General features: G+C 34.6%; 1 non-coding gene across 1 annotated transcript; it reads left to right on the top strand.

Annotated features, from left to right (window-relative positions):
- The first annotated feature begins 32,902 nt into the window (after nt 1-32,902).
- TRNAV-UAC (transfer RNA valine (anticodon UAC)) lies at nt 32,903-32,975 on the top strand. The gene has a single exon. It is a non-coding gene; the product is annotated as a tRNA-Val (tRNA).
- Nucleotides 32,976-144,179: the final 111,204 nt, after the last annotated feature.

The following is a 144,179-nucleotide window of genomic DNA, read 5'->3' as shown; positions in this document are numbered from 1 at the left end:
GTGATTGTAGCCATAATAAACATGGTTTAGAGACCTACTATATAACAGGTGAATAAAATAGAGACACTCTCTGTCTTAATGGAGCTTACACTTCATTGAATTCAGCAACTAAACAAGTTAAAATAAGTATGTTGGGTTGAGTGCATGGTGGCTGCCTCCTCAATGCTTATCACTTAACTCATGCCAGTAATTAAAGGTAATTAGCAAACCCTCTGCTTCAAACAATTGTAATTACAGTTGCCTCTTGCTTTCCAAAATATTTAGCAATTTGCCTTGTATTGCTTCTTCTATGAAGAGCCAGCCTTAGGTTAGAAAGAATATTCCCTCAGTAGGCAAATAATTCCTTAAGGTGAATCCACAAAATGGACATTTAGTGGCTAAGGCTATGAAATTGATCAATTAATATAACGTAAACACTTGTCGGAACCAAATTATCTTGGAGATTTAGACTAGTGAATATGCTTTGCCTGTCAAGAACTTTTGAATTGCATACCGTAAAAATCTATTTATCATTTGTAAGGAACTTAAAAAAATCTGTTTATCATTTGGATGAGGTCGGATCACTAATTCGCATCTTCAGAATATCTTGTTCAGTAGTTACTTTGGTTTGAAACTGAGCATGAGGAGAAGCTGCATGAGGAAAGTTTAAAGTATTTTAGCCTGGACCTAATAAGAACCTAAATATTTTATGTTACTATCCTACACAAGCTCGAAATGACCAAGAAGCCAGATCATCGCTGCTGCTATTATTGCTACAGGTTGAGGAACCCCATATTGGCAGCACTAATTGCCAAGGCAAGTCCATTGTAGCAGTGCACCAGCCAGAATGGACCCAGGGAAGACCTAGCTTCCCTAGTGACAGCCTGGAGAGGTTTTGATATATAATATGTAGGTGCATTATGCCCATGGGGACATTGACTAATGGAATGCAGTTTTTGGCAGAGAGCTTTGGGATAAATTCTTCTTCCTCCTCCTTTACCTAGAAAGGTCCCTTCTAAGACCTGATACTCCACATGGTCTCTGTAAAGATATACAGGGAATCAGCATTTGGCTACTTCTTGCTAGGATAGCATCTTATAAGACTTTATTTCTTAAAAGTCCCTACTAATTTGGTGAATACTTACCCAGTTTGCCTTAAATAAAAGATGTCCTACCAATTATCCCATAACCAAATTACCCTCTTGTTTATTATTTTTTATTTTACTTAAAAACTGTGGATAGAGCGCCTACTGCATGCTAATAACTATTTAGGATATAGCATCAAAAATAATTGAAATAGCTTCTGTCACCATGGAGCTTATATTCTAATGTTAGAGACTAAAATAAACAAATGAATACATATACATTTCTGTAGCAATAGCATGTAGCGATACATGCCGCTATGTTTGTAGGGGCATTATTTACAAAAGTCAAATTATGGAAGCAGCCCAAGTGTCCACCAACAGACGAATAGAAGGAAGTTGTGATATATATATGTGTATATATTCAATATATATGTGTGTATATATATATATATATATACACACATATATGTGTGTGTGTGTTATATTATTCAGCCATAAAAAGGAATTAAAATTTTATATATGGAATATTATTCATCCATAAAAAAGAATGAAAATTTCTCATTTGCAACAATATGGATGGAGCTAGAGAGTATAATCCTAAGCAAAATAAGTCAGTCAGAGAAAGACAAATACCACATGATCTCATTCATATGTGTAATTTGAGAAACAAAACAAATGAGTAATGGAAAAAGAGAGAGAGAGAAAGAAAGAGAAACCAAGAAACAGACTCATAACTATAGAGAACAAACTGATAGTTACCAGAGGGGAGGTGTGTGGGGGAATGGGTAAAATAGGTGATAGGGAGTAAGGAGTGAACTTGTGATGAGCACTGGGTGATTTATGGAATTGTTGAGTCACTATATGTACACCCGAAACTAAATATACACTATATGTTAAACATACTGGAATTAAAATTTTTAAAAATTAAAAGAACATACTTTGCATTTTCACAGGGCCAATGCTATGCTAGCTTCCTTTTGATCATATTTATCCAAATTTAAATATAATGGAAATGTTAATAGCATTATTTTCAGAGTTGTGTTTTTCCCAAGATGTTGTCTCTCCACTTGTCATTCATTCAACATAGGTTTAAAAAGTGCACATTGTGTTCTGTGTACTGAGATTATAAATAAATAAACAGATAAAATATGGTTCGTGTATATTAAATTTGATTAAGTGTGGAGGAGTCATGAACAAATAATTACATTAGAATTTGACACTTCACTGTTTTACCATATTCTTTCATTACATAAACACATTTGGGGGGTGTAGATTATGATGCAGACTCTGTGGTTAGAAAAATTTTAAAAAAACATGGAATCCATTTACAAGGAACCCATGAAATAAATACTTAAAATATCTTAAGAAGATAATATGGAACTATATTATAAATGCATCTTAATAATATAGAAGGCAGTGATAGAATTCTCAAAGCATGTGATCAGTCACCAACGGCAGGGAGTTTATCATATAAATGAGGGAGAAGAAAAGCAATCCCAGTAGATGGGGCATCATGCAAAATAACAGAGAAGAAAAAGGGATTATGGAATTCTGGAAATAGCAGGTTTGTCAATAATGGCTGTACACAAGAGTGATTTTCAGCAGGTAAAGATTTTCACTATAGTAGCTGTTGAGTGAATAATTTAGAGAGAGCTTGACTGAAGAAGTGAGATATTGGAAGTAGTTTTTATTAATAATCCAGAGAAAAAAGTAGTGATGCCCTGACTTAATAAAGAGGAAATAAGAAACTAAAAATAAATAAAAAGTTAAGACATAGTAAGATGAAGAGCTGGTTATTCTTGTTGACTGGTAGGGAATAGTAGGTGAGAGAAAGGAGGAATCAAGAAAGACTCCAAGTTTTTAAGAGTAATTTTTGGAAAAACTAGAAGCATAAAAGCATAATTTCCTGAGATGAAATTTCAAAAACAGCACAGAATTTGGATAGACTATATATTCACATTGGGAGTTTAGAGATAGCTAAACATTAACAGAAGGCAGGAGAGAAAAAAAGTGTGGTCTACCATGTCAAATGCAACAAAAAAGAAAAGTGATAAAAATATTGAAAGTAGCCAGTACATTTCCTAAGTAGGACATTTTTGGTGACTGGGAGAAGGAGTTTCAATGAACTGGTAAAAGAAAATTTATGACTGTAGTGAATCAAACATAACAACTTGCAAAATATACATTACTTTGTAAGCAAAAGGTTGTAATAATAAGCAGAAACGTATTTTCTAGATATTTCATTTTCATTTAAATATGGTAGAAATATATTTGCATTGGGGGAAAAAAGAACCAGTATAGATGTGAAGATAAAGACAGAACTAAGAGTGGATGGGGAAGAAATCTCTAGAGAGATGGGAAATTATTCAAAATATATCATGAGAACACAAAGGAGGAAGCCACCTCTTTCTGGGAGAATAACCAAATGCTTCATGGGTAATGTCTCAGGCTACCTATCACATTGTAAAATAGTAACTTGTGGCATACTCACATCTATGTGCCTTTCCTTCTTTTTTATATAAAGTTGTGAATTATTACCAGGGTTTCTTTTCTGTAGTCTCTACATAGCACACTGCCATTATCCAAGTCAGTTTATCCAGCCTAAACATATCTATTTCTGGAATAATAAGAGAATGGAAGACCCATGAAATGATTTAAATCTTCTCTGCTCTAAGTTTTACTCGATCAATCTTATTTTCTTTTTAAAGATCACATTGCTAGTGGTATGTGTGTCTGTTTCCACTTTGCTCAAACATATTCAAAGTTTACTAATGGCAAAACGATGGATGAGCCTAAATTGAAGAAGGGAAAAAAGAAAAGGTAACGTTATTTTTTTCTTTATGGAGTGGGGAAAACATGATCATAGTTTTAGACTTTTGTATGACTAAGCTTGTTCTTAGGAATGCACTGCAGTTCACTCTAATCCCTTTCATTAAGATCACTCTGCTCAAGTAAACTCAGACTGATACTATGTACTTGAAGGAAGAGCTTCCTCAAGAGCATTTTTTTTAGAATAATATCCTCAAGATGTTAAGTAGTGTCATCTGAGAGAAAACCATGGGCAAGAAAATGAGACAATTCCAGTTCAACAGATTTCACTGTCTTAAAAATTCGAAGCATCTATATTGGCTTTAAAACACATCTGCATATTCTTTGATACTTTCTCATCAAAAGAAGGAGTCTAATTCTCCTTCCTTAAATATGTGCTAGCCTGGACAACTCAATTCCAACCAATAGTATGAGGTGGAAATGATAATGTATGATGTTTGCTAGGTCATAAAAGTTGTTAGATCATGTAGATTTCACTGGCTCTCTCTCTATTCTTAGGACGGTCATCTTTGAAATACAGCCACCATGCTATGCAAAAGCCAAAGAGCCATATGGGAAATCCATGTTTTGGTGTACCAGCAACCTTTCCAAGTGAGGATCCAGCTGACAACTACATGAACTATGAGACATATGATCTAATGAGAGTAGGGGTGGTTCCAGCTCCTACCTCTGCCCAGACCCAGTGAGCTGCCTCTATGAAGCCTTTCTTCAGTTGCAGATTCACAAACAAAATTAATTCATCATAGTTTTAAGCATTGACTTTCAGAGTGGTCATTCAGCAATAGACACTAGAATGTCCTTCCATTAGCTAACGATACAATGGACTTCATGAAAGAAATACACTACATATTGTCTTCTGAAATTATTTTCTCAGATCTTGTCTCTATAAGCATTGCACAGTAGTGTATGTAGGACCCAGTTTGGGCAATGTTTAACATTAGTCTTTACATCTCTCTGAAATTTTTGGATTAATCACTTTTTTTTAACCATATATCTATGGTTTTTCTTTCAGGAAAATACATACACATATATATGTGTGTGTGTATACATACATATATATATATGTATAAAAATATATCTGGTTTTTCTTTCATTAACATACATATATATGTATATATACATCAATATATATGTATATATATCAATATATATACGTATATGTATATATATATCAATATATATGTATATATCAATATATATACATATATATCAATATATATGTGTATATATATATATATATATGGTTTTTCTTTAATGATTATCAATAATTAAAAGACAAAAATATTGAATTCTTCCATGGAGCCATCACTGCCATTGTACTGGAAAAAAAAAAAATATATATATATATATATATATATATATATATATCAGAAAAGAATTTATGACCAAAATAATTCAAGAAATTCTCAGACACTATATTTTAAGCAAACACATTCTCAATACAGCTGGCTATTTCAAGTATTTCCATGAAAATGTGTGGTCTATCAAACTATTTTTTTCCATCTATATAAAAGTGCACACCATATTACCTTATTCATATCATTTCAGTCTTATTCTTCCTTGGTTATCAGCAAGCTTCTACCTTCACATTTATATATTTCCATGAAGGTACATGCTTTCAGGTACTGAATTTTTTCTTCTGCCTCTGCTCTTAAGAAGTACATTTCTTTTGAAAATGGAACACCCATCGCACATTGCCATTTTCCAATTTTGATTTCCATTTCACAAAGTTGCAGTGATGACAGTAAAATTATATTTACTGTTCTGTTTTAGAGTCTCAATTTAAGGTTACTTATTACTCATCCTCACTGTGTTGGTTTACAGATACCGAAATATACTGAAATAATAACATTTTAAGCCATGCTACTGAAATCCAATTTCAACTCACAGATGACATTTTCAAACAAAGATACCTCCTTATAGGTTTTATTTTCTCTTCTGTAGTCCCAAGCCTCTAGAATATTGTGTTATGAAGTTGATAATAGGTTTCATTAGATTTACTGGGTCTGAAATCTAGATATTTAAGACACAGTACTAAAAAACAGGGGCGCCTGGGTGGCGCAGTCGGTTAAGCGTCCGACTTCAGCCAGGTCACGATCTCGCGGTCCGTGAGTTCGGGCCCCGCATCAGGCTCTGGGCTGATGGCTCGGAGCCTGGAGCCTGTTTCCGCTTCTGTGTCTCCCTCTCTCTCTGCCCCTCCCCAGTTCATGCTCTGTCTCTCTCTGTCCCAAAAATAAAATAAAAAAACGTTGAAAAAAAAAATTAAAAAAAACAAACAAAACTCCAATATTTATTAACTTTATGTTTTTCTTTCTGTACCTATTTGCCTCCCTACCTGTAGTCAAATGTCATAATTATATCATTTTAGTAGTTTTGTATCGGTGCAAATTCTTTATAAATACATATAACAATCCCTTTTAAAAGAGTATCAAACTTAGGCAAAACATTTTTGTAATAATAAATGAGGTACTTTTTATCTCCTTGCTGTTATTTTTGTAGACCATCTATAAATGAGACAAGAACACAACATAACATAGCTTAAGGAACCTAGAACTGATTGTTAAAATCAAGATAGTAAATTAAATTTTTTGATCATTTAATAAATTAGCTGAATAGATGAGTGAAGGGGAAGATATAATTCTAATAAAACATATATAGTATCCCCAGATAGTATCCAACATTATTTTTATCAGTTTCTAAAACATGTAAAATATTTTCCAGAAGTTATTCTGAAGATAAGAAAATTAATTTAAGAAAAAACAGTTTAAGCAGAGGAGATAGTGAATAGAAAAAAAACCCTTGCCAGCCTTAGAATGCATTCTAGTAAAAGCTTCAGAGATTGCATGTGTCAGATGAGGAAACATAACATAATTTCAGGAAATTCTAAGTGCTAAGAAAAAAAAATAAGTCAGGAATTAATGAAAAATCATGAACTAGGTTGGCAATTGTACACGTTGGTGGAGGGAGAAATAGACTACTTACAGGATAAATAAAACCTATGGTAAAAAGAATAATAATAGCGTGCTTGGGTGGCTCAGTCAGTTAAGCGTCCAACTTTGGCTCAGGTCATAATTCCATGGTTTGTGAGTTTGAGCCCCGCAACAGGCTCTATGTTGACAGCTCGGATCCTGGGGCCTGCTTCAGATTCTATGTCTCCCTCTCTCTCTGTCCCTCCCCCACTCACGTTCTGTCTTTCTCAAAAATGAATGTTAAAAAATTAATTTAAAAAAATAATAATATTTGAACTTACACTTGAAAAATGTATGAAACCAAGCCATGCAATGACCTGGGACAGTACCATGCTATACAAAGGGAAAGGCTCTTCAGAAGTCTTAGATAAGAGAATAATCCTGAATATTGAAGAAGAGAGCAAGTCTTGGCTGCAGAAGTAGAAGGAAAATAGCTAAACCAAGCATGACAGGGAGCACGGAGCCTGCAGTCAGAAGGTCTCAATTAAATTTTGGCTCCTCTATTTCATAACACGAAGCAATTTATTTAGTCCCTCTAAGCTCAGTTATTTAATCTGTCAGTTGGGACTAATAGCACACCTGTCTCCTAGAATCACTGTAAGTATTGAATAACTAATACATCAAAAGTTCTCAGGACAGACTAGGAGTTGTAGGAGGGCCTCCCTCTGCTGCACTTGTGGTAGATGAGGTCAAAGAGTCAGGTAGGACTAGATTACATTTCACCTTGCAGGCCATATAAAAAGTTGGAGTTTCATTCCAAATGTGAATGGAACACTAGAGAATTTCAAGCAAGTAACAGATGTGAACCGATTTCTTTTTTTGAAAAAAAATCACTTTTTTTGGTGAAGTATGGGATACGAGCATGAAAGAAAGAAAAGGGACCAGTTAGCAAACTATGTCACTAATCCCAAGCAAAAGAAGGCTGAGCTGAGCTACAGTCAGATTAAAGTACTCTTTAGTTTTGGTTTTCTTTGCCATAATGTGTTTCCAGGCCTGAAAAACTATCTCTAGGACTTCCAGATCTTATGGAACAATAGAAAACCACCAACCTTTAAAGGGTAAACATAAATCTTGATTTTAGTTCTACATCTGCTTTTAGTACATTGTGTTAACTTGAATGATATTCCTAATATCATGTTTACACAACATCAATCACTAAGCTAGATGATAATGGCTATTACTTTTTGTTCTGCACGTGATAAATGTTAGAGTTTTGAAAATATATTTTAATATGGAAAGAGAGATGTTACCTACTATTATATCAAAAAATAATTTAAAATATTGACCCACTTAAATTTAGCTTTTTTCAAATGATTTTTGTTATGTTTGAAATTGAAACTTTTTTATGTCAAATAATTATTTTTAATAACGGAGAATTCCTCATTTTTAATAATACATGCATAATTCCTTAATTTTACAGTGATGGATTAGGATGAAATACTAAACATTTCCAAAATTTGCATTTAATGAATTGTTCCATTATTTTCAGAACTATGCATGATTAGGTCTAAAAATATTTTCAGAATAAAAGCATCTAAGAGTTCACATGAATATTGATTTCCTCCTGTAGACCACAGTACCTCACTAACATTTATCCTATTTCTGCTTCTGTCAGCTTTTTCTTCCATTTATTTCTCCAACCCTTACATGTTCTTTTCTATAGCCAACAACCTACCTTCTACGTCAGTGCTTTCTTGCTTTTTCTTAAGGCATTTCATATGGTCTGTTGAGCATTAAGGCATTTTGTGGAAATACGTGATCGCTGCAACATTAGTAATCAAAATACTTTTAAAACTTCTATGTCTTAGAGTTAGAACTCCTTCTGAGGCTTTAAATTTCCAGGTTTTTCTGACTAAGCTTAAATAGCAAGGATATTTTCCACAAAAATATAGCCATTTTTCATTTGTTGTATGTTTTACCCCCCCCTTTTTTTTCCAAATGACAACATTAAAAATTTGTTGCTGTAAAACTTTTAGTGTCAGGCACTTCTTATTTAAAATACTGTATCGCCAAGGAACATTTAAATCAGCAAACCTAGTATTAAAGTAAATTAACGTATGTAATAGTTACTTAATAGTAATTTGCCCATGGTTCTATATAAACCACAGAATCCATTTTCTTTCAATGATATCATATATATTGATGGATGCTAGAAAGTACTCAATGGTTGCTTTTACTTCAATATGATGTAAATTTTATTTCATTCTTCTTTTGTCATTTTTATTGCTTTATAAATGATAATGTTAATAATATAGGTAGTTTTTCATTATTATCAAGTACATCTCTAGGTAAACATCCATAAACTTTTAATAATGTGTTTAAACAGAAATGTTCTTGGAGAAAATGCTAGATACTAATACTAAAAAGTGACTGTGAAATACAATTTATGAGGAAAAAAAAGGATGAGTGTAGTTTCAAAAACATATTCCAAAAATATCTAAATATAATTAGAATAAATGTTTTTATAATAACAGAAAAAAATCCACTTTGAAATGGTTCTGAACTAAAATATCATTACTATAGTACACCATAGAATATTTGAATTTACATGTTCTTTGAAATTATAACGCATTCAAGAAAAAATTACTCAAATGGCATTTACTATCATATTGTTTTGAATATGATGAGGCTATTTTGGTCCTTACCATGAAAATAATATTTCTGTGTATATTAACACTAGTCTTATAATAAGGGGTATGGTTACTCTCCCATTTCATATATTTTCTTTTGCTTTTGTTAAAATAGACTATATAATAGGCAAGAGAAAAGAAGGCTCAGAGCCAATTTTAAGTACTAAAAACAATGGCATCCAAATCTCCCTGGTTTTAGTGATGTGAGGACATGGGAAATAGCAGAGCAATGCTGGTAGAGCTTAAGGTAGATGCTTGAAAATGAAAGTTAAAAAATAAATAAATGCAGGTTTTATCTAGAAGGGCTGTAAAATATTCTCTTTCAATTATCTTGGAAAATTAACTCTAGAGGTCCACCTAATTTGAGAAGTAAAGGAAAACCCGTTAAGATCATATGTTAGGGTATTTTTTTTTCTGTACAAAATTTCTCTGTAAAGTTTCTTACAAATATTCTTTTCCAGGGACACCTGGGTGGCTCAGTCAGTTGAGCATCCAACTTTGTCTCATGTCATGATCTCACCGTTCATGAGTTTGAGCCCCATGTTGGACTCTGTGCAACAGCTCAGAGCCTGGTGACTGCTTTGGATTCTGTGTCCCTCTTTCTCTGCTTCTCCACCACTTGCGCTCTCTAATAATAAATAAACACTTAATAATCGATTTGAGTTCAGAAACAAAAATGTGAAAAATAATAATACCATGGGCACTGTAAAGAGCACACACCTTGAATTTAAAAACTAAAGTGTAAACTATATTCAAGAAAAACGTATCTATAACGTAAGAAACTTCAAATAGGATTTCACTAAAATTTCCAGGCTTAAAAAATAAATAATGTTGTTTAGTCAGGTATAAAGAACAATTTACCTATGTGGAAAAAGGTTATTGACTTCATCTCCCTCTTACCCTCACGTATTATTAAATTTTAGAAGTCATAGTAACAGTGCCCATAAACTTATTAAGCAAAGAAAGTGATAACCAAGAATTTTATATTTGGCCAGACTGACATTTGTGCATAAGAGCATCAGGAAACATTTCCAACTTCAGTTCCAATTAAACCTCTCTGAGCTTTCTGGAGGATGAACTTTAGCCAATCAAGGCATGTATGAGAGTAAATATGCAGACAGACTGAAACTGAGTATTGTATCTATTATGATTAAACAACAGCATCTAAATGCTGTGAACTCTACTTAGAGTTTTTATGATGTGAATATTAATAGTTAAAACTAAAAGTTAGAAATAAGCTACAAGACAGTGTATACATAATAATTTTCTCATCTTTAATATATGGAAATTTAATAGATAGTCCAATAATAGTTAGTATATTTAAAATACAAACATTTAACCAAATAACTCTTAGTGATGTTTCCTCAGAATAGGTGCAGGAAGGATCAAATATAAAGTTGTTCATTCTCCCTAGGATTTTTTATAAACAATATAATCTCAAAAAATTCTGGTTATATTTTAAAGAAACAAGCATGGTCTAAAGCTTTTATAGAAAAGAAGAAAAACTAAATTGAAAAGAATAGAAATTTAAGCAATAGGCCTCAATACAGATAAGGATTTCTAAGTGATAAAACTTGAATTTTCATTAAGTGAGTCAACTATACATTATTCAATAAACAATGGCACTCTATGGATTTGCCAAAATAAATTTAGATGGATTAAATATTCACATAATAAAGTACTTGAAGAACAAAGAAAAAACTTTATTTTGTCATTCTCAGAGAAGGAAAGAGTTTTCTAGATAAAACTTAAACCTTAGAAGCCATCAAATAAGAATAAATAATTTCACGTCATAAAATTAAAAAAATAGATAGATGGGAAATCATTAACAAATCAAAAACAATTATGGAGAAATATTTTCACCATATATCACAGAACAATATATCACAGAATTTATTTCATTATAGGTGAAAAAAAACTCTACAAGGTCAAAAAAAGAATGAAAAGCAGCAAACAAAAATGGGCAAAAGGACATTTGACTAAATAGCTTTTAAGTAACTGGAAAGTCACTCTATCTCACTATGTCACTTATAATAATAGAAATGAAATGCAAAAAAGCACTAAAGTAAGACACTTTCCACTTTCTACAATGGCAAGATGAAAAATTTTGGAAACATGGAATGGTTACAGGTTTTAGAAAACAGACACTATCGAAAAAGGCTGGTGAATGTGTAAACTGGTAAAACCTATGGAGAACAACTTGAGAATTTGTCCCTATACTAAATAAAAAGAAAATACATATATGACAATCCAGTGATAATTCTTTTAAGAATCTATCATACATATTTATGAGAAATGAAATATGTACATATTAACTTCATTATTTTTTGTAATAGCAAGAGACTGAAAAACATCTAAATTTCTAATGACAAGAGTTAAATAATTCATAGTGTCAAATGTTTACTCCCCCCAAAACTATACCAAAATAATCTATCAATCAAATAAAACCAAGTCAATTAGTTTTAGTCTCCTTATTGAAGATATTATTTTGAACCTTAACTGTATCTCAGATGAGGAAAATTGGGGGGAAATTTATATATTTATAGGCCCTATAGGATTTAGGATATGTAGGATTTGGGTGTTTGGGTTCAAGTGACTTAAAGCAAGTGCTTTAAGGCTGAGATGTGACTGGAACTGGGCAAAGTTGAGATGGCAGAAAGGTCCTCAAATGAAAATTGATGAGTTAACAAGTTATTTCACCTGATAAAAAGGATGTTGTCCAGATGAGTGACATTATTTCAAATAGATTGGTTTAAGAAATTTCCCAAGTTGTTTTAATATCTTTATTTTCCTAGCTAAGAATTACCTAAATAGCAAAGTACTTTTGAAAAAAAAATGGTCTCATTTTTCAGTCACCAACTTGATGTCCTTTTTCAGCCCATTTCCCTCTAGGGACCTAATCAGCCCACATATATACTATTTGTGATGTTGTCACATATCAAGTTATTGGTGTCAGTTGAGTCAACCTTTATTCAGATCTGATTTTTATCCTCTTAGTCTAGTGACAAACTTTGGATCATTAAATGGGGCTAGCAGCTTCATAAGGACATTTAGGATTGTGGACATCACATGTTTAAATACTAAAAATAAGTGACTATGGAGATAAAAATTATAAAAGTTTTTAGTCCATTTATAAGCCAGGAGCTCAGAATACCCAAATTGAACACAGAGCACAGATACTATCTCTAATCCAAAGAGTCTATAAAACCAGATTTGGGCACATTAGCAAAGTTACCTGAAATTTCATTATTTTTACATTCGGTTCTTAGATTATTTTAGTACATTAAAGTCCCAGGAGAGTACTGTATTGTTGTAAGTACAACTTTTTTTTTTCCTTCTAAATAGTACGTGCCATCTTTATCTCTAATAGCTTGGCCTTGAACCACTAACATTCATGAGTCACATGAAAGTGCTATATGAAGTGTTCTATGGCTTTTATGACATTATTAGCATCCCTGGTAATCACTGGTATGGGAATGTCCCAACTTGTGGGCCCTTTATGAAATGTGAAATGTAGTTGGCATGAAGATAGATGAAAGCAGACCATAATTTCCCATGGGTAGTTAATTTTTCAGACCTTAAGTCAAGGTCTAGTTTTTATTCTTTTGAAAAAAAAAGTTATTTAAGGAAGGAAAGCTGGTAGTCTAAAATAAAGCCTGATGGATCCCAGATATTATCTGGAAGGTAGGCACAAGTTTACCAATAGGCACCAGTTTACCAAAATAACAAAATCTTCTCCATGTTTCAGGTAGGACTCAGTAGCCTTTTTTTTTTTTTAACAGCTTTATTAAAATTCTGGTGGACAGACTCTAAGGTCACCAATAGTTCTTTCCTGTTGGTATTCACACATCTGTAGACCCTATCCTCTTGAGTGAGGGCAGTATGTCTTTCCTGCGATTACATTACATGATGTGAGTCTCCATTTTAGCAGATGGGAGTTAGAGACTCTCTTTGCATGTTTGATGAAGCAAGCATCCACCCTGAAGTCAATATAGCAAGGAAATTTGGGCAGCTTCTAGAAACTGCAAGTGTCCCCTTCTAGGACCTGAAGATGGCAACCTGCAAAAAGCAGGGACCGTCAGTCACACTGCAGATATATGAATTCTACCCAACGACTTAAATGAACCTGGATGTTGATCCTGACCCAATCAAGCCTCAAGATGAGGATACAGGCTCTCTAACACCTTCACTGCAGCTGTACCTAAGATCCTAATCCACAAAAACTAACATGATAAATGCGTGTTGCTTTAAGCCTTTATATGTGGTGATAAATAACTAAAACAGAGATATAACTGAAATACAGTAAAGCAAACATACCTAAAGTATACACTTTTATAAGTTATAATGTATGCATACACCTATGAAACCATCACCACAATACATCACACCAAAACTTTCCTTGAGCCTTTGTAATCTCTCCCTACTTTCCCTTTTTGCACCATCCTCAACTCTTCATTGAATTATTAATATAATTTTGATTTTCCAGGACATTATATGAGTGGAACCATCTCCATACTTTTTTGTTTTCTTTTCTTTTCGATCTGGTTCCTTTCATTTGGCCCAATTATTTTGAGAGCTATCCATCTTGTTACATGCATCAACAGTTCATTCCACCTCATTGCTGAATAATGCTCCGTTGTATGATTATATCAAAATTTATTTGCTGATGCATCTTTTGATGGATATTAGTTGATAGATGACATAGCTGCCACTTTTAGCTATTATAGTTAAAACCCTAAGAAAATTTGTGTGAAAAATATGCTTTCATTTCTTTCAGGTAGGCCTAATAGATTGGCTGGATCATAAGATAAGTGGAAAGCTTACTTATTTTTTTAAGAAATCTCCACACTAATTTTCTTTTTTTTTTTTTTATTTTTTTTTAAAGTTTTTTTTTTTTTTTCTTTTTTTTTTTTTTTTTAATTTTTGGGACAGAGAGAGACAGAGCATGAACGGGGGAGGGGCAGAGAGAGAGGGAGACACAGAATCGGAGACAGGCTCCAGGCTCCGAGCCATCAGCTCAGAGCCTGACGCGGGGCTCGAACTCACAGACCGCGAGATCGTGACCTGGCTGAAGTCGGACGCTCAACCAACTGCGCCACCCAGGCGCCCCTCCACACTAATTTTCAAGGTGACTATGCTGCTCTGTTTATTTTATATTTTGACAGTTTTATTCAAGTATAATTGGTACACAAAAACTGCACATAATGTATACAATTTGGTGAGTTTAGATATATGTACACATATTACCATTGTTTATTACCACAATCCAGGTAATAAGTATATATATCATATCCAATAGTTTCCTTGTCTCCCTTTATTGGGGGAAGAGGTATTAGTGGTGAGAACACAGTATGAGCTTTACCTTCTTAACAAAATTTTAAGTACACAATGCATTATTATAAACTATATATGTTGATAACAACTCTTATGTTGTAGAGCGGATCTTTGGCACTTACTCATCTTGTGTAACAAACTTCCTACCCATTACCCCTTCGCAATACCCCCTCTTTTATTCCATGGTAATCACCATTTTATTGTCTACTTCTATACCTTTGACTATTTTAGATAACTCATATAAGGGCAATCATGCAAATTTGTCTTGCTGTGACTGATTTATTTCATTTAGTATGTCTTCTACATCCATCCTGGAAGACATTGTTGCAAATGGTGGCATTTCCTTTTACAAGGCTGAGTGGTATTCCATTGTGAGTATATGACACACTTCTTTTTCCATTCATCCATCAGTGGACATTTGAGTTGTTTCCATATGTTGGTTATTGTGAATTAACGCTGCAATGAGTGTAAGAGTACAGTTATCTCTTCAAGATGCTAATTTCAGTTCTTTTGTGTATTCTGTTATAATTCATTACATAAAAGAGAAAACTCAACATCAAATTGTTACATAGTGATATTCAAGTCTTCTGTTCCTTTACTGGCTTTCCATTTACTGATTCCATCAATAAATAAGAAATATTGTTAAAATATTCAAAAATAGGGGCTCTTAGGTGGTTCAGTAAGTTAAGCATCCAGCTCTTGATTTCAGCTCAGGTCATAATCTAATGGTTCATGGGATCCAGCCCTGTGTCAGACTCTGTGCTGACAGCACAGATCTTGCTTGTGATACTCTCTCTCTCTCTTCCCTTACCTTGCAAGCGAGCACACTCTCTCTCAAAATAAATAAAGATTTTTTTTAATTTTCAAAAATAATTATGGATTCATCAATTTCTTATTTTTTCTGTCAATTTTTGCTTAATTTATTTTTAAGCTTTGTTACTATATATTCATTTATAATTGTTATGCCATTTTGCAGACTGATTTCTTTAGTACTAGAAAATGCCTCAGTTAACTTTGTTAATATTTGATAATTTTAAGGTTATTCTGACTGATATTAATATAACCTTTTTAGCTTTCTTAGGATTAGTGTATATATGATTTGAATTTTGTGTCCTTTTACTTTCAACCTACCTATAAATTTCTTGATATTTAAATGTGTTTCTTTTATACAGCATATATTTGGGTCATGCTTTGATATACTGTCTGGTAATCTTTTTAAATTAGTGTGTATGGACCAAAAATATTTAATATATTGGTGATATATTTGGGCTTAAATCTACTAAACTGCTATGGCAGTTTTGTGTGTCTGCTTCACTTAGTGAAGATAGTTACATTATCCAAATCTTTAAGAAACAACCTAGAATCATATATTATTGTCCCTTAGAGTCTGGGCCATGATACTAAGCCCTTTGCTATAGGAAAGTGTTTCAGTAAAAAATGAATAAATAAATAGATTCCTTATCCATACAATCATCTTAGTAAATGCAGGAAAAGCATTGGACAAAATACAACATCCTTCCATAATAAAGACTCCCAAGAACTTAGGCATAGGAAGAATTTACCTCAACATAATAAAGGCTGTATATGAAAACACACAGCTAACATCATTCTCAACAGAGATTGAAAGCTTTTCCTCTAATATCAGGAAGAGTACAAGAGTGCCCACTTTCACTAGTTTTATTCAACGTACTACTAGAAGCCCTACCTAGAGCAATTAGGTAAGACAAAGAAAAGGCATTCAAATTGGAAATATATAAAATTATCATTAATTCAGTAAAGTAGCAGGATACAAAATCAACATATAGAAGTTAGTGGAATTTCTATATACTAATAACAAAATTCCTGAAAAAAAAAAAAAAGAAAATCATCCCACTCACAATAGATTCAGAAACAAACAAAATACTTAGGAATGAATTTAATCAAGAGGCTGAAAGATCTGTACAATGGAAAGTACAGGATTTTGATATAAGAAATCAAAGATAACAAACAAATGGAAAGGTATCCTATGTTCATGGACTGGAAGAATTAACATCATTAAAATGTCCATATTACTCCAAACCATCTATAGATTCAATGTAATTCTTATCAAAATCCCAATGTTATTTTTAACAGAAATCAAAATCAATACTAAAATTTGTACAAAATCTTAAAGACCCCAAACAGCAAAAGCACTTGAGAAAGAACAAACCTAAAGGCATCACACTTCCTGGTTTCAAACTACATATCAAAGCTACAGTAATTAAAACAGTACAGTACTGGCATAAAAGCAGACACACAGAACAATGAAACAGAACACAGAGTCAGATTTAAACACCTGCATGTCCACTAATATTTGACAACGGAGCCAGGAACACACAATGGGGAAAAGATGGTTTCTTCAACAAATGCTGTTGGCTATCCTTGGTAACCACATGCAGAAAAATAAAATTGGACCTCTATCTTACACCATTCATAAAAGTTAACTCAAAATAGATTAAACACATAAAAATAAGACTTGAAACATAAAACTCCTAAAAGAAAACATAAGAGAGAAGCTCCTTGACTTTGGTCTTGGAAACATTTTTTGGGTAGAACATTGAAAGCACAAGCAACAAAGCAAAAATCAACAAGTAGGACCAAATCGAACTAAAAATCTTCTGGACAACAAAGCAACAATCAACAAAATTAAAAGGCAACCTATAGAATGGGATAAAATATTTGCACACCACATATCAAATAAGGGGTTAATATCCAAATTATGTAAAGAATTTATACAACAACAAAAATATGATTTAAAATGGGCAGAGAAATTAAATACACATTTTCCCAAAGAAGATATCTCAATAGCCAACAGGTACATTAAAAGATGTTTAACATCATTAATCATCAAGCAATGCAAATCAAAACCACAATGCAGTATCACCTCACATTCATTGGCATATTTATCATCAAGAAGAGAAGAAAGAAGCATTGGCAAGGATGTGGAAAAAAGTAACCCTTATACACTGTTGGTGGAATGTAAAGTGATATAGCCACTATGGAATAAAGTATGGAGGTTATTCAAAAAATTGAACATACAGCTACCATAGGATCTAGCAATCCCAACTTTGTGTATATATCCAAGGAAATGAAAGCAGGATATCAAAGAGATATCTGCATTTCCATGTTACCTGCAGCATTACTTACAATAGCCAAAACATGGAAACAACCTAAGTGTCCATTAATGGATCACTGGAAAAAGAAGATGTGGTATGTATACACAAAGAAAACCATTCAGCCATGAGAAAGAAAGAAATCCTGCTATTTACAACAACATAGATGGACACTGAAGGAATATGCTAAGTGAAACACGTCAAAGAAAGACAAATACTATATGCTATGACTTATACATGGAGTCTAGAAAAGCAAACTTGTACAAAGTAAATGGTGGTTACTAGTGACTGGGGATAGAGGAATTAGGGAGAAGTTCTTTAAAGGTATAAACGTGCAACCAGTAGATAAATCCTGGAGCTCCACAGCAGAGATGGTAACTATAATCAACGATACTGTATTAGAAACTTCAAAGTTGCTGAGACACCAGATTTTAATGGTGCTCCCCCAAAAAGGAAATGATAATAAAGGATGTGATAGAGGTATTAGCTAATGCTATGGTGGTAATCCTATTTCACAGTGTAAATATCAGATCAACATATTTTATACCTCAAACATGCACAATGCTTTATGACAATTATACCCCAACTAAAAAAATATATTTACAGGGCAGAGGCCACTATGCAGACCTGAGTTCACTCCCTTGGGTGTATGCTTTGCTCTGCTTTCTCTGCCAACCAAGTCTGATAAACCCAGTATGGCCGAGATTGAGAAATTCGAGAAATCAAATTGAAGACGACAGAAATGCAAGAGAAAAATCCACTGCCTTCAAAATAAACGATTGAACAAGAGAAGCAATCAGACAAACCATAATGAGGTGTGCACCGCCAGTATGCACTGTGCACTCCACAAGCATTGCCCTCTCATTTTACTTCTTTTAGCTGTTTAACTTTGTAAGATGCAGAGGTTGGATCAAGTTTAAACAACTGTGCTGCCCCTTTTTACATCAAAGACTCAAGAGCTACTGACAACAAAGGCTGTGCCTGCCTCTCCCACCTGCCTGTTTGGCATGTTGGTGAAGGAAGAAGCTGGCTGGGACCTCAGTGAAATGAAGAATTAAAAAACCAAGCTGGTCCAAGGTGTCGTGCAGGCTGTAAAATGCAGTTTAATCAGGATTCCATTTTGTTTTGTTCAGATGATTTCAATGATTGGAATACACAATTTCTAACATGCAGATATAAAGTTTTAAAACTGGAAAAAAATATTTACTTATCCAACATATATCTTACTCCTATAATCCAGTGTCTCCTTGATCATATACACTGAAGATTTAAAAATCATTTCCAGAGCTCTAGTACTCTTACAATTAAGTCTTGAGCTTCATTCTCAGCTTTTCTACCCACAAGTCTTTGTAAATATTGGCCAAATAGTCTTCTCTTTCATATTTGCCTTAAGTTAGTAGTTAATCAACTCTGGCGTTTCATTATGTTTTTTTTTTTCTCAAATACATCTAGGGATTCTCAGCAAAAGCCATCTAATTGCATGTTTTTATAATTCATAGTTCTCAATAACTTCCTTAGTCGTTGAGATATGACACATAGCAGTGTATTTCCTTCCACCAATATCCCATCCTGATGCACCCATAATGAACATTTTAAAGATTGTGGCATCTATCAAAATTCTTCCTACCTCCAATGATGGAGCCCTTGTGACCAGTTGGCCCCAGCTGATCCAATTCCAAAATTCTATTATAGAGTCTGCTTCCATGGACCTTTCCACTGGCACCATCCCTGTTAGGTTGGCTTCACTGGAACAGACTCTGAGGCAGGAATCAGTTTGCCAGAAGTGTATTGAGGAGGGGTGGTGCAGAGGAGCAGCCCTTGTGAGGGACTGAAAGCAGGATTAGCAGATGGGAGAGATGAGGCAACTATAACTCAGTTCCAACAGGAGCTTCCTCTGGTTCTGTGTGGAGCCCTGGAGCTAAGATGACCTTTCAGAGTTGTCCTAAATTCAGGTTAAGGGCTGAGTCTTTGCATCTTCACATTGACAGTCACTGGAATTGGATTACCCCAAGAAAGGACATAACCTTCCTTGGGTAAGACTTTCCTTCCACTGGGGGAGATGCCTGGGGAGACACTCAACTGTGAGTGATCGGCAGACAATAAAGAGTCCCAGCGGTGGAGGGAAGGATTGTCTCAGTTTTGAAGGTGAGAATATGGGGTTGCATCACAGGCTCCACTTCACTTTCCTAATGGACCAAAGGATAAAGGGGAAAGGGAGAGTTATACAATCATCACCCAGGAAAGCAGGAAAACAGGCTCACTCTGAAGTTATAAGATTAAAAGGCTTCATTCAATGCTCATTTGAGATTGAAGATCAGATTGCCAAAGTGAGACCAGTGGCTCAAATAAGGGTTTAAGACAGGCAATAGGGTTTCACCAAGGTTCGAGTTTTGCTAGCGTGGAATGAATGAAAGAGAAACAGGCAAGGGAGTCGGGGTAATTGTAGAGGAATGCTAATGATGACTCAAGGAATCTCACAGGATAAGGAGTACATGCAGTAGGGAAATGGGGGAGATACTTTGGGGGAAATGGTGGGACCAGGAAGTACTTGCTAGAGTGTGACAATTATGAACATTTTCTGTCTTCTAATTTTGAATTCACCATTTCTCCCAAATTTCCACGCATTTTCTTTCTGCATTCATTTCTATTTTATGCACCAGCAAATTAAGAATGAATGAAGTCAAACTTTTTCAGTGTATACCAATTTCTCTAGACAAATATTAACATAAGTAAAGAAAATTATATTTTAATTTTCCCTGCCCTAAGTTCAGTGGGAGATTTCCAATCACAAATGAAATCTGTAGAAAGAACTTATATTGGAATCTTCGAAGTTTAAAGACAATAAATTAAGACTTTTTTATGATCCTTTGTTAAGTGTACTGAGAAAAATATTTACATGAAAATATATCTCTGTTGCTATAAATACCATTTCATTTTTAATTGGATAACTTGATATTGATTGTCTTTAGTATACATTATCCACTTTTCATGTTATGACATGGTAACTTATAATTTATACTGCTTTTGTAGTGTTTGTGGAAATTTCCTGTGGAAACCTGTAATCCACAGGTTATTTCCACATTATAATTCTGCTGTCATTGCTAACCTCTTTTGCTGTAGAGAAATCATTTTTGTTTTTTGTTTTTTGTTTTTTTAGCCTATGACTCGAAATGTCAGCTATAAGCAAGACAAAGGTTGTTTTCATGAAACTCTTACCATTCAATGCCTCTAGAAACTTCATACAAGAATAGCATTAATTTTTCATGAAAAACTAAAAGCAACTCTGCTTGTTCATTCAAGATTTGGGGCTTTCAGGAAACCATGATTCACAACACTGGTTTCTCTAATTAGGGAAGCAATAGGAAGAACACATAAATGTGCATATTTTTATTGAATCGTGTATGTATGTAACATTTCTATGCAGTTTCTAGTTCTTACAAGTTAAGGCAATGAGCTGGTAATCAGTTTTAATGGAAGAATAATATTTAGCATCTGGTCTTTGACCTCTTATTCTTTCTGAACATTTTCACCTCCTGAACTGGTTACAGTTGACCCTTAACCAATGCAGGTGTTAGTGGCTCCAACCCCCCATAGAGTCGAAAATCCATGCATAACTTGTGACTCCTCAAAAACTTTACTAATAGCTTACTGTGACCAAAGCCTTATTGATAACATAAACTGTCAATTAACACATATTCTGTGTATATATACTGTATTCTTATAGTAAAGTAAGCTAGAGAAAAGAAAGTGTTATCAAGAAAATCATAAAGAAGAGAAAATACCTTTATAGCACTCTAAAAAAATCTACATAATAGTGGACCCATGTAGTTCACACCTAAGTTTCTCAAGGGTCAACTGCGCAGGTCATGAAGCATGAATCCACAGATGAATAATTAGTATATGATAAGCCTTAGAAATAGTTTGATCTCTCATATAATACACAGTCTATAGGATTTCTATAGTACAAATATTTTGTCACTAAAGATCGGACCGCTTTTAATGTATAGAACCCCTAAGTGCTTTAATTAACCAGGCAAACAAGGTTAATACCAGTTCAGCTTTGTTCATTCTATGCCTACAATAGATTTGTAGTAAGAGATTAATCAAAGTTTAAAGTTCATCCATTAGTCACTGTGTTTCTCTATGTGTTTCCATATGTCTGCAAAGTTGTTTCCTTTCAACTACTTTTCCTACTAACCTCATTTCCTTGCATAAAGGCTATAGGGGAAAAAAAAACTCAGATAAGCCTTTGATCAAAATGTACAGCTGTTGAAGAAACTGAAGTTGATTACTCCTAAGGGTGAAGAATCACATTTTTTCCAGCCATAAATGGACAAAAATCATCCCCACCCGCTTCTCTGATCTAGTGCTTTGAATTTTTAATGATGGCAACTAAATAATAAAAGTTCTCAAAGGTAGCAAACACACAGTAACATGCTGGAGGGTCTCTTTAGGCAGATGTGGAGACAAAACACCTGTGAAATATATTTTTCTTTAATACTATGGAAGATATGACCTTTAAAATGTCAACAAAAGCACATCTTTAGCTACATACTGAGAAATAGAGGGTAGTGTTTACATTGCAAATGCTTCTATTCGCATAAGCAGGAAAAAGTGGGAAAGTCCAGGGTTACCATGACTGGTTACATAAGGTTAAGAATAGTGATTACTTTTAACCATTTCAACATGCTCGTTCGTACATCTATTTGTTGCATAGTTCTGGTCTGGAGAATGATCAACTTGTGGGAGAAAGTAAAGCAAGGGATGATAAACAAAGGCTAATGGAAATGACTTAAAATTATAAACTCAAGAATATTAGATAACTGGATATAAAAGTGTGAAATAAAGGGTTTGAATGGTACCTTTTAGGAATAAATATGACTCAAAGACATTTTAACACATTAAAATCAAAAGAAATACATTTTAAAAGCAAAACCTCTTACTATATTTAAAATTACAATGATACCTTAAGGGAAATGTTCCTGACTTTCAAACCCTTGACTTTCAAATAACCTGTACTTTCATATATTAAACTTTGATGTCTAAAATTTTCACATTTATACAAAGGGTTGTTTTTCATACATCACTTGATCAAATATTTTCAACTTGCCTGCCAAACTCTGATGTTGAGGAAAGACTCAGGTCTCATCCAAATCAAAAGATGGCATTTGTCAATTTCCAATGTGCCCAAGGGGCTGTGTCTAGTGTAAGCACCTCTGTATCCTGTACTGGCTGCTATGTGAACCATAATTTTCTATCATGGTTTTAATATAGTTCTGACTCTTCCATATAGAATTACCCTCATGAAATACATCTATAGGTTATTCTTCCGATAGTCAGCGTTTTTTTTTTTTCATAAATGCAGTCAGAAAACCACCTCTACATAGGAAAATAAACCCAAGCTAACTTGATTCATCCTATTATTTATCTTAATAAAGCCATTTCAGGAAATTTTTTGTAAACTTCATTAAAAGATTTTCAGTAGAATACGAATCACAATTATTTCCTATACCATGACCTTCTTTTCCTGACTCAATCAGCCTATCATTCATCTGCGCAGTTATGTAATAATATCCATAGAATACACAGAATACCTGTACTGATACTAATAGATGGTACATGATATTTTTAAAAATCACAACTTTCTGCTTGAAGCACTAATAAAAACAATGTTTGGCAATTGGTTTCAATTAACAATATCCTTCCTTTGAAATTGATTAATTTTATTTTTTAACGTTTATTTATTATGGAGAGACAAGAGAGAGACAGAGCATGAGCATGGGAGGGGCTGGAACTCACAAACCGCAAGATCATAACCTGAGCTGAAATCGTACTCTTAACCGACTAAGCCACCCAGGCGCCCCTGGAATAGATTAATTTTAAAGAATTTTTAATGTTAACACCTCCTCCAGTGTTTCAGAAAGGAAATAGATTTTTATAAAATAGTTCTTTATTATTCTGTTACCTTATTTAGGATGGCTTTGACTCTAAGAACTTTCATTCTTTTCTTCTAGTGTTGAATTCATTTTTTCCCTCTGTCTCTTCTGCCCATAATTTCACTTCAGATACAGAATTGGCATTCTCCAAACCCTTTATAAAATATGGATGTTCTATCAAACAGCACAAATTCCCAGCAACTTGGTAAATTTAATCTGCAATGCTGGATGCCAGAGAAACCAATAATGGGAAATAAGAGTTAATCAACTGTGCCTTAAGCTTTTTGGGAGAAGTTCTACATCTATTTTATTGGTAGGAATTGAGGAGAGGCACAACCAGTTGAGGAAAAAGAAAGAGAGATGGGGAGAGAAGTTTCTATATTATGGCTTCCTTCTAAATAAATAACATTAATGATCTAATGTTTGGCCAGTTGATTTGAATCCTGGCTTTGCCAATTCCTAGCTGTGTGACTTGGGACAATTTACCTAAACATTCTATGCCTTAGTTACTACATCCATGAAATGGTGCTGAAATTAGTAACACTGACCTCACAGAGTTGTTCTAAAAATTAGAGTTAATGCTGTAGCCATTTAGGATAGTGTCTGACACATAAGTGCACAATAAATATTAAAGATTATTACCGTTTTGTGTGTAAAGTCATGTGGAATTACCACCTATCAATGTCCATGTCAGAAAAGAAGGGACTTTAAGGTCATCTATCATAACCACCCAGCCATGCTTGAATCTTTCCCACAACATTCCTGTCAAGCAATCATTTAATCTCTGCCTCCACCTTTTGTTTTATCCATTTTTCATATACTTCTGAGTTTCATTATCTCAGTCCCTTCTTCTTAGCCTCAGTCCACCTGTGAATACCCCTTTAGAAGGTGAGCCTAGAATACGACAAAAATGCTTTGCTATGAAATATAAAATAACTAACTACTGAGTTCAGTGTTCTAGATACTGCTTCCTTTTTTTTATTTGTGCAGCTTAAGATAAATTATACTCGGGAGCTATAGCACACCATTTATTCCATTCTGCTTTCAATAAATTTTGTCACTTTGACAACTTTTCAACAACTATGTGATGGACAATATGCCAAGCAGTAGGATTGCAAGTCAATGTCCTTCTGTAAGGAACCCAGTCTGGTATATTAACCACCTAGAAACTCTGTGGTAGGAACTGAGGTAGAAGTCTGATGAGGAAATCATTAGAGGCATAAAAGTCTATCTGTTTCATTAATGTCATTAAGACATAATCTCACCAAATTGATTTATTCATTATTTTGAGGGACAAATACAAAAGCTGCCTATATTTTGAGTTAATAATTGTGCATGTAGTTAAATGTGATCCATTTATTTTTTCCAGGCTGGCAGAAACTCATCTGTTCATTTGATATGCTATTTCTAATATTTATAAGGTTTAATGTTATCTCTGCCTTCACTCAAGTAATTGATAAAAATACAAACTATTGCAAGGTAGACTCAAGTCTTGCTCCCTTACATACAATTTTTCATTCTGAAGCCAGAGTGATATTTTTTGACAATAGTCGATATCTTTATATAATAGGATATGATAGGAATTTTATATCTTTCCTAGGACTTGGGTCTAAAGACAAGGTACTTAAACTTCAGAGATTCACTGCTACCATCTGGAGCTACTCAATGTCCTGTAGATGCTAGAACTCACCAATCTACCAATGTTCCACCGTGTTCCAAGCAATAGAGAGGATAGAGAAGTGGGATGGTTGTCAGCCTTGTGGATGAAATGTGCAACATTGTGAGAAGTTATTCTCTTCCTTCTTCAAGGAGGATGCAATAAATAGTTTCCCCTTCAAGTCAACTGAGTGAGGGAGTCTAAGAAAAAGCATTCCTTTAGAGGAAGAAAGTGGTATCTCATTCTCCTGCTAGATGTTGCTGATATGCAGAACTTACAGATCTACCCAAAAGGCACCATAAGAATTCAATGTAATGAGTTCATAGGTAAGCATTCTGAGAGCCTAAGAGAATGGTGGATTGTGTTAGTGAAGAGGAGAGGGATGCTTATTTAACAAAAGATCTCTGAATTTTGGGGCACAAATCAAAACAGTCTCAAAAAGCCTTCTAGTCTAGAGATCCCTGAAGGCAGGTGGGATATCTTTAGTGGTTCATACTAATCCTCTTTAAAAAAAAATCCACTTTATCCTTGTTTTTCCTTGCCTCGGGTGATATGCAAAGAGGGTTTGTCATTTTTGCATCTCTCTCCTAGCCCAGTGAATGGTGGTGGGCTGAAGTAACATATCTATACAGGCAACTACAAAGCCAGGTGATTATTATGCCCATTTTGGAGAAGGGATGGGGTATATATAGCTGAGGAGGACAAAGGGACACATGGGATAACTCTTTAGGAAGAGGAGGTTTGGGGCTAGAAAGAACAAAAACAAAATTTCGCGCATATCCAAGGAACACAAGCACACCAACTCAGAGACTACAGTATAATCAGGGCCACCAACAGTACACAGACACTGACTGAACCAGAGGAAGACCTTGCACTATTTGTCACCGCGTAAGGAGGCATCTCTCATCTGGTATCTCTACCTTGGAACACAAAGGCACTTATGCCTAGAAAACAGACAAGAAGCCAGGACTTTGAAGTCTGACCACACCCACTTTCCTCTACTTTAAACAGCAGTAGACACATTAGTAACCATCTCTTGGAAAGAGGTAAGATTAGTTGCAACTGAATGTAAGACCAAATTTTGATATAACAAGTCTAAGAATTAAATACTGACATTATAGTCTCCTAATCAACCAAAGTGACAAGATAATTACAGAATCAGAAAAGAAAAAAAAGTGTTGAAGATCCAGGCATCTAGTAGGTGAGAGAAAGGAACAGTACTAAAAGAAATAAAAACAACATACCTAAGACTTACACATCAGCACTTAACGAATGGATTTTATCTAAACGCTCAGAAATGGCGGTCTCTACAAAAGAATTATGGTCACAGAGCCCTGGCCATGGGGGTGAGTATATATTAGGATTTTTTGAAAGAAAACTAACAAGTAGTCAAGTCACAGTATGTACATAATTCCAGAGCACTCATTATCGTATAGATTAGTCTAAACCTTGGAGGGCTTACACTGTAAGCAACATTCCAGTAGAAAACGCCTGTTGCCCCCATATTTATAGGGACCTTGGAAGACAATTTACACCTCCCTCTTTGTAGCAATGGCAACACTGTAGCTGCCCAGGGAGGTGGCTTTATTAGAACGGGGAGCCTCGGGAGCTCAGGGCTGTCATCAGACAATTCTATCCAGGAGTTAACTCAAAGCTCCTGAGCCAAATCCCTGCCTAATTCTCAAAAGGACATGGGAACCTTGAAACTGTGAGCCCCCAGGCCATCAGATCTGTCAAAGTCTTTGCCCTCAGGTATTTGCATTCTATTGCTATGCTCTGTTTTCTCTGATCTGCTATTCTGGTAACCTGCCCTAAAAAGAAATGAGGTTAGTTGACATGAATTGCACTTAGTCTGACCATGCTAGGTCTTAATGATTAGGCCTTCCTCTCCTAGGTGCTCACAAATCATCCACTTAATAATTGGATTTAAAATCATTTTGAGAATTGATGTCAAGGTCATAGACATGCAGTTTACATAAGGTACCTGCTTTCCCTTTTGGAGAATCAGAACAGCCAACTCGCAGACCCTCTCCTGTTTGCCGCAGCTCATGCAGAGCCCTTGCCAGTGATCTCCCTGGCGAAATGTCTCAGTGCCCTAGCCAGTCCTTGTCTGAGCCTGGAGAACAAAACTAATTTAAAGTTGCTAAGGGGTTTTCTTCTAAACTTTTCACCCATCTGAATTCAAATTAATTTTCCCCAATGTTCATTCAAATGTTTTTGTCAGAAATTCATTTTATAAAGAAGAGAGTAAAATCAATGCATTGATATTCCTTTGTTGAATGAGAGTGATTGTACATCTTACATAATCTGCTGATGCAATGAGGCTTGATGCTACTGAATTATGAAACCTTATGCTCTGCTTCTGCATGAAATGTTGCTAATAAATGTCCCCTTATTACTTAGCTTTGAGAGATCTAACTCATCCTTTAGGCCCCTGCTGAGGCATATGCAATGTTTAACTTTTTTGTCCTAGTGTGTGTGTGAGTATCTATATATATACATATATATATAGATATATAGATATATAGATATATAGATATATAGATATAAATATAGATATAGATATAGATATAGATATAGATATCTACACACATATATATACATGTGTCTGTGTGTGTGTGTATGTGTGTGTGTGTGTGTGCATGTGTGTATATATATATATACACATATATATATATGTATATATATATATATGTCAAGTCAGATTTCTAAAATCCGGTTTCAATAGGTGGAAACAAGTCTTAGAAATATTTGTGGCAGGGCACCTTGGTGGTTCAGTTGATTGAGTTCCCGACTCTTAATTTCAGCTGAGATCATAATATCAGGGTCATGGGATCAAGCTCCGTGTCAGGCTCCACACTGAGCATGGAGTCTCCTTCAGAATCTCTCTTTCTCCTTCTGTTCCTCTCCCCCCCTCTTGCTCTCTCTCTCTAAATTAAAAGAAAACAAAACAAGAAGAAGAAGAAATATTGGTGGTAAGACAAGCAACGTCTCAGAATCAACTTTTTAAAAAATTGTTTAAATTTGTTTCATTTTTCTTCTAACTCCTCTGAGTATCTCACATTTTCACATCCAAGAGACTGCCTTTAATATAGGTAGGCAACTTTAACTCTATTAAGTGAACTAGTACATTTCATCAACAAGCAAAGGCCCTATCGTGTGGGAAAAATTTAAAAATATATTTTAATTAAAATTGTAGGGGTGTCTGGGTGGCTCAGTCAGTTAAGCACCCAACTCTTTTTTTACTTTTTTAAATTTGTTTTTAATGTTTATTTTTGAGAGAAAAAAAGACAGAGAATAAGCAGGGAAGGGCTAGCGAGAGGAAGACACAGAATCCAGAGCAGGATCCAGGCTCTGAGCTATCAGCACAGAGCCTGATACAGGGCTCGAACTCACAAACAATGAGTTCATGACCTGAGCCAAAGTCAGATGATTGACTGAGCCACCCAGGTGCCCTATGTTCCCAACTCTTGATCTCACCTCAGGTCTTGATCTCAGGGTTGTGAATCCAAGCCCTCCATGCCCAGCATAGAGCCTACTTAAAAAATATAAATAAATAAATAAATAAATAGTAAAACCCCCTTTTTTTATTTGTAACTCTCATTCTTAGATTTTCTTTACTGTGTACCATAGTTTGTTTATTTTTACTTATTCTTATGATTCATGCATATGGTTCTTGTTTTTCTTGGTACAATTTCATATAATATTTCAAAGTGTAACTAACATATGGTTGGGTTAATGGAATAGTTCATTTTTTTTGCTTTATTTGGTTTTTTTCTTTAATTTTTTTTATATTTATTTATTTTTGAGAGAGAGAGACAGAGCACAAGTGGGGGAGGGGCAGAGAGAGAAGGAGATGCAGAATCCGAAGGAGGCTCCAGGCTCTGAGCTGTCAGCACAGAGCTCAACGTGGGGCTCAAACTCAGAAACCGTGAGATCATGACCTGAGCTGAAGTCAGATGCTTAACTGACTGAGTCACCCAGGCACCCCTAGTTTTTGCTTTATCACATCCAGTGTGGAGTAGATAATGAGAGACTGATTTCCACTCAACTTAATAGAGTTATTGGCAATAATAGTGAAAATCATGGCTCCCTCCTGCCCATACTCTTCCCCACTCTCACCCCCAGGAGTAAGTAAATAGTATTTGTTGGGTAAATATATATTGTTAAGTTATATGTTTAAAATAATAAGTTTCAAAATGCTATTGATTCTAAAAGAATTGCAGTTTTAAAATTTTTCTAAGGTTTTATATGATAAACAAACCTGCTGAATATTATTATTGTTGTTTTTGTTGTTGTTGAGGAATAGTCTGGCTTTTCATATTTTTTTTAAATTTTGTTTTAATGTTTATTTATTTTTGAGAGAGACAGAGACAGAGTGTGAATGGGGAAGGGGCAGAGAGAGTTTATGTGAAACCATGAGATCATGACCTGAGCCGAAATTGGACGCTCAACCGACTGAGCCACCCAAGCGCCCCCATATTTTTTTATGGCTTAGAAAATATAACCTAAATTTAAAAACTCAACAAAGTACATAACACTATACATAACAGATCTTAAGCACCTCAATTAGTCTGAACTACTTTAAAAGTTAAGCAAATAAGACAGATACTAAGCTCATGTACTAATTATAACTTACATGCTTATAATCACCTACAAAGTCAAACATCGTTATCATCTAAAAATACATATGGAAATATGAAAACAACATAAACAACTTGAAAACAAGTGAGACAATGGAATTGAAAGGTTTTTTTCCCTAATAATTGGCAGTAGTATCTGTCCATCTGTATAATCTGTGTCTTTAAACTATACATGAAAAATTCTGTTCATGATTTGTCCAGTAACAGTTCTATAATATCAACCTAGTAAAAGACAATTTGTCATTGAACTATACAGTTAGATATTTACAACATCCCAGAGTGGAAATTATTTACAATAAGGATAAGGATCATATACTACATCATTGAAATTTTCCAGGTGAAATTTTCTGGGACAAAGCAGGAAAAAATGGGAACTTCAAAATTTTACTGAAAGAAAAACTTCACCCTAAATCATTTATAACATGGTTTATTCCAAAACTCCTTGAGGAAGAGCATGGTGCCATCTTTACATCTTAACAACATAAGGACAAATTACTTATGACTGAGTTTGCACCATATGGAAAAAAAGTTTTCATAAACAGGAGACTGTCAAATAGAAAAAATAAAAAAATATATACTGATTCATTGGGAAGCGTATGAACTTAATATAGTTTCTAGAATTCAAAAAAAGTTTACTGATATAAATGGTGCAACGGTATAAAAAGAGTACAGTGATTGCAACTCTCAGAAACATAAATTTTACAGACGTGAACTCCATCATACACAGTCAACTAACATTTAAAAAGGAACCAGGAACATCTAGTGAGAAAGTATGGTCTCTTCAGTAAATGTTGCTGGGAAAAATGGATAACTGCATGCAAAACAACAAAAACAACAAAGCAATTAGACTCCTTTCTTACACCACTCACAAAAATAATTAGCTCAAAATGATCAAAGATTTAAACGTAAAGCCTAAAAACTAAAACTCCTAGAACAAAACATAGGGAAGAAGTTACTTGACATTGGTTTAGGAGATGGTATTTTTAGATATCATCAAAGAACAAGCAACAACAACAACAAAATCAACAAGTGGCACTACATCTAACTTCAAAGCTTCTGCACATCAAGGGAAATCATCAACAAAATGTAAAGACAACTTACATAAAGGGAGAGAATATTTGCAAACCATAAATGTGATAAGGGGTTAATACCCAATATCTATAAGGAACTCCTGCAACTCAACAACAATGAAATCCAATTAAAAATAGGCAAAAGAACTAAAAAGCATTTTCCAAAGAAGACATTCAAATCGCCAACAGGCATATGAAAAGTTGCTCGACATCACTCATCATCAGGGAAATGCAAATCAAAACCATGATGATATAGCTCCTCACACCTGTAAGAATAGCTATCATCATGAAGACAGGAGGTAACAAGTGCTGATGAGGATGTGGAGAAAAGGGAACCATCATGCACTGTTGGTGGGATTGTAAACTTGTTTAGCCACTATGGAGAGTAGCAAGAATATTTTTCAAAAAATTAAAAATAGAACAACCATTCTATCCATCAATGCCACATATGGGCATATATGCAAAGGAAATGAAAACACGTTACCAAAGAGACATAGGCAGTATCATTCACAATAGCTAAGGCGTGGAAGACACAAGGTGTTTTCTAAGTGTCCATGAATAGATGAATGGGTAAAGAAATGGGGGTAAGTAGATATACAATAGAATACTAACCAGCCAAGAGGAAAAAAAAAAGACCTGTCATTTGCAACATGGAAGGAACTTGACTACATTATGTTAAGTGAGACAAGTAACACAGGGAAAGAAGAAAAAGATTATTGTATCTCCATATGTGATATCTAGTGAAATGGTGGTTTCCAGGGACTGAAGTTTGGAAGAACAGGAGAGATGTTTAAGGTTACATATTTGCAAATGGTATATAAATAAGTCTTAGAGACCTCTACACAGCACAGTAATTACAGACAATAAAATTGTACTATAAAACTTAAACTTGCTAAGTAACTAGATCTGAATTGTTCTGAACAAGAGAAGAAATGATAATTATGCAACACAACAGCAGTATTAGCTAATGCTGAAACGACAATCATACTGAAATCAATCAATACATTGTATAACTTTAAAATTGCACATAATGTTGTATACCAAATACATCTCAATAAAAAATAATGAGATGTTTGTCAACAGAAAGGGGATATCTATATTCTAGCAAATTAATTTATTCTGACATAATTGCAGAAGAATTAAACATCTATGTTTTGTTAAGAGAAAAGCAATCACACATATATACTGACCAAAATAATGAAAACTACCAGACCATAGTAAAAATAGTATGTTTGAAACTTCAATCAGAAATCACCTTCTGAATCAGTTTATTATTCTCAAAAAAAGCAATAAAATTATTTATGAGTTACCATAGTAATTTCTTATGTTAAATGTGCAAGACATTTTGATTGTTCAAATGACTTGTGTCTAATAAGAATTACTTATTATTCTTAAATGGAAGAAATAACTGCCACACTGAACAGATCTAAAAGTACAATCTAAAATTTATAGGAAGGCACACAAAGAAAGTCCCGAAACATCTGTAAATATAAGTATCACAGAAATATACAGAATAGAGTCACATACATCATTTTGGTTAACATAGGTTTCCTACTTCCCAATTCTAAGTGTTGGAGCATTTCTAATTTCTCCTCAACACTATAAAATGTGCCAACATAAAATAACATTTTAGTCTTTAGTTTCCATGGTGTAGTGGTTAGCACATCTGCCTTACACACAGAAGACCCTGGGTTCGATTCCCAGGGGAACCATGAAGTTACCTTGGCTTCCATAAAAGAAATTTTAGGAGGTGCCTGGGTGGCTCAGTCAGTTAAGCATCTGACTTCAGCTCAGGTCATGATCTTGCAGTTCATGACTTTGAGCCCTGCTTTGGGCTCTGTGCTGACAGCTCAGAGTCTAGAGCCTGCTTCAGATTCTGTGTCTCCCTCACTGTCTGCCCCTCCCCCACTTACTCCCTCTCTCTCTCAAAAATAAATAAACATTAAAACTTTTTTAAAATAATATTTGAGTCCTACACTGTCTTTTTGTAGCGTAGTCTTAGCCAACAAACCAAACAAATATGTTCTAAAATTTTTACAAATCTAATTTTATATTATTGAAATCAGTAAAAAATGATAACACATGAAAATAGTTAAATGAAACACAAAATCAATATAAGTGACTTAAATTTTCTTCTAATTTAGTTTATCTATTCAAATATTCTGATACGAATAATCAAGAACTGAGTATATTCTAATAAATAAATAAAAGTCTTCTACACTCTTCATGGAGATTTTTACTACAAGAAAATAATTATTAGGATTATCTTTGGTTTTGTATTGTATATTCCCTACAATTGCTATGATGTTGGAAAAAATGCACATATTAAATAGTGTATATGTGTGTGTATGTTTTGTTGAGAATTTAAAATTATACCTGCAGATTGTTTAAATTAAAATTTATCCTCTTGAATATTGCTTGAATTAAAATTTCAAATGAAATAATGAGTGTAAACGTGTCCAACTTAGGGCTTGGCAAGTAGTGAGTATTATGAACATTGCCTGTTCTTATTTTTACCTGTAGATTGGAGGATCTCTGTCTTATATACAAATAGACCAAGAGTAGATAGAGCTCAAGGCTCTATGCCTACACCTTTGTGAACACACAGCAGGAGTAGAGGACTTCAACTCTTTTGTGGATGAGTAAAAAGCAACAGAGGCAATTATGATGAGTAAACAAAAAAATGCATAGTTTATGGAAAATTACAGTGCATGGGAAAAAGAGAACTTTGGTACATGCTGTTCATTCTACCTGGAAAGCTTTTTCACTATATATTCCTGTATGTTCCCTTTTCTTATTAAGATCTCACCTTAAATATCACCATCTCAGAAATGCCTTTGTGGATAACCCCATCTTCTGCTACTATTCTCTTTTCCCTTATCTTGCTTTATACTTCTTTTCTGCTATTAGTTATGGCTGGTTGGCCATTTAAAATCTATTAGTTATGGCCATCTTGGCTATCTATCTACCTATCTATCTATCTATCTATTATATATCTATCATTTATCTATCTAGATTTATTTCTTCCCACTAGTACATGAGCCTTTATAGCAGGACTATTTTTTATTGTTCAATGTCTTATTGTATCTTTATTGTTTAATGTCCAATATACAGAAAATCATCTTCACAAGGTAAGTACCACGTAAACATTTCTTTAGTGAATGGATGAATGTATATCATTTGAAAGAAGCATATTATAGTTTTTGTTCTATATTAGTCAAAGGCAAGAGTTACACTTAAGACAAGGATCTGGCCAATACACACATCATATAGATGTATTTGCAATTAAGTATGGCTAACACTTATTATCAAATATAGGACAAATTTTGCACTATGAACTGCACATGTATTATATTTCTTCACGGTGCCCCAATGATGCAGGTAATGGTTAGATTCCTATTTGGCCAACAAGAAATGAAGCTTAGAGAAGTTAAATAACTTGCCCAGTTAGCAAGTGAAAGAGCCAAGATAAGTATTTTGTATCCAATTTTATTTCAGAGATAAAGAGATACACAGATGAACAATGCTACAAATCCACCCTACACCAAGAAGAGCGATTAAAAATCACATCCTTCCGTGATGGCTCAATAGCACCATTTTCACATACAAAGACAAAAATATTAGAGAGTGCGCTTGGAATCGTGACCCACTTAATGCCAGATCAAAGAGTTATGTGTATTAGCTAATTAGGAACTAAACAAAGCTCTTTAAATCCTCTAATGTGTTTTAGATAGAAATTAGCAAACCCATTGCCAAATTGCTGGTTTATTTGCCTGAATGGTCGGGGTTTTTTTTTTTTTTTTTTTTTTTTGCTATTAATAACCAGTGTAAAAGTATTGAAAGCCTTTAAAAATCAATGACTATTGCTCCTGTGTAATCATCAGGCTGAAGACCATATAGAACTACATCATAGATTTTCAATAAGGTGGTAATTGTGGACAAAACTGTAAAGGCAATTTACTCAGCAGTGATGTATTTCATAATACCTGTGCTCACTGAGAATTCTTACCATCTGCTTTTTTTTTTCAAATGTAGGGCTGAAAAATTGGAGATTATTGATTGGAGTTAATAAACTATTAAGATTTTATGATAGTAACCAGCAATAAGTAATTACCCATTCTATTTAACAAACAGGTATTTCTTATTCAAAATACAACTGGCCAAGAGAAACTGATTATCTGCTTGGCATCTTATGAGTTGAGTGAGAAAGTGTTTATTTCTGATCCTCATTTTAAAATATGAAAATTATGAAGTGCAATTATCAATTCCATCATCATAAATTATACAGTATGTATGTGTTATCAGTCACTGGGACACATGTATAGTTTCTAGATTGAAATTATCTCTAGAGGAATGGCGCAGATAAGCCAAACATTAAAAGAATGTCAGCTGTGGTTAGAGAGATACCATGTAATTTTAACTATTTTCCTTGCTTTGAAAATACGAGATATGTGGAAATAGTGAATAGATTCAAAAATTAAGTAACTTTTGATCTTTTGAGAAACAGGTTTTCCTTACCAATTATTAACTCTCCTTCCCCCCGCTTCCACTTTACTATCTACCTCTCATTAACTCAAACTAAGCTTCTTGGTTAAATACCATTTTATCAGCAATTGATAATGTTGGTTACTAACTCCTTCCAAGCATTTCTTTCCACTAGTATTTCTAACACCACACCATACTGATTTTCCTCTTAAAGCCATAGTTTTCCTCTTCCTCTTTTGAAGTTTTGCCTTTTTTTACCAGGTCACTAAATGCTGACATTCCTCAAGTTTGGGACCTAGAATTACTCTTCATTATAGTTACCATTTTCAAGATGCAGGAGTCAACATCTACCTATATATACACTATTCGTGAATGTATATTCTAGCCCAGAAATTTTCTATTAGCACCAGGCTTATATTACAACTTTTCATAGGCAATATAAATTTTTTTATTTCAAAAATGAATTTATGATATTAGTTCCAAGTCTCATCAATTTCTCGTGATACTCATCTTACTAAGTGGTATCACTCTCAATCCCGTCACTCAGTCTTTCTCTCCTCTAATTCCCCATGTTTGGTGCATCACCAAACAAGGAAATATTCTATCCTACACCTTGATTCTTTTTTATTGATTCCATTTCTATCACAATCATCCTAGCCAGTCTCTCCTCTGATTTATCAAAATAGTCTTCAAGCTATTAGCAGCCATGTCCTCACTGTTTCTTCCTCCAAGTTCCTCTCTACAATGCAACTAACATGATTATTCCTGAACTCAGGGCTAATAATGCTAGTACCTTGCTTAACGCCCTTCGATGGCTTCCCAGTAGGCTTTATTCAGGGAAACAGAAAAAGCAATAGGTATTCAAACAGAAATGATTTAATTCAAGAAATTAAAGCTTGCAAACTAGAAGAGCAAACATTGTGATGATCAATAATCAATAGTTTAGCTACAGGAAAAGGCTACTACATCTAGTATTGGGGATATAAAAGGGAAAAGTATCACAAGACTTTAGGGACTCAGAAGAGGGGTGCTACTGGAGTCTTGATCAGATTTCTGACAGGAAGCTTCATGCAGCTGATGCAAAAAGTGCCAGTAGAATTTTGGATCCCACTGCCGCTGCCACAATGCTGATGGAAAACTAGAAAACAGGAGGAGAATCATAACTTTCTTCTTCCTCCCTTCCAATCTCCCTCTAGCCTGCTTTCCTAAGGGCAGAGTTTAATAGAAAGCACTGTGCCCCCAAGAACTATATTGTAGTTTGTTCTGACTGCTGTATCAAAAATAGCGTAGACTGGATGGCATATAAACAACAGAAATTTATTTCTCACAATTCTGAAGGCTAAAAATTCCAAGATGAAGTTGCTGAAAGATTCAGTGTCTGGTAAGGGCCTGCTTCCTAGTTCACAGAGTACTGTCTTCCTGGTGTATCCTCACATGATGGAAGGTGCAGAGAAGCTCTCTGGAGTCACTTTTATTAAGGCACTAACCTCATTCACTTCCCAAAGGATCCACCTCCAAATGCCATTACACTGGGGGTTAGAATTTCAACAAATGAATGGGAGAGGGACACAGATACTTAAGTTATAGCATTTCTTCCTTGGATCTTCAAAATTAATGTGCTCCTCCCATGCAAAATACATTCACTCCATCCCAGTAGCCCCCAAATTCTTGACTTATTTCAGCATCAACTCAAAATTCAGAAGTCCAGTCTCATTTAAATATCATCTAAATCAGATAGAGGTGAGAGTCAAGATGCTTTTCATCCTGAGGCAAAATTCCTCTTTACTTGTGAAACTAAACAAGTTATGTGTCTCTAAAACAAAATGGTGGGAAAGGCATAGGAGAGACATTCCCATTAAAAAGGGAAGAAATAGGAAAGAAGAAAGGAGTAAGAGATCCCACACAAGTCCAAAACTGAATGCAGCAAACAACATTAAATTGTGAGGCCCAAGTATCATCTTCCTAGGCTCAATGCTCTGCCTTCCAGGCCCAGTGGATTGACAATATCACCCCTTCAGTTCAGCCAGATGGCCTCCCAGTGGTTCTGTGCCCTGCCACAGCTCTTTATTGGGAGTTTGTGCTCACAATTGTGCCAAGCAGCCCTATTCTTCGAAATCTAGGTGCTGGCAGCATACCTCCATAGCTTGTGACCTCGAAACACTAGTCAAGATTATATTATAAAGATGCCACCAAAGTTTCCTGTATGCACCCTCCTCACAATGGCCCATATTGCACAGGGGCCCTTTAGAGCCCAAACATGAATAGCCAAGGAACATGGTACCTGAAACATGAGGTGGCACTGGGCAGAACCAGTCCCGCAGATGCCAGCAACCCCTCCTCAGCAACCACTTTGCCCGCATCCCCCAATATCCCCATCTGCCCACTCCCCCTCCCACATATACCCCACCCCTACAACACACACAGTGTGAACCTGTGATGGGAGCGTAACCCCTGATGGATCTCTAAATTGTCTTCAGGGTCATCCTTGCCCTGTCTTGAAGAATAGCTCCTGGCTTCCGTTGAGGTAGTGGATTCACACTAATCTATCAAAAGTTCCTCATTATTTTTAATATGGCTAGCCTGTGAATTTTCCAAATCTTTAAATTCTGCTTCCTTTTTGATTAATAGTTCCATCTTTAAATCATCTTTGTCTTCTTGAATTTTACTACAACCAGTCAGAAGGAACGAGGTTTCTCCTCAACACTTTGCTTAGACATTTTCTTAGCCAAATATTTCAAGTTCTACCCCACAAAACACTAAGACAGGAACATAACTCTGGCAAGTTCTTCGCCACTTTATAACAAGAATCACATTTCTTCCAGTTTCCAACAACGTTCCTCATTTCTGTGTGAGACACCATCAGAATAGCTTTTACTGTTCATACTTCTGTCAACATTCTATCCAAGGTCCTTTATTCTTTAAGCAGATGGAGGCTTTCTTTCCAGCTCTCCTCTATTCTTATGAACTCTACCAGAATCACCTTTCATCGTCCATTCACAACAATGCAGACCTTTTTCTAGCATGCACCTCAAAAACTCTTCCAACCTTTATACCTACTACCTAATTCCACAGACTTTTTTATGTGTTTTATGTATTATCACTGCAATGCCCCACTTCTGGTACCAATTTCTATCTCAGCCTCTTCTGCCTGCTATAGCAAAAATATCAGACTGGGTGCCTTATAAACAACAGAAATTTATTTCTCACAATCCTGGAGGCTAAGGAGTCCAAGATCAAGATGCTGACAGATTCAGTGTCTGGTGAGAGTCCAACTTCCTGGTTCAAAAATTGGTCATCTTACTTTTCTAAAGAAGATATCCATATGGCCAACAGGCACATGGAAAGATGCTCAACGTCACTCCTCATCAGGGAAATACAAATCAAAACCACACTGAGATATCACCTCACACCAGTCAGAGCGGCTAAAACGAACAAATCAGGAGACTATAGATGCTGGAGAGGGTGTGGAGAAACGGGAACCCTGTTGGTGGGAATGCAAACTGGTGCAGCCACTCTGGAAAACAGTGTGGAGGTTCCTCAAAAAAATTAAAAATATATCTGCCCTATGACCCAGCAATAGCACTGCTAGGAATTGACCCAAGGGATACAGGAGTGGTGATGCACAGGGGCACTTGTACCCCAATGTTTATAGCGGCACTTTTAACAATAGCCAAATTATGGAAAGAGCCTAAATGTCCATCAACTGACGAATGGATAAAGTAAGATGTGGTTTATATATACAATGGACTACTACTTGGCAATGAGAAAGAATGAAATCTGGCCATTTGTAGCAATGTGGATGGAACTGGAGAGTGTTATGCTAAGTGAAATAAGTCAGGCAGAGAAAGACAGATACAACATGCATTCACTCATATGTGGATCCTGAGAAACTTAACAGAAACCCATGGGGGAGGGGCAGGGGGGAAGTTACAGAGAGGGAAGGAGGAAACCATAAGAGACTCTTAAATGCTGAGAACACACTGAGGGTTGATGGGGAGTGGGGGAGAGGGGAAAGTGGGTGATGGGCATTGAAGAAGGCACCTGTTGGGATGAGCACTGGGTGTTGTATGGAAACCAATTTGACAATAAATTATATATATAATTATATATTTATTATATAAATTATATAAATTACATTATTATATAATTTATTATATTTTATATATTACATTTATATATTATTATATAAATTATATATGTGTGTGTGTGTGTGTATATATATATATATATATATATAAAGATTGGTCATCTTCTCCCTGAGTTTTCACATGGTAGGAAGTAGTGAGGGAGCCCTCTGGGAGTCTCTTTAATAAGGGCAATAATTTCAACTTTACACCCACGACCCTTATAATTACCTCCCAAATTCTGTAACTCCAAATATTGTCACGAACCAGACTCCAAGAGTTGACCTTTACCACCCCTCCACCTGCTTGTATGTATATACAAACCTTTATCCTACATTTTCCCTTAAGCTTTTCTTTCCAGCTTATCTTTTAACTCAAGCCAAAAGACCTGAAAAACACAGCATCCCATGATGAAAACTGAAACTACCCCTCCAACAGTAATGACTGCCTGGATGAAGAGCCCCAGCCAGCCCAGACCACCCAGACCAGTTTGAATTTAACTCTCAACTCATGCCTATGCAGATAGACCATGGAGTGTGACCTGTAGAGTGACCAACAGTTACCTTTACCTTATTATTTTACTAAAATCTCTGCCAATGGAGGAGCACAGGCTTATTTACATAACATGCAATGTACGTATAGGCATGTTTCCTTAGGGTGCACGTGCAACGTTATGCCTACCTCTATATATGATGAGAAGACTCCCCATTCTAAATGTTCATCCTAACCCCAAATTAAAGGAACCATTCACCTTTGCTCATGGAGTCACAGCTTTGGAAGTTATTCCCTGTTATCTCTTAATTTGCCATAAATAAAGTTTACTTTGTGCAACAACTCCACGTGATGTAGTTTCTCTCCGTGGCTCACAAAGAAGCAAACACAATTCGGTTACAATACCATCACGCTTTGGGATAGGATTTCAACATATAAATTTTGTGTGTAGGGGGAAAGGAAGGAACACATATTCAGTTTTCTGCAGACCCTGATAGGAAACAGTGAGAAACATGTTCCTTTTCCCAAGAATAAATAGCAAATAAAAAACTACCTGTTTATGATTTTGAAAAGAAATTTTAATGAAGTTTTTAAGAGCTGATATTGCACATAAGGACAAGGAAAAAGTCATATTTGTAGCATTGACCAAAACTACGGTTACCATAGTAACTGCCACCTCTCCGCCTTATCTACCACCAATTTCGGTGATTCCTTTCCCATGTTAACTAAAGGTCAAGTTTGGAAACAGTAAGAATCAATCATGTTACTTCCCTTGATGTATTTTTGAATATAATTAAATAACCATCTAGTGCCTTCCAATAAAATAAAATTGAAAATAATGTTTATATATAGGTCTTATTTATGTGGTTGTGTAATTCAGTTTTGCTTTGTCTGGTTCCCACAGGCGAAGGTAAAATTTCTTCACTGAGAGATAAAATGATCACTCTAAATTTCTTGGAGCTGTACTTTAGTGATATATGACAGTTTTCATTAGAGGAAGCAGTGCTTAATAGATATAAAAATTAAACTGTTGCAGCCTAAAATTTTCCTTGATATCATGAAAATTTAATTGGAGAAAATTTTAAGTGGGATGAAAGGCAAAATTATGCTGGAGGGTGATATTATTAATAACATTTTCCTCATTAGAAAGCCAGGAAAAAATGTCATAATTATATATTAAAACCAATTTAAAGATGTTCCCTTTCGTTGTACTGCCAAAGTACAAAAAGATATAGAAATTAATTGTACTCAAAGCAAAAAGCAAAGTAGAAAGGTTTGTCAAAAGGAAGTTTATATCTTCAGGACTTATTCAAAAATTTAATGAAGGATTACAACCGGGACTTATAAAAAAATAAAGCACTCTGTGTGGATTTAGCCTGAGAAAAATCATTTTAGACTGGAACACTGATGACTTAAGGATTTTAGGATTTAAGCTGTTCACTTTTTTATGTGTGTTAAGATTATTTTATAATACCTTTATTAAACTTTGTCTGAACCATTAAAGAATCATTTGCCAAAACAATTTTCCAGTATTGTCCAGCTTTGTAGTGATTTTCCCTTTGATTTTGAAGATTAGAAGTCTCTTCTTCCTTTCACTATAATTGAAAATATTTTCTTTTCAGTTCACCTCACTTTTTAAAAAAATATTAAAGCTGCTAAAGAAATGATTACCTTAATTTTTAATAGACAATTTTTTTCATGGCACCAACAATCAGTTCACTTAAACATTGCCTGTCTCAGTGACTTATATTAATAACATTGTGGATATCTATTAGGGTTCTGATTTTTTAAAAATTGATAAGCACTTTTTACCCTTATTATTTGCTCTTGATTATGTTTGAGAAACTTAAATATTTTATTTTAAAAACTAACATTTTTCAAGAAAACGTTTAAATTATTTTCTCGTATGGGTATATAAATGTATATTAGATACTAAGAAAATAAAGAAGAAAAAATTCACTGGTAGAATGAGTGGTTTGGTGGTAAGTAAAACTTTGGGACCCTCCTAATCTAAGTATTGGATTTAGACTCATAACAGGATTTAATACAAGGACGGAATTTTCCTCTATTTCAATGTAAAAAAACAAGTATTTCATATTTGGTTATTTCTGCTATTGTCGCTTCTTTAATATCATTGCTTATTAGAAGATGGCACTCAATTTGCATTTAAAAATTTTAAGACTGATTTTCACCAAGTATGAGACATCTGCAGACTCTCTGCTGAGACTGTCAGCATTGCAAACAATCAGAGTAGACATATTATACATCTGCCATCCTTTATAATCTAAACTGCTGCGAGAAGGAAAATGCATTTATATTTCATAATGAAAAGGAAGTGTCTGAATGTCATCTACTACACACAAAAGATTGCTATCTGAGTTGCTAAGCTTGGATTGTTTGACGTTAAATGTTTTAGCAGCTAATTCTTATGAATTATTGATGTTCTCATCATTTAGCAAATGGATCACATCACTATAGTAATTAGCACCCTGCGTCTTCTGCTTATCATAGTTAATGTGTCATGAAAGAGCTTAGTTTAGGCCTTTAAAAAAAGATGAGATTTGTTTATATTCCATTCCTAAACAGAAGATACTTAGTCTAGATCTAAGGGATGATGTTCAACAGGTTAATGGTCTCAACAGGGTATGTAGGGAGCTACTGTATTGCTTTGGAGGAGTAATACTAATCTGTTCATTTGGGGAAATTCAACTTTAGCATGTAGCAAAAAAAAATCACATCACTTCTAATCACGCAGTTGATTTTAGTCAGGCAGAGGAAAATTATTTCCAAAACAGTTACCACTTTCTAACCAGGTTTATGTCTATTCTTTATTACTGATAGCTATAACTGAAAATATTCTACTTAAAAAATACCTTAAACAATTGTCATATAAATAAATGTTAAATACCGAAAAATAATAGGCATGTTATGGATATTATACTTGCTATAGATATTTATTTTTGGCTTTTAATCCCAATTTATAATGCAGTAATAATATCAAGACTTCATTGTCTTGTTACTATTGTCACTTGGATTACATTTAAGAATTCTCAAGAATGATAAATGAAGAGAAAATTAAGAAACCAATCTCCATTACATTTGCACCAAAATAATAATATATATAGCAATAAACCTAACCAACAGGTAAAAAGATATGTAAACTGAAAACTATAAAACATTCTTGAAATAAATTGAAGATGATATAAACAAATGGGAAGGTATTCCATGCTCATCGATTGAGAGAACAAATATTGCTAAAATGTTCATAATACCCAATGAAATGTATAGATTTAATGCAGTCCTTATCAAAATACCAACAGCATTTTTTACATAACTAAAATAGATAAAACCAAAATTCGGATGGAACCACAAAAGTTCTCAAATGTTAAAGCGATGTTAAAAAACAACAAAACTGGAGATAGCACAATTACAGATTTCAAACTATACTACAAAGCTATAGTAATCAAAAAGTAAAGTACTGGTACAAAATAAGACACACCAATCTATAGAACAGAATAGAGAGCCCACAAATAAACTCACATTTACATGGTCAATTAATCTATGACAAAAGAGAGAATATACAATGGAGAAAAGGTAGACTCTTCAAAAAATGGTGTTAACAAAACTGGATGGCTACATGCAAAAGAATGAAACTAGACCACTTTCTTACACCATACACAGAAGTAAACTCAAAATGGATTAAAGACATAAATTTGAGACTAGAAACCATAAAATTCCTAGAATAAAACATAGGCAGTGATATTTTGACATCAGCTGTAGAAACAGTTTTCCAGATATGTTCCCTCAGGCAAGGGAATCAAAAGCAAAATTAGCTATTGGCATTATACCAAATAGAATAAATATATTATATATATATATATATTATATATATACATATATATATAATAAATGGAATAAATATATATAATATATATATTTATTCTTTATAAAATAATTTATGTACTTATTTATAAATATATATATAAAATATATCCAAAATGTATAAAGAACTTCTACAACTCAACATCAGAAAAACAAACAATCTAATTAAAAAAGGGCAGAAAACCAGAATAGATATTTTCCAAAAAAGATACACAGATGGGCAACAGACACTTGAAAAGGTGCTCATCATCCCTAGTCATCATGGAAATGCAAATGAAAACCACAGCCTCATACCTGTCAGATTATATAAAATCAAAACAGAAGGAAAAGGTGTTGGTAAGGATTTAGAAAAAAAGGAATCCCCAAACACTGTTGGTGAGATTTCAAGCTGTGCAATCACTGTGGAAATAGTGTGAAGGTCCCCCCCAAAATTAAAAATATAAACACCACATTGTCCTGTAATTCCACTACTGGGTATTTACACAAAGAATACAAAACACTAATTCAAAAAGATATAATCATCCCTATATTTATTACCTCATTATTAACAGTACCAAAATATGGAAGAAACCCATTGTCACTCTATAGATGAATGAATAAAGAAGGTGTAGCATATATGTATGTACGTAAGTATATATTTTTGGAATATTTTTAACCCATAAAAAATGGTATCTTGCCATTTGCAACATGTATAGATTTAGCATGCATAATCCAAGTGAAATCAGTCAGAGAATGAAAATACCATATGATCTCACTCATGTGGAATTTAAGAAACAAAGAACAAAGAAAAAAAAAAAAGAAACAAAAAACCAGACTCTTAAAAATAAAGAATAAACTGGTGGTTGCCAGAAAGAAAGTGGGTGGGGGGGATGGATGAAACAGGTCAAAGGGGATTAAGAATATAAGTATTGTATGAACACTGAGTAATACATAGAATTTTTGAATCGTTATATTGTACACCTGAAATATAACCCTGTATGTTATTATACTTGGATTAAAAGGTAACTTAAATTTTTTAAAAACTAAATAACCTGATTTAAAGATAGGCAGTGAATTTGGTTTTTTAATTGATTTTTCTTATTTTTTTTATTTTTTGTTTTTATTTTTATTTTTATTTATTTATTCATTTATTTATTTTAATATGAAATTTATTATCAAATTGCTTTCCATACAAAACCCAGTGCTCATCCCAAAAGCTGCCCTCCTCAATACCCATCCCCCACCCTCCCCTCCCTCCCACCCCCCATCAGCCCTCAGTTTGTTCTCAGTTTTTAAGAGTCTCAAGTTTTGGCTTCCTCCCTCTCTAACTTTTTTTTTTTCTTCCTTCCCCTCCCCCATGGTCTTCTGTTAAGTTTCTCAGGATCCACATATGAGTGAAAACATATGGTATCTGTCTTTCTCTGTATGACTCATTTCACTTAGCATAACACTCTCCAGTTCCATCCACGTTGCTACAAAAGGCTATATTTCATTCCTTCTCATTGCCAAGTAGTAGTCCATTGTGTATATAAACCACAATTTCTTTATCCATTCATCAGCTGATGGACATTTAGGCTCTTTCCATAATTTGGCTATTGTTGAGAGTGCTGCTATAAACATTGGGGTACACGTGCCCCTATGCATCAGCACTCCTGTATCCCTAGGGTCAGTTCCTAGCAGTGCTATTGCTGGGTCGTAGGGTAGATCTATTTTTTAATTTTCTGAGGAACCTCCACACTGTTTTCCAGAGTGGCCGTACCAGTTTCCATTCCCACCAAGAGTGCAAGAGGGTTCCCGTTTCTCCACATCGTCGCCAGCATCTATAGTCTCCTGATTTGTTCATTTTAGCCACTCTGACTGGCATGAGGTGGTATCTGAGTGTGGTTTTGACTTATATTTCCCTGATGAGGATCAACGTTGAGCAATTTTTCATGTGCCTGTTGGCCATCTGGATGTCTTCCTTAGAGAAGTGTCTATTCATGTTTTCTGCCCATTTCTTCACTGGATTATTTGTTTCTCTGGTGTGGAGTTTGGTGAGTTCTTTATAGATTTTGGATACTAGCCCTTTGTCTGACATGCCATTTGCAAATATCTTTTCCCATTCCCTTGGTTGCCTTTTAGTTTTGTTGATTATTTCCTTTGCAGTGCAGAAGATTTTTATCTTCATGAAGTCCCAATAGTTCATTTTTGCGTTTAATTCCCTTGCCTTTGGGGATGTGTCAAGTAAGAAATTGCTGCGGCTGAGGTCAGAGAGGTCTTTTCCTGCTTTCTCCTCTAGGGTTTTGATGGTTTCCTGTCTCACATTCAGGTCCTTTATCCACTTTGAGTTTATTTTTGTGAATGGTGTGAGAAAGTGGTCTAGTTTCATCCTTCTGCATGTTGCTGTCCAGTTCTCCCAGCACCATTTATTAAAAAGACTGTCTTTTTCCCATTGGATATTCTTTCCTGCTTTGTCAAAGATTAGTTGGCCATACTTTTGTGGGTCTAATTCTGGGGTTTCTATTCTATTCCATTGGTCTATGTGTCTGTTTTTGTGCCAATACCATGCTGTCTTGATGATTACAGCTTTGTAGTAGAGGCTAAAGTCTGGGATTGTGATGCCTCCTTCTTTGGTCTTCATCAAAATTACTTTGGCTATTCTGGGTCTTTTGTGCCTCCATACAAATTTTAGGGTTGTTTGTTCTAGATTCAAGAAGAATGCTGGTGGAATTTTGACTGGGATTGCATTGAATGTGTAGATAGCTTTGGGTAGTTGATATTTTAACAGTACTTATTCTTCCAATCCATGAGCACAGAATGTTTTTCCATTTCTTTATATCTTCTTCAATTTCCTTCATAAGATTTCTATAGTTTTCAGCATACAGATCTTTTACATCTTTGGTTAGGTTTATTCCTAGGTATTTTATGCTTCTTGATGCAATTGTGAATGGGATCAGTTTCTTTATTTGTCTTTCTGTTGCTTCATTATTAATGTATAAGAATGCAACTGATTTCTGTACATTGATTTTGTATCCTGCAACTTTGCTGAATTCATGTATCAGTTCTAGCAGACTTTTGGTGGAGTCTATCGGATTTTCCATGTATAATATCATGTCATCTGCAAAAAGTGAAAGCTTGACTTCATCTTTGCCAATATTGATGCCTTTGATTTCCTTTTGTTGTCTGATTGCTGATGCTAGTACTTCCAACACTATGTTAAACAACAGCCGTGAGAGTGCACATCCCTGTCGTGTTCCTGATCTCAGGGGGAAAGCTCTCAGTTTTTCCCCATTGAGGATGATGTTAGCTGTGGGCTTTTTCTAAATGGCTTTTATGATGTTTAAGTATGTTCCTTCTATCCCGACCCTCTCGAGGGTTTTTATTAACAAAGGATGCTGAATTTTGTGAAATGCTTTTTCTGCATTGATTGCCAGGATCATACGGTTCTTATCTTTTCTTTTATTAATGTGATGTTTCACATTGATTGATTTGCAAATGTTGAACCAGCTCTGCAGCCCAGGAATGAATCCTACCTGATCATGGTGAATAATTCTTTTTATATGCTGTTGAATTTGATTTGCTAGTATCTTATTGAGAATTTTTGCATCCATATTCATCAGGGATATTGGCCTGTAGTTCTCTTTTTTTCTGGGTCTCTGTCTGGTTTAGGAATCAGAGTAATGCTGGCTTCATAGAATGAGTCTGGAAGTTTTTCTTCCCTTTCTATTTTTTTGGAACAGTTTCAGAAGGATAGGTATTATCTCTGCTTTAAATGTCTGGTAGAACTCCCCTGGGAAGCCATCTGGTCCTGGACTCTTATTTGTTGGGAGATTTTCGATAACTTATTCAATTTCTTCACTGGTTATAGGTCCATTCAAGTTTTCTATTTCTTCCTGTTCGAGTTTTGGAAGTGTGTGGGTGCTTAGGAATTTGTCCATTTCTTCCAGGTTGTCCAGTTTGTTGGCATATAATTTTTCATAGTGTTCCATGATAATTTCTTGTATTTCTGAGGGACTGGTTGTAATAATTCCATTTTCATTCATTATTTTATCTATTTGGGTCATCTCCCTTTTCTTTTTGAGAAGCCTGGCTAGAGGTTTATCAATTTTGTTTATTTTTCCAAAAACCCAACTCTTCATTTCATTGATCTGCCCTACAGTTGTTTTTAGGTTCTATATCATTTATTTCTGCTCTGATCTTTATTATTTCTCTTCTTCTGCTGGGTTTGGGGTGTCTTTGCTGTTCTTCTTCTATTTACTTTAGGTGTGCTGTTAGATTTTATATTTGGGATTTCTCTTGTTTCCTGAGATAGACCTGGATTGCAATGTATTTTCCTCTCAGGACTGCCTTTGCTGCATCCCAAAGTGTTTGGATTGTTGTATTTTCATTTTCATTTGTTTCCATATATTTTTAAATTTCTTCTCTAACTACCTGGTTGACCCATTAATTCTGTAGTACGGTGTTCTTTAACCCCCATGCTTTTGGCAGTTTTCCAGACTTTTTCCTGTGGTTGATTTCAAGTTTCATACCATTGTGGTCTGAAAGTGTGCATGGTATTATCTCAATTCTTGTGTACTTATGAAGGGCTGTTTTGTGACCCAGTATGTGATCTATCTTGGAAGATGTTCCATGTGCGCTTGAGAAGAAAGTATATTCTGTTGCTTTGGGATGCAGAGTTCTAAATATACCTGTCAAGTCCATCTGATCCAATGTATCATTCAGGGCCCTTGTTTCTTTATTGATCCTGTGTCTAGATGATCTATCCATTGTTGTAAGTTGGGTATTAAAGTCCTCTGCATTACCACATTCTTATCCATAAGGTTGGTTATGTTTGTGATTAACTGTTTTATATGTTTGGGGGCTTCCGTATTTGGCACATAGACATTTATAATTGTTAGCTCTTCCTGATGGATAGACCCTGTAATTATTATATAATGCCCTTCTGCGTCTTTTGTTACAGCCTTTAATTTGAAGTCTAGTGTGTCTGATATAAGTATGGCTACTCCAGCTTTCTTTTGACTTCCAGTAGCATGATAGATAGTTCTCCATCCCCTTACTTTCAATCTGAACATGTCCTCAGGCCCAAAATGAGTCTCTTGTAGACAACAAATAGATGGGTCTTGTTTTTTTATCCATTCTGATACCCTATGTCTTTTGGTTGGCACATTTAGTCCATTTACATTCAGTGTTATTATAGAAAGATATGGGTTTAGAGTCATTGTGATGTCTGTAGGTTTCATGCTTGTAGTGATGTCTCTGGTACTTTGTGGTCCTTGCAACATTTCACTCACAGAAGCCCCCTTAGGATCTCTTGTAGGGCTGGTTTAGTGGTGATGAATTCCTTCAGTTTTTGTTTGTTTGGGAAAACCTTTATCTCTCCTTCTATTCTGAGTGGCAGACTTGCTGGATAAAGGATTCTCGGCTGCATATTTTTTTCTGTTCATCACATTGAAGATTTCCTGCCATTCCTTTCTGGCCTGCCAAGTTTCAGTAGATAGGTCTGCGACTACTCTTATGGGTCTACCTTTGTAAGTTAGAGCCTGTTTATCCCTAGCTGCTTTCAGAATTTTCTCTTTATCCATGTATTTTGCCCATTTCACTATGATATGTCGTGCAGAAGATCGATTCAAGTTACGTCTGAAGGGCGTTCTCTGTGCCTCTTGGATTTCAATGCCTTTTTCCTTCCCCAGATCAGGGAAGTTCTCAGCTATGATTTGTTCAAGTACACCTTCAGTCCCTTTCTCTCTGTCTTCTTCTTCTGGAATTCCTATGGTACGGATATTGTTCCATTTGATTACATCACTTAGTTCTCTAATTCTCCCCTTGTACTCCTGGATTTTTCTTTTTTTATCTCTCTTTTTCTCAGCTTCCTCTCTTTCCATAATTTTATCTTCTAATTCACCTCTTCTCTCCTCTGCCTCTTCAATCCAAGCTGTGGTCGCCTCCATTTTATTTTGCACCTCATTTATAGCATTTTTTTAGCTCCTCATGACTATTTCTTAGTCCCTTGATCTCTGTAGCAATAGATTCTCTGTTGTCCTCTATGCTTTTTTCAAGCCCAGCGATTAATTTTATGACTATTATTCTAAATTTTTTTTCTGTTATATTGCTTAAATCGTTTTTGATCAATTCGTTAGCTCTCACTACTTCCTGGAGTTTCTTTTGAGGAGAGTTCTTCAGTTTCATCATTTTGTGTAGTCCCTTGGATGGCGCCAACCCTCAAGGTACTTCCCCTGTGTTGTCTGGAGTAACTTGTGTTGGTGGGTGGAGCTGCAGTCAGACCTGATGTCTACCCCCAGCCCACTACTGGGGACACAGTCAGACTAGTATGTATCTTACTTCCCCTCTCCCAGTGGCAGAACTCACTGTGGTGTGGTGTGGCCCCTGTCTGGGCTATTTGCACACTGCCAGGCTTGTGGTGTTGCTTTGATTTGATCTGGCATATTAGCTGGGGGGGGGGGGGATCCACAAGGTGCACAGGGGCAGGAGGGGCAGGCTCAGCTCAATTTGCTGCTTTGCCGTTGGGTGATCCCCTGCAGGAGGGGCCTGGAGCACCAGGAGGGAGGCAGGCAGACCCTTCAGAGGGATGGATCTACAGAAGCACAGCGTTGGGTGTTTCGCGGTGCAAGCAAGTTCAGGGATGGGAACTGGTTACCTTTGGGATTTTGGCTAGGGGATGGGAGATGGAGATGGCACTGGCCAGTGCCTTTTCTTCCTGCTGAGGTGAGCTCCATCTCCCAGGGTTCAACAACTCTCCCTCCTGGTGTCCTCTCACCCTCCCCACTCCCCAAGAGCAGAGCTGTTGGCTACTAACTTTCTAAATATTAAGTCCCACTGGCTGTCAGAACTCACACAGTCCAGCCCCTCCGCTTTTGCAAGCCAGACTCAGGGGCTCTGCCTTGCTGGGTGGGCTGCCCTTCCACCACCCCTGCTCCCTCCCACCAATCTGTGTAGTGCACACCTCCTCTCCGCCCTTCCTACCCTCTTCCATGGGCCTCTTGTCTACGCTTGGCTCCAGCGAGTCTGTTCTGCTAGTCTTCTGGTGGTTTTCTGGGTTGTTTAGGCAGATGTGGGTGGAATCTAAGTTATCAGCAGGTTTAGGTGAGCCCAGTGTCCTCCTACTCTGCCATCTTCCTCAAAATCCCTGGCAGTGTATTTGAATATACATTTTTTTCAAGAAGACGTACAGACGTCCAACAGAACCATGAGAAGATGCTTAACATCACTAATATCAGATAAATATAAATCAAAACCACAGTGATATATCACTTCACACCCATCAGATTGGTATTATCACAAATACAAAAATAAGTGTTGATGGGGTGTGGAGAAAAGGGAATCCTTGTAGACTGTAAATGTAAACTGTACAGCCACTATGGAAAACAGTGTGGAGATTCCTCAAAAAATTAATACTGGAAATACGTGGATCAAGAATACCATTTCTGGGTATTTACCCAAAGAAAATGAAAATATCAATCCAAAAAGATATGTGCACCCTCTGTTCATGGCAGAATTATTTATAATAGCAAAGATACAGAAACCACATAAGTGTCTATGAATAGATGAATGACTAAAGACAGTGTGGTATATATATATATATAACTTTTCAAATTGTTACCAAACTGTGACGGGTCTTCCAATGAAAGAGATAAATGTCTCTTTGTAACTTACCAAAGAAGTGCTCTGGCTCTCCTGCTTCACCTTGTATTGTTTGTCAGCAGCCCTTAGCTTCTCTAAAGGACTTTGATACAACTACACAGTAACCAGTCAACTATGCTATCTTTGTAGGAACCCTACAAATATATATTTGTATATACACAATATATATACAATATATACAAATATATATATATATATGGAATATTACTCGGCCATAAAAAAGAACAAAATCTTACCATTTACAACAACACAGGTTGACCTATAGGATATTACACTACATGAAATAAGAAAGAAAAAGACCTATACTGTATGATTTCATGTTTATGCATCTAAACATACATAAACTAAAATACAAATGAGAAACCAGAAACTGACTGTTTGCTTACATGAGATACCATCCATTCCGTGAAGTGCTTCTCCTAATGACACCTCTAGCTCAAGGACTCAACATTAACCAAACTGAAACTTCCCTGGAATTGTGCTGCAATCCAAGATATTTCCTACTCAATCCTTCCTTTTCTCCCACCTCCTATGGTGTAAAATATGCATCATTGTCTAAAACTCTTGCCTGCTCTCTTCCCCCAAAGTATCTTGTACATACAATCAAACTTTGTGTCTGCTTCTCAGCTGACCTGAACAAATGCAAATGGTACCGAGAGTTGTCTAAAAACATATATTAAAAAGAGAATTTTGACTGGCTCACTCATTGCCGGGAAGGCAAAAAGTACACCATTCTGCGTAGTGGGACACAGACAACCACGCACCTAAAATGTCAGCCATCTGCAAAAGTTTTTACTTACAGTGATATGGGGAAAGGACAGATGTGGGGGAAGTATGCTCAGACTTCTGTAAGATACCAGAGGAGGCGAATTTTTAGGGTCCCTACAAAGATAGCAGAGTTGACTGGTTACTGTGTAGTTGTATCAGAGTCCTTTAGAGAAGCTAAGGGCCACTGACAAACAATACAAGGTGAAGCAGGAGAGCCAGAGCACTTCTTCGGTAAGTTACAAAGAGACGTTGATCTCCTTCATTGGAAGACCAGTCACATTTGGGCAACAATTTGAAAAGGTAATAGTGGCACAGAGCTACAGACATTTGACCTTTCAGCTAATATTGATGTGTCATGTAAGTTCAAGGCCCTAGGACTCTGAAATGCCCTATTGAAGGATGGTATATGGCTTCTCCTACTGTGGATTATAATAGGATTAAATACTGTCATAATGCAGATGGACATTTACACATTTACTGGGCTTAGAAAAGGAGAAAAGAAACTATATATTGAAGAGGTGCAAAAATAAGGTGACAGAGAAGTGGCTCTGGGATTTATTTTTCCTATCTGAGTTTTTTGTTTGTTTGTTTGTTTGTTTGTTTTTGTTTTTTTGCCCCCTTTTCAGTTGAATACAGGTTTTGAAAGTGTACTATAATATCTCTACCTTTGGTTTATCGGCTATATTATATACCTCTTTTTTTTTCTTTTTTTATGTGTTTTCTCTAGTACTTAAAGTATCTTATTTTAACAAATTTCATTCTATCTTTAAATAACCTTATGTTATTTCACATATATTGTAAAAAACTTCATCAGTGTATTTCCATTTCCCTTTACTTTTATTATTCTGTATATTTGTATATTTTATTTTTCTTTATTCTGACTTGATTACCTTGATCACTTCTTAATTTTGTATACCTTATTTTTCTTTAGTGGTTACAACAGTGGTTAATGACAACACTTAAGAAAATATAAAGCTTTTATAATTAAAGGGCCACAAATCCATTTTATCCTTGAAAGTGCTTAGTGATTAGGGGAATTTTAATTTCTTTTTTTAAATTTTTTAAAAATTTTTATTTATTTTTGAGAGAGAGAGAGACAGAGACAGAGAACAAGCAGGGTAGGAGCAGAGAGAGAGGTGTAGACCCAGAATCCAAAGCAGGCTCCAGACTCTGAGCTGTCAGCACAGAGCCCAACATGTTTGGAGCTGGAACCCAGGAACCATGAGATCATAATCTGAGCCAAAGTCTAATGATTAATCTACTGAGCCACCCAGTCACCCCTTTAATTTCTTTATTAACATTGTGAAATAAGAGAGACAGTAATCAAAGTGTAGTTTGTTTTTTAAGTGGGAAATTTAGCAGGAGTGCATCTCAGAATAAGCTGCATCCCTAAAATTCCAGTTTGAAGCACGTAAGTATTGCAGACATGTATTGCCCCTAATGCAGAATTAAAAATCCCCCCCCCGAATTAAACATTTTAATATTTGGGGCACACAGCGAAATTCAAGCTTTAATATTGATTTAAACATTGCTTGAGATTTATCAGGTACCTGACATAAGTAAATTGGTAACATTTTTTGTAGAAATGTTTTTTATACCTCAATTTTTGGAATTACAAATAATCCCAAAAAATAATTAGACCTTATAAAGTGCTCAATTAAAATCACACAAGGCTGAACAAGAGTGGAAGACAAAATTAAAACCATGAGTAAGGACAAAAATAGAAGAAAAAATAACAAATGTCATAGATACAAATCCAACTGTGTCAACAATCACTTTAAACATCATTGGTATAAGTGCACCAATTAAGAGACATAAATTGTCAGAGAGCATCAAAAAAGAAGACCCAACAATATGTTGTCTACAAGAAACCCACCTCCAAGAAGATAAAGCACTACGAAGAGACCACCAGTGTGAACCAAAAAGTAGCGGAATTGCAAAGACAATAAGATGAAGCCACTATTATCATTGGGGACTTCAAACCTCCTCTATCAGAAATGGATAGGTCTAGCAGAAAATCAGTAAGGACATAGTTGAACTCGACATCATCAAGATGGATGTAATATCTATAGACTACTTCATTTGTCAACAGCAGAATACATAGTCTCAAGATCACGTAAACATTCACCAACATAAACCACATTCTGGGCCATAAAACACGCTTTAATAAAATTAAAAGAACAGAAATAATACAATGTCTGCCCTTGGACCACAATAAAATTAAACTAGAAGTCAATAATGGAAAGATAACTGAAAAATCTGAATACATGGAGATTAAATAATACATTTCTATACAACACAAGGGCCTACAAAGAAGAAATCTTAAAAGTAATTTTAAAATATTTTGAACTAAATGAAAATGAGAATCCAATTTTCCAAAATTTGTGGGATGTAGAAAAAGCAGTTTGTAGAGAGAAATTCATAGCGTTGAATTTATATATTTGAGAAGAGAAATATAAAACCAATAATCTAAGTTTCTATTTTAGGAAACTCGAAAGAGAAGAGCATACTAAGTCAAAGAAAGCAGAAGAAAAGTAATAATAATATTTAGAGCCAAAACCAGTGAAATCTAAAAACAGGAAATTAATAGAGAAAATCAATGAAACCAAAAGCTAGTTCTTTGAAGAGATCAATAAAGCTGGTTCTTTAAAGAGATCTATAGGCCTCTCTACAGGCTAAGAAAAAGAGGACATAAATTACTAATATCATAAATGAAATAGAGGCATCTGTACAGATCCTATGGACATTAAAAGAAAATAAATAAGTATTAATAACAACTCCATGCCCACAAATTTGAAAACCTAGATGAAATGCACTATTTCTTGAAAGACACAATTGCTGGGACACCTGTGTGGCTCAGTCGGTTGGGCCTCCGACTTCAGCTCAGGTCACGATCTCACGGTCCGTGAGTTCGAGCCCCGCGTCGGGCTCTGGGCTGATGGTCGGAGCCTGGAGCCTGCTTCCGATTCTGTGTCTCCCTCTCTCTCTGCCCCTCCCCCATTCATGCTCTGTCTCTCTCTGTCTCAAAAATAAATAAACGTTAAAAAAAATTAAAAAAAAAAAAAAAAGACACAAGTGCCAAAACTCAAACAAGAAGAAATATATAATCTGAATAGGCCTATATTAATGAAATTGCATCAATAATTGATAATATTCTAAAACAGAAAGCACTAGAATTCAGTGGTAAATTCCATCAAACATTTAAGGAAGGAATTATACCAATTCTTTACATTCTTTTTCAGAGAGTAGCAAATATTTTCTAACTCATTTTATTAGCCTTGAATTATCTTAATACCAAAACCAGAAAAAAATATTACAAGAAAACTACAGACCACTATCAGTCATAAACACAGAGGAAAAAATCTTCAATAAAAATTAGCAAATCTGATCCAATGATGTATAAAAAGAATGATACCTCATAACTAATTGGGTATGCAAGGCAGTTTCAACATTCAAAAATAAATTAATGTAATCATTGACAATGACAAGCTAAAAAGTCATATATGATCATATCAATGCATGCAGCAAAAGCATTTGACAAATGCCAACACCTATTCATGATTTTTTTTAAATGTCAGTAAACTAGGAGTAAATGGAAACATTCTCAACTTTATAAAAAATACCTTAAAAAAAAACAACAACCCAACATCTACCATTATAAGTAGTGGTGAGAAATTCAAAGTTTTTTCACTGAGATCGGATGCAAGGCTGGTGTATTCCCCCTCACCACTCCATTTCAATACTGTACTGCAAGATCTAGCTAGTGCAGTAAGACAAGAAAAGGAAGCAAAAGTTATACAAGTTGGGAAAGAAGAAATAAAGGTATATTTATTCACAGATGGCATAATTGTAGAAAATCCAAAAGAATTGACTAAAAATTCCTGAAACTAATAAGTGACTATAGCAAGGTTGCATGATACAAGGTTAAAATATAAAATCAATCATTTTTCTATATGAGAGTAAGGAACAAATGAAAACTGATATTTAAAAAATAATACCATTTACATTATATCACCTCCTCAAAAGTGAAATATTTAAGAATAATTTTTAAAAACTATGTAGTTTCTTTATGAGAAAAACTACAAAGTACTGATGAATGAAATGAAGTAAGAATTAAACAAATAGAGATTTATTCCATGTTCATGGATGGGAAAACTTAACATTGTCAAGATGTCAGCTCCCAAACTGATCTAATGATTTAATGCAATCTTAATCAAAATTCCAGCAAGGTATTTTGTGTTTATTAACTAACTGATTCTAAAGTTTATATGGAGAGGCAAAAGACCCAGAATAGCCAACACAATATTGAAGAATAACAAATTGGAAGAGTAATGGTACTTAATACCCAGATTTTCTATACAACAGTGTGGCATTAATGAAAGAATAGAAAGTAGGTAAATGAAACAGAATATAGTTTTCAGAAATAGAACTTCCTAAATATAGTCAACCGATGTTTTACAAAGGACTGAAGACAACACAATTAGGCAAAGTGAATCTCCTCAACAAATTATACTGGAACAACTGGACATACACATTAAAAATAGAAAAAAAAATGATCTAGTCAGAAGCCTTACATGCTTCACAAAAATTAATCAAAATGTGTCAGAGACCAAACTATTAAAAAAAACCTGTAAAACTCCTAGAATATAACATAGAAGAAAACCTATATGCCCTTGGTTATGGTGATAACATTTTAGATAACAAAACCAAAGAAACAAACCATGAAAGAAAAAATGGATAAGCTGGATGATATTGACATATTAATTAAAAATATTCTGCCAAAAAAATTGTCAAGAAAATGAGAAGAAAAACCACACACTAGGAGAAAATATTTGCAGAACACACATCTGATTGATACCCAAAATATAAAAATAACACTTGAAACTCAACAAAAAACCTAAAGAAAAAAATAAACCAAACTATTGTCAAAAATATAAGAAATAACAAACATTGGGAAGAATGTGGAGAAAAGGGATCCCTTATGTACTGTTGGACGACATGAATGGATTTAAGGGCATTAGGATAGGAGAAATAAGTGAGACAGAGGAATACAAATACTGTATAATATCACTTATCTGCATAATCTAAAAAAAATGAACTCAATGAAACAGAGAATAGAGTGATGGTTATCAGGGGCTGGTGGGGGTGGGAGGATGGGGAAGATGCTCATCAAAGGATACAAATTTTCAGTTGTAAGATGAATAAGACCTGGGGATCCAATGCCCAGTGTGGTGACTAAAGTCAACAATACTGTATTATATGCATAAAAAGTGCTAAGAGAATGGATCTTAGATGTTCTCAACACAAAAATAAAGATAATAATTATGTGGTGTGATGGTGGTGTCATCTAATGGTGTAACAACAATAATTTTGTAACATGTAAGTATATCAACACGTATATACCTTAAACTTACACAATTCTCTATGTCATTTGTATCTCAATAAAGCTAATAAATAAATGTCAAAGACATTAACAGATAGACCAAAGACACAAAGATGGCAAATAAGCAAATGAAAAGATGCTCCACATCATATGAAGAAAATGCAAATTATAGCATAATACCATTACAAACCTTTTAGAATGGCCAAAATAGAATGCTGCTAGCAAAAAATAGCAAAAATAGTTTCTTACAAAACTAAACATACTGTTACCCTACAACACAGCAACTGAGCTCCTTGGTATTTACCTGAAGGAAATAAAAATTTGTGCCTACACAAAAACCTGCACATGGATATTTATAGCAGTTTTATTCATAATTGTCAAAACTTGGAAGCGAACAAGATGTCCTTCAGTTGGTGAGTGAAAAAACAAACTATGGTACATCCAGACAATGGAATATTACTCAGCACCAAAAATAAATGAACTATCAAACTACAAAAGGACATAGAGCCCTTAAATGCATATTACTAAATAAGCCAATCTGAACAAGCTACATACTTCTAATGCTAATTTATGTCATTCTGAAAAAAGTGAAACTCTGGAAACAGTGAAACAATCAGTGGTTTCCAGGGGTTGAGGGCTTAGGGGAAAATAAACAGAGCACAGAGGATTTTAAGACAGTGAATATACACTTTATGAAATCATAATGATGAATATATGTGGTTATAAATTTATCCAAACCCATAGAATGTATAGCACCAAGAATGATCTGTAAGCTTTGAAGTTTGGGTGATTATGATGTACCAATGTGGGTTCATCAATTGTCATCAATTTACTACTCTGGTAAGGGGTGTGGGTATTGGGAGGTTATGCATATGTGGAGGTATATGGAAAACATCAGTATCTTCCCCTCAATTTTACTATAAACTTAAAACTGCTCTAAAAAAGTAAATTCTTAATTAAAAAATAATCATCTGACATCTGAAGATAAAGAGGCACATAAGAAAAGTAGACTTCATGCATCAGAATAAGAAAATTTTTTAAAATTCCTAAAATATTAAGATTCTAAAATTATCATATGTGGCTTTAGCTATATATATCTATATTAAAAATTAATATATATGTACATACATATATATACATATATACATATATATATATATATAGTAAAAAGAAACAAAACACAAGCTTTAAAATATTTAAGGGAACAAGAAGCCATTAACAGTAAAATTTTGAAAAATAAATCTTTTAGGATTAAAAACAAACACAGAAGTTAAGACCATGTTGAATGACTTAGCTGAATTAGTATACTAGAAGCTAAATGAGAAAGAATGATCCAAAAAACACAAAGAGAAAAAATTTTTAAATACAGAGAAAAGGTAAGAGATGTGAGGACACCATGATAAGTCCAACATATATTTAATATATTATGACAAAACCTGATTTTGTTTTACAGCTTTGATCTCCTATATTTGTAATCTATATAAAAAATAAAAGTTAATCTATAAAATCCTAATTACAGTATATTTGTAAAATGAATTTCTGCTTATGAAGTTTAAAAATGCAATATGCTTTAATAATTATCAAAGATACAAGTAGCTAATAAATGAGAGTCAAATGAAAATTCTTGGCTTCTTGTAAGTAATGAAGTATTTCATTTATTTTTACATCAGTCTAAAAAAGAAATGAGTAATAGATCATTTTTATATACTGTACATAATTTATTATTTATATTCTACACATTTAAAATTTAGCCATATCATATCAATTTTGTCTTTGTTAAATAATTACCCAAAATATTGTGAAATTGTCTTATGATCATAGGTATTTTGAAGCTACTAATTTCCTGTATTCTTGAACTAGAATAAAAACATATTGCCAAGTTGTATTTTATTTGTATTAAAGCTAGCCCAAGGGAACTTTGTTAAACACAGATAAAAAGAACATTTAAAAAAAATAGAAACAAAATTAAAGCAGAAGAATACCAGAGTAAGAAGAAAGACATCATGAAGAAGACATTGTGAAGACTTTTTTTCAAATCTATTTTAATAATGACCTTAAAAGGGGCCCCTGAGTGACTCAGTCAGTTGAGCGTCCGACTTTAGTTCAGGTCATGATCTCGCAGTCAGTGAGTTCAAGGCCGCCTCGGGCTCTGTGCTGACAGCTCAGAGCCTGGAGCCTGTTTCAGATTCTGTGTCTCCTTCTCTCTCTGACCCTCCCCCATTCATGCTCTGTCTCTCTCTGTCTCAAAAACAAAAATAAAAATAAACGTTAAAAAAATAATGACCTTAAAATACTATATCTCAATAGGGTGTATTTCTATCACATTTCTTTGGTCCCTCAAAGACTTACACTGGTAGTAGGAACATTAAACAGACATAAGTAACAGATGTGGCCCCAATTAGAGATGTTCCCTAGTTACTTGGTATTTAATAATAAACAAAAGGACTGAGATCATAAGGCTTATTACATTGATTCTTATCAATCCAGAAAACAAATAAATCAGAAGTCTCCCAAATGTAATACAGAAAAAAAAAACCCACAATTTTTTAACTCCAAAATATATCCGAGCTAAAAATTAACTTCAAAATGGGAGGAAAGGACTATGCCTTCCATTATTTGAAATGTAAAATAAATCATTTAAAAACTTGGAAGGAATTTAATGGCAACAAATATAACATAATCTTTCCAAACTATGAAAGACAGAGTATCTAACAAAATGTCAAGTTTATGCCAAGATAGGGATAAAGGAAAAAGTTACATATTCTTAGATCTCAGCATGGTAGGCATATCCCTAAAAGTCCACATATAACTTTTGACTCCCCAAGAACTTTATTAATAGCCTACTATTTACCAAAAGCCTTACGGATGACATGAACAGTTAAGTAACAAATATTTTGTATTTATATATGTTGTATACTATATTCTTACAATAAAACTAGAAAGAATGTTATAGGAGAATTTTAGGGAAAATATATTTACAGTACTATACTGTATTTATCAAACAAAAATCTATATTTAAGTAGACCTGTGCAGTTCAAGCCTGTTGTTGTTCAAAGGTCAACTGCACAAGTCATAGTCAGAAAACTACTAGTACACTATTTATGTGGATAGGAGACATGGAAAGCATTCCCTGGTTTTTCCTCTATCCCTTCTTCTCTTCTTTTTTTTTTTTTTTGTTATTCGTTATATATTCTGCATCCTTTCATCATTTTGAAGGTTATTCTTGTATATTTGTTCAGTTACTATATACTGCTTAGTACTCTCAAGGAAAACCAAAAGTTGTCTATGTATTTGTCAAGAGGATCACATAGTTTAGCAAGTGTGTATGTTGCCTGCACAAGAGATTGTAGGTTTGTTTGGAATTGACGCTGAGTTTTACATGAAGAAAACACATATTCCGCTGCTATAGCATGTAGTATTCTCAAAATATCAACAATTTCAAGGGTGATATTGGTTTTTCTTAGGTCTTGATACCCTTCCTTTTTTATTTTTTTTCTACTTCTATTGATTAGATACAGGCTTATTAAACTCTCCAGCTATAATTCTGTATTTGTCTATTTCTCCTTTGTATTTTCAAGCTCTCATGGTATGTGAACACACATTTAGAATTGTTGTATGTTCTTAATTTGCCCCTTTTCCATATGTAATGTTTCAGAGACAAAGGGGGGCATTACATAAAGGTAAAAGTGCTTATCTAGTAGAAAGACATAGACACCCTTATTGTGAACGTATCAAACAGAGCTGAAAATATGTAAAGCAAAAACTGATAGAACTACAAAGAAAATCTAGAGGGTTGGACACCTCAGCACTCCTCTCTCAACAATTAATAGAATAACTATACAATGAATGATACACAATTCAATACCATCAACCAAGAAAATATAACTGACACTCACAAAATACTCTCCTAACAGCAGCAGAATAAACACTCACTTCAATTTCCCACATGTATAAAAACAGACCAAATGCTGATTCATAAAACAAATGTCAACAAATTTACAAGAATTGAAATTAGACTGTGTTCTTTGGACAAAATGGACTCAAACTAGAAATCAATAAGAGAGATAACAGAAAAATCCTCAAACAGTTTGTATCAACACATCTCTAAAAAAATTCTTGTGTCAAAGAGGTAATCACAAATGAAATTAAAAAAAATGTATTGAACTGAATGAAAATGAAAATATCAAACTTGTGGGGCACAGTTAAAACAGTGTTGAGAAGAAAGTTTATAAAAACTATATGTGTGTGTGCATGCGTGTGTGTGTATGTCTATATATGTGTGTGTGTGTATATATACACACACACACATATATATATATATGTATATGTCAGAAAAGATCTCAAATCAAGACCATCAAAGACAAAAGAAAAAACAACCAAAAAAGGCCATAAAGAGGAAGGAGATAAAGATATTAGCAGAAGTCAGTAAAATTAAAGAAAAAATACTATATGTATGAAATAAAAAGTTGTTTATTTTTAAAAATCAATATAATTGTCAAACCCCTACATGATTAACAAAGAAAAAACAAATCAATACTAGGAATAAAAAAAGACTGCTGTAAACTCTGAAGACATCAAAAAGATAATAAATACTATGAACAACAACTACACACATAAATTTGACAAATTATTTTTAAAAAATCACAGAAAAAAATCACTAGGCACATATGGCTTTACTGGAGAATTCTACCAAATATTTAAAGAAGAACTATCACTCATTCTACAAAATCTTTATGAGAAAACAGGTAAGGAAGGAACATTTCAAATTCATTTTATGAAGATAGTATTACTCTGACATCAAAACTAGACAAAGCTACTAAAACAAATACACACATGCACACACACACACACACACTCACACACTGCAGACTACTATTTATCAGTAATGTCAACGCAGAAATTCTTAAATATTAGCAAATAGATTTCAGCAATATTATAAAAAATATACCATGAACAAACTGAGTTTATACCAGTGATGGAAAGCTGGTTGATATAAAAAAAATCAATATAATCCTCCATATTAACAGGCTGTAGAAGAAATCACATGGTCATATCATTTGATGCAGTAACAACATTTGACTAAACTCAAAACCCATTCACGTAAAAAAAAAAAGAACAAAAAAACACCAATTCCAACATGACAGGAATAAAGGAAGATTTCCTTAAAATTATAAATACCTGTAAATATCCTACAGATACCATTATACTTATGGTGAAAGGCTGAGTGCTTTTCCCCTACTATGTGGAAGAGAGCAAGTACATCTACTCTTATCATTCTTACTCAAAATAGTTCTGGAAGTTCTACTCTTGTTTAATGAGAGAAGGAAAAAAAATATAGCACACAGATTGGAATAAAGTAGACTATCTAAATTGCCCCAATATGATTGTCTACATAAAAATTCCAAAGAAGAATCTGCCAAAAAAAAAACCTTTAGAAAAGGTGATTTCAACAAGATCACAGAATGCAAGATAAATATAAAAAGATCTATTGGATTTATATATATATATATATATATATATATATATATATTATCTGAACATGTGGATGCCAAAATTATAAATACAACACTATTAATAATTGCTCAGAAAAATAAAAATCTTAATTATAAATGTAACGATCATTTATACAAGACTCAAATGCTAAAAACTATGCAACACTAATCAAGTCAAAAATCTGAATAAATGGAGAGACAAACCATGTCCCTGAACTGAGGGACTCAATGTAATGAGTCCATACAATTGTAATGCATATCAATTTGGGGTGAATTGATAAGTTTAATGCTTTTGCTTTTAAAAATCCCAACAATACTTTTTATATAGACAAGATTATTCTGAATAGTATATGGCAAGGGAAAAAGAAGCAAAAATATTGAGAAAGACTAAAGTAGAAGGAATGATTCTGCATTCTTCTGGATTTCAGTAACTATTATGTGTTATAGTAATAAAGACTATGTGGTTTGAAGGGAGGTATAGACATGTAGATCGATAACAGAAAAAAGAATTCAAAGAATCCATACAAATGTATTCAACGAATTTCTGACAGTTTCAAAGCTAATTTGATGGAAGAAAGATAGCCTTTTCAAGAACTTCAACTTCGATTTAATACCTCTATAAAAAATGAACTCAATATTGATCATGAAATTAATTATAAAACATAAAATATAAAATTCTCAGAAAAAATTGGAAAATTTGAGGTTCTAGGGCTATATAAGTTCTTAGACAATACCAAAATTTTAATTACTAAAATAAATAAATTTGACTTCATAAAAATTAAAACCATTTGCCCTGTAATCTTAGGAAGAAAAAATAAAAGCCACATAGAGGGAAAAGATAATTACAAACCATCTGTCTGATCAAGTATTAATATTTAGAATATATAAGGAACTCTCAAAGCTCAGTGGTAAAAAAAAAAGCAAACAAAACTTAACATCAAAAAAAGGGGAATAATCTAAAACTAATACAAAGGACATAAAGAGACATTTTTTTTTAAATATGTAGACAGCAGATAAGAAAAAAAAATGCCCAGCATCATTAATCAGTGACAGCATTGAATAATAGCAAAGATAAAGAGATACTGCATCACTTATACATTTCTGGTGGAAATGTAAAATGATATAGCCATTTTGAAAAATAATTTGGCAGTTCTTTAAAAACTAAATTAGTATAGAACCCGTCAATTTTACTCCTGGGCATTTATTATAGTGGAATTAAGACATATTCATAAGGAAAGGATCAAAGTTTATGATCTTATAACCTAAGCAGAAATCTGTGCATGTTGGTTGTTGCTGATTTCTTTAAAATAAACAAAAAGTGGAAACAAACCAGATGTCTGTCAACAGGTAAATATATTACATTCATACCATAAAATACAGCTCAGCCAGAAAAAAAAAGTGGGGGGGAGGGAAAAAAGGAACAAACTACTATGCGATAATCTGGAGAACTCTCCAAAAATGTATGCAGTGTGAAGAAGACTAACTTTAAAAAGTAACATAATGCATTATTGCACTTACATAATATTCTTGAAATTAAAAAATAAAAGAACTGTACATATTAGTGGTTGTCAGGGATCAAAAAAGGGGTGGAAGCAAGACAGAAGAGGATGTGGCCAGAAACATGCAACTTGAGGATCCCTATGCAGATGGAAATATTCTATGTCTTCACTGTGTCTATATCAATACCACACTATAGTTCTACAACTCATTATCATTGAGGAAAACTGAGGAAAGAGTAGATGGGATCCCTCAGTATTATTTTTTTAACTGTGTGTGAATCTGGAAATCTGTTAATTATCTCAAAATAAAAACTTTAAAAAATTATTCATCTTAGGAAATTAGAAAAAGATGAGCAAATTACATTCCAAGTAAGCATAAGATATAAGAATTAGAGCAGAAACCAATGAAGTTAACAGCAGGCTATTGATAAATAAAATGTACAAACTGGTTCCTGGAAAAGATCAATAAAATTGATGAACTTCCTGCCACATTAGCTAAGAAAAGAAGAGAGAGGATACACATTAATAATGTCATAAATGAAAGAGAGGACATCACTACATAGGGAATGGACATTAAAAGGACAATAAAAGAATATTAAGAACGACTATGACTACAGATTTGATAACCTACATTAAATGAACCAATTCCATGACAAACACAAGCTATTAAAACTCACACAAGATGAAATGTACAATAGAAACAGGTCTATATACCTAAAAAATTGAATCAATAATCATTAACTTCCTAAAACAGAAAGTGCCAGGCTCAGGTGGGAAACTAAAAACAGAGGTGAACCTCCTCAAATCAATAAAGAAAATCTACAAAAAAACCTGTAGCTTACATCATACTTAAGATGAGAAACTGGAAACGTTCCTACTAAGATGAGGTATCAGACAAGGATGTGCACTCAGCATTCCTCCTTTTCAACATTGTGCTGAAAAATCTAGCTAATGCAGTAAGACAAGAAAAGGAAATAATAAGTATACAGATTGGGAAGGAAGAAATACAGTGGTCTTTGTTTATAGGTGGCATGATTGTCTATGTAGAATATCCACATTATTAAACACACACACATACACACACACACACACACACACACACACTATGGAAAATTCTCTAGAATAAATCGCATATCAGGCCACCACGCATGTCTCAACAAAATCAAAAAGTTCAGATCCATACCATGCATCTTTTCTGACCACAACACCATGAAACTAAAAATCAAACACAAGAAAAAAATGTGGAAAGAACGTGAATATATGGAGGTTAAATAACATGCCACTTAATAAATAGGTCAACTAAGAAATCAAAGAAGAAATAAAAATTACACAGAAACAAATGAAAATGAAGACACAATGGTCCAAAATCTTTTGAATGCAGCAAAAGTGGTCCTAAAAGGGAAATTTGTAGAAATACAGGCCTACCTCAAGAAACAAGAAAATCTCAGGTAAATGACATAACTTACATTTAAAAAAGCTACAGAGGGAACAAAAAAACCTAAAACCAGAGGAGAGAAGGAAATAATAAAAAATTATAGCAGAAATAAACGATATAGAAACTAAAAAAAAAAAAAAACCAATTGAACAGATTAGTGAAACCAAGGGCTGTTTCCTTGAAAGGAAAAAAAAATCAGTAAAATAGATAAGCCTCTAACTAAACTCAAGAAACAAAGAGAAAGGACTCAAAATCACAAATGAGAGGAGAAATATCACCCAACACCACAGAAATAGAAATAATTTTAACAGAATATGATGAAAACCTATATGCCAACAATTTGGAAAACCTAAAATAAATTGATAAATTCCTAGAAACATAACCTACCAAAACTGAATCAAGAAGAAATAGAAAACTCTAACGGACAAATTACCAGCAATAAAACTGAAACAGTAATAATAATTTTAAAAAAACCTCCCCACAAATTAAAATCCAGGACCAGAGACCTTCATAGGGGGATTCTATCAATGACTTAAAGAAGAATTAATGCTTATTCTTCTCAAACTACTGCAAAAAATTAAAAAAGGAAGAGAAACTTCCAAATTCGTTCTATCAGGTCAGCATATAACTGATATCAAAACCAGATAAAGACACCACCAAAAAGGAGAACTATAGGCCAGTACTCTGATGAACACAGATGCAAAAGCCTTCAACAAAATACTAGCAAACCACATCCAACAATACGTTAAAAAAATCACTCACCATAATCAAGTGTAATTTATTCCCATGTTGCAAGAATGGTTCAATATTTGCAAATCAGTCAATGTGACACATCACATCAATAAGGGTCAAAACCAAAGGATCATTTCAATAGATGCAGAAAAAGCATTTGACAAATACAATGCCCATTCATGATAAAAACCTCAACAAGTAGGTTCAGAAGGAAGTACCTCAACATAATAAAGGCCATCTATGAAAGAATCACAGCTAACATCATACTCAATGGGGAAAAACTGAGAGCTTTTCCCATAAGGTCAGAAATAAGACAAGCATGTCTACCCTCACCACTTTTATTCAACATAGTATGAGAAGTCAAAGCCATGGAAATCAGACAACAAAAAGAATTAAAAGACAGCCAAATTGGCAAGGAAGAAGTAAATCTGTCACTATTTGCAGAGGGCATGACACTATATGTAGAAAATCCAAAGACTCCACCAAAAACTACTGGAACTGACAAATTCAGTAAAGTCTCAGCAACAGACAGACAGCAACAAACAGAATTTGTTGCATTCCTTCTATACACTAATAATGAAAGAGAAAAAAGAGAAATTAAGAAAGCAACCCTATTTACAATTGCACCAAAAATAAACTACCTAGGAATAAATTTAAGAGGTGAAAAACCTATACTGTGAACACTATAAAACACTGATGAAAGAAACTAAAGAAAACACAAAGAATGGAAAGACATTTCTTGCTCATAGATTGACAGAAAAATATTATTAAAATGTTTATTTATCGCAATTTCTGTGAAAATACCAGCAGTAGTTTTTTTTACAGAATTAGAACAAACAATTCTGTTATTTGTATGGAACCACAAAAGATATCAAATAGCCAAAGTGGCCTTGATAAAAAACAAAGCTGGAGGTATCACAATTCCAGACTTCGAGTTCTGTCACAAAACTGTAGTAATCCAGGGGCGCCTGGGTGGCGCAGTCGGTTAAGCGTCCGACTTCAGCCAGGTCACGATCTCGCGGTCCGTGAGTTCGAGCCCCGCGTCAGGCTCTGGGCTGATGGCTCGGAGCCTGGAGCCTGTTTCCGATTCTGTGTCTCCCTCTCTCTCTGCCCCTCCCCCGTTCATGCTCTGTCTCTCTCTGTCCCAAAAATAAATAAAAAACGTTGAAAAAAAAAATTAAAAAAAAAAAAAACTGTAATAATCCAAACAGTAAAATGCCGGGACAAAAACAGAAACATAGATCAATGCAACAGAATAGAAAACCCAGAAATAAACTCAGAATTATATGGTCAATTAGTCTTTGACAAAGCAGGAAAGAATATGCAATGGGAAAAAGACAGTCTCTTCAATAAATGGTATTTGGAAAACTGTATGGCTACATGCAAAAAATGAAACTGGATTACTTTCTTACATTATACACAAAACTCAAAATGAATTAAAGACCTAAATGTAAGACATAAAACCATAACAATTCTAGAAGAGAGCAAAGGCAGTTACTTCTTTGACTTGGCCAGAGCAGTATTTTTTTAGATGGGCCTCCCAAGGCAGGGGGAATAAGAGCAAAAATAAACTTTGGGGGCTATATCAAAATAAAACGTGAAGGAAACAATCATCAAAACTAAAAAGCATCCTACAAAATGGGAGAAGGTATTTGCAAATGACATGTCTGATAAAGGGTATCCAAAATATATAAAGAACTGAAACAATTCAACAGCCAAAATGCAAATAATCCAATAAAAATAAGCAGAAGACATGAACAAACATTTCTTCAAAGATGACATCCAGATGGTCAATAGACTATGCTCAACATCATTTATCATGGGAAATGCAAATCAAAAGTACAATGAGATATCAAATCACATCTGTCAGAATGGCTAAAATCGAAAACACAAGAAACAGCCAATGTTGGTGAGGATGTGGAAAAAAGGAACCCTTTCATGCACTGTTGGTGGGAATGCAAATCAGTGCAGTCTCTGTGGAAAACAGAATATAATCCCTAAAAAATTAAAAATAGTATTATCCTACGATGCAGTAATTCCACTACAGGGTATTTACACAAAGAAAATGAAAATACTAATTCAACAAGATATATGAATCCTATGTTTATTTCAGTATGATTTACAACAGATAAGATCTGGAAGAAACCCAAGGGTCCATACATAAAAGGATGAACAGATATAGAAGATGTAATCACATGCACACACACACACACACACACACACCCCACACAAAACTAATAATGAGATCTGGTCATTTGCAACCACATAGATGGACTAAGAGGATATAATGCTAAGTGAAATAGGTCAATCAGAGAAAGACTTATACCGTATTTCATTCATGTGTGAAATTTCAGAAACAAATGAATGAAGAAATAATGAGACAAACAAAAAACAGACCCTTAATTACAGAGAACTGGTAGATGCCAAAACACAGGTGGGTGAGGTGAGGGGTAAATAGTTAAAGGAGATAAAGAGTACGCTTACCTTGATGTGCACTGAGTACTGCATAGAATTGTTGAATCATATTGTGTACCAGAAACTAATATAACTCTCTAAGTTAATCATACTTCAAAGTATTCTTATTTGCTGAGGAAAAGGTCAGTTATTTGTAATTTGAATCACAAAGTGTTGTTTATTTCCTTGAATGTACTCTTTTCTAGGTTTGACTTTCTGTACACAGGAAGAAGACAGGATTTGGAAAAGAAATATGAATAATATTTCTAATTATTTCATAGAGAGGGTAAGAAATCAGCAGAAAAGTTTATGGCAAGGTTAAAAATTGATGAGTGGGAGGCAATAATAATCAATTCACAAAGTGAGACGGCGGGACCCGGAAAGCAAATAATTCACCTTCAAATAAAGTATGAATGATTCATTTTCTTAGAAAATGCATAACTGGAAATACAATTATAAAGGAGGAGAAGAAAATTGAGAACATTTATGTGACACACTTTTATTTTCTTGTTGAATTGATACATTGGCTTATTTACTGAGAACCACAATGAGCAAGAAGTAACCAATGGGTCCAGATAAATAGTCACAACTAAAGAGCCACAAGCTAAAGAGAAGGATAACAAATGTAAAGTAAGAATGATAGAAACTTCACTCTTGGGGTCATTTCGACAAAGAGGACACACAGATTGTTTCTCCCTAGTCCCTGGTTGTAGCTGATAGGTGCTATTAGGCAAGAAGAAAACCAGAGGTAACTTGACTGCACTCACCACCCCTTCATAAGGATTCTGATTAAAACAAAACAAAGGAAACCCTGTTATTTCAAAGAGTTGTCTTCATTTAATTTGTCAAGCATAAATTGAATTGGTCTTTTGAGTCATCCTTTTCTTCTGTTTTCTCATATAAAATATTATCTGATTATGCAAAGTTGATGCAATATACAGAATGGTGACATTCAGATCAATTAGAAAATAAAATTATATGACCATGAAAGAGGTTATTTTCTTTTAGACTGGACATTATTTTATGTTAAGTGTACTAAAATTTCCACTGGCCAGAGCTCTTTAATGGAAGTCTGTCTGGACAAAGGGGCTCTGAGGTAAGGAAAATGCCCCAATTAGAAAGCCATGGGCCTGGAGGCTACATTCTAAGGAGAAGGAGAAAAAATGCCAGAAGGTGATAGAGGGGATTTCTGATTTTCAGTTGAAATTGTTTTTCTGCTCTGTGCTGTATTTCCTTCCAGGAAAACTTCATTATACAATGAAACTCAGTGTTGGTCTTATATTAGCTGTGACTAGAGAATAATGAAAGAGATCTGTCAGTGTTTGGGACAGACTGGATCAGAGAGAGCCTAGAACATCCTTTAAGGGCCTTAGTAAATTTCTACGTGATTGCAATACAGCTGGACATAGTAGTTAAAATAAGAAGAAATGTGCCACTTGGGGAGGAGCCAAGATGGCGGAACAGCATGGAAGTTTGTGTGTCTCGCCTTCATGAAATACAGCCAGACCAACACTAAACCATCCTGCACACCTAGAAAACAGACCTGAGGATTCACACAACAATCTACACAACCTGAACCACAGAATTCAGCAGGTACACAGCACAGAGAGGTGAACTGGGGGAGACAGAAGCTGCGGAGGGCAGGGAGCCACTTTTGCATGCGGAGAGAGGGGGGAGAAGAATACAGGAAAAGCACCTCCCCCGAAAGCTGCTGGAGAGAAAGTGGAAAGTGGAAACAGCCGCAGGGACTGAACTAAAAAGGGAGAAAGGAGAGGGTTAAAATTCCATTAAGACTATAAACAGGGGGAGCGCAGAATCTGAAACTCCACAGCTCAGTACCTGGTGTCGCTCTGGGGGGAAGGGCGAATCCCCAGGAGCAGAGTGGAGTCCGGGGTACTTCAGGCTACATAGGGAAAAGCGGTTATCCTGCTGGAAGGACACCTGGTAGAGGCTGTGTGGGTCCCCCAAAGGCAAGGCCCCACTGGACCCAGGAGAACAACCACATTTGCTGGTGCTGGAACAAGGTCATTAAGGGTGAAGCCTGGTGCCAGATGTGTGTTGTGATTTTCCATAATCCCTGAAATACTGTTGCTACACTATTTTCTGGGGCCGACTGGCACCCGGCCACAGTCTCTGGACATCAGCAGCATTATGGTTCCACAAACTTTACTGGGTGTGACAGCACCCGGCCATTGCTCGGTGAGACCCTCCTGCAGAGGGAAAGAATGGGTCAAAATGCAGCAGTCCCTCAGAAGTAAGGGGTCGGGAAAGAAGCCAGAGACAAAGGACGGGTGCATGATTGCTAATTAGGGAGAACAGAGTTTCAATACCAGAGACTGAGTAACTGGGTGACGCCATTTTCACCACTCTCCTGCATGTGCATATGCACCTACAAGCAGCACAATCCACACCAGTACGCTAAGCAGCGCCATCTAGTGGAGAACGAAACCATTACACTAAGCACCGCCCAACTGGGCCAACCTTGCTCTTCAGAAACACAAGTCTCTCCACCTGCTTAGTTTATGGACTATACAACACTTCATAGTTTGACTTCTAGGGGAAACCGAAGGAATTTCAGTTGCATTAACGTCTGTTTGCTGGTCCATCTATGCAATTTTCTTTCTTCTTTTTTCTTTTTTCTCTTTTTCACTTCTTTTCTTTTCTTGAATACAGAAAGAAAAAAATTCATTTTTATTTTCAATTTTTATTAAAAATATTTTCTTTAATTTTTTTCTACTATATTTTTTACTTTTGTGTATTTTTTTCAAATTCTATTTTACTTCCATCATTTCATTTTAGTCTATTTCCCTGTATCCATTTTTTCACATTTTCAAATGATTTCCTTTTTTTTCTTTCCCCTTTTTTCCCTAATCTATCAAGCCTCTTTCAACACCCAAACCAAAACAAACCTAGGATCTAGCATCATTTATTCGATTTTGTGTGTGTGTTTGTTTGTTTTTAATTTTTTAATTTTAATATTTTTTTATTTTAATATGTTTTTAATTTTAATTTTCTTACCTCATTATTTCCTTTTCTATTCAAAATGATGAAACAAAGGAATTCACCCCAGAAGAAAGAGCGGGAAGGAATGACAGCCAGAGATTTAACCAACACAGATCCAAGCAAGATGCCTGAACCAGAATTATGGAATCACGATAAGAATACCAGCTGGAGTTAAAAATAGATTAAAATCTCTTTCTGTGGAGATAAAAGAAGTAAAAGCCAGTCAATATGAAATTAAAAATACTATAACTGAGCTGAAATCTCTAATGGAGGCCACGGTGGCAAGGATGGATGAGGCAGAACAGAGAATCAACAATACAGAGGACAAACTTATGAAGAATAATGAACCAGAAAAAAAGAGGGAGATTAAGGCAAAAGAGCACAATTTAAGGATTAGAGAAATCAGTGACTCATTAAAAAGAAACAACATCAAAATCATAGGGGTCCCAGAAAAGGAAAAGAGAGAAATAGGGGTAGAAGGGTTATGTGAGCAAATCATAGCAGAAAACGTTCCTAATCTGGGGAAAGACACAGACATCAAAATCCAGGAAGCACAGAGGACTCCCATTAGATTCAACAAAAACTGACCACCAACAAGGCTTATCACAGTCAAATTCACAGAATACTCAGGCAAGGAGAGAATCATGAAAGCAGCAAGGGAAAAAAGTCCTTAACCTACAAGGGAAGACAGATCAGATTTGCAGCAGACCAATCCACAGAAACTTGGCAGCCAGAAAAGAGTGGCAGGATATATTCAATGTGCTGAATCAGGAAAATATGCAGCCAAGAATTCTTTACCCAGCAAGGCTGTCATTCAAAATAGAATGAGAGATGAAAAGTTTCCCAGACAAACAAAAATTAAAGGGGTTTGTGGCCAGTAAACCAGTCCTGCAAGAAACTTTTTAGGGGGACTCTGTGAGGGGAGGAAAGATGAATGAATGAATAAATAAATAAATAAATAAATGCCAAAAGCAACAGAGCAAATAAATAAATACCAAAAGGACCAGAGAACACTACCAGAAACTCCAACACTACAAGCATCATAATGGCAATAAATTTATATCTTTCTGTACTCACTCTAAACATTAATAGACTAAATGCTCCAATAAAAAGACAGGGTAACAAAATGGATAAGAAAACAAGATCCATCTATATGCTGTTTACAAGAGTCCCACCTTAGACCTAAAGACACCTTCACATTGAAAGTAAGGGGCTGGAGAATAATCTGTCATGCTAATGGTCAACAAAAGAAATTCGGAGTAGCCATACTTATATTAAACAATCTAGACTTTGAAATAAAGACTGTATCAAGAGATGAAGAAGGGCATTATATCATAATCAAGGGGTCTATCCACCAAAAAGACCTAACAATTGTAAACATTTATGTGTCAAATGTGAGAGCTCCTTAATATAGAAATCAATTAATCACAAACATAAAGCAACTCATTGATAGTAATACCATAATAGTAGGAGACTTCCACACCCACTCACAACAATGGACAGTTCATCAAATCAAAAATCAAGAAGGAAACAATGGCTTTGAGTGACACACTGGGACAGATGGAATTAACAGATATATTCAGAGCATTTCATCCTAAAGCAGTGGAATACACATTCTTCTCCAGTACACATGGAACGTTCTCCAGAAGACACCACACACTGGGACACAAATCAGCCCTCAATAAGTATAAAAAGATCCAGATCATACTGTGCATATTTTCAGACCACAACGCTATGAAACTTGAAATCAACCACAAGAAAAAATTTGGAAAGGTAACAAATACTTGGAGACTAGAGAACATCCTACCAAAGAACAAATGGGCCAACCAAGAAGTTAAAGAGGAAATTTAAAAGTATATGGAAGCCAAGAAAATGATAACCCAAAACCTCTGGGACGCAGCAAATGAGGTTGTAAGAGGAAAGTATATAGCAATCCAGGCCTTCCTAAAGAAAGAAGAAAGAGCTCAGATACACAACCTAATCTTACATCTTAAAGAGCTGGAAAAATAACAGCAAAAAAACCCAAAACCAGTAGAAGACAGGAAATAATAGAGATTAGAGCAGAAATTAACGCTATTGAAACCAAAAACAGTAGAACAGATCAATGAAACTTGAAGCTGGTTCTTTGAAAGAATTAATAAATTTGATAAATCACTAGCCAGCCTGATCAAAAATAAAAAGGAAAGGACCCAAATAAATAAAATCAAGAATGAAAGAGGAGATAGCACAACCAACACAGCAGAAATAAAAACAATAAGAATATTATGAGCAATTTTTGGCCAATAAATGGACAATCTGGAAGAAATGGACAAATTCCTAGAAATATATACACTATCAAATTGAAACAGGAAGAAATAGAAAATTTGAAGAGTCCCATAACCAGTAAAGAAATTGAATTAGTAATCAAAAATCTGCCAAAAAACAAGAGTCCAGGGCCAGATGGCTTTCCACGGGGATCCTACCAAACATTTAAGGAAGATTTAACACCTATTCTCTTGAAGCTGATCCAAAAATTAGAAATGGATGGAAAATGTCCAAACTCTTTCTATAAAGCCAGCATTACTTTGATTCCAAAACTAGACAAAGACCCCACTGAAAAGGAGAACTTTAGACCAATTTCTCTGATGGACATAGATGCAAAAATGCTCAACAAGATATTAGCCAACCAGATCCAACAATATATTAAAAAAATATATTCACAATGACCAAGTGAGATTTATACCTTAGATTCGTACCTGCTACACTATCTGCAAAACAATCAATGTGATTCATCACATCAATAAAAGAAAGGACAAGAACCATATGATCCTCTCAATAGATGCAGAGAAAGCATTTGACAAGATACAGCATCTTTCTTGATAAAAACCCTCAAGAAAGTAGGGATAGAAGGATCATACCCTGAGATCAGAAAAGCCATATATGAATGACCCAACCCTAATATCATCCTCAATGGGGAAAAACTGAGAGCTTTCCCCCTAAGGTCAGGAACAAAACAGGGGTGTCCACTCTTGCCACCATTATTCAACATAGTATTGGAAGTCTTAGCCTCTGCAATCAGACAACACAAAGAAATAAAAAGCATCCAAATCAGCCAGGAGGATGTCAAACTTTCACTCTTCGCAAATGACAGGATACTCTATATGGAAAATCCTAAAGACTCCACCAAAAAACTTCTAGAACGGATTAATGAATTCAGCAAAGTGGCAGGATATAAAATCAATGCACAGAAACTGGTTGCATTCCTATACACCAACAATGAAACAACAGAAAGAGAAATTAAGGAATCGATCCCATTTACAACCACACCAAAAACCATAAAATACCTAGGAATAATTCTAACCAAAGAGGTGAAAAATCTCTATACTGAAAACTATAGAAAGCTGATGAAAGAAATTGAAGACACAAAAAAATGAAAAAAAAGATTCCATGCCTCTAGATAGGAAGAACAAATATTGTTAAAATGTCAATACTACCCAAAGCAATCTACATATTCAATGCAACCTCTATCAAAATAACACCAGCATTCTTCACAGAGCTAGAACAAATTATCCTAAACTTTGTATGGAACCAGAAAAGACCCTGAATAGCCAAAGAAATCTCAAAAAAGAAAACGAAAGCAGGAGGCATCACAATCCCGGACTTCAAACTGTATTACAAAGCTGTAATCATCAAGACAGTATGGCACTGGCACAAAAACAGACACTCAGAACAGTGGAACAGAATAAAGAACCCAGAAATGGATCCACAAACGTATGGCCAACTAATCTTTGACAAAGCAGGAAAGAATATCCAGTGGAATAAAGACAGTCTCTTCAGCAAGTGGTGCTGGGAAAACTGGACAGCAACATGTGGAAGAATGAAGTTGGACCACTTTCTTAACCATACACAAAAATAAACTCAAAATGGATGAAAGATCTAAATGTAAAACAGGAAGCCATCAAAGTCCTCGAGGAGAAAGCAGGCAAAAACCTCTTTGATCTTGGCCTCAGCAACTTCTTACTCAACATGGCTCTGGAGGCAAGGGAACAAAAGCAAAAAATGAACTACTGGGACCTCATCAAAATAAAAATCTTCTGCACAGCAAAGGAAACAATCAGCAAAACTACAAGGCAACCGACAGAATGGGAGAAGATATTTGCAAACGACATATCAGATAAAGGGTTAGTATCCAAAATCTATAAAAAATTATCAAAGTCAACACCCAAAAAACAAATCATCCAGTGAAGAAATGGGCAAAAGACATGACTAGACACTTCTCCAAAGAAGACATCCACATGGCTAACCGACACATGAAAAAATGCTCCACATCACTCATCATCAGGGAAATACAAATCAAAACCACAATGAGATACCACCTTACACCTGTCAGAATGACTAACTTTAACAACTCAGGCAACAACAGGTGTTGGCGAGGATGCAGACAAAGAGGATCTCTTTTGCATTGTTGGTGGGAATGCAAGCTGGGGCAGCCACTCTGGAAAACAGTATGAAGGTTCCTCAAAAAAGCTAAAAATAGAACTACCCTACGACCCAGCAATTGCACTACTAGGCATTTACCCATGGGATACAGGTGTGCTGTTTCAAAGGGATACATGCACCCCCATGTTTATGGAAGCATTATCAACAATAACCAAAGTACGCAAAGAGCCCAAATGTCCATCGATGGATGAATGGATAAAGAAGAGGTGGTGTATATATATATACAATGGAGTATTTCTCGGCAATCAAAAAGAATGAAATCTTGCCATTGGCCACTACGTGGATGGAACTCGAGGGTATTATGCTAAGTGAAATTAGCCAGGGAAAGACAAAAATTATATGATTTCACTCATATGAGGACTTTAAGAGACAAAACAGATGAACATAAGGGAAGGGAAACAAAAATAATATAAAAACAGGGATGGAGATAAAACAGAAGAGACTCATAAATATGGAGAACAAACTGTGGGTTCCTGGAGGAGTTGTGGGAGGGGGAAATGGTCTAAATGGGTAAGGGGTACTAAGGAATCTACTCCTGAAATCATGGTTGCACTATATGCTAATTTGCATGTAAATTTTTAAGAAATAAAAATTATAAATAAATAAATAAATAAATAAATAAATAAAAGAAGTAATGTGCCACATAGATTATAAACAATCTATACTTCAAAAATCTTCAGAAATAGTTTGGTGGAAACTGACTTTTTCTATAATCAATTAGCAGTAGACAATCCTATGGTCAATGGTGCAACGGCACCTCTAAAGGAAAGGTAATCTCAAATGGCCATAGGATTTTATGTTATGTTAGAAGTAAAAAAAAAAAAAAAACCCAAAAGGCAATGAACTTGTGAGTATATTGCCAATGAATTGAACTTCTCTAATACCTTATAATCAGTGTCAATAAATCAATCTATAATATGTCTAGAATTTAGGTAATTTCCAATGATATTATTCTCTCTAGTGCTTTAGGGAGACTCACATATTCTATTGAGGAAATAGGTTATCATTTGTATAATTACCTATATATCTAAATTATGTCTTTGAAGGGCGCCTGGGTGGCTCAGTCGGTTAAGCATCCGACTTCGGCTCAGGTGGTGATCTCACAATCTGTGAGTTGGAGCCCTGCGTCGGGCTCTGTGCTGACAGCTCAGAGCCTGGAGCCTGTTTCAGATTCTGTGTCTCCCTCTCTCTGACCCTTCCTGGTTCATGCTCTGTCTCTCTCTGTCTCAAAAATAAAGAAAGGTTAAAAAAATAAATAAATAAATAAATAAAGGTTAAAAAATTAAAAATAAATAAATAAATAAATAAATTATGGTTTTGATATTCCTCTAGAAATATATGCAAATTCATTTTCAAAAATATCTTAATTTGAAGAGAGCTTTATTAATTGTCCTATAATTGATTATAGGCTTGCATATAAAATGATATATGATTAAGTCTAACTCAGATCACCTTCAAAATGACCAATTTCATTCCTACTCCAAAAATGCAGTCATTTCTCAAAAGGGACACACGATAACTGGTTACTAATCCAATATGTGAGGAACTTTTTTTTTTCCAAATTGGTTTGTACAACAGATAGGAAATTTGAGACCAGATCATAAGACCCAAAAAGGGAGTTAAAACTTAGTATGCTATGGAAATGTATTTCTCAAATGACCATCTGCTCAGTAGGAATTTTACTCTTTGGTGAGAAATGTATTATTGTCAATTTATAATTATAGAAGTTTCAAACATTAATTTATTCCAAATGGTAGTCAATAACTTTTAGTATCTCTGTCCATAAACTTTCTATGGCATTATACCATAAATGCTATATAATCAAGAAATCCAAAAACATATTTTTTCAGAGACGTGCTTTTAAAACCTATAGGAGGTGCCTGGGTGGTTCACTCGGTTAAACACCTGACTGGATTCTGGCTCAGGTCATGATCTCGCTGTGCTGAGTTGGAGCCCCATGTCAGCTGTGCTCAGCACTGGCACTGGTGTGGAAACTGCCTGAGATTCTCTGTCTCCCTCTCCCTTTGCCCCTCCCTTGCCCTCACATGTGTGTCCACTCTCTCATGCACACAAGCCACTCTTTCTAAAACAAAAAACAAAAACCAGGAAGAAAAAATGTCTATCATATAAAGCATATGGCATAATATAGAGAACACAGGAATCTGTACCAAACTTGGAGTCCCAGTTTACAAGACACTATAATGAATTGTATAAATGGATGTTTATAAAAGCTGCCCTTTATTAAAGCTATAGCATATGGAGATTTTAGTGCAAGAATTTAGGTGTTAGATAGAATTTATGAGGTAATTTCAGAAAGTATAACCGTTAGCTCATTGATTCTATCAATATTTTAGATGCCTCCTTTGGTTTAGCCCAAGTACTAGGAACTGGAGGAAAATGTTGAACAAAACCAGATATGATCTCGGCCGCTGTGTAGCATACAGTCTTATAAAGTCGACAGATATTGATCAAGTGTTCAGCTACATATGAAATTCTAAGTGTGATAAATGCGTTGAAAGGATTTCTGATGCCATTAATGCCTCTAAGAGAGGGATCTGACCAAGCCTCACAATTTCTTTTTACATGTTTCAAGACATTAAAAGCTCTAGCAGCTTAACGAGAATTTCTCTCTTTCTCTGCTGTTATATATTTTTCTTTCTTTCTCAACTCTGAATCTAAAAGGCAACATACCATTATACAATCTATTCTATTTTAAAGAGGTTCTTGCTTAAATTTATAATAGTGGTGGATGGATTTCTTTTATGAACCATAGTTGAACATTTACTTAAATTTACCATATCTTTCTTCTCCCCTGTCCATTCTAGCACAAAAATTTCTCCCTCTGAGTTACTTTCTCAGAAACATGAAATAAGTACACTTTTCCAACCTAATTGTACTTGTCAGAAGAAAACTGTATTGTTACAAAAATTGTCAGAACAAATTACGTCATAGAAATGTAATAATTCATTTGGGAAATCATGTTGTTCAATTTGCTTCATTTTGTGTAGTTTAACATAATTCAAAAAAATGCACTCTTTAGGAAATGTATGAACACCAAGAGGAAGACAGTTTTGTGAAAAGCTGTCTCTGGCTAAATGATATATACTTCCAGACATGAAAACAAATAAGTGAACAGTACATTAAAGATTGATATAAAATTTATTATCTTTGACTGCTATATAAACATCTTAGTAATGTGAAGACTTTAGAAGGTATACTCAATTTCTCTGCCAAGGAAGTTTGTAAGAAAATATGGTTAAATGTATGACACCATAATTCAGTCACAAATTGTACATTCACATTCATCACTAGACAGAAAATATAGTTGCAAGATGAAAAAAGGAGTATTCAGCCTAATGATTAAATCATTTTCCAATTTCACTGCTCTAGATTACACATTAAGACCTGATAGATTCCTAACTTAGAACCAAATACAAGGTGTTAAGGCTATAATAAATTATATATTCATATAAACTTTAAGTTGATATTGTCATTAAAAGAAAACAGTCAAAATTGGCATTAGACACATTCTTCGAAATGTTCTAATTTTGTGCTGGTACCTATTAGTTTAGGTGAGAAGAGTTAAGGAGGCAGCAAAAGAGAGTAGATAGAACCTAGAAGGGGCAGAAATACTGGAGTTTAATTCTGCTTTTTCTACTTACTAACAATACTAAAACAAATACAGCCAGTATATTAAGACTAATATAATGAAGCAAGCAACTATACTAACTAGTCAGTTTTAACCCTCCCTGAGCCTCGAAGGAGAAGAGGAAAGAAGAAGAAGAAGAAGAAGAAGAAGAAGAAGAAGAAGAAGAGGAAGAGGAAGAAGGTGGTGAAGGAGGAGGAGGAGGAGAGCAGTTATCTTTCTGGGCTATGGAAATGTAAAAGATAATACATTTAATGTGCCCAAAACAGAACCCAGTACATTTAAAAAGGCCATCAAAGGCAGATTTTCATTTGTTCAACAATATTATATAAAGGCATTTTGATCAAGATTTGAGTAGTTAAGTCATTTCAGGAATCAGTATTTGAAATTAATGCTGGTGCTGTCATTTAAATATAGGTCACAATCAAAGCAACCATATTTCAAAACATGGAACATTGTATTATTTTCCCCAACATTCTATTACACAAAAATTAATAAACATATAGAAAAGTTAAAATAATTTTACAGTAAACCTTCACAAACTACAACTTAGATCCTACCATTAACATTTTATTATACTTTGTCATATATTTATCATTTATCTCTCCATCCATGAATGCATCTTGTGTTTTTATGCATTTCAAAATAAGTTCAAGATATCTTTATTTTTCTGAATATCTCAGTAAGCATATTATATATATATCCATGTTTTTTTTTACAGTTTTCTTCTTTTGGTATAAAACTTAGGTACAATTAAATGCAAATCTCAAGTGAACATTTACTGAAGTTTTGGAAAATGCATACATCTGTGTATCCCAAACTCCATAAAACACAACCATTATCATCTCATCACAAAGTAAAACACTTTTCAAATACAAGATACTTTAGTCATCTTGTGAATCAAAGTGAAAGAATTATTCATTGATTAAAATTCACATTAGAAATATATAAAAAATAAATGAACTAAAGGTCTTGAAATTCTTAGCCATGACAATTGTAAAGGACAGGAAATTGAGACTTGATTGCAAAGAGAAAGCTACATGCAAATATGAGAGTAGGTAAGAAAATCATTCACTTAAGAACCAGAAAGGTACTGACCAAATAGTGCAGGAAGGGATCATTTTAAGCCCAGGAATCAGAATTCAAAGAAGATGAAATCATTGGATAGATTTGCGTAACAAATGACAAAATGCATTCACATTCATGTGTATGTATTCCATACACTTACCTCTCATTAAAAAGTGAACACTTTGAGAAAAAAATTAAAATAAAATAAAAAGTGAATACATTGATTTTATTAAGGAAAAACAAATAGATAAAATGTGTAGTTAGTCCTAGGATGAGAGACAAATACAACTTTTATGATATATGACATAACATTATTGAAATAGGAAAGTTATTATTTCCTGATGTTGAGAGAAAAAAATAAAAACAAACAGATTCGAGAAACAGATTTTGTTTTCCTTTCCATTCTGAGTTCTCTTTTTCTAATCAATTTCAAGAGGCAGGTGGCTACAACCAGACAGCTTTCTAAAGAGTGTTCCTTTTCCAAATTATTATGTTAACTACTTTCTTTCTAGTTTTCTATATCTAGAATTTTGTCAACTTGATATAAGCTTCAGTGTTTATTTTTACTTTTTATTATCCATTTATTTATTTTTATACATAGAGCATGTGGGAGCAGAGAAAAGCAGCAGAGAGAGAGAGAGAGAGAGAGAGAGAGAGAGAGAGAGAGAGAATCTTAAGTAGGCTCCTTGCTCAGGGCAGAGCCCGATGCGGGGCTCTATCTCATGTTACTGGGATCATGACATGAGCCGAAATCAAGAATTAAAATTCTCAGGGGCACTTGGGTGGCTCAGTCAGTTGAGCATCTGACTCTTGATTTCACCTCTGGTCATGATCCCAGGGTTGTGGAATTGAGTACCACATTGGGCTCCATGCTCAACATGGAGACTACTTGAGATTCTCTCTCTCTTGCTCTGTCCCCCTCCCTCTGCCCCTCTTCCCTGCTCACATATGCATTCTCTGTCTAAAAATGTAAATAAATTAATTAATAAAAAATAAAATAAAATAATAAAATAAAATATAATATAATATAAAATGAAAAATAGAGTTGGATGCTCAACCAACTGAGCCACCCAAGCAAGCCCCTAAGCTACAATTCAAAGACTTGAGAGCTGGAGGTTAGGAAGCTAACCAATTGTGGAAAACATTGAAATAAAGGGTAAGCAGAATGTAATCATAGGTGTATAAGACAAAATAGCAGTTAGAGTAGTGCTTCTCATGTAGCTGCAAAATGTTCTGTTGGAATCCCTATCATAAAAAAAATGACTAAAATAAATAAAGTCATGTGGAATTTGAATGTATAACTAGTTCCAAGGTCATTAGTAGATAAATCAGGTTACAACTTGTATAGATTAGCAATCAGAAGAGTGCCATTCTGCATTCATCATATATATATAGCTATCCACAAAAATAGCACGGGAAGTAACAATTTTTAATAGCATGAGTTAATGGCAAAAGTACTCATTGCAATAAATAAAATCATGTGTTTTCTTTGTTCATGTGATAGTCTAGTCTTGTCACTCATTAATAGGCTTCAGTATATTCACATGAATTAAATCCTGATGATATTCCTTCATTTAACATGCCCTATAAACACACACTTGCACATTTATATACACACAATTTTTGACCCAGCTTGTTGAAATAATCTATTTCCAATCCACTCCCTGGTATTGCAAAATCTCATCCCTAGCCCATTTAATTTCTGTATGTTAATGAAACTTCCAAAGTGACTAGAAGAGTCAATCTCTTTTTGCTGATCCACCAGTCCCTAAAAGATTGACATTTCCCCTTTCATGCCCCAGATTTCTTCCTATTCTCTGCAAGACCCACATTCTTCCCATATTCAGAATATGTTGACTGAAACTTGTTTCATAATTGTACTCCATCTATTCCCTGGGTTCCTCCAAACTAAGTACAGCAACACTATTTTCACTTATCCAGGCAGTGGGAAGAAATATGGACCTTCTCTGAACCTCACACCTACAGGCTCCATTTTCCCAGACAAAATCATTAATACTGGTGGGCTGCCTCAACTAGAGGGCGTGTGGGTCCGGATACTGTTGCACTGCAGCCCACATATGATGTCTCTCCTTCTGTGATTGTTGTAGTTTTATTGATTTGTGGGAACTTCAATTCTTGTTATCAGAAAATTTGTGCTGAACCCCATGAAGCACTGTTTTAAAAAATCTGTAGCCCAGGCACCACAACTTTTGAAACCCATCTCTTTATAGCATGGCAAATGTATTAAACTTTACAAATATCCCATTTTGAACAGTTTTGTTGAAAACCTTTAAAGTTATTTTTACTGACTAGAATTGTATTAAAATAAATCATTTTGCTTTATGATGTACATTTCATCAACATAATTTAGTCATTAATTCATGTATTTAAATTTAATATCTGTTTTTCAGAATTTACATAGTATAACTTTGTTTATGTGTGTGTGTGGTAGTAGGTACATATGCAGACACAGGCATACCTGTGTTTAAGTCCCCAAAATATTTGTAGATTGTTATAAAGCTCACAGACTTTGGGTACTGAGTTTATAATACTCAGTGTTTAAAATGGCTTTCCCCAAATTTAGGACACAAAACAAACAAGCAAAAGAAAAAAAAAAAGAGAGAGAAAGAAACTAAAAAACAAGCTCTTGACTATAGAGAACAAACAGATGGTTACCAGAGGGGGTATGGGTGAAATAGGTGATGGGTATTAAAGAGGGCACTTGTCATGATGAGCACTGGGTGATGTATGGAAGAGTTGAATCAATATATCGTACACTTGAAATTAATATAACAGTGTATGTTAACTACTCTGGAATGAAAATTTTTAAAAAGAAAATTAAAAAAAAATCAAACAGATAAAATTGCCTCCCCAGGCCCACCATTGATAACTTGTTGTTCCAGACTTGTCTGCAATAGCTGTAAACAAGAGCAGAATACATGATAATGACACAACTCAGCCCATTAACTCATGTTTCATTTACATTTTGCAATATGAACACAAGAACAAAATTCTTAGTGCTTTTCCTTAGCGTGCGTTTTCTCCAAACCATCTATTCCTATTTTTCTCTCAACCTTACCTTCTTTAATTTTTCATAGCTCCAAGTCCCTCTTTTATGTATAACAACCATTTCATAATTTTCTATCTGGAATCCTCTAGCTCACCCAATCCCTTTATATACAATTTCTATGTAATCCTTTAAAAATTAAATTATTTTTCTATCACAAAGGTAGTATGAAGTCATAATAGAAATTACAGAATACTAGAAGCAAAATTATCTGTACGCTTTTAGTTCATATTTTAAATAGTTCCTATTTTGGTGTATTATCTTTACCTATTTTTGCATTCATATCGCATAAACAAATCTGTATTACTACTTTTAAAATAATATCACTGGAAACCTGGGTGACTAAGTAGGTTAAGCATCCAACTCTTGATTTTGGCTCGGGTCATGATCTCACAGTTTGTGAGTCCCAGCCCTGCATCAGTCTCTGCACTAACAGTGCAGAGCTTGTTTGGGATTCTCTCTCTCTCCCTCTCTCCTTGTTCCTTCCCTACTTGTGCTCTAAATAAATAAATAAATAAATAAACAAACAAACAAACAAACAGTAAAGATATATAAATAAATAGATATCAATCAATTAATCAATAAAATAGTTTTACTGAGTACAAAGGTAACAATTGATCATCATACATATTTTAGGAAATTGAAACACATTAAGTTTTTAGTAAAAACACCCAGAATCCCCTTAACACAACTACTGTTAATAATTTCCCAAATGTTCTTATAGTCTTTCCATGCATGTATTTATATTGTTGATACACTCTATATGTGTCTTTATAGCACAGTTATCAAAGAAACATTAAAAGCTTCAAAAGTAATGATTAAAGTAAAGGAAAGGAACTTATTGAAAACAGCTCCAAGAGAGTGTTTCATTAGTATTTTTCAATTTAAAATACATATTATTGTAGAATTTTAATTCTACCTGTATGTAGAATTCTACATTTATTGTAGAAGGAGAAAATGATTTCTTAGTTTGTTCTTTAAAAATTAAAAGTGTTTTTTTCTTTTATAAGAATTGCAAACAAATAAACAGCTACCATTTTGTGGAGCATTGATTCATTTCATGAAGCGATGATAGTAGCTACCATTTCGTGAAGGCACACTGTGGTCTGGACATTGCTGCTAAGTGTGTGTGTGTGTGTGTGTGTGTGTGTGTGTGTATGTGTGTGTGTGTTTTAATTCACAATAATATAACTATATAATACTTTATCCTGTATTTACAGATGAACATTGTGAGGCAAGAAGAAGTTCCATAATATTATTTTTTATGAATTATTTTTGAATGCTTAGTATGCTAGGCCCTGCATTAATTTCAAAGGGTGGAACAGTGAGAGATACCCCACAATCCTCTGACATTAATGGCAGGCCAGGATTTGAAACCAGTGGGACTCCAGAGCGTAGGTATGTATAATTACTCGATGCTACCATGTTTTTGCTTTCCAGATTTGTCAATGAATAAAACCAATCTGTTATTTCTTCCAGAGTGTCCTAAATGTACAAATATTTTAGCAATTTTGCAAATTAGTAAAACAGAATATATAAATATTTTATGACCATTAAATGTAGCAACAAGTTTCCTGTGAAATGTGGAGGGAAGGATGTATTTATAGACTATTTGTTATAAAAAAAATGAAGAATAGGATTACAGAAGAGTTTAGGGCAAGATAACAGATCATACAGGTAGGTTTCTAAATTTGAGGCTTATCTTTATTAAAAGAATATACACAAGGGCAGAGAAAGCAATCTGAGAGATATCTCAATGCCCAAAACTGAAAAATTTGAGCAAAATTGAATAGAATTTCAAAGCATTCAAAAAATTCATATCCATACTAATATAAATGAATAACCAAATATATAGATAGATAGATAGATAGATAGATGATAGATAGAGCTCTTCTATACAGAAGAATTCAAATTCACAAATGTAGAAGGAATGAAGGAAATAGAAAATTATCATTAGAACAACTTAGAATAGTTGTTTCATTGTCAAGATTCAATAATGCAAGCTACAATTAGTGGAAAAAGTTTGAGAAGAGATAGGATATTTGCAGGACACCTGGATGGCTCAGTCAGTTGAGCATCTGACTCTTGATTTCAGCTCAGGCCATGATCCCAGGGTCATGGGATCAAGCCTTGTATTGGGCTCCATGCTCGGCGTGGAGTCTGCTTAGGATTCTCTCTCTCTCTCTCTCTCTCTCTCTCTCTCTCTCTCTCAAATAAAATTAAAAAATAAAAATAAAAAATAGAATATTTGCAGAATGTATTAGTATCTTACCAAGATATTTTTTGATTACTTAGAGAAAATGGTTACTTTACAGTGGGTACACCTAGCAGACACCACCTTACGCAATTGACTAAAGTTAATATCATCACTGATAAGACATCAACCTTACTAACCAACCAAATCCAATGATACATTAAAAGTATTCACCATGATCAAGTGGAATTTATTCCTGGGCTGCAGGGCTGGTTCAATATCCGCATATCAATCAGAATGATAAATCACATTAATAAGAGAAAGGATAAGAACCACATGATCCTCTCAACAGATGCAGATAAAGCATTTGACAAAATACATCATCCTTTCTCTATAAAAGCTCTCAAGCAAGTAGGAATAGATGGAACATACCTCAACATCATAAAGGCCATATACGAAAGACCCACAGCTAATATCATCCTCAATGGGGAAAAACTGGGAGCTTTCTCCCTGAGATTAGGAACACAACAGGGATGTCCACTCTCTCTACTGTTGTTTAATACAGTGTTGGAAGTCCTAGCCTCAGCAATCAGACAACAGAAAGAAATAAAAGGCATCTAAATGGGCAAGGAAGAAGTCAAACTTTCACTCTTTGCAGACAATGTGATACTCTACATGGAAAACACAAAAGATTCCACAAAAAAAACTGCTAGAACTGATCCATGAATTCAGCAAAGTCGCAGAATATAAAATCAACATACAGAAATTGGTCACATTTCTATATACCAATAATGAAGCAGCAGAAAGAGAAATCAAGGAATTGATCCTATTTACAATTGCACTGGAAACCATAAAATACCTGGGAATAAACCTAACTAGAGGTAAAAGATCTATGTGCTGAAAACTATAGAAAGCTTATGAAATAAATTGAAGAAGACACAAAGAAATGGAAAAACATTCTATACTCATAGATTAGAAGACATATCAACCTTGCTTACTCTTAGATATGATGAATTTATAGATTCCTCATTTCTTTGGTATTTTTGTCAAAAATAACCTTATTTAAATCTTAAGAAAAATCAGACAAAACTAATTAAGAGATGCCTTTCAAAATAAATAACCAGTACTCTTCAAATGTCATGACTATGAAAGATTGAGGAATGTGACTTCCCCCACCCCCAGTAGAACCGTGATCTGGCCTGGATACCTAATCCATCAGAACCTTAGTTTACAGACCACTCCATATTCTAACTGTGTAGATTTACAATATTTGTCATTAGATGAATATAAATGTTACATCCTTGAGAATACTGCACTCCAACAAGGCGTGATCCCAATGCTAACTCCTTAGATGAGTCTTTAATAATGTATTTAATGTTCTATTTGGCTGCATCCAAGTGATATAGAAAACAGTGGATTTCATAAAACTTCCTTGAACCAATCCTTTATGAAACCCATTGAAATAGATCTGCCATTCTGTAAGATTACTTGGAGAGTGATAAGCCAGTAACATTGTAGGCAGAAAAGGCAAATCCACATTCAACAGAGTTATCAATCCAGTAAGGACTAAATATAGACACCTTCAGATCAGAAAGGTGTGATGTAATCATATCGACACTACATGGCCAAAAGGTCTTCTTAAGGGATGGTGCCATATCAAGGTCTCATCTCCCATCTCTGTTCTTGACAGGATGGACAAGCAGCAGCATGAGAAAACTATCAACCTTGGTGAGAAACAAATGCTGCTAAATTTCTTCACAGCTTCCACCACCGATTCTATTCATGTGCCTGTTACATACACAAGCACTAAGACATAGATATTCTGAAAATCAAACATGTGGTGTATGTTTTTACATTCTTATAAACTTGCTGTCAAAACACTGATATTTAATTATATTAATATAAAAATATATTTTCTTATAAAAAATTTTTTGGCTTAATATCAGGAGTAGTTCCCGAGGTTCAGAAATTTTCCTTTATTAAATATCAAGAAAGATATCATCCATTATATGACATTCATTTATTCCAAGAGCTCAGAGGTGAATTTGGTATTCAAATATAGTAATGAAGTTTTATTCAGGTTTTTCATACCATCCTCCAATTTATTATATGTCTATTGATTGACACATCAATCTATTTTTTTTTAATTGCATGTATAAAGAGAGTGTGTTATAGAATAATCAGCAATGGAGGGAGCTGAAATATTGGAAATTGAGAGAAGCTTTGCCATATAATAATTGGTCATAAAGCTCTAATCTCTGTGAAACCTACAATAATAACATATATATATGAAGCTTTTTGGAGAATGAAATAAAATAATCTTTTTTTTATATAAAGTATAAAAAATTAATACAGTTTGTCATAAATAAAGCAGAAATTCAAATGCCATGGGCATTGAGTTTGCATAATTAGGTACAAATTTATGAAAGACATTATATAATTGCCCAAACCTGAAAGCAACCTACTTATAAAGTGTCAATGAAATAATTTTGTTAAATATATTTTCCAAAATGCTAAATAATTATTAAATATATAATTTTAATGACAGATAAAAACAAAACATATAAATTAAACAAAAATCTCACTATTTAACCACCTTTACTTTCTAATAAATGTGAAATTTGTATATATGACAATTATATCTTCAAAAATTGTCTATTCTAATTTACATTTTTAATTTATACTTTCGTCAAACACACTATTATGTTAGTATCGAAAAAGCAATTGAAAATCACTAAATTGGGGTTCCCACGTGGCTGAGTCAATTGAGTGTCCAACTACTAGTTTCAGCTTGGGTCATGATCTCACAGTTTGTGGGTTCAAGCCCTACATCAGGTTCTGCACAGGCAGTGTGGAGCCTGCTTGGGATTCTTTCTCTCTCTCCCTCTCTCTCTGCCCTCTCCACTTACACTGTGTATGTTTCTCTGTCTCAAAATAAATAAACTTAAAAAAAAAAAAAGAAAATCACTAAATCAATTAATCAAGCAATAGGAAAAACACACCAAAAACTGAACATAACAGCAAATGCAATTTTGCAATTCTTATCACTTACTAATATGTAATCTAAAATTATATAAAATTGAAGCATCTGGGTGGCTCAGTCGGCTGAGGGCCTGACTCTTGATTTTGGTTCAGGTCATCACGGTTCATGGCACTGAGGCCCACATTGGGCTCTGCATTGACAGCATGGAGCCTGTTTGAGATACTCTCTCTCCCTCTCTCTCTCTCTCTCTCTCTGCCCCTCCCCCCCTCAAAAATAAAGAAATTAAAAAATAAAATTAAATAAAATCATACCTCTCCAATTTCAGTCAGGATCATCTAGCTGAGAATTGCAAAATATAATACAGATCATTATTCTAATGCATACAATGAATTGAAATAAAAATTAAATTCAATCATTATAAGTCAAAAATGTTAGTAACCGCTTTTCTGAGCTCTTCCCAGATGAAAACTTTCAGTTTCTTGATAACATTGAACTGTGTTGGTCGTTAAAAATGTAATTGCCCACATTGCAGCAAAATGCACGCTTTTGGCCCTGAACAGAAAATGATTAAACAACATATGTTTAAAACTGAATAACTTGTGACTACAAATATTTCTTCAGGAAGGGTGCAAAGAGTATCTAAAAACTGATCTAAAGGATATGAAAGACCTGTGAATTCTTAAAAATTTCGAAATGCTCTTGAATTATTTTATAATGGCTTAACAAATACAAACAACAGAAAGAAAAAAATATTCAACATGGCACCAATATAAACTACTTTCACTCGGTTCTATGGAAATTAGCAGTGAGGTTTTGGGTTTTAAAACATAGAATACAAGCGTAATAAGTAAGTCTGGGAAGTATGACAGGGATTATTGTCTGCAACCCGTTCAGTCTTAGCTTCTGAACATGATCACATCACATGTTTACAAAAGAACTTCGGTTTTGAAGATATAATCATTAATGAACTGAACTACCAGGTTGAAAATTAAATTACTTCCTCAGAAGCAGTATATTTTAACAAATAGGATCTTAGAACTATCAGAGCAATAAATTGCCTCAGATAATTTTAATCAAAATTTAATAACATTTAAATAAAAATCAAATCACTCTGATTATGTCAAAGGATGCATGGCATATGCATGCTTGCATAATTTTATGATCCAGAAAGCTTTATGATTGTAAAAGTACCTGCAAAATAAAAACCTATACTCAAACATTTGAGGCTGTTCATTTTTAATTGCTATATCTCAGATTCCAGAATTCCCAATTTCCCAAGAAAGGCAAATGGATTACAGTATTAATGACTAACATATCAATATCTACCATTTATGTTAAATAAATCAACAGGGATAATAAATGATTTAATGCTTCAATGCATACAGTTATACAAATATTTATTCATGTTCTGTCATAATGTTTTCACAGTTGATCAAAAACTATCTGAAGTGAAAATTTTCTCTTAATTATAAGTTTTCCTTTGGTATCCTTTTGAATTCACATATAATATGTAATATATGTAATTAATATATGTAATTTTTGCATATATAATATATATATTTTTTCCAAAGTTTGGCTTAAATGGTATTGTGATTTCATTCATCTAGACCTAATATGAACTAAAAAATTCACATCATTGGATGATAATAATAACTGAATATCAAGTCAAACTTTATATTTGACCAAAAACATACTTGGCTTTTGATTAACAGTTCAGGATACATTCTATAAAATATACATTAAATTATTATAATTAATCAATATTTACAAATAACTTGGTTATAAAATGTGCTTCTCCGTTAAATTTTAAAGAAATGAGTTAACATAAAAACACTCCTGTTTCTATGGCATTGTCTTCATGTTCTTCCCTTCAGAGCATCAAAATTTAAGTTCAATGAGAGCAGGAATTTCTCTATCTTGTTCTTTGATATATTCCAATCATTAGGAAGAATGCCCAGAAGAAATTAAATGAATCTTCCTCAGAGAGGCTTTAGTGGCAGGGTATCTATCTTTTCTCCAAACTCAGGATTTCATATAAGGTCATAACCTCTGTTCTGACTTTAGGTCTTTATTCCATATCAATCAGTTTGATCACTGGACTGCGAAATATTTTTAAGAACAAAATTTTTAAAAAACAGAATTTCAAAACATAAAGAGTATACCAGGTTTACAGTCCTTTAAAAGGAATGTGGGCAATGAAAATTTGTAGAAGAATATGTCCACATTTTAAGTAACCAAAAATTTCGATTAAAAAAATATGAAAGTATTTGAAGAAATCAATACAGCAGACAGGCTGCTTTATGAAATTGCAGACTTTGAAAGAACCAAGTATGATGGAATAGCTAGAAACAAAAGGAAAACAAAATTCCAAAATAAACCCAAAATAACTTCATGCCACCTCCCTGGTTTTATCTCTAAGTTTTTTTTTCATTCACGGCCCCTGCCTCTTTCCCCCTCTTTGCCTAAAGTTAATAAATGTACACAAATTAAAAGGATAAAATAAAATAAATCCATAATAATTTTGTCAAAACTATTAAGCACAAAGTATGAATCACCAAGAACTGAGCATAATATTTTTTTTCACTTCTGCTTGGAACACGAAAGACATGTGTAACTCTAGTTGGTAGCTAATATGTTAACAGATGACAGGGAAGAAGTAAATTCATGTTTCTCTTTAGCTTCTATATTTCCTGATGAAGAAGTTAATCTTCAACCTGAAAGAACAAAACCACATAAAAAAAGATTTGGAATTAAAATTCAGGGTTGAGGAAGATCTGATGACAGTTTACCATATCCATTTAAATGTAACTTAGGTCTCCTGGCTGAAGTGAGTTAGATCATAGAACCAAAGGTTTGCAAAAATGATCTTGGGTCCAGACAGGGCAATGTATTTAAGGAACCATATGACATGACAAGGTTGACAAAAGATTCAGTGTAGCCAAATATCATGAGTTACCAAAAGAAAAAAATTATAGAATTCAGAAGTAATCGCTAAGATTTATATCAGTCTACACATTCACATTCTGTTCTAATGTGTAGTGAGGCATTATTTAGATAATTTGTGGGGTTACTTAGCAAAGCATAAGTAGATTCTAAATACCAATCATTAAGGCTATAATGATAATCACTTTTTCTTTTTCCATGTTTCTTTTGATGGAAAAGTAGAGAATTTATACAAACACACTATGCTACATTTATTTCATTTTTTGCATAAATAGCTATTGTGCATGTTGGAAGATTTTGTAGTTAATTATAGATTTACTCAAAGGGTATACCCTAATAATAAGGAATAAAAATGTATGTAAGTCAAGAAGTCTGTCTCTGGCCCTACCCTGTTCTATATTTCAATTAATTAGATCAAAATATAAAATACAGGTTGATCACAATATCACAACTACATTCAGTTGAAAGCATACATTTTGAGGGTAACTGGCAAAGTACCTAATATCCAAAGGTAATGGCTAAGCAGATGAAGGCAAGTAAATGTAATGATTAAACAGAAAAAAAAAAAAAAAGTATAAAAGAACTTAAAATATCTAGTCCAGAGAAGAAAAAATGGAAATTATCCAAAATCAGGGATATATTGCACAGTTTAGGTTTAAAAAGGGATATTTTAGACTTAAGATTTTTAAAATCGGGAATCTTTCCTTATCTCTTAATATATGCTAATCCAGAAGTACAGATGTGTAAAAAAGTAGCAGAAAAAGGCAGAATGAGTTATGTGTCAAAAAAGAAGAAACTTGGCATAAGATAAGTGTAAAGAGCATAGAGTTGCGAGAGTGTTGCCAGATGCTATACAAATAATGAAATACTGGAAATTTAGTCATATGGTTGGGGGCATTGGGTAGAAGAATTTCCCAGATGGAAGAATAAGCATAGAGAAGACAGCTGTAGAAGCTCACTTTGATAGAGCAGTCAAATCGATTAAGGTTTTGCCCATGAGGGGTAAGTGTTTTAGTTTTGTTTTGTTAAAGGGGTGATATCATTACATTTATGCATCAGAAAACATATTTGGCAGTGATAGTGGAGGCAAGATAGAAGATTGCTCTAATGAGATTTGAAGCAAGGCCATAGTGGTGGGAATGGAAAAAAGGAACCAAATATATGGTTAAGACAGAGTTGACAGAACTTAACAACTAACTCACTGTCAAGGAAGAGAACCCAATAATATAAAATCATATCTCACAAGGGAGAGGGAAGGGTGCCTGGGTGGCTCAGTCGGTTAAAATCTGACTCTTCATTTTGGCTCAGGTCATGATCTTATGGTTCATTAGATCAAGCCCCGCTCTGTGCTGACAGAGTGGAGCCTGTTTAGAATTCTTTCCCTCTTCTCTCTCTGCCCCTCCGCTGTTAACATTCTCTCTCTCTCCCTCTCTCTCAAAAATAAATAAACAGTAAATTTTTTTAAAAAAATAAATTAAAAATTAAAAGTTAAATACAGTTTAGAGGAATTCAACCAATCTTTTAAAAAAACTGTATAACATACATACATGAAACAGGCATAATTTCATTCATATACAATTTGATGAATTTACAGTAAAAGAGCTTGTCTGGGTAACCAGAACCCAAATCCAGATATAACACATCTTTATCACCATAGAAGCTTCCACTGAACTCCCTTTAAGTAAACTGTTCTCCTTCAAGTGTAATCACTATTCCAATTTCAATGCCTTGCTTTTATATTATATAAATGAACCAATACAGGAATATCCACTTTTATGTCTTTTTCCTTTTGCTTAAAATTATGTTTATAAGACTTAGCCATATTGCTGTATGCAGTTGAAGAGCTTTTGATTTTGTTGCTATATATGTGTGACTATCATAATTTATCCAATCTCCTCTTGATGACATCTGATGGGTACTTGATAAATGTTTAGATTTTGTATATTACTAATTATGCTACTATAAACCTTATTATATGTGATGTTTGGTAAATATATTATGAATTTCTGTTGGAATTGTACCTTATAACTAAGACAAGAATCACTGGGTCAAAATTATGTATATGTTCAGTTTTAGTAGACAGTGCCAGATTTCCAAAGCAGTTACACTGTGTATATTCCCACAAGCAGTGTTAGAGACTTCTGGTTGTTTGACATTCTCACCAATACTTGAAATAGTTAGAGGTTCTCATTTCAAACATTCTAGTGTATGTGGTGGCATTAATTTACATATCTCTAAAGAAAATGATCAAACATCTTTTACATGTTTATGGGTCAGGTATATATTCCATTTAATAAAATGTCTGTTTGAATAATATATTTTCCACATTTTTTTGTCCTTGATCAGTAGTAGTTCTCTACATATTCTGAATGCAGTACATATCTCATGTATGTACTGCAAATATCTTCACTTATTCTGTGGTTTTCCATTTCACCTTTTCCTTGTGACTTTTGATGGAAATTCTTAACAATAACATAATCAAATTATGACATGTTTATTCCTTTAAAATTTGCATTTTTAAAATTATGTTTGAAGAGTCTTGACATATTCCATCATGAAGTTGTTATCCCATATTATCTTCTGCAAACTTTACTGTTTACCCTTTGCATTTAGACCAAAACCTACTGATAATTTGTTTTCTGAATGTTGTGAGAATGCAGTCAATACTGGTTTTCAAACATGAATTTCCAGTTATAGAAACTGTTTTTTTTTCTCACTGTACTACAGGGTCACTCTCATCAAGCATCTAATGTCTTTTATACATATAGGCCTCTGTTTCGGATCCATTCTGTTGCATTGATCTATTTTTCATCTGTGTAACAAGACTGTGCTGTTTTCATTACTATTCCTTTATATAGGTTTTGAAATGTCATTATAAGATCTACAATTTTGTTCGTCAGACTGCCTTGATGTTTCTTAGACATTTGTATTTTATTTCTTTATATTTCTTTTTCTTTCTTTCTTTCTTTCTTTCTTTCTTTCTTTCTTTCTTTTCTTTCCTTCTTTCTTTCTTTCTTTGAGAAAGTGTGTGAGAGTATAAGAGGGGGAGGCGCAGAGAGAGAGGGAGACAATACAAAGCAGGCTCCAGGCTCTGAGCTGTCAGCACAGAGTCCGTCGCGGGGCTTGACCTTGTAACCATGAGATCATGACCTCAGCCCAAGTCAAATGCTTAACAGACTGAGTCACTCAGGCGCCCCTGGACATTTGTATTTTAATATAAGTGTGAGGATCAGCTTGTCAGTTTACTTTTTTTATCCTTATTGAGGAATAATGGTATAATGTATATATATATATATATATATATATATATATATATATATGTGTGTGTGTGTGTATGTATTTGAATTTACATACTACATTTTCTTTCTTTATTTATATATTCCCTATCAAGAGATAGTTAGGTTGTTTGCATATCTTGGCTATTGTGAATAATGCTCAATGACCATGGGAATGCAGACATCTGTTTGATATCCTGTATTTTGGGGGGATATGTACCCAGAAGTGGGATTGCTGAATTATATGGTAGTTCTATTTTTAAGTTTTTGGAAAGCTCCATACTGTTTTCTTAATAGATGCACCAATTTACTTTCCCATCAGCAGTGCACAAGGGTTCCCTTTTCTTCACAGCCTCACCAACGTTTGTTACCTCCCTCTTGTCTTTTTGAAAATAGCCTTTCTAACAGTTGTGAGGTTATATTTTACTGTGGTTTTGATTTTCATTGCCCTGATTAGTGATGTTGAGTACCTTCTGTGTACCTATTGCCCATTTATATATCTTCTTTGGAAAAATGTTGATTAGGTCCTTTGCCCATGATTTGAGCATGGGATTTGGTTGGATTACATGATTTATTGCTATTGACTTGTAGGAGCACTTTATATATTTTGGATATTAACCCTTCTCAGATATAAACTGCAAATATTTTCTTCCATTTAGTATGTTGCTTTTCAACTTATTGTTTCCTTTGCTGTGTAGAATCTCTTTAGTTTGATGTAGTCCCACTTGTTTATTATAGCTTTTGTTGCTTATACTTTTGTGTCCTATGCAAGAAATCATTGCTAAGACCAATGTCAAAGAGTTTTTTCTCTATTCTTTGTATGTATATAAGTTTTATAGCTTCAAATCTCCATGTAAGTCTTTAATCCATTTTAAGTTCAATTTTGTGAATGGTATGAGTCCAGCTTCATTATTTTGCATGTAGATGTCCAAGTGTTTTTTTTTGTTGTTGTTGTTTTTTTTTTTTTTTGGTGAATGATGATTTTTTGTAATGATATGCTTTGACTTTCTTTTTGTCATTTATGTATCTATTATAGGTTTGTACTTAGTGAGTACCATTAGGCCTACATAATACATGTCATAGTTGTAACAGTGTCTTTTAAGATGATACCAGCTTCAATTGTATAAAAATATTTCTACACATTTACTTGCCGCCTCCACATTTTATGTTACTGACGACTCAATTTACTGATGTTTTATATTTTTCATTTTAGAGAGAGAGAGAGCATGAGAAGGGGAGAGAGTGGCAGAGGGGGGAGGGAGTGTGTCTAAAGCAGGCTCTACACTATTAGCACAGAGCCTGATGTGGGACTCTATCCCAGGACCCTGAGATTATGAGTCAGACACTCAACCAATCAAGCCATTCAGGCATCCCTAAATTTATATATTTTTATGTATCTATTAACAAATATTTTAAGTATAGATAAAAACAGTAACTATAGATATTTTGGCACTTTTTTCTTTGATCTATAGAGTTCAGAGTGATTTACACGCCACCATTTCACTATTAGGGTATTTTTAATTTGACTATATACTTACCTTTACAGTGAATTTACACTTTCATATGTTTTCCTGTTCCTAATAGCATCTTTTCATTTCAGCTTGAATAACTCCTTTTAGCAGTCCTTTTGAGGCATGTTCACTGGTGATAAATTCGCTCAGTTTTTTTTAGGAAAGACTTCTCTCTTTACTGGCTACGATATTCTTGGATAAGTTTTCTTTTTATTTTTTTGGAGCATTTTGAATATATCATCCCCCCATTCTCCTGACCCACGAAGTTTCTGCTGAAAAATCAGCTTATACCTTTCTCAGGGCACCCTTATGTATTTTGAGTCTTTTTTCCCTTTGACAATTTCATAATTCTGTTTTAGTGCCTGAGAATTTGATTTAGTGTGTTTTGGTGAAAACCTCTTTGGTTTGAATCTCAGCACTTTGGTGCCATATCTCTATGACCATACACGCATGACCTTATTTTTCTCCAACTTTGGGATGTCTTCTGTCATTATTTCCTTGAATAAGTCTTCTGTCCTTTTCTCTCTCTCTTCACTCTCTAGGGCTCTCATAATGTCAATATTGATTCATTTCATACTATCCCATAATTCACATAGGCTTTCTTTACCCTTTTTAATTCTTATTTGTTTTCCCTTCTCTGATAGCGTGGTGTTATGAGATCTGTCTTCAAGCTCACACATTCTGTCTTCTGTTTGATTGTTGAAGCTCTCTATTGCAGTGTTTATTTCATCCATCTATTCTTCAGCTCCAGAATACTTGTTTGGTTCTTTTGGAGGTTTCCATTTCTTTGTTGAACTTATTTTTTCAAGCATTGGTTTCCTGAGTTCATTGTTGTCTTTCTGTGTTCTCTTGTATCTTACTGACATTTCTTTTTAAAAAAAAGTTTATTTCCTTTGAGAGAGAGAAAGAGTGCATGCAAGTGGGGAAAGGGCAGAGAGAGAGAGAGTGAGAGAGAGAGAGAGAGAGACAGAGAGAGAGAATCCCAAGCAGGCTCCATGCTGTCAGCATAGAACCCAATGAGGGGCTCTATCTGATGAACCATGAGATCATGACTTGAGCAGAAACCAAGAGTCAGACACGATCAACTGAGACACCCAGGTGTTCTTAGTGACATTTCTTAAAGTAATTATGTTGAATACTTTCTTTCAGGTAATTTTCAGATATCCATTTCTTTGGGGTCAGATACTGGAAAGTTATTGTGTTCTTTTGGTGATGTTAAGTTCCCTTGCTTTCTCATATGTCAAATGGCTTTGCACTGACATCTGTGCATTTGGGGGAACAGTTACATCTTTTAGCCTTATCTGACTGGCTTTGGTGCAGAAAGGTTTTCACCAGGTTGTGGCTGTGAGGGCATTGGTCTCTCTCGCTCCTGGGGTAACACGTTGGCATAATCTTCATGTGTCTCTGTCAGCTGAGGTAAATAATGGATAAGACTTCTAGGTGGGGAAGTGTCTTCGAAGGGCAAGATTATGGAGGTCCCATGTGTAGCAGCGGTGGCTAGTTTTCTTGGGCTTCATGGAGATGAAGACTGCTGTAGTCCTCATTTTCCTTTTTTTCCCCTATGGGGGGAAGTTCTGGCCAAATGGATCTTTTTTGTCACCAGCGTTGGCATGCTAGCACTCAGAGTAGTAGTGGAGCTGGGATCCTGGGATCAGATGCACATGGAATTGCCACAGCTCCTAGGGTCTAGGTGCACTTACTGTGGTATGGCACCAGTGTCTGAAGTGCAAACGTGCAGATTTCCCACGGAACTGGGATCTCGTTCTTCAGTGTTCACAGAAATGATTCATGCACTGGATAAGGGATAGGAAAGCAGCAAGCAATAAGCAGTAAGCATCCAAGGGTCTTAGGAAAGACCCTAAGATGACAGGGTCTTTCACTGCTTGAGCAGTGGCTTGAGCCTAGGATGCAGGGTAGAGCATTAGCACACTCTGGGGATCATGGCCTCAAGCCCCAACTCTATGAGACAGTACTCATAGACCAGCAGCAGCTTGCCCAGTGATGGCAGGTCACAGCCTCAACTACGAATCCTGGAGTGAGGCACAGAGCCACGACAGCCAAGTCTCAGTGATGACGGGTCAAAGCCAAGACTTTGGACCTGGGGTTGAGATGCATAGCAGCAACAGCAGCACTGCGGTTATGAGGGATCAAAGCCCCAGTGTAAGGCGGTGGGGGGCAGAGGGCAAAACATGGCAGCTCAGTCTTGGTAAAGAAAGTTCAGAACAAAGACTTGGGACCTAAGGGTGGGGTTCAGAGCAGCAACAGCTCTGGTGTCTCAGAGGATAAGGTACTGTGGTGGTGGCAACCTAGTCGCAGATAGCAGGGCACAGCAGTGACTAAGGAACGTGGGCACAGGTGTCACTGGCGTGACATCTCCAGCCTCAGGAGGAAACATAGTAACAGAGACTCCGGGCAGCTCTGTCAGTTGTGTTCAGCACTGGTGAAGATGTGGAGGTCCTCAGTAACAGAAGCTACAGATATTCGGGGCAGTGAAGCTTGCTAGGATTCTCGTGCTCTCCTTTTCCCAATCGGATGAAATCCCTCCAAAAGTATATTTCTTGGCACCATGGTGCTCTGGACTAGGGGATGGGGTGGCATAGGTAATATGCTTCTTATGGTTTTTTATGTGGCTATCATCAGTTTTTGAACTCCTCAAGATTTATGCCTCACCTGCATTGCAGTTCAGGGCTTTCCCGTGAACTATTTTCATTGCTTTATTATTTATTCATTTTTTCATTGCTCGTGTATGGGAGATGATCATTGGAGCCTTCTTGCCCTCCATCTTACATCTTGCTGAAGGAACCTTAGCTTGCAGTTCACACACACATGCACATAGGCACGCACATGCACAGGCTAGGATTTTGATTGTGATTACATTGAATCCATAGATAAGTTGGAGAGCATTGATGTTTTACAACACTGGGTCTTATTATCCATACACATACAATTATATTTCTTAAGACATTCTTTAATTTCTTCAAATAAAGTGTACAAATTTTAGTTTTGTAGATGCCTTACATATGTTTTGTTAGATGTGTTTGTAAACATTTCTCTCATTCTCTTCTTTAGAAAACCTTTTTGGTAGTGGAAAAAAATACACCATAATCCAATATTGTATAGTTTTTGATGTTTTTTATGTTTTATTTACTCAAAGTCGGGTTCAGTGAACTGTTACTGTAGGTCTGTCTTTAGTTCCCATGACTGATTTCTATAAACTCTTCTTCTTTTGTGGATGCTTTTAGTTCCTTGATATTTTTTTGTAGGATGACAAAAGGTTATGAACTCTACTATTCTCATTATACAGTTAGGTTACAGAGTTTTCTAAACCCCGTGCTGTTCAACAATTCCTTAGGTCAGCAGTTTCTGCCACAATTGTCACCTGCAGGAATGACAACAAAAAAGTAAACCACCTGTATGCATTGTGGCAAGGTCATGGTAACCTTTGTGTTTTTTTCTTTCAGCTATAGAACCTATTTACTTAGATAACAATGACTAATAATAAGAATATATACTAGCAGATTTATTTTTAATTATTAAAAATAATAATACCAGGAAGTAAATAACCCATAATAACATATAAATAAATAATGATGAATGCTTTGAGAAAAGCAAAGAGTTCCCTAGATATGAAAGATATCTGTGTAGTACATATTTTTCCTTGAGTAGTCCATCATAATAATAAAGGTATAAATATAAAGTAAGATTATACAGGAGAGTAGAAGAAGGAAAATCAATTGAATCTAAAATACAACCTGTCCCTGCCATCCATTTTGGACACAAGTCTTAATGGAACCTCATGGTGATAAAGCAAGCACATTTGATTTTTTTCACTCAGTCAGGAAAACAGAGGTTTTGTTTTTTGTTTTAAATATAGAGGCTCCACTATAAAGAAAATAAATGTTCATGACATAATTAATCCGTAATTATCTCCTAACATGTTCATGAAGAATAACAGTGATAGAGTATAGCCGGAAGGGTATGAATCTTTCACTTTTATAATAAAGATTGGTTTCAGCTGGTAACAAATATGATTATTTAAGTTTAGATAAGATCAAATGCTATGCAACAGAATTCACCTGTTCATCCTTTGGTTTTATTTTGATTTTTCTCAAATATTTATCAAGTACATGCTCTGTATGAGAAGAAACAAAAAGGAAGGGGAAGAAAGGAAAAGAAAAGGATGTATGTTTCTTATCTATGAGTTCTCATGCAGAGGACATTAAACATTCTGATTTATGAATGGTGAGTTGATACTGAAAACAAATATAATACTAGCATTTTAAAATAAGCTATTGGTTTTTAACAGTGAATATATAATGAGGGTTTGATATGCAAATTTCAGAAGGTAAGAGTAAAAGGATCCACTTAGGCATAAGAAAAAGATGGTATCTTTTCAATGTTATTGAGGATCTATTTCTGATACCCTGAAGCCAATGTTATCAATATTGGCTTTGTAAAATTTTTGGTAATCGTAGAAAATACAAAGAGTGAGCAGTTACCTGAGGCAGGCACCTCTTTCACACAACTGTTGAGTTGCAGATTATCCAGAGTTGAGTAAAGCAGTTATGTTCCTACCTCCATGAAGGCTTCCTGAGTGTTCAAAACTTCCTTCCATAGAGATATATATTTGCCATATTTCTTGTCAAGTGTAATTGTGAAGCTATGTTCTGGAAGAAAGTATACAGTTGTCTTTAAAGAGATAATAATATTCTAGAACACTGGGTAAACAGAAACATTCCTAACTGAGAATTATAAACAAAGAAGCATCAACCTGTTTGCCCTCCACAGTAGCAACTTACTTCACATTGCAGACCCAAAGGAAACAATAGCAGAAGTAAACTTCTGGGACTTCATCAAGATAAAAAGTTTCTGCACACTGAAGGAAAGAATCAAGAAAACTAAAAGGCAACCTTCAGAATGAAAAAAAGTTATTTGTAAATGACATATCTGATAAAGGGTTAGTACCAAAACCTATAAAGAACTTATCAAACTCTCCACCCAAAAAACAAATAACCCAGTTAAGAAATGTGCATGTTTTCAGTTAAGAAAACATGAATAGACATTTTTCCATAGAAGGCATGCAGATGGCTAACATGCACATGAAAATATGCTCTATAGCACTCATTATCAGGAAAATACAAATCAAGACCATGATGAGTTACCACCTCTACACCTATCAGAATGGCTAAACTTAACAACACAGGAAACAACATATGTTGGAAAGGATGTGGAAAAGGGAGAACTCTCTTATACTGTTGGTGGGAATGCAAACTGGTGCAACCACTCTGGAAAACAGTATGGAGGTTCCCCAGAAAGTTAAAAATAGAACTACCCTTGACCCAGCAAATGCACTACCAGATATTGACTCAAAGGATACATAAACAGAAAATTGAAAGGTACATGCACCCCGATGTTTGTAGCAGCATTATGTACAATAGCCAAACTATATAAAAAGCCCAAATATCCATCAATTGATAAATGGATAAAGAAGAGGTAGCATATGTACACACACACACACACACACACAGGAATATTACTCAGCCATCAAAAAAGAATGAAATCTTGCCATTTGCAACAATGTAGAGTATTATGCTAAGCGAAATAAGTCAGTCAAGGAAAGACAAATATTATATGATTTGACTCACATGTGGAATTTAAGAAACAAAACAGATGAACATACGGGAAGGGGAAAAAAGAAAGGGAAACAAACCATAAAAGACTAGTAATAATAGTGAATAAAAAGGAGAATTGCTGGGGGGGGTAGGTAGGGAGATGGGCTAAATGGGTGATGGGCATTAAGGGGGGCACTTGTTGTGATGAGCATTGAGTGTTACAGGTATGTGATAAGTCACTAAATTCTACTCCTGAAACCAATAATATACTATATGTTAATTAACTAGAATTTAAATAAAAAGTTGAGAAAAAAATGGTGACTTTTAAAAACTTTTTCCTAAGTTATATTTTTTTCTTTCAAATGAAGCAATAAAAGACAGTTAGGGTTATATTAGTTCTTTTTCCTCTTGCTTTGCCCTACGTATCGGTGCTTATTTGTAACATTATTTCATAAATTAATTCATGAAGTTGTTCTACAACATTTCATTGAACTCTCTGCTTACTTGATTTGGGTGACTTCCTTTTCTAAGTATTTCAGAATAATTTGGTAAAATTCAACAATTTCTGAATGATTTTCATTTAGTGGAAAATAATATTTCAATCATAGTTTCAGAAAGCAAAATCCAAGACTTACTAAACAATGGCTCTGACATTTCTTTCCATTGATTATTTGTAATTACAGGGAAGAGTTTTTATTTCTTAATTTTTATTTACTTTTTATTATTATTATTATTTTAAGGAGAGAGAGAGCATGCAGGTAGGGAAGAGGGGCAGAGGAAGAGAGAAAGAATCTTAAGCAGGCTCCATGCTTAGCATAAAGCCCAACAAGGGCCTCGATCCCTCGACCCTGTGATCATGACCTGAGTCAAAATCAAAAGTCAGATGGTCAACCAACTGAGCCACCGAGGTGCCCCTTAATTTTTATTTTTGAGAACATGGGGGCACCTGGGTGGCTCAGTTGGTTGAGCTTCCGACTTCGGCTCAGGGCATGATCTCACAATTCGTGGACTCAAGCCCCACATCGGGCTCTGTGCTGACAGCTGGGAGCCTGGAGCCTGCTTCAGATTCTGTGTCTTCCTCTCTCTCTGCCCATCTCTGGCTTACACTGTGTCTCTCCCTCTCAAAAATAAATAAACATTAATTTTAAAAATAAGAACATTATTTGAGTTATATAAATACATACATACATATACATTTATGAAATATAAATATATATATATATTTATAAAAAGAGAGCAGAAACTCAGGAGGCTCTAGATAGTACATTTTCACTACAGAAATAAGACAGCTTCTGAAATTTAAAATAAAAAAAAAAAACAGGATACATCAAGAATTCACCCTTACCCATGTGGTATTTATTCTGCTTGATAAACATTTGTTGGGACCAGCAAGAACACTGAACAATTGAAAATGAACTTAAACCTATAACAAAATATTCAGTGGCTTATACAACCCAAAATAAAATGATTTCTAACTTTAGCATTGGCACCAATCTACTTGCTTTTAATTTTTTTTTTAATTTTATGATCTAGTAAATAAATTCTAGCTGCTAATTGTGAGATACGTGTTAAGGAAAATTGCCGCAATCATTGCCTTGCTTTTTCTTAAATTAATATGTAAAGTACTTCGTTAAGCTACGGTTCTCAAGTGTTGAAATAAATGAGCTTGCTTTGAAAAAAAATATATCACCCTAATTATGCAGTCAAAGATTCTGGTAAATCTCTTTAAAATTTTCTTTGAGAACTATTTTTTTTTTCATTTAAAAAATATTTTACAAAAAGAGAAGTGCCTATGTGGAAATTTATTTTTTAACATTTTAGCTTTTTTAGGCAAGTAAATAAACTGTATGAATTTATGTCAGTTTACAGTCCAAGATTTTCTCTAGAATTTCATTGCTTTTTTAATACGGTAAAATGTGTAGGACATTTATTCATGTATTTGTTTTATCATACAATGACAACATGAGGAATCTATTTTCATAGAACCATTGTTTTCCTGTTTATCTGTGGATAGTACACTATTTCCAATGGCTCAAATAGATTTGAATCAATTTGTTGATGCTTACTAATTTTTAACCATTGCTTTTTTATCCATATAACCTTTTCTATAACCAGGTTATTGGAGAAATAAAGTAATATTAAGCTAAAGTTGTAAGTTTCTGTCTCATATCTTTTATGAGAACATAAGGTACATGTGACAGAAAATTCAATTTTCCTTTGGATAAGATGGGTAAAATATAGACTTGATTCTAAGCATGTGCTTCAATCCTTGATGAAACATTAACCTCTAAGTCACCAGTACTCTAAGACCCATATAAACCATACTCTATATCCAAATATTATTTAATAAAAGATATATAATATGCCTTTTCATGTCAGTATTACCCTCCAAAGTACATTTTAATAACCGTTCTTTCATTTTTCTCTTTTCACGTTTGTAGGATATGAATGTTGCACACATAAAGAACTCAACAAATTATGTGAACATGACATTATAAATGTTTTCTGTGTTCTACTATTATGCTTAATAGTTGCACCTACCATTTCTCCCAAATTTATTGTGATTTCTATCAAGTTCAAACTTTCATCCTGGATAGGGAATCATTTAGAAATAAATTCCATGAGAAAATTAGACACAATGTGCACTTTAAAGAAAATATTTCCATATAAAAAAGTTGACTAGATGATGCATGTGACAGAGTGACACAGCAAAAGTTTTGCTGCCTGTAGTGCAACAAATGGGACACTGACAGTCACCGCAATGAGCATTCACTGGGTGGCAGTGACCTATGTCAATGCTTCACTTTATTCCATTCAATAAAAACGTATTTGATTGAAGGATTCTTCTCAGGTAAACCATAACAGTTACCTCACTAATGATCCCAATTTCAACCAGTGACCCAGAAATGAAACACTACATTTCACAAAGCTCCTGGAGTGCGCTATAAACAAGACTTACAAAATGTCATGTCCTTGAAAACATGAAATCCAACACGCTGGTATGTGTCTTTCACTCAAAATTGAGTTCAGAAATAAAATGTTTCATGGGCCACAGAAGGAGGCTAGGTCTAAATTTGAAAAGAAACACAAATCTTTTCTCCTCTAGAAGTTAAACAGCAGAAAATCCGAAATGTGAAGTTATAGTCGTACAAGACTGACCACCCAATTCCTTTCATAACCTCAAGGTGCCATCTCAATATTATTTATAGCTCTGAGGAGACTACACATAGGTTTCATGAAATTTGTAAGGCGTTGGCTTGGGAAGGCCTAGAGAATCCAGGTGTGTCCACACAAAAAACATATTAAATCTATTTCAGCGCTAATTGATTGCCTGATTTTTTTAACCCAAATGATAAGTATGCCGACCCACTTCTTAAACCCTTTGCTTAATAATTTATATCTTGAAAGTTCTATGTTCTTTGATTCTCACAGCCAAAGTACAAGTTTAACGCTAACAAGTACTCAATTTAGGTGCAATATTAACATATACATGAAAATGCATTTGATATCAACCTGTGTAGACATTTTCTTGACTATTTATACACCGAACACTTTTAAATCATAATGCTGTACTTGCTTACCCAAGAAATCACAGTGACATAAAAGAATTAATTCTGTAATTGTTGATTTGTCAATCACTTTGCATCAGTGATTGCCAAGTGACTGCGGCTAAAGTGTCCTCCAAAGCACTCTTCAACTTTTCACTCCTACTAGCAATATATGTGAGTCCCAGTTACACTGTCTTCTCACCAGGATTTATTATGGCCAGATTCAAAAAATTTTGTAGGCATTCTATACGGTGTGTGTAGATATTGTATGGGTTTTCAATTTGTATTTCCCTGATGAATAATGATGTTGAGCCTCTTTACATGTGCTGATTTGTCATGTGCACATCTTTGTTGACAGGTGTTTTCAAATCTTTTGTCTATTTTCAGATGTTTATCATTACGACTATTATTCAGGTTTGATAATTTTTATGTATTTGAGAAATGTCTTTTATCATAGATGTGGTTTGCAAATATTTTCTTGCATTCTGTGTTTTGTCTCCTTGTTCTCCTAACAATACCTCTTGAAGTCCACCTTATCATTGTTTTCTGTTATGGATTGTGCTTTTGATATGTTATCTAAGCAGTATTTGCCTAAAGTCACAAACATTTATAGTTTACTCCAGAAGTTTTATAATTTTTGGTTTAACATTTAGGCCTATAGTGCAATTTGATTTAAAGTTTATATATGGTGTGGTTCATCCTGAAGTTCACTTTTTGCATATGGATATCCAGTTGGTACAGCACTATTTACTGAAAAAATTTCACTTTAAGCATTGAATTGCCTTTATATCTTTGCTGGCAAACATATGTTGTCTATTTCCAGATTCTCTATTTAGTTTCATTGATCTACATATCTATGCTTTTGCTTATACCAGGAGTCACCAAACTGTCTGTAAAGGACCATGTAGTAAATATTTTAGACTTTGAAGACATCGTATCTTTCTTTTTTGCTTTTATTTAGTTTTAGTAAATTTAATTTCAAATCTACATAACGTAGGGTCAGGTTCTACCATTTTGGACAGGGTAGGTCTAGAAAAGGGTAAAAGTCTTACTTTATATTAGTGTTTGATAACTCAAGGATGCATAATATAATCACTACATTAGTCATTAACAGAAAGAAAAAAACACATTTAAATGCTAAGCTTAGTAGGTATAAAGATAGAATGATAGGGACACCTGGGTGGCTCAGTTTAAGTTGCCCCAAACATCCGACTCTTGATTTCAGTTCACGTCATGATCTTACAGTTCATGGGTTCAAGCCCCACATGGGACTCCTCACTGGTGGTGCGAAGTCAGCTTGGGATTTCCTCTCTCCCTCTCTCTCTGCCCTTCCCCCACTCACACTGTCTCTGTCTCTCTCAAAATAAATAAATAAACTTTAAAAAAAGATAGAATGATAAAAATATTCATTTAATCTAAAAGAGGGGCCCTGGGTGGCTCAATTGGTTAAGCATCTGACTCTTGGTTTCAGCTCAGGTCAACATCTCACAGTTTGTGAGTCCGAGCTCCGCAGCAGGCTCGGCACTGACAGCTTGGAATGTGCTTGAGATTCTCTCTCTCTCTCTCTCTCTCTCTCTCTCTCTCCCCCCTCACTCTCTGCCCCTCCCCTGCTTGCTCTCTCTCTCTCCATCAAAACAAATAAAGATGTAAAACAAATAATTAAAGCAAAGAAAAAGTAAGAGAAATAAAATATTTAAGTACAAATATATCAGAAATCACATTAAATATATGAAGTAAATGCAACAATAACGGGACAATAGCCGTCTGACTAGATTAGAAAAATGGATGACACAACAAAAATATAAAGAACTGAAAGGAAGAACATGAAAAGAACCAGGAAATCCATGACTAGCTATATTATGAAAGCATTAAACCTAAACAAGGTTGGTTTAGTTATATAATTAGAAAATGCAAATGTTAACATGAAAAATATTACACAGATAAAGAGAATCTTTACATTGGTAATGGTTTCAATCTGCCAAGACACTGTAACAATTTTACTTTCATATACCCTAAAATATGAAAAAGTAAAAATTGACAAAACTAAAACAAATAGAATATTTGACAATCCTGAGGTATCTAGGTGGCTCAGTTAGTTGAGTGCCTACTCTTGATTTCAGCTCAGGTTGTGATCCCGTGGTCATAGGACTGAGCCCAGTGTTGGGCTCTACACTGAGCATGGAGGCACTTAAGATTCTTTCTTTCTCTCTCTCTCTCTTCCTCTCTCTCTCTCTCCATGCTTCTGCCCCTTTCCTCTGCTAGCACTCTCTCTACAAAAATTAAACAAAGAAAATAAAGAGAATTCAACAATCTTATTGCAAGATTTTAACAGATATCTCTCAATAACAGATGATACAAGTTAACTAGTAAGATTATAAATATATAAAAAACATAAACTTTTCCTAAACGACATATGCATGGTATGTACAAAAAAATTGCAGAAAAACATACTTTTCCAATGCACATGATATTTAAAAATATTTTTTAATTTTTTTAAATTTAGTTTTGAGAGAGAAGGAGACAAATACAGAGACTGAATGGGGGAGGAGCAGAGAGAGAGGGAGACACAGGCTCCAGGCTCTGAGCTGTCAGCACAGAGCCCGACAAGAGGCCTGAACCCAAGAACGACCAGACCATGACATGAGCCAAAGTCCGACCTTAACCAATTGAGCCACCCAGGAGCCCCACCACATGATATTTTTTTAAATTACCCTATGTTATGGGGCATCTTGGTGATTCAGTCAGTTAAGTATTGGACTTCGGCTCACGTCATGATCTCATGGTTGGTGGGTTAGGGCCCTGTGTCTGGCTGCGTGCTGACACCTTAGAGCCTGGAGCCTACTTCAGATTCTGTGTTTCCCTCTCCCCCACTCATGCCCCCTCTGTCTCTCTAAAATAAGTGACCAAAAAAAATTAAATTCCCCTATGTTAATATGTTAAGCATCTAAAATGTCAAAAATTTTAAAACATATAATATATGCTATCTGACAGCAATGGTTTTATAATAGAAATTAAAAAGTAAAGGGTGTCTGGATGGCTGGGTTGGGTAGGCATCTGACTCAATTTTGGCTCAGGTCAGGATTTCATGGTTTATGGGACTGAATGGTTTATGGTTTATGGGACTGAATGGTCATGGTTTATGGGACTGAGTGCACTGGGCTGTGCACTGACAGTGTGGAGCTTGCTTGGGATTCTTCTCTTCCTCTCTTTCTGCCCCTCCCCTGTACTCTCTCTGTCAAAATAAATAAGCAAATATTTAAAAGTTTAAGATATTAAAAATAAAAATACTAAAGTAATTCTCAGGTTAATAAATATGGAAATTAATTCTTAATAATCAACAGGTCAAAAACTCACAATGAGTTAGAAAATATTTGAACTAAATGATTACATACACATGTGTAGTAATAAAAACACACAAATATAACATTATTATATACCATATATAGTCATTTTAGAATGCAGCTAAATCATAACTAGAAAGAATTCTGCAGCTTTAAATTCACTGTACATATTAAAAGAGTAAGACAGCAAATCTATTTTGAAAACATTTTTCACAAGAAGTTATTTTAAAAATCAAATGGAAGTCAAAGAAAGAAGCAAAAATGAAAATAACAAAAGTGGTAGTAAACTTTTATGGAATATGTGTGTATGTATGTGCATGTGTATATATTATGAACACTGTTATGCCAGTTAATTTCACGATTTAGGTGAAATAATCAAAATTTTAGAAAAATATAACTTTTGGAAACAAGAGGAAATAGAAAATATGAATAGCATATACTTATTAAAGGAAATTTATCTGTAATAAAAAAAACTATCTTAAAAAATAATTCCATGACCTGATGTCTTAAGCCATGAATTCTAGCTAAGAATTAAGAAGAAATAATGCACATTTTATTAAACTTTTCCAGAGACTAGCAGAAAAAGTGAAGACTTTCCCAGCTTTTTTTCTTTTACATCATAAACTTGATATCAAAACTTAAGAAGGATATTAACAGACCAGACTAGAAAATTATAGCTTTTGTCATAAACATAGAAGCAAAAATTTTCAAATTAAAATATTAGCAAATCAAATCTAACGAAATAAAAAAGGATAATAGTTCACAACTAAATTAGATTTAATCCAGAAATGCAGTTAGGGTTGCCTCGGTGGCTCCATCAGTTGAGCGTTTGACTTTGGCTCAGGTCATGATCCCAGGGTCATGGGATCCCCAGGTCAGGCTCTGTACTGAGCATGGAGCCTGCTTAAGATTCTCTATTTCCCTCTGCTTCTCTACCTTGCTCACACACACACTCTCTCTCTCTAAAACAAAACAAAACAAAAAACAAAATAAAATAAAATAAAAAATAAAATAAATGCAAAGTTGACTTTAACATTTAAAAAAATCAGCTAAGGTAACTCAACTGAATAAAATAGAAAAATCACATAATCATCATTATAAATGCAGCAATGCCTCAAAATCAACTGATAAAATCACATATAGGTGAAACTCTTTTAATCTCTAATTGATATTGACAAAATATTTGCAGTAAATCATACTGAATGGTGATGTTTCAAAAGTATTATCTGAATAGATTAAAGACCTAAATGTGAGACAGGCTACCACTAAAATCCTAGAGGAAGAGCACCAGAGAGGCTCAGTTGGTTAAGCATCCAACTTTTGGTTTCAATTCAGGTCATGATCTCACAGTTTTGTGAGTGCAGGCCCCACATGGGTCCCTGTGCTGGCAGTGAGGAGCCTCCATTGAATTCTTTCTCTCTCCCTCTTTCTGTCTCTCTCTCTCTCTCTCTCAAAATAAATAAGTAAATAAATATATATATATATATATATAATTTAAAAATAAAGTAAATAGATAAAATAAAAGAAATAAAATAAAATCCTAGAGGAGAACTCTGTAGTAACCTCTCTGACATTTGCTGTAGCAACTTCTTACTAGATATGTCTCCTGAGGCAAGGGAAGCAAAAGCAAAAGTAAACTACTGGGACTTCATTAAAAGGAAAAGCGTCAGGGCGCCTGGGTGGCTCAGTCGGTTAAGCGTCCGACTTCGGCTCAGGTCATGATCTCGCGGTCCATGAGTTCGAGCCCCGCGTCGGGCTCTGTGCTGACAGCTCAGAGCCTGGAGCCTGTTTCAGATTCTGTGTCTCCCTCTCTCTCTGACCCTCCCCCGTTCATGCTCTGTCTCTCTCTGTCTCAAAAATAAATAAACGTTAAAAATAAATTAAAAAAAAGGAAAAGCGTCTGCACAGTGAAGGAAACAATCAACAAAATTAAAAGGCAACCTTTAGAATGGGAGATGACATTTGCAAATGATGTATCGGATAAAGGGTTAGTATCCAAAATCTATAAGGAACTTATTAAATTCAACACCCCCCAAAATAACGCAATTTAAAAATAGGCAGAAGACATGAATGGACACTTTTCCAAAGGAAACATACAGATGGCCAGCAGACACATGAAAGGATGCTCAACATCACTCATCATTAAAGAAATACAAATCGAAATTACAACGAGATATCACCTCACACCAGTCAGTATGGCTGAAGTTAACAACACAGGAAACAGGTGTTGGTGAGGATGTGGAGAAAGGGGAACCCTCTTACACTGTTGGTGGGAATGCAAACTGGTGCAACCATTCTGGAAAACAATATGGAGTTTCCTCAAAAAGTTAAAAAAAAGAAATACCCTAATGTCCAGTAATTTCAAGAGTAGGCATTTACCCAAAGAATATAAAAATACTGCTTCAAAGAGATACATGCATCTTAATGTTTGTAGCAGCGTTATCAATAATAGTCAGATTATGGAAAGAGTCCAAATGTCCTTCAACTGATTAATCAATAAAGAAGATATATAATTTTATATATAAAATTGTATATATAGTATATATGTTATATGTATATTATATATTGTTCATATATTATATATACTATGACATATATTGTATATATATTATATATAGTGTATATATTATATATATTATTAAATAATGTATATGTACTATATATTGTATTTATTATTGTATATATTATATATTACATACATACAAAATGAAACATTACTCATCCATAGAAAAGAATGAATATTGCCATTTGCAGTGCCTATGTTTTTTCTATATGTGTTTTACTTCAGAATTTTTTAAAGCCAGAAAAGACACAAAAATAGGAGAAGTCTATGATTTTTTAGATATAGAAGTTTTTTAAATGCAGATCTCATTGTATTAGTCAGGGTACTCCAGAGAAACAGAACCAATAAGATATGTATGTATAGAGAAAGAATTGTTTTCTAGAATCAGCTCATGCGATTATGAAGACTGGCAAGCCCAACACCTGCAGAGTGAGCTGGTCTAAAGTCTGCAGGGTGGGCTGGCAGGCTGGAGACTTAGAAAAGAGCTGATATAGTACAAAACTGATGGCTGTCTGCTGGCATAATTCTGTCTCACTCAGGGGAGATCAATTTTTTGTTTTGGTCAGGCCTTCAACTAATTAGATGAGGCCCACCTACATATGGAAAGCAATCTGATTAATTCAAAATGTACAAATTTAAATGTTAATGTCCCAGAAAACATTTTCACAGAAACATCCAGAATGTTGAGCCACATCTCTGGGCACCATAGCCCAGCAAAATTGACATATAAAATTAATTATTATATTCCTTTCCTGAAGCATATTCATATAAAATTCTTCAGTAATTAAAGAAATTGAAATTTTTCAAGAATATAAATGTATATTACATGCAAATCAGAAAGTGACATGCAAAGGGCTAAAAGCTGTTGCTTTTATTCTTTAAATCTCCCTTTGTTGTCAAAATCACAAAAGCAACCAGTTCCTGTCAGGGAACTTGCTTGCATCGCGGAACACCCAACTCTGTGCTTCTGTGGATCCATCCCTCTGGCGGTTCTGACTCCCTCCCAGTGCCACAGAGACCCTCCCGAAGAGGATCCTCAAAGGAAAAGTGAGCTGAGCCTGCCCCTCCCACTGCTGTGCACCTTGCTGATCCACCCCAGCTAATACGCCAGATCCCCAGCACCACAAGCATGGCAGTGTGCAAGTAGCCCAGACAGGCCATGCCACCCCACAGTGAATCCCGCCCCTAGGAGAGGGGAAGAGAAGGCACACACCAGTCTGACTGTGGCCTCAGCAGTGGGCTGGGGGGAGACATCAGGTCTGACTGTGGCCCCGGCCACCAACACAAGTTATTCAAGACAGCAAAGGAGAAGTGCCCCACAGTTCCCCACCACTCCAGGGGCTATCCAAAATGACAAAATGGAAGAATTCCCCTCAAAAAAACCTCCAGGAAATAACGACAGCTAACGAACTGATCAAAAACGATTTAAACAATATAACAGAAAGTGAATTTAGAATAATAGTCATAAAATTAATCGCTGGGCTTGAAAACAGTATAAAGGACAGCAGAGAATCTATTGCTACAGAGATCAAAGGAATAAGGAACAGCCAGGAGGAGCTAAAAAATGCTATTAATGAGCTGCAAAATAAAATGCAGATGACCACAGCTCGGATTGAAGAGGCAGAGGAGAGAATAGGTGAACTAGAAGATAAAATTATGGAAAAAGAAGAAGCTGAGAAAAAGAGAGATAAAAAAAATCCAGGAGTATGAGGGGAAAATTAGAGAACTAAGTGATGCACTAAAGAGAAATAATCTACGCATAATTGGTATTCCAGAGGAGGAAGAGAGAGGGAAAGGTGCGGAAGGTGTACTTGAAGAAATAAGAGCTGAGAACTTCCCTGATCTGGGGAAGGAAAAAGGCATTGAAATCCAAGAGGCACAGAGAACTCCCTTCAGCCATAACTTGAATCGATCTTCTGCACGACATATCATAGTGAAACTGGCAAAATACAAGGATAAAGAGAAAATTCTGAAAGCAGCTAGAGATAAACGTGCTCTAACATATAACCTATAAGACTCATGACCAATCTCTCTACTGAAACTTGGCAGGCCAGAAAGAAATGGCAGGAAATCTTCAATGTGATGAACAGAAAAAAATATGCAGCTGAGAATCCTCTATCCAGCAAATCTGTCATTTAGAATAGAAGGAAAGATAAAGGTCTTCCCAAACAAACAAAAACTGAAGGAATTCATAACCACTAAACCAGCCCTACAAGAGATATTAAGGGGGATCCTGTGAGACAAAGTACCAGAGACATCACTACAAGCATGAAACCTACAGACATTACAATGACTCTAAACCCATATCTTTCTATAATAACACTGAATGTAAATGGACTAAATGCGCCAACCAAAAGACATAGGGTATCAGAATGGATAAAAAAAACAAGACCCATCCATTAGCTGTCTACAAGAGACTCATTTTAGACCTGAGGACACGTTCAGATTGAAAGTGAGGGGATGGAGAACTATTTATCATGCTACTGGAAGTCAAAAGAAAGCTGGACTAGCCATACTTATATCAGACAAACTAGACTTTAAATTAAAGGCTGTAAGAAGAGACAAAGAAGGGCATTACATAATAATTACAGGGTCTATCCATCAAGAAGAACTAACAATTATAAATGTCTATGTGCCAAATACGGGAGCCCCCAAATATATAAAACAATTATTCACAAACATAAGCAACTTATTGACAAGAATGTGGTATTTGCAGGTGACTTTAATACCCCACTTACAACAATGGATAGATCATCTAGACACATGGTCAATAAAGAAACAAGGGCCCTGAATGATACATTGGATCAGATGGACTTGACAGATATATTTAGAATTCTGCATCCCAAAGCAACAGAATATACTTTCTTCTCGAGTGCACATGGAACATTCTCCAAGATAGATCACATACTGGGTCACAAAACAGCCCTTCATAAGTACACAAGAATTGAGATCATACCATGCATACTTTCGGACCACAATGCTATGAGGCTTGAAATCAACCACAGGAAAAAGTCTGGAGGAAAACCTCCAAAAGCATGGAGGTTAAAGAACACCCTACTAAAGAATGAATGGGTCAACCAGGCAATTAGAGAAGAAAAAATATATGGAAACAAACGAAAATGAAAATACAACAATCCAAATGCGTTGGGATGCAGTGAAGGCAGTCCTGAGAGGAAAATGCATTGCAATCCAGGCCTATCTCAAGAAACAAGAAAAGTCCCAGATACAAAATCTAACAGCACACCTAAAGGAAATAGAAGCAGAACAGCAAAGACAGCCTAAACCCAGAAGAAGAAGAGAAATAATAAAGATCAGAGCATAAATAAACAATATAGAATCTAAAAAAACTGTAGAGCAGATCAACGAAACCAAGAGTTGGTTATTTGAAAAAATAAACAAAATTGATAAACCTCTAGCCATGCTTCTCAAAAAGAAAAGGGAGATGACCCAAATAGATAAAATCATGAATGAAAATGGAATTATTACAACCAATCCCTCAGAGATACAAGCAATTATCAGGGAATACTATGAAAAATTATATGCCAACAAACTGGACAACCTGGAAGAAATGGACAAATTCCTAAACACCCACACTCTTCCAAAACTCAATCAGGAGGAAATAGAAAGCTTGAACAGACCCATAACCAGTGGAGAAATTGAATCAGTTAGCAAAAATCTCCCAACAAATAAGAGTCCAGGACCAGATGGCTTCCCTGGGGAATTCTACCAGACATTTAAAGCAGAAATAATGCCTATCCTTCTCAAGCTATTCCAAAAAATAGAACGGGAAGGAAAACTTGCAGATTCATTCTATGAAGCCAGCATTACTTTGATTCCTAAACCACACAGAGACCCAGTAAAAAAAGAGAACTACAGGCCAATATCCCTGATGAATATGGATGCAAAAATTCTCAATAAGATACTAGCAAATCGAATTCAACAGCTTATAAAAAGAATTATTCACCATGATCAAGTGGGATTCATTCCTGGGATGCAGGGATGGCTCAACATTTGCAAATCAATCAATGTGATACATCACATTAATAAAAGAAAAGAACCATATGATCCTGGCAATCGATGCAGAAAAAACATTTCACAAAATTCAGCATCCTTTGTTAATAAAAACCCTCGAGAGGGTCGGGATAGAAGGAACATACTTAAAGATCATAAAAGCCATTATGAAAAGCCCACAGCTAATATCATCCTCAATGGCGAAAAACTGAGAGCTTTCCCCCTGAGATCAGGAACACGACAGGGATGTGCACTCTCACCGTTGTTGTTTAACATAGTGTTGGAAATGCTAGCATCAGCAGACAACAAAAGGAAATTAAAGGCATCAAAATTGGCAAAGATGAAGTCAAGCTTTCGCTTTTTGCAGATGACATGATATTATACATGGAAAATCCGATAGACTCCACCAAAAGTCTGCTAGAACTGATACATGAATTCAGCAAAGTTGCAGGATACAAAATCAATGTTCAGAAATCAGTTGCATTCTTATACACTAATAATGAAGCAACAGAAAGACAAATAAAGAAACTGAGCCCATTCACAATTGTACCAAGAAGCATAAAATACCTAAGAATAAATCTAACCAAAGATGTAAAAGATCTGTATGCTGAAAACTATACAAAGCTTATGAAGGAAATTGAAGAAATAAAGAAATGGAAAAACTTTCCGTGCTCATGGGTTGGAAGAATAAATATTGTTAAAATGTCAAGACTACCCAAATCTATCTACATATTCAATGCAATCCCAATCAAAATTGCACCAGCATTCTTCTCGAAGCTAGAACAAGCAATCCTTAAATTCATATGGAACCACCAAAGGCCCTGAATAGCCAAAGTAATTTTGAAGAAGACCAAAGAAGGAGACATCACAATCCCAGACTTTAGCCTCTACTACAAAGCTGTAATCATCAAGACAGCATGGTATTGACACAAAAACAGACATATAGACCAATGGAATAGAATAGAAACCCCAGAACTAGACCCACAAAAGTATGGCAAACTAATCTTTGACAAAGCAGGAAAGAATATCCAATGGAAAAAAGACAGTCTCTTTAACAAATGGTGCTGGGAGAACTGGAACATGCAGAAGAATGAAACTAGACCACTTACTTACACCATTAACAAAAATAAACTCAAAATGGATAAAGGACCTCAATGTGAGACAGGAAACCATCAAAAACCATCAAAACCCTAGAGGAGAAAGCAGGAGAAAACCTCTCTGACCTCAGCCGCAGCAATTTCTTACTTGACACATCCCCAAAGGCAAGGGAATTAAAAGCAAAAATGAACTATTGGGACCTCATGAAGATAAAAAGCTTCTGCACTGCAAAGGAAACAATCAACAAAACTAAAAGGCAACCAACGGAATGGGAAAAGATATTTGCAAATGACATATCGGACAAAGGGCTAGTATCCAAAATCTATAAAGAGCTCACCAAACTCCACACCCGAAAAACAAATAATCCAGTGAAGAAATGGGTAGAAAACATGAATACACACTTCTCTAAAGAAGACATCCAGATGGCCAACAGCCACATGAAAAGATGCTCAATGTCGCTCCTCATCAGGGAAATACAAATCAAAACCACACTCAGATATGACCTCACACCAGTCAGAGTGGCCAAAATGAACAAATCAGGAGACTATAGATGCTGGCGACGATGTGGAGAAACGGGAACCCTCTTGAACTGTTGGTGGGAATGCAATCTGGTACAGCCACTCTGGAAAACAGTGTGGAGGTTCCTCAGAAAATTAAAAATAGACCTACCCTATGACCCAGCAATAGCACTGCTAGGATTTACCCAAGGGATACAGGAGTACTGATGCATAGGGGCACTTGCACCCCAATGTTTATAGCAGCACTCTCAACAATAGCCAAATTATGGAAAGAGCCTAAATGTCCATCAACTGATGAATGGGTAAAAAAATTGTGGTTTATATACACAATGGAGTACTACGTGGCAATGAGAAAGAATGAAATATGGTCCTTTGTAGCAACGTGGATGGATATGGAGGGTGTTATGCTAAGTGAAATAAGCCATACAGAGAAAGACAGATACCATATGGTTTCACTCTTATGTGGATCCTGAGAAACTTAACAGAAACCCATGAGGAGGGGAAGGAAAAAAAAAGAGGTTAGAGTGGGAGAAAGCCAAAGCATAAGAGACTGTTAAAGACTGAGAGCAAACTGAGGGTTGATGGGGGGTGGGAGGGAGGGCAGAGTGGGTGATGGGTATTGAGGAGGGCACCTTTTGGGATGAGCACTGGGTGTTGTATGGAAACCAATTTGACAATAAATTTCATATATTGAAAAGAAAATCTCCCTTTGCCACCTAACTTTTTCTCTCCTATTTCTCATAAGGGATTTATAGAGACCAATGAAACCAGTATATAGGCAAAGGTAACAGAGAACAGTTTAGTGAATGGAGTATAATCTGGGGAGCACATTTAAAGGCCATGCTATGAGATTTAATTTTGGATAGGGAAAGTTTTGTTGATAGTCAGGAAAACTTATGTTTATCCCCCTGTAGTGTAATTGCATAATGGTTTGAAAACTATATATCTTAGAATGCTAAAGTTATATAATCCAAATTCTTGCCTACAAAGCATTCAGTTTTTATTTAGCAGTCACTATGCTGTCTAAGCGTAACATAAAAGGCTTCTTTTAAAAATTCTGTTAGCAAAATGGTTAAGCTTAATAGCGGTTTTCCTGTAAAGTTAATTAGAATTCTAAGGATTTACCTTTTGGTTTAGTTTAATATGTCTGTCCGATGGAGTCTTAAATTATATAGTAATCTGTGAAGGTTAAATTCCTTTGTAATGGCATTTTTTCAAGATTTATTATGCTGATTAATCCAAATCTCTAAATGGCTTCTTTCTTGTTTATCTGTAAAGCTTGATTCAATTGAGAGAACACTCTGGGTCAATTGTTCTCATCAGTTAGGTAGTGACTTTCCCTCTGTCACTCCCCCCTCCTAGGCCCCCATTGGAACTTGGCTGTGTTAGTGTGTATTTTTAATATCATTGTATCTGACATATTTATGAAATCTGAGTTGTATGCTTAGAGTTTGAACGAATGAAGTTGATGCGTACCACAGTTAGGAATGTGTTAATGATCTTTTATGCGACCTGTCTTAAGAAATACAAAGATATGACTTATTCCTTAGAGAATTGCCAGTACCTTTTTATAATTTCAATTTCCATGAATTGAGTGGCTTTGTTTTATTTTATTTAGAAAAGTAAGAATATAAACAATCAATAATCAATTAACACACATCCTAAAATTCTCTCTACGCTTTAGAAGGTACTCACAGTTAACTCCTGCTCTATGATTTCCAGGGTTCTTTGCACACTTCTGCAAACCTTTATCAACTATGACCACTAAAAACACACCATACAAGCAAAGTATTCTATTTGTTCACATGTAATGAGACACCCATTCTTTTTTCATCTGTCTTTATCCCTTTGCCCTTTTATATACTTTCCTTTACTCAAGGTAAAACTGGTTCATAGATTCAGCCCTACCAGGGAAAGAAAGAAGAAAATAAGTTAAAATAGGTTATAAATCAAGTTAAATAAGTGAAACTCATATTTAGAATCTGAATCTGTAAAATAAAGTTGCATAAAAACAAAGGAATAATGTATTCCTGACTTACAGGCATCTTTAGAGAAATCTAGAGTAGTATTTTTTGAAATGTGGACTGTAACCTCTATGTGACCATCCCTAGGTATCTTACTGAAATATAAATTTCTGAACGCCATCCCAAATATATGAACCTGGAGTTGGCAAATCAGGATGTGTAGGAGGAAAGTGATAAAGCCTAGGAGTCTATATATTCATTCATCATTTTTCTTTACACATAACTAAAAAATCACTGTCCTAAAAGTTTTGACAAATGGGTGGATTTTTATTAAGAGAAATAGTAATATCTGTAAAGAAAGCCTCTTCCAATCACATTCAACTTCAATGAGTTTTCAAAGTAAAAATTATGAGAAGTGACATACAAAAACTGGCTAAGAAAACTTCTTTAGGTCAGTTAAATCTAAAATTCCAGGTCTAGAGAGTTTCCCATCTTGGCACTATGTCCACTTGATAATTCTTCATTGTTTGGGGTCATTGTGGTCTAGATTTAACAACATCTCTGGCCTCTGCCTATTAGATGCCAGTAGCACCCTGACCCCATTTGTGGCACCATAATATTCCTAGACACTGCCAAATGTCTCCTACAAGTAAAATTGCACCCACCCACAGTTGACAAACTAGTCCAGGGAAATGTTTATGGGAAACAGATTTCTTGTTCTTGTGTATTCACTCACAAGTGCTTTATAATTTGATGACAGCGAAATCTAGATAGTTTGAATAATATTTACCATTGATTTTGTTCATATTTCTAGCTTTTATTACAGTTAGGCTACAAAAGTTGGTCCACTTCTGACAAACTGACTTTTACTAAAAAGACTCATATTCTTTCCTGCTTCCCTGTTTTATTGATCAACTTTTTATTTTACCCAAGCTATATTCTTGTCCTTCACTATTATATTTTAATAATAAATTGAGAGAGAACCTTTTTTCATGGATAGAAGTGGATGTCAGTTTGTAGAGAGTCAAAAGTTATTTCAGAGCAAACTATGTTTTACTATATATGAATGCTCTTTGTCCTTCTTCTTAAAAAGCATGACACCGTGTAACTTTCATTAGCTATATCGCTCATAAATTATTCACTGAGTATAAACACCGGTAAGCACAGTCTAGTAATTTTGCATAAAATCCCTAGTCTTCCATTAACTCAATTTCTTAATTTCTCATTACTGAGGAATTCAGTTTAATGCTACATTGGATGTTCTCCAGTGTTTCAGATCTGCGTGATCAAAAGTTCCCAAGGTCATGCCATTCTCAGTCCCAATGTGAGCTTTGCTGTTCTTGTGATCTACAGAAACAACACCCCATTGACATCACTGGAAGTCACACTGAGGACTATGAGGAACATATGGCCTTTCTATTGTGTCCTTAGGGTCATAATGAAGAACAAGCCCGGAACACATCAAAATTATGCCACGCTGTCAGGAAAATTCTAATCAGTGTAAGCTCAACAGCTTTATTCTCTAGAAACAGTGTTCTGTTTGTAGACAGCTTCCTATATGGTCATAAAAGTGGAAAAAAGCAGTAGTATATGCATTCCATTAGCTGGAATGTCTCGTGCTTTCCTTAAAACTACTTTCTCATCTATCCCCATGAAGCATGTTATTCTATTTCCAGTAAAATAAATTTAAATTTAAAATTAGTGTCATGAAAAAATAAAAAAATAAAAAAAATAATAAAAATAAAATTAGTGTCATGTGCAAAAAAATTGAGTGTATTTTAAGAATGGTAAGATTTTTTTTTTTTAATTAAAAAGTGTCCCCACTAGTAGCATATCTTGCTGTTCGTATAAGGTTTCAGAAATCACAAGAGGGCACTCTTTTACTAAATACCTCAGGAGAAAGGGCAATGATTTGAGTGACTTTTTTTTTTTTTTTTTAATTTTTCAACACTTTTTTTATTTATTTTTGGGACAGAGAGAGACAGAGCATGAACGGGGGAGGGGCAGAGAGAGAGGGAGACACAGAATCGGAAACAGGCTCCAGGCTCCGAGCCATCAGCCCAGAGCCTGACGCGGGGCTCGAACTCACAGACCGCGAGATCGTGACCTGGCTGAAGTCGGACGCTTAACCGACTGCGCCACCCAGGCGCCCCTTGAGTGACTTTTTAAAATAGTTTTTAATGATATACTAGTCCTACTCATACACATCTAATACTATTTTTCAATGTTAAATTTAGATTATTTTTAACATGTGACCTTACCCATAAAAAGTCTTTTTTTTACAAAGGGGATTAAGAGCACACTTAGCATGATGAGCACTGAGTAATGCATAGAATTGTTGAATCACTATATTATACACCTGAAAGTAATATAAAACTGTATGTTAAATACGCTGGAATTAAAATGTAAAAAAGTACTTTTTTGCCTCAAAAGGTTAGCAAATTAAATTTTGAAATTGTAATACAACAAAAACTTCTCTTGAAAATGAATTAATATTTTCACTGAGAACAAAAGATTTTGTTGTTTTTTTTAAATTTTTTAAAAGTTTACTTACTTTCGAGAGAGAAAGAAAGAGACAGAGTGTGAGCAGGAGAGGGGCAGAGAGAGAGGGAGACACAGAATCCAAAGCAGGTTCCAGGCTCTGAGCTGTCAGCAGAGTCCTAAGCAGAGCTCAAACCCAAGAACCATGAGATCATGACCTGAGCAGAAGTCAGACACTTAACTGACTGAGTCACCTACGCACCTCAGAACCTAAGTGTTCAAATATTTACTCAAATTTGTTTTCTTAGGCACCGAATATTTTTTGAAAAATCATTTTTTCTGTTGATACTAAAAAGAATATTGATGAAGCTACCATTTGTAAATATTCTTTTTGTTGACTAAAATACATTTAATCTTTCCCTGAATTATATATTTGAGGTACTTTACCAGAGATCAGTAATATATCTTGCATTAAAATGAAATTTTATTAATCTCCCTATACTATAATAGTGCTATTTTGAGTGACTCAGGGATGATGACATTTGAAAATAAACACAGGTACATTATTTGCCCTTATGACCATAATTGGAACTGGAAATATTAGATGCTAGGAATGAGAATAACCTAAGTGGGCCACATAAGTACAAAACCAGCATTACACTAAGTAGGAATATAATCTATTACTCTATGATTAACAGAAGTAGAAATAAAAAGTAGAAAAAATTTCAAAAACTGTAACAATTATAACTTAATTACTTTCTAAGTGAAGAGGATAAGGGTAGTCCAAGATTTATTTAGACTTAAAGTGTTTCAAATAAAAGATTCTAATTAAAGGTAATCCAATAGATGAGAAAAATTATAGATCATAAATATAATAACTTTTTTTCAAAGAAAATACCGATAATACCTAGAGAAGAGTCTAGAGTAGTTAAAATTTGCTAGGATTAGCAAAAAGCACCCTAACTTCACAATTGGAAACCTTAGCTACATTTTTGGCTGTGTCCTCTTATTAGTTGTGTAGCTGTGGGCAGATCAGTTAACCCCTGGGGTTCTCCATTATTCTGTTGCAACATAAAAAAATAGATTAGCTTTTGAGATCCTTCTGTCTCAAGTATCTATGATTTTATTAGTTATCTTTGATCATATTTTTATCTAATATAATAAGCATTCAGTTGCAATTTGTTCAAATAATTAAGGATCAAAAAAGTTGATAAATGAAGCAAAGTACTTAGGCTCAAATATCGGGTTACATGGTGACACATATTCTAAGATTTCAATGACTCTATGTCAAAATTTAATGCAATTTATTTTTATAATAGTTTATATTACAGTATATTTAAAATATTTGCAGGATCTAGGCAAGCTTATACCAACAAAGTTATATGAGTTTTGAAAATATACACTGTTAAGCAACCCTGGGGATATGACAGCCCTTGTCATAATGAGCCATCATGAAAATCTTTTATGGCTTCTTCTCATTATGTGGAGATTTGCCTTTTAGAATTTATGCAAAATATTACCATATCTCGGTTGTAGTTTTAGATATAAATTTGTATTATATAGATTTTTAAAACTATTACTATTAACTCTTACACCAAGCACTCATTCTGACACGGGATTTAATCATCAAATTTCAACAATATTTGTTGAACTTCCGTTCTCAAAAGTGAAGTCGTTTGTGACCGTGAGTGTTGTTAGGTAAAGGCTTGGAACTGGAACTCAACTTTTCTCACTAAAATCTCAGTGTTTTCCCACAATGGCATAGCTACCAAAAAAATGTTTTCTGTGCAGGTGACCAAGTCTCAGGCTTTAGAATGAAACTAAATTTTAAATATTAATTTAAATTTTGAGTTGGCAGATACTTGAGATGACTATGCTTATCATCATTTGCTTCTAGTAAAACAAATTTCACTTTAATTACGTGGATTTCTTAAAGAAAACTGCACTCTCTGAAAAGAAAATCCAAGTTTTCTGTCGATACATTTTAGTAATATTACTGGAGGATATGTCTATATCCTAGTCAAAACTGTTCTCTGTTTTGAAAAAAATATGATAATAACGCTTACAAATGGAAGGTAAAAACAACATTAAGGTGGCTGGAGAAGTGTTTACAAGCTCAAGGCATTAAGAAGCAATACACCTTTGTTGGTCATGATGCAATCGTTGGGTTCATATCTGAATTTCTGAGTAATGCACATGTGCTAGGAATGATAAATTACATTGAGAAAATGTGATTTATATAACTGCACAGTCTCTGTATAATCAAGATTTGAGCCTGAAGCATCTTCATCCTTTCTTTTTTTCCGCCCGTTTTTCCCCTTTATCCTTCCCTCTCCCTGTCTTCAGCCCTTCCTTTATCTCTCTTCTCTTACAAGCCATCTTTCTCATTATCCTTCCCAATGCCTTTTCCTAAAAAATATTTCCTTTTTTAAGAATATAATTGTCTTGGGGCGCCTGGGTGGCTCAGTCGGTTAAGCGGCCGACTTCGGCTCAGGTCATGATCTCGGGGTCTGTGAGTTCGAGCCCCGCGTGGGGCTCTGTGCTGACAGCTCAGAGCCTGGAGCTTGTTACAGATTCTGTGTCTCCCTCTCTCTCTGACCCTCCCCCGTTCATGCTCTGTCTCTCTCTGTCTCAAAAATAAATAAACATTAAAAAAAATTAAAAGAATATAATTTTCTAACAACCTTTTTCACAGTGCCACATATCTACATTGTCTCAGAGAAAATTTTTTAGCCATGCTAGTGAGAAAATATATGTATTTCTGTTTCCTACATTTCCTTCCCCACTAATGATTCATTCAGAAATTAGTGAGGGGTTAATTCAAACTAGATTTTTATGCCAATGACTGTAACAGTTGGCTGAGTTCTTTCTTTTCCAACACAACTTCTATGTGAGTAGGTGACTCACCAGCTCTCTTTGAAGTATGAGGTTGTTTTGTCTTTCCTGTTAGTAAGCAACAATACTCATTGGAAAAAAATTCTACAATATAGAAAATCAGAAAGAAGACAAGTCATATTACTATTATTATTTTACTTGATATTATCTTTGTTGTCATACTAGCTTTTTCTTCGTATTAACTTTTATAAATTTGTAATCACACAGTTTGTGCAGTTTCTTTGTCATTGCTATTGTTTTTGTATGCTTTAAAATTTGTTCCAAAATATAATAAATCCCATATTCCTTTAAGATCTTTGGAAATACTTTCAGTTTGCATAATATCCCATTGGTTAATTATCTGGTTATGTCATAATAATTCTCAATTATTTGTTAGGATTGTATAGTGATAAGTCTGCATTTTATCTGAAGCACAGCATTGCTCATACTGTTGATGAGGTTATCCACCCAGTTGTAGCTATAAATGATACTGTAGTAAATATTTTTGAGTGTAATATTTTGCTATTGTTGTTGTTTGACTTCTCTATGGTAGACTAACACAGACAAAATCATTGTCACGAAGGATAGTAAACATTTTAAGTTTTTTTTATAATAAACGTCAATACTCTTCTAAAGACTGTGCTTCTTTATTTTCCCATCAGTTACATATGAAACAGCCCATTTGATAGCATCCTCTGTCAGATTGTCAGTGATTTCCAATGCTGTTTTAATCCACTATAAGGAACATGAATTCCAGAACTTGCCCTGATGTTCTATTTGATGTTATTTTCCACACAATGTCAACTAGCACGAAAGGAAGCATCCTTTTTTCAAAATTTTTTAATGTTTCTATATTTTTGGGCAGGAGACAGAGAGAGAGAGTGCGCTGGGGAGGAGCAGAAAGAGAGGGAGACACAGAATCCGAAGCTGGCTCCGGGCTCTTAGCTGTCAGCACTTCACCAACTTAACCGACCGCTTAACCGACTGAGCCACCGGGTGCCCCTAGAAGCACCCTTTTTTTAAAGCAAAGTTGACTGTATAAGATCTCTGTTCTAATTAATTAAGAAGTTCCTTCTATTAACAAAAGAGTAAAGAAATGCTACCAATATTTTCACCGCTATGTTTCAGCAATCCTTATTGATTAGATGCCCTTTTGAGGATTTTCTTTTTTACTCAATTAATATATCACATTTGTAATGTCATCAGAGGATGATCTCAAGAGTATTTTTCTCAGTGAGACTTCATCTATTTATACCAACTAGAAAGAGCACTACCTAAGGATAGCATAGTGAGTTGTCTGCAGTAAAGGACTTTGATGTTGCTTTATCCCTCCTATGGACACTTTGGTCTTTCCTACTGTCCATTTTGGGCTGACCCATATTAACTGAAGTTCCAAGCTGACCTATATCTTAAACTGAGTCTGTATAAAATATTACTCAAAAATGATTTGAGGGTTTCCATCCTGTTGTATAGCATCATCACATTTTTACTTATCTAAGAGATAGATATTTGGCTCCAAAATTTAGAGTCAAACACTAGGCACCAAGGATACACAATTGGTAAAGAATCTTCCTGCCCTTAAGCAGTTTAGATTACAGAGGGGAATGAGACAGGCAAATAATTAATAAAAATGATTGTTTCATGTTTCATGGGCACTTGGAACATCAGAAGAGAAACAAAGATAGTCACCAAAAGGACCTCGGGAGATTTCAGAGACATTTGAAAGATGATTGGAGGTTTAAAAGGAGCTGGTTAGGAAGTGGAAATAACATGTGTTCATGTAAGGAAAACTTTACACATGTATTGTGAAAATTCAAGGAGGAGAGATGTGTAAAGGAAGCAATGCTATTTGTGACCTCAAGGGGAGTCCAGCAGTGTGATATAGGTTGAGTAGAGAAGTGAATAGTGTGTGGAAAGTAGAATGAAATGACATGAAAGATATAGATTAATGTGCAGACGGTAAACAGGATTAAGAGAGGTTGGTTTTGTTTCTATTTTCATCAGTAACTCACATTAATTGGTCACTTGTTCTTCATCCTAAGTAGTAGAAATGTAGTAGAGAACAGGAAAGAATCTCTATCCTCAAGTTGCTGACTTTCTATTGGGGGTTGGGGGCTACAATATCAACATTTACACAATAAAGTAATCTTAGTTACAGATAAATTCAATAAAGAAACCAAACAAGGGAAGAGCTGCTTGGGCTAGGGAGTCATGGAAGACCCTACGTTGAAGGGATATTTCTGTTGAGAATTAAATGTTCAACATTCTGGGGACGCCTGGGTGGCTGAGTGGCTTAAGGGTCCGACTTCAGCTCAGGTCATGATCTCATGGTCGGTGAGTTCGAGCCCCGTGACAGGCTCTGTGCTGACAGCCTGCTTTGGATTCTGTGTCTCCGTGTCTTGGAACTATTAAGAGCCTCACTTGTTGGAGGGGCAGAAATTAGGATAATGGGCAGTGAATGAAGGGAAGAGAGAGAGAACAGAGAGAAGGAGGATTAGCAGGAATGTACTGGAAGGCCAAGCAGAGTGGAGTTAATTGTTTCAATTTGTATTCTAGTTTCAATAGCAACCTATTAAACAGCCTTAAGTTAGGAAGTGACATAATACATACTTTAGGAAAATTGCTCTGCCTGCTCTATTGACTTTCAGAGAGGGGAGAGAAGAGCATGACAATGAATGGAACCAATAGGAGTTAAATTTGCTGCTAATTAAAGCTGCTTGCCTTGGGAGAGAGTTGTATTCTTCTGACAGTGCAATATTTTTTTGAGTATATTACATGCTGTAAAATTGTGCAAGCTACTTGAACTTTATAAGCTTATTAGCCTCCATTTCCTTAACTTTGTAATGGGCTAATAGTAGTAATTTTCCTACTTCTCACCAGTTTGTTGTTTGGAATAAATAGGGTCTTCTATGGGAAAGCCTTGAGTAAGCTATAAAGCATTTGTCTTGTGTTTTTATGGTCTGTTCTGTTAAATCGTCATTTGGCAAGAACATCTGCTTCCTCAGAATTGATTCTGACATTGAAAAGGCTAAGAAGAAATATAACATACAACAGTTTGCTTTGTGAAGCCCACCAAAAAAGTACATGCCTTTCTGTGAAATACGACTTCATGTTACTGTTTTTGATATTTAGTGACTTATCCAAATTCCCACAGCTATTTAGTAGCAGACCTGAACTGGTTGATTTCTCATGTTCAAACGTATACTCTTTCCTTCAATATTCAGAGATCAAATATTAACATTCCAGCCAGAATAGCTTAATAATAAGATTATGGGGCACATTTAACATAATCAAGTCGAGAAATTTGTCAAGCTATGTGCCTATCCATCTATCTATCTATCTATCTATCATCTATCTATTCAGGTGGCTGTTACCCTGATTAGGTCCAAAAGAACTCAGAATGGCTGAATCACAAGTTACAGACACATTTTGGGAAGCATTCAAGGTTTTTGATCTTCTCACCAATATTGTCTCTATGGCTAATTCAAAAAATTTCGCTTTTAAATTAAATAGTACTTGAAGCTCCAAAGTCACTAATGTTATGTTTGACGTTCGATGTGTTCTAAGTACATTCGCCTTTCTGCTTACTAAACTCAAGGATACAAAAAACAATTTAACATCTAAAAGACACTGCAATTTTTTTTTAACCTGGCATTTTCCATTTCTTTTGCCAATTATGTGTAAATTTGAATGTCCCATCTTAGGTATTTAGTTGACTTCTTGACCTGTAAGTTTCCAACCAATTCTCAATTTATCATATTGCTCCATTGCATTTGTGAGCAGAATTTTTTTCTTTTATTGAAACTTTTTACACTCAAATAATTTTGAATTTTTTCAGACTGCAAAAATTGGTCAATAACTCTATAACAAGATTACATAGTTACATACATATTACAAGATTACATACATACATGGAGCGAATCTGTTGTTTTCATACATACATACATACATACATACTTACATACATAACAAGATTACATACATATTACAAGATTACATACATACATGGAGCGAATCTGTTGTTTTGGAATGAACCAAATTTGAAGCTAACACGTATTCATTTCTTTAAAAATTGGATACAAGCTATGTGCCAGGAATTATTCTTAACACTTGGTTCTTATCAATGGAAAAAGAAATCCCGGAAAACATGGAACTAAGTTCCTAGCTGTAGGAGACAAACAATAAGCCATAAGCATAGTGTTGAATCAATTATATATTATGTTAGAAGAAAATAAACACTGTGGCAAAAGTCGAGCTGAGTAAGGATTTGGACATCTATTTAAATCATTTTTTTTTTCTCTGCTAATCCACTTTTACTGAATTGGCGACCTCAACATCAAACTCTGCTTTTACGGTCCCATTTTGGTGTTCAGCCCAGACTGGCAGGAATTTTTCAATTCCATTTCCTAATTCCTATGGGAGGGAATCTGATTGTTACAATCAAGTGAGGGTTCCAGTCAACTGTGGACAAGAGCCAATACATGTCCTATAAATCTACAGTTAGAGGTTCATCCCTGTGTACAGAGAGAGTCTCACAGAAGAGAAATGAGGCCTAGACAACACACAATACATTGCCTTTTTATCCTTCAGTTCATAATCATGAAATGGCTTCCAGGACCACGTTCTCAGTCAATTCATTCAGTGTTTCGAGCTGGAGGCTGGTTGGCCAGTTTGCTAAGACAGTTATACTCCCACGTCTCCTTCTTTCAGGAATGAATGTCTTCTCCTGAAGTGTTGCTTCAGACTTCTCAAATCTCGTCAGTCAAGACTAGGGCACAGGGGTTGAAAAGTTAGTATCTGGCATTTTGATACATTTATTTGAAGGACGGGCCATTGCCAGTAAGGAAACAGTGATAGAAGATTTAGGCAGCCCATGGTATCAATTAGTCTCAGATTACCATACATTTTGATATTCTACCAATATTTTTACCTTAGCTGCATTTAATTTGTTCTTTACTCCTACTTACCACCTTTGGGGACCAATTTCTCACAACTCTTTCTTTCTTTATCGTTATATAAATCGAAGGTGATGTATGAAACAGACATAATGCTAATCCTAGTGGTAGAAAACCTCTTCCCCTTGTGAAATGATCTTAAATATAAGTACAGACAGAAATGCTGTAGAACTGGCTTCTCACTGTGAGACTGTGAGTGATAACCCTCATAAAAGTCATAAAGATGGGGAATTTCTACAACATTTTATACGGAAAACTGAGTTAGTGAAAATTTCCAAGAAACATCAGGGAATTCGCTCCTTTGAGAAATGTTTGCCCATCTTTAAATTGGATTGTTGGTTTTGTCAGTGTTGAGTTGTAGAAGTTCTAGTAAAATCCACTTTAAGTGTGCCAATGTCTACTTTGACCTAAATCTAAGGCAAAAACCAGAGTTTTTAAATAAAGCATATAAGAAATTTTTGCAGAATGAATTTTTCTTGCATTACTATGGAGCAAAATCTCAAGTCATTCATGTAGAGATAAATATGTTGTTCTCCCTTCTTTATGAAACACAAGGGCATACTTTCTAATTTTTTTTTAGTTCGTTTTTTTTATTTTTGAGAGAGAGAAAGAGAGAGGCAGAGAGAGAGAGGGAGACAGAGAATACCAAGCAGGCTCCGCACTGTCAATGCAGAACCCGACGTGGCACACGAACTCATGAACCTGAGCCAAAATCAAAAGTCAGATGCTTAACCCACTGAGCCAGCCAGCTTCCCCGAGGAAATACTTTCTATAATAAAGATGAACGAATATAGTAAGGATGTTACTCATTCTCTCATTTAATACATAGTTTTGACTGACAGATACTATTCTCAAGCTTAGGGTGCAATGTTAAATTATTCATGTATTCTGGGTCAGGGATCACAGTCTTCTGATAAATATATTGACATGAAAAAAAATTTAAAGTAAACCTGAAAAGCTCAAATAGAAACATGAACACAAGATATAATATATTCTGGAAGCACGGAGGATGAATATTTAGATTTGCATAGAGGAACAGAGGATGTTTCCAGAAAAGGGGGGCATCTGAGCTGGTCAAAGGAAAAGCATTTTCCTAGATGGTATAAAAGGGAGGGCCTTCAATGGGAAGATATCAACATACACAGAAGCACAGAGGTAACTGAGCGTTCAGGAATACCTTAACCTGAGCAAGAGTGGCAATGAGGAAGCAGATGGATATGAGACTGGTGGTTTAGACACATGGCAGTATATCCTGGGAGCAGGTGAGAAGCCTGCTGTGCTGCTGAGCATGGGAAGTTTATTTTGCAAGCCCGGGGAAAGCTGCAAAGTCACCAGAAGTGTTGAAAGAGGGATGGTATGAACTCATTTAATTTCTAAGTTATCATCCTGACAACCAGAATGAGATACCATGGAACACCCACCAGATGTCAAAAACTAAAAGGACTAACGCCACGAAAAGTTGTCAAAGGTATGGAGCAACGGGTGCACTCAAACAATTCTGGGGGAAGTGCAAAACGTACCATCACTTTGGAAAACTGTTTGGCAGCTTTTGACAATGCTAAAAGTATATAACATGACCCAGGAATTTACCCCGAGAGAAATGTAAATATATGTTTGCAAAGACGAATGCTCAAGAATTTTCACAGTGACTTTATTCATAATAGCCGAAGTATGGAATTAATCCAAACGTCTGTCAATGGCAGAGCAGATAAACAAATTGTGATGTATTCACAAAGTGGAACACGACTCATCCATAAAAACTAATAACCTCCTTTGAAATACAACATGAATAATCTCAAAAAATACTATGCTGAGCAAAAAAGCCATGGAAGAATATCTATAGTCTGAAGCCATTTATATGAAGTTCAAAGAAAGCCAAATTAATCTATTATTATATCAACAACAATAGTGATTTCTAGGAGGGATAGGCTTGACTAGACTTGGGCTTGAGGACATTTTCTAGAGAGATTAAAGTTTTCCAATTCTTGATTAGTATCATGGTTACACAGAATATGTATTTTTAAAAAACTCATTGAATTAAGATTATCTGGATATCCTTAAGGTTGTTGACTGAGGTACATGTCACCTTAATTTCCAAAAAGGACAACTTTGACAGCAACATGGAAGTGAACTGCAAAGGGAAGAGGTTGATAACAAAAATACTTCTGAGGAGAATGATGTCTTATTACAGGTAGAGGTAAGGATTTGAATGCCAACAGTGCCTGTGATGACACATAAGAGAGCAGATTTCATGAGGAAGAGGAACTTCAGAGGAAGGAATGACTGTTCATAATATGATGATGGTGACAGTGGTGGGTAGAGAAAGAGAAGAAAATAAAGAATGGATCTATTTTGATGTCATTGTTAAAAATACACATTTAAAAAAAAATTAATGTTTATTTTGGGGAAAGAGAGAGAGAGAGAGAGACAGAGCCAGAGTCGGGGAGGGTCAGAGAGACAGGGAGGCATAGAATTAGAAGCATGCTCCAGGCTCCGAGCTGTCTGCCCAGAGCTCGATGCAAGGTTTGAACTCATGAACTGTGAGAACATAGCCTGAGCTGAAGTCGGACACTTAACCGAGCCACCCAAGTGCCCCAGAATATACATATTGAAAGGCAAAAGACTCAGTATAGCTAAAACAATATTGAAGGATAAAGTCAGACTAGATTTCAAGACTTACTTGCTACAGTAAAGCCACAGTAATTTAGACAGTGTGATATTGGTGGAAAAAAAATAGACAGGTCAATGGAAAAGAATAGAAAACCCAGAAATAAACCATGCAGTCAGTGATCTTTGACAAAGGAATAAAGGTAATTGAACGCATAAAGGATAAGGTTTGTTTTTTTTTTTTCAACAAATAAAGCTGGAACAACTCATAAAACAATGTGCAAAAAAAAAAAAAAGAAAAAGAAAAAGAAAAAGAAAAAAAAAATCTGGGCACAGACTTTAGACCTTTCACGAAAATAAATTAAAATTGATCATAGGACTACATGGAAAATGCAAAACTATAAAATTCCTGGAAGATAACATAAGAGAAAACATACATGATCTTGAGTTTCATAATGACCTAGATACAATACCACAAGCAAGAAAATAAAGACATATGGAAAGGTTGTTAAGGGGATATATGAAAACTAATGATTTCAGTCTGATATGGATTGTTTGGATACATGTTTGATATGCGGGTGGAGAAATATAACAGCAACGAACATATCTTATTGGATGTCAATCTTCAGAAAGAAATGGATATATGTGTAGAGGAAGAAAAAAGATACAGTCTATGTCAGAAATCTAAGAAGCAACAGATGGAAGAGCCAGAAAAGAAGAGTGTAAAGGAATAGTTCGGTAAGAGAGGAGAAGAAACAATAGGTTGGTTTCATGTGAGCCAAGGTTGAGTATGTTCTGTCGTGTCAAATGCTGCAAAAAGATACAGTAGTTTATGAATATGAGGAAACATTGTGAAATCTAGGCTACCATTTTTAGTAAAGTGGGAGGACGTAGGCAGGTTTGCAATCAGGTGAATAAAGAAAAAGTTTTGAGAAATAAAGTCACAAGTTCAGAGCAATAATTGAAAAGTCTCATGACGAGAAAGAGGAAAGGCCAACCATCACCCTGTCATAACTCACTAAGAAAAGTTCAAGGCGGCTCTCTTTACTTCATAGGTCCTAAAATGGGGGATCCAGGTCTTTGATGAAGCTGTCTCATAGCTACTGTTGTTGACAGAGCATAAAGCTAGTTAATAGTATTCCAGTGAGTTTTGAAATGTATTCCTACAATGTGATACTCTTATGTAATATTCACTATAAAAAGGAGAGTCCTCCAGCATATGTTTAGCAACGAATGATTGAATATTTTAACTGATGATAAATATTCTACTTGGGATATTGAAACAGAATCCTCTGGAAAATTAATGATGGTTTTACAGAGTTTCTTGTTTGACCTCTTATCTATGCCTTGCTTTTAAAATTTAAGATAAAGTGTCATTCTGAAAGCGATAGCTGTTATTTTAAAATGATGTATTGGTTAACACAAAGGCATTTCTTTCATTAAAGTTGATTTCCTAAGACAATCAGGGTAACCAGGTAGACCATAATAATTCTGATTAACATGAAGATGATCTGAATGATATATCCCACTTTGCTTTTGTTTAGCATATTTATTCTGCCCTCAAAAATATTTATCAAAGAAATAGCAATAATCATATTAATATAAAGATGATTTAATGAATAAACAATTATTCTTTTAGAAACAGAGAAAGTGAAATTTGGGGTTATTTATTTTCTGAAGTGATTTTGGTTTTAATAAGGTAGTTTTTAAGGCTGGGTCTATATTTCCAAAGAACACAACTATTTTTTTTTTTTTCAAGCAATAATTTATTTTAGTCTAAGTGGGCATTTTGTTCATTGTTTTTTTACTGAAAAAAATTTAAGTGTTGAAATATATTGTATAACCTATTAAAACAAGTGTGAGTTCTCAAACATTCATACTCTTTAGTTGTGACTATCCATAAATAGTGCAATATGTCAAAAACATTGCCCCCGTCCTCAAAAAAGGTGATTCATTTGTATTGCTCTTGTATTTGAACATGAAAATTAGACTCCACAATATCTTCAGCAAATAAACCTCAAGAAGGTCGTGGCATTCTTCAAGTTCTCTATTTGGAGCAATTAAATCAATCCCATATGACAACTTTAGAAATTGTAAGTATTCTATGATAATAAGATCTCTATCAATGAAGTGCTTATCAGGTTGCTATGGTCAATGCAATTAAATTAAGAACCTTGGTTGGCATAAAAATGGTCAGATTGCCACAGGATAATTAGTAATAATTGTAGAAAATTCCAAAGTTTTTCAATTTTATCTAAGATAAATGGTGATGGAATAAAACAAATTTAATTATGTTAATGTAGCAAAGATTTGCAAGAATTTAGATATATAATAAAAGGTAATTGGTTAATTTGACTATAATGCAATCCTTATAGTCGATATTACATGTTAAAGTATTAACTTCATATATTCAATATTATATGTTAAAGACGATGTAATGATATAAAAGAGATTAATAATATTTAGGTAAGGGGGTAAATTCAATTTCAGTGCTTTTTGGGGTGGGAAGACTAATCACTAGTCCAAAAACAAGTGATGTCCCCCATGTAGCTTCTTGAGAACTGATCCCAGTCCCACAGTGAGAAGCCAATTCTACAGCATTTCTGTCTGTACTTATATTTAAGATCATTTCACAAGGGGGAAGAGGTTTTCTACCACTGGGATTAGCATTATGTCTGTTTCATAATAGAGACAGAAAGAATTGTGAGAAATTGGTCCCCAAAAGTGATATTTTTTTTTCAAATTAAAGTTATAGAAAGTTACATTTGGAAAAAGTCCTAGAAGATATCTAGTCTTATTTGTTATTTTATTGATTAAGAACATTAAAGGACTGAACAATGACTTATCCTAAGCTGCACCATTGATGGCACATTTGGGGCTAGAGTTCAAGACAGAAGAGTAATTCAAAATTCATCTTTGCTTTTATTTTTATTTTTTTAAGTTTTTTTATTTTAAGAGAGAGAAAGAGAGAGCATGAGCAGGGGAGAGGCAGAGAGAGAGTGAGACAGAGAATCCCAAAGCTGACTCAATGTTTTCAATGCAAAGCCCAATGTGGGGCTCCATCCGAGGAACCATGAGATCATTACCTGAACCCAAACCGAGTCCAGTCCTTAACAGGAGCCACCCAGGTGCCCCCCGTCATAGATTTTAATACCATGAACTTGAAGTTCAAGTTCTATCAGTGTTTGTTTTTGATATTTAAAAGCTATGAAAATTTTTGAATTACTGCTGTCTTGTATTATATTTTACACCTCTCTTAATTTAATCTGACTTTCTATTGGATTGTAAAATATTTTATTATTGATTTATAATTTTTTGCATAATAAATTAACACTATGTTGTATATGTGTCAAATATATTTTCTGTCAGTTTTTCGTTATTCTTTTGTGTTGTCTGTTTGTTTTGCATAACAAGTATTTTCATTTTTATATGATCAGATTTATCCTTTTTCAAGGTTTTGCTTTCTGGACTGTGGTTATGCTTAGTAACATATCCCCCATTTCTAAGATTATGAAGTTAACACTTTTTTTAAAGATTCTCTTTCTATGATTTAAAATGTTTAATACATCTAAAATACCTTCTAATTTGATGAGTGAGGTATTCTATTTTAGAACCAGTGTTCTGCTGGTTTCTACAATATTTCTTTCTCAGATAATTTGAATAACTTCAAAAGCATCTGTTTCTAGAAGAAACTTTAATAAACATTCATCTATGTAAGGACCCGAGTCTGGTAACTTTTCTTAAGTTCATTTATGATTTTTAGCACTTTTAGTGTATTTTTTATCTTCTCTGTAGTCAACAAGGGTGATTTATATTTGTACTGAAAATCATTAGTTTGTTCCAAATTTTTAAGTTGATGTGCCCACAATTGAGTAAGACATATTTTTATTATTAACATATCTCCTCCAAAATATGCGGTTACCTCTCCAATTAGAATGGGACATCATTTGTTTGTTTTGTTTTTCTGGATTGGATTACTAAATCGTTTTTCATTTTACCCAACTATTTCATCTTACCCACCACATCTTAAATCTTAAAACGTATTTGTCTTTTTCCTTGTTTGATAAACTAGTATTTTAAAAGTTTTTTCTTGATTTTTCCATGGGGTTTCCACGGATCGTTTGTTCTTTTTTGTTTGTTTATAACTTTTTTTCTGAGACAAATGCTTAGTTTATTTATTATAAATGTTGTATGGAAACCAATTTGACAGTAAATTTCATATATTAAAAAATAAAAATAAAATTTAAAAAAAAATAAATAAAAATAAATGTTTCTATTTTTCAAAGACATACATTCGAGGTTATGGATCACTTCTTTTGACATACCTTTTTTTTTTTACTAGTCTAAATATTTTACAGGTAGTTCTCCAGCTTTTCTGACTGCAGTCAGAAATCTAATTTGACTGAGATCCCAGTGATGTGGGCCTTGCAGATTTGAAAAGCCTAAATACTTCTAGTCCACAAAAGGAACTAATTACAAATTGCAGCGCAACAGCTGCCTTAGCAGAAATTAAGACTCTCACTTCAAGTGTGTTTCAGATTCTTTCTGAAGATGTTCTCTGCCAACAATAAAATCAAGCCCTTTTTAGAGGCTGTGAGGCCAAATGGTCTCAGGTGATGACCAATACTTATAAGGTCTTTGGGCTTTATTCACTTGTGCATGCAACTGAGAAAAAGCAATAGCTAAGAAATACACTACAATTGGGGAAAGTTCCTTGTCTAGCAAGTAACCTGTGATGGTCATGCCCTGAAACATTCTACTGGTCTCCGAATCTTTTCCAGTACCAGCAACTGCCTTGGTGGTGGCTGAGGAGGATAAGGAACAAGAAGTAATCTGGCCGAGGAAAGAACCTTGGAGGATAACAGACAAGATTTTTTCCCCAGATAAGAGATAAGGATAGTAATATTGACTAATCAAATCAGTTACTCCTTAAGGGAAGAGATCTAGTGCTGGCAATTTCGGATGCACTGACTCCATTGATCAATAACTGCTGTGTTTGTTTCCCTTTACAAATGGGGCTTTTTATTTGATTATTCTGTTGTTCATCCTCCATTTTACATTGGAGGTACTGTAGGCAGAAATCATGTCTATTAGCTAATTGCTAGGCTGTGATTAGCTGTATATGAGCTTGATGGAGAGGATGGCTTATTGCCCAGAAGACCTAGGAAGTTGTTTCAGAGAAAGAGAATAGACTCTTTGTTCCTTCCTCACTTCTATTGTTTGAATATGATGTTTAGAACTGTAATAGTCATCTTAACATGAGAGTCACTCCCGTCAAATTCTTTAGAGAGCTTGAAGATATTCAAGTGTCTAATTACTATGGAGTTTCCTGGAAAGACATGCTTATGTCTGGGATTTTATTATGTACTGCTATACGAGTTAGATAAAGACACTGTTAATTTGGATTCCTAGCATACATTTAGTCAAACCTACTCTCAACTGACGTAAAAGTTCTGTCAACTGCTTAAAATTGTATTATCCAGCTTTTTCATATCCCTGTGTTTGCCAATTTGGGTTAAGAAATACGAGCTAATATTTTGCTATTATTAAATTTCTATTAATTTCTTATGTAAGGTATTTATTATTTAATTTACATATTCAATATGATACAATTTGATACAATTATATGCATATTTATGACAGTGATTCTAATAACATCAAATATTCTCAGTCTGAGGCAACCTTCTTAGCTTTGATAATTTTTAAAAAAATTTTTTGAAGCTTATTTATTTATTTTGAGAGAGAGAGAGCAGAGGAGGGAAAGAGAGAGAGGAAGAGAGAGAATCCCAAGCTGGCCCCATGCTATCAGTGCAGAGCTCAAAGAGGGGCTCTAACTCACAAACTGTGAAATCATGACCTGAGCTGAAATCAAGAGCTGGACGCTTAACCAACTGAGTCACCCAGGTGCCTCAGCTTTGCATAACTTTTAAAAACTAATTCTCCATTGAATTTGACCATATACGATATTACTCTACCAACCTCTGCTTTCTTTCCCTTATATGTACCTGATCTTCACATTTTAATGTGTCAGCCTTTGGAATTACTTTCTGTTTGATAATCTCTTATGTGTTGTTGTAGTTTGATTTCATTTCTTGATTGAATCTAATCATCTTTTTTTTTAAAAAAAGCTGAGCAGATCCCATTTACACGTATTTCATAACCAGTAGTTGACCTTAAGCCTATTATATAATTTTAGTGTTTTTTATCATTTATTTTCAAATCACTTTGTTGATATTTCATTTGGTTTCTCTTTTTAATTATATAATCTTTTTTCTTTCCTTTCATAATTTGAAAAGAGACTTTGTTTTTGTTCTTTTAATGGTTACTATTTTAACAGTGAATAATATAGTTAAATGTTTATTTTTCAATTTTCAATTAATGGGTTCAGATGCCATCCCAGTTCATGGAGGGCAGTGACTTCCGAGAAGTACTCGATCTGGGCCCATCTGTATTCTGCTCTAATCAGTGCTATGACTCAGGGGGAATGGTGACCAGGGAGACTCAGCACTAAGCATGCTTCTCTGAGTCTAGTTTTCATAGGGACAATCTCCAGGGTTTTGGGTTGGGGTCTTGGATGAGGATATGGAGTGGGATGAGTATAATATAATTAATAGCTTTTAAAGTTTAGACATATGATATGTGGGCCATGATTTGTTCTCTTTTGCCTAGACCACACAAATATTAAGAGCAGGCCTAAATTTAAAAAGCTACCACAGAGAAACATAATTATCATTGAACAATTAAAGTAACATTAAATATGTTGAAAAGCTTGTTTCATCCATAAATATTGGGGTTAAGTTAATATGCTTATTATAAATGTAATCAGGAATACTGTGGCTATGAAAGACACATGCTTTCCCTGCCTCAGAAGCATAAAACTGAATTCCAACCACATCCAAACCCGTCCAGTGTGAATCTACCAATTATTTAAGTTATATTCACCTTCTACATAGGAAGGTATTAAATATTCTGTATTTTTATTTACTCATGATGAATTTTTATGTTCATTGGTCTGGTTTTGTAAACAAGCGTGTGTGTGTGTGTGTGTGTTTGTGTGTGTGTGTGTGTGAGTGTGTGTGTATTTTTATATTTTATATATATAAATATATATATATATATATATATAGAATATATAGAATATATGTATATATTCTAAATTCACTGCCTATCACTCTTACATCCCTTTAATCCCTTGAAGCAAATACATTCTTCTGTTGTTTAAATTTAAGGAAATCTTTTTCTTGATTACAATTTGTGAATTCAAAGGACTGCTTTGAGTCAATTACCATCTAAACCAAGATGTAAAAGAAGTCTGATGACACTAGTATAAGAAAAAAGGAGTTATCTGTGATAATGGTACAAATATTAAAAAAACTCACAAGCAGCAGCAGCAGTGAATCATACATGCCTGAAATCTCACGTAGTAGGATATACCTACCTACTTTCTTACATTTTGGTTGTGATGTTATGTAATTTTAATTGATTATGAACATTCAAATTCTCAGTGTGGTTTCTTTTTGCCCTACAGTACCTTTAGAGGCATTTTAAAAATTTATTTTGAAGAATAAGATTCTCTCTCATAGTAAAGAATTTTCCATGAAATGTATCAGAAAGACTCATTTTACTAAACATCTAATAAAGGTACATTGTCCTGTTTTAAGGTGAGAAAGTTAGGCTTAATTCAGAGCTCATAATATACACTTGGCTAGGACAGACAACACTGGCCTTCTAAGCTTCCCACAATGTGGTCTATGTGAGTTTGTCCTAATTTTTAAAGCTAAACTGAGATCTCAATTTTAATGTTGACAATGTGAAATATCCAATAGTTTCATAATTATATCTGGAGAATAGAAAGCATTTTCTCTTCATAAACTAACAAATAGGTTTGGAAGTAATCTAAAACTGAGGACAAAATTTTAACTCAAAACTCTCCAAATGTTTCATTTTATTAAAAATAATTTTCAGTTGACAAAGGGCTTCCAGAAAGGTGGCAACATAAATACAAATGTTAACTTTCACCATCTCCTGAAGCCACCATAAAATAAAGATAAATGGATTTTTAAAGATGCATAAACCAACAAAGGAAGAACAGAGCAGATAACATCAACCGCAAAATGATGATGGAAGTTAGAAGGTCAAGGGAAAATGATAAGACCCAAGAACACGAAATCATGCAAAGGTAGGTAGGAAAGAAAAACATAAACCATAATGACACTGCAAGAATTCCAGGAGAATCCAAAATTAGCGGTACCTAGTTACTTCTTCATGTTGAGGTAAAAAAGGAGAAGCTTAAACTAAGGAAGACTGATGAAAATCCATTTAAGAAGCAGTCAGACTTATTGTTCCTTTCCCTACTCGAATTTCCCTTCCTTCACCCCTGCAAGAGATGTCGGTTTATTTTCTAGAAATGGTAAAACACATGTTCTCTGATAGAAACTCATCAAGCACAGATGTGTAAAGTGTTGCATCCCAAAGCAGAGAGATTAAGCAAACATAAACATAGTGAACTAAGATACTTCACTCCACCCCAGTCCATTTCACATTACCTTGTTTCCTGCAAATTAGGCTTTTATCTTTTTGCATCCTAAAAGAGTCTCCCCACAAGAATCTGAGGAGCAACAGGGTTAAGTACCAGAGATGACATTAAAGCAGAAAGGGAAACTTTGACATAATATTTGGAAATTACCTTCTCAGATAGAAGGGTATTATTTTCTCTGACAGTAGAGAAAAATACAAAAGATTAATAAAAATGAGCCGAAGACTTAAAAAAAAGTTCAGGAAGTTAAAAACGCAAATTAAAGGAGTTCTAGAAAAAGAGAAGCAAGAAAAATAGAAAGAAAAATCACTCATGAAACAAGCCAAGAAAACTTTACATAACCAGGAAAGTGTAGTTTCTAGAATGAATAAGTACCTAACATAATGGATCAAAGTAGATCTATCTCAAAGAACTTCCTCAGGAGATTTTAGACTATAACGATATATATCTGAAGAAAATAAAGTCACATGTAAAGTAATTAGGAATCATCCTGAATTCACATTCAGACAGTAACACTATACAGTAAAAGGCAATGGAGAAATACTTTAAAAATTCTGAATAATAATCATTTTAAAACTAGAAATCGATACCAAGAGAAGTCATCAACCACAGTTGGGGGTTGGATCAACATCTGAAATTTCAAATTGTTTATTTTCCTTGTATACTCATAAGAGAAGTTACTAGATTATGTATTCCACCAAACATAGGCAAACACCAAAAAGAGGAAGACATGGGCATAGGAAATGGCAGATCAATTACAGGAGAAAGGCATCAGGACTCTGCAGAGTGGTGATGAAGGTTAATGTCAGGATGACAGCTGTCTACCTATAGAGAAGACAAACAGTCCAGATGAAAGTAGTCAGATGGTTCCAAATCAGATTTCTTCAGAAAGATAAAACTGGTGAAACTATTTTCTCTGGAAAACTTGAGAGAAGATTGAAATAATTGGTGAAAAGTTTTGAAGTGTTAAATATCTTTTAAAAACCTAGAAAATATAATTATTAACTCTAAGAAAACAATTTTGTAAAAAGAAAGAGAGAAGGAAAAGAAAGAAGGAAAGAAAGAAAGAAAGAAAAAGAAAGAAGCAAGAATGAATTTAGAATTTATTATATGGTTCAACTGTGAAAAGAATTTACTTCATCAGGTGATGGGAAAAGCTGTGTATTTGTATAACAAAAATTACAATACACCTATACTGGGATGATGGGAGGATGATAAGAATGTGTATGTGTGTGTGTGTGTGAGTGTGTGTGTGTGTGTGTGTGTGTGTGTGTGTTAGAGGGTATGGTAGAGAAAAGCAGGAAACGAGGAAAATCAATAAGAAATACCTAACACTATAGAAATAAAAATAATAAATATAATGTAGGGATGTGGAAATAAAAGCAAAATTAAAAAGCTGAAACATAGAAATAAAAAAATAGATGGGGACAAGGGAGAAAAGTCACTGTTTTCCATAAAAAGCCATGTAGAATGATTTATCTTTTAAAATACAGCATGCATCACTTTGATTAAAGTTTTTAAAAAAGCCAGTTTAATGTTTTTAAAAGTGCATGTCAAACCCATTTGTGAGTTAGGCAATTTATATAAACACTCTCTGCTTTAACAAAGTGAAATACAACTGAAAGAAATAATACAGAAAATATCAAGGTAATATGAATTGTGTTATCTATGCAGTAAAGGTGTGATGTTTTGTGAAACATGCGTGGGTATGTTTGAATGAGTATGCTATGTGTATACTGTGCCATAACATAAAACACATCTTTTAGTTCTTATTTGAAAATACATTGCTTAATCTAATTCTCTAGTTATAAAAAGGGAAGGAGGCCCAAAAAAGTGTTCGCTTTCACAATAGCAGACACACCTGAGAACAGAACTCCCCTTACAAGAAAGTTGTTTACAGTATGACATCTTTTTAATGTAATGGAGTGTCCATAGACTATAAAATTCAAAGACCCTACATTAATACTCCAGCCTTTCCATTTAATTGATTTACCACATTGTTGGCCTGTACAATTGTTTGGGTGTTGTTGTTTGGATGTTTTTTTGTGTGTGTGCAAATCACTTAAAACATGTTTGTTCCTTTATTATCATTTTTGAGACTTTCTAAGGAACCAGAGATAAATGCATAGACTTAACCCATCATAGTTAAACACAATTCTGTCTAAGCTTTTACTTTTATGTCATGATCAGAAAGAATATACCCCCTGAGGGCTCCTGTTGCTAATCAACTTTATCATTTGGGATAATATTTATTCTTTGAACTTCAACTTCCTCAT

Source organism: Panthera uncia, chromosome B1, assembly GCF_023721935.1.
Source record: "Panthera uncia isolate 11264 chromosome B1, Puncia_PCG_1.0, whole genome shotgun sequence".
In the NCBI taxonomy this organism is placed as follows: Eukaryota; Metazoa; Chordata; class Mammalia; order Carnivora; family Felidae; genus Panthera; species Panthera uncia.
The sequence above is the reverse complement of the archived record's forward strand: the minus strand, read 5'-3'. Positions and strand labels throughout refer to the sequence as shown.